The 137,076-nt window shown below is 38.6% G+C and overlaps 5 protein-coding genes across 8 annotated transcripts; 2 read left to right on the top strand and 3 right to left on the bottom strand.

Annotated features, from left to right (window-relative positions):
- Positions 1-3,765: 3,765 nt before the first annotated feature.
- Positions 3,766-6,132, bottom strand: rxfp3.3b (relaxin family peptide receptor 3.3b). Its single transcript, XM_058408960.1, has 2 exons — positions 5,808-6,132; positions 3,766-5,724 (listed from the first exon to the last, which is right to left on the bottom strand). Exon 2 carries the CDS (start codon positions 5,709-5,711, stop codon positions 4,542-4,544), a length of 1,170 nt encoding a protein of 389 aa, XP_058264943.1. The 5' UTR covers positions 5,712-5,724; positions 5,808-6,132; the 3' UTR covers positions 3,766-4,541.
- Positions 6,133-34,745: 28,613 nt separating this feature from the next.
- Positions 34,746-38,574, bottom strand: ciao2a (cytosolic iron-sulfur assembly component 2A). The gene is made up of 5 exons (XM_058408125.1): positions 38,069-38,574; positions 37,501-37,665; positions 36,443-36,492; positions 36,151-36,196; positions 34,746-35,642 (listed from the first exon to the last, which is right to left on the bottom strand). Exons 1-5 carry the CDS (start codon positions 38,178-38,180, stop codon positions 35,542-35,544), a joined length of 474 nt encoding a protein of 157 aa, XP_058264108.1. The 5' UTR covers positions 38,181-38,574; the 3' UTR covers positions 34,746-35,541.
- A 76-nt stretch (positions 38,575-38,650) lies between these two features.
- On the top strand, positions 38,651-65,358 carry spg11 (SPG11 vesicle trafficking associated, spatacsin). Of its 3 annotated transcripts, none has more exons than XM_058408123.1 (41): positions 38,651-39,098; positions 39,804-39,973; positions 40,261-40,488; positions 41,600-41,798; positions 42,001-42,138; positions 42,557-42,930; positions 43,021-43,166; positions 43,388-43,517; positions 45,869-46,024; positions 46,132-46,304; positions 47,291-47,467; positions 47,572-47,643; positions 47,808-47,935; positions 48,704-48,879; positions 49,121-49,331; positions 50,283-50,492; positions 50,938-51,044; positions 51,351-51,496; positions 51,720-51,884; positions 54,217-54,283; positions 54,372-54,537; positions 54,666-54,874; positions 55,047-55,155; positions 55,340-55,499; positions 56,888-57,160; positions 57,495-57,695; positions 57,916-58,065; positions 58,412-58,580; positions 58,699-58,913; positions 59,178-59,327; positions 59,434-59,974; positions 60,680-60,825; positions 60,983-61,187; positions 61,503-61,637; positions 62,366-62,499; positions 62,692-62,799; positions 62,894-63,062; positions 63,206-63,282; positions 63,377-63,532; positions 64,666-64,817; positions 64,985-65,358. In XM_058408123.1, exons 1-41 carry the CDS (start codon positions 38,884-38,886, stop codon positions 65,163-65,165), a joined length of 7,194 nt encoding a protein of 2,397 aa, XP_058264106.1. In that variant the 5' UTR covers positions 38,651-38,883; the 3' UTR covers positions 65,166-65,358. The 3 variants fall into 3 exon arrangements, with proteins under 3 accessions (XP_058264106.1, XP_058264107.1, XP_058264105.1); XM_058408124.1 differs by having other exon boundaries at positions 38,652-39,098; positions 57,916-58,023; positions 61,500-61,637; XM_058408122.1 differs by having other exon boundaries at positions 38,652-39,098; positions 61,500-61,637.
- A 3,892-nt stretch (positions 65,359-69,250) lies between these two features.
- Positions 69,251-92,905, top strand: LOC131365226 (neuronal acetylcholine receptor subunit alpha-7). 2 transcript variants are annotated; one of them, XM_058408911.1, is made up of 10 exons: positions 69,251-69,488; positions 70,701-70,840; positions 75,538-75,582; positions 77,623-77,732; positions 77,911-77,990; positions 79,989-80,156; positions 81,507-81,701; positions 86,221-86,307; positions 86,846-86,955; positions 91,119-92,905. In XM_058408911.1, exons 1-10 carry the CDS (start codon positions 69,260-69,262, stop codon positions 91,692-91,694), a joined length of 1,740 nt encoding a protein of 579 aa, XP_058264894.1. In that variant the 5' UTR covers positions 69,251-69,259; the 3' UTR covers positions 91,695-92,905. The 2 variants fall into 2 exon arrangements, with proteins under 2 accessions (XP_058264894.1, XP_058264895.1); XM_058408912.1 differs by lacking the exon at positions 69,251-69,488 and adding an exon at positions 70,098-70,247.
- Positions 92,906-93,280: 375 nt separating this feature from the next.
- On the bottom strand, positions 93,281-108,603 carry si:ch211-284k5.2 (sperm axonemal maintenance protein CFAP97D1). The gene is made up of 5 exons (XM_058408913.1): positions 108,454-108,603; positions 107,654-107,734; positions 106,485-106,603; positions 95,482-95,665; positions 93,281-94,512 (listed from the first exon to the last, which is right to left on the bottom strand). Exons 1-5 carry the CDS (start codon positions 108,544-108,546, stop codon positions 94,402-94,404), a joined length of 588 nt encoding a protein of 195 aa, XP_058264896.1. The 5' UTR covers positions 108,547-108,603; the 3' UTR covers positions 93,281-94,401.
- Between the last annotated feature and the right edge of the window lie 28,473 nt (positions 108,604-137,076).

The following is a 137,076-nucleotide window of genomic DNA, read 5'->3' as shown; positions in this document are numbered from 1 at the left end:
CTAGGTGGGGTAGAAAAATTTTCAAAACCGAGTGGTTGAATGTTTGTAGGTTTTTCTCGTGAACTGATTGGAATTTGGGAACTGATCCAACCTGGGTCCAGATCTCAGCAAGGTCAAATTTCTAAAATAGTCTAAAAGGTTGGAGTGGAAGATCTTCCTGACCTCAACCCCACTGACCACTTTCAGATGGCCTTGGAACAGTGACTCTCACCCCAGACCTTGTAGCTGAATGAACACAAATGTCCAACATTTATTAGAAAGCCTTCTTAGAAGAGTCTTAGAAGAGGACAACTTTTACTGTTATTATAACAGTAAAAGTTGGATCAAATCTAGAACGGGATGTTCATTAAGCAGATATGGGTGTGAAGTCAGGTATCCACAAACCTTATTTTTTTATAGTATTACTTGATCAAATATTTATCTAATTAATCAATTCAATTTATTTGTATAGCGCTTTTAACAATGGACATTGTCTCAAAGCAGCGCTACAGAAGAATAAAAACATAGAGAGAGAAAAAATATATAAAAATTATAAACTTTAAAGTTAAGTTACTATTTTATCCCTGTTCCCCCCCCCAAATGAGCTAGCCTGAGGCGACAGTGGCAAGGAAAAACTTCCTGAGATGATATGAGGAAGAAACCCTGAGAGGAACCAGACTCATGAAGGGAAGCTCATCCTTATTTGGGTGATATTGGACAGTTAATAATGTAAATGTAAATAATGTCCTTTCTACAACAGAAAACCAAGAGCTCTTAAGGAACTATTAGGTCAGTGTATTTTCATAGGTCATTATTGACTTAGCACTAATTCCTTCCTGTCACAAGCTGATAGACAACTAATCAACAAGGCACTGCTGCTTACTGAGTGGTTTTGTTGTTGCTGTTTTTCATAGCATGCTGTGAAAAAAACCTGTAAACTGCTGTGCGTGGGAATCTACAGAGATTAGGAGTATCTGAAATTTTTTATACCAGGCTATCTAGCACCAAAAACATTGCCAGAAAATATTTGCTGAGATGACATATTTCCCCCATTCTGACATTTGATGTGAATGTTTGGCTGATTGATCATGATCATGTGAACGTTTGGCTGATTGATCATGAATGGGCAGGTGCACATACATTCCTATTATCTGGTAAATGTGTATATTTCTGATGTACAGCACTTCCTTTAACAAAGTTGCATTGTTACAATATGAATTAAGTTGTTTGTTTCACATATTTGGAGCCGCCATGACTGTGGTAACAAAACAAGGTTTTATGGGAGAGCTTATAGGTTTTCTAAAGTGCTTGGAATGTTATAACATCAACATACCAGGTGAAATGAAAAGATGACTCAAATATGTCACACTGTTATTAGTGCTAAAGTCCTGCATTACATAAGTAAAGAGCTACCACACTGAAAGCTATATGATAGAATTTTTCTGTCTGTTTTCTGTTTCATGTTGTTTTGTTGGTGTTACTCAGTTTAATGTTTTGCCAAAAATAAGTTTTACTCTCGGGTCAGATCTCAGTGAATTTAAAGTATGAAACGTTTCACCAACCTCAGCTTGTGTGCATCTTCTAAAGTCATCAGAAAATTGACTTTTGAATGATAAATGTTACTATAGTATACCGTCAGTCTAGTAGCCAAAGGAAAGTATGTTCAGACATAAAGCTGACTTGTTAAAGGACACGATTTTCCATAGAAATGTTTATCCGTGTAGCAGATTTTAAATTATGTAAGCAGTAAATACCTCCTTCATATTTGAGTACACACATAATTCTTCTTGTCACTTATAAACACTATCAAGGTCGAAGTTTGTACTATCATCATCTCGTTCAACAAACTTTCCCCCATACTTGATAGCATGTGAATTCCTGATTGTAAATGTAGCACAGCTCTATAGTGTAAATGTTAATGAGTGTTATCCCAACAAGGCAACAAAAAGTCTGCACTTTGACAGCAATCCAAATGAAATCCCTTTTCAGGTTATATAATACTACAGCATCAATTTAAAGCATATTTCTGAGCATATTTTCACTCCAATATAATCATCTGAAATTATGGGACTGAGTCATGTGCAGTGCATGCTTGATGTTTTTTTTAGAAATAGAAATAATGTGGCATCTCAGCATTTTTTTTATTTTATTTGTATTTGAAGACAGTAATTTAGACATTCTAATCTTCTGGGATTACATTATTATCCCACTTTTTAAAAGCAGAAGTATGCAATTTCAGCAAAGCTCAAGAATCATCACTAAACCAAAGCAGGTCTGATCCTCTTAGTAGGAGAAGATGAGTGACTGAATGTTTAAACAGTGCAAATTTAGAGGAGAGAAGGTCACATATCAACAAGCTTAAGCAGACTGGAGAGACTCTGAGGACTGAGACTGGAACAGAAAATCTTACTGGTAAGATATAAAGGAGAAAAAAACAATAAAATTTGAAACAATCAAAGGTTTGTCATGGTTAAATTTGGATTGAGAACTACAAAAAAACGCATAATTGTATAATTTGGAAAAGGTACACATGATTGAATTTCAAAGCAGGTTTCTTGGTACTATTTTGCATGTCTATTGATTACGAGTTTGACATAGAAACATCAGCTGGCAACATTCTCAAAGGCACAAGGACACCAAGTGTGCAGTATTCAGAACAGCATTTAAGCTTTGGGTTCACTAATGATCAGGGAAAGTACAGTATCAAGCCTATTCATATTTGTTGACATTTCAGCACTATAGAGATGGACTTGTCACATCCAATGTGTTTTCCTGTCCCATAACCAATGGTTTATGAAAGATGAATCAGTGACTGAATATTCTTGCACTTATTGAAGAAATAATGTGCGCATTTGTGTGGTGTGTGTGTGTTTGTTAAAAACAACTTTATAATCTCCTCAGTGATCACCATGATTTATAGAAGCAGACAACCACCATCTCTTTCCATGCTTGGCGATCCGGGTGCAAGTGTAAATAATAGATAGAGGGAATGAGGTGGGCTAGAAACGAAAACACGCTTTTGTTTTTTGTTTACAAAGACTAATCATTTTAACATTTTTATTTCACCTTTTACAGGGTTTTTACTTCCAAGAGCAAATCTGCAGACAAACCTGAAGCCTAATAGAGAGCACGCTACTAATAAAGCACTAAATCTTATTGTAGGCATTGCGCTGCTGTCAACATGCTAGTAATCCTGGTAGTAAAATCCCATTTCTAATACACACTTAGACACACACGTACACAATAACACCTTTAGTGATAAGTACCTGTCAGGAAGCCAATTGGTCAAATCATTCACCAAGCGTGGGATCTTTTGGGGAGTGAACACTTGTCTGTGAAGGCGAGGTCAGAATCAGGACCTTGAATGTTTGTAAAATGTCAAAAGAAATGTTTTAGTGCCTGAATTTTCAAAAGATATCAGATTTATGAGTTGTTGCAGTTTAGGGTAAACAAAAACATCAGCCTAAACTTTTAACAGCAGTACAGTTTGTATGGTATTATGCATTGTTTAGATGTATCTGCTAACAATAATCCAAAGTCCATGGACAATGATTCTTCACTCATTACTACCATTCCTTAATCCATCATCCTTACTGAAGCCATCCCTCACAACAAGACTAGTGTGTCTGTTTAAACAATAAAACCTACCCTGTCAACGTGCACTCTAGCACTCAGTCTACTAAAAACACAGCACTGTGGAAAATGTTAATTAGATGGAATAACAATTTTGCAAAAGCCTTCAGTAACCACGATTTAATCGAGTTTATGGAAAAACCAAACATTGCCTCGATAAGATAAGACTTTATTACTCACATTACAATCAGAAGCCTAGTCAGAGTGTGTACATTCATTTCCCTCGGGGCAGAACCATCAGATTAATAAGAATATATGCATATTTTATGACACAAGATTTTCAAGGCAGAAGTTTAAAGAGTGAAGAATATATTTCATATATATTACAAACGATAAATTAAGGAATTTAGGTCTATTTAGATTGTAATCACTAGGACATTAATATGCTTGGACATTTACACAACACTGAATATAATTGTTTGGCAGATTTAGTTAGTAAACGTTTCCTCCAAATACAAATGTAATGTAAACAACAGCTCTGAGTTCAAGAACAGGTTTATTAACATTTCACTGTACACCAAAACAGATTTCACTGTACACCAAAACAGGTTCTGTGTGTGTGTGTGTGTGTGTACCACTGGGGAAAATGCAAAGGATATACATATTAAGCATTTTCTGATAACAGCCAAGAAGCCAAGCTTTTGAGTTAACATCTAATGTGTTAAAGCAGCAATAAGCATTTTATACATGTCAGAGTGAACACAAATGCGCACTGCACGGGTTACTTTAATAAAAGCCTTTACACTGTTATGTGTTAATTATGTACATGCGTGTGTTAATTGGCTGTATGGACTGCTCCTCTAAAGAGGATCTAATGTACATTTTGAAGAAAACGAAGCGTTAATTCAATACTTCACCACTACATGACTTGGTAGCCAAACTGTACAATTGTAATTTCATTGCAATCCTTTTGTCTTTCTTTTTTGCCTTCATAGCGAGCCATGAGCTGTGGGGATGGTGTCGCACTGAGCATTAAACAAAGACAGTCTGTACTGCTCGTTTTCTACTACATTGAGTGGAATAACTGCCTGGCTGTCCTCGCGCTCTCCTTTCACACTGCCCGAGAACGGGCGAATCTGGCAGCTGTTAGACATCGACGGAGAGGAAATCCTCCAAAACAAGTCTTTGAGCATTTTCCTAAACTCCCTTCTCGTAAGGCAGTACAAGACAGGGTTCAAGCAACTGTTGGCGTGCGCCAGGCAAGCAGTCACTGGGAAAAAGTACGTTTGGACCATGTAGTACGTTTGGTCAAATTGCAAGACGTCCAGTTTCACCAGGACGCCCCAAAAAGTCACGGCTTGGTTTGGCATCCAGCAGATGAAAAACGAGAGCACTACGACTGTAACTGATCGAGTGACCCTCGATTTCCGCCTGGGAAGGTTGTTGTTCATGCTGCGAAGGATTAAAAAGCGCAGGAGCAGCACGTAACACACGCACACAATCAGCATAGGGAAAACGAAGCCGATTAAAACTTTTTGCAAGTGGTACAAGCCGAGCCAGTGGTTGCCACCTGGGAAACTTATTAAGCACAGGTTTTCCCCGAACACTTCCTTCTCTGTGGAGTAGATGATGGTGGGTGTTGTGGCGATTGTGGCGAAGAGCCAAAGCAGCGCGCTCGCCCAGCGGCCCGAGGAGACACAGTGATGACTGCGGTCCTTCAGCGCGGACGCCACTGCCCAGTAGCGCGTGATGCTCATGGCCGTGAGGAAGAACACGCTCGCGTACATGTTCATCACCGTGACAGAGAGTACCACTTTGCACATGACGTGGCCGAACGGCCAGCTGAAATCACGCGCGGTTTCCACAGCCCAGAATGGCAAGACCAGCACAAACTGGAAGTCTGTAGCCGCCAAGTTCAGGATGAACAGGTTGATCGTGGACGACCTCCTTCCCTGCCGAGACCTCATCAGGTAAAAAACCAGCACGTTGCCAACCAGACCCACGGCGCACACAAACGAGTAGACGAGCGACATCAAGAAGCGCAGCGCATGAAAGTTACTCGCAGCGCCGACATTCTCCAGCCTGGTAAAGTTGGAGAAACTCACGTTCTCAGACTCTGCCATCGTCTCCATCCGCGCCAGTCTGTGAGCGAGGGGCATATCACCGTACAGGCTGTAAATAAAAAGTAAGAAAAACAAATAAGTGCGAGGACGACGGCTCGGTTATCGTAGACAACGTATCTGGACATTGCACACCTGGTTTCCTTTCGTGTTCTTCAGCGGCTGCATATTTCAGTCTACAGCTTTCCTCGTGGTCAAGTTCGTATATTGGGCAGTTGCTGGATATTCGGGTTTCTCTCCTGTGCGGCTACTGCTTTATTGCGCTCGACACCCTAACGTGCGCGCGCGCGCCCACCAAATGCAGCAGGCGGTCAAAAATAATGCACAAGCGACACTTGAACAGCAGCAGCATGGGTTAGGGTGGGAGGGTTCGGGTGTATTTCCTTTTATTGCAGTTTTCATATGAGCAGAGCACTGTGTTTCTTATGACCCAGACGATGTACTTCGACCCTTAGTGATTGAGGCGATCCTACAAAGAAACACGCCCACTGTTTAATCATTGATACTTGTTTGTATTTCGATTACTATTCTGAAGACCAAAAAAAGGAAGAAAATATTCCTCCCATCTGTCCGGTAACTGAATGGATTTCATAGTGAGGTTTGCAGGATGTGCAATGTTATATTTTTGTTACAGACAGTGGAGCAAATCATATTTCTTATTATAATATAATATCAAAGCATCTTGTTGTATTTATTATTGGTTTCTTAGAATTTATTAGAATATTTGATTGGTCACCTACAAGGAATGGATTTCAAGCAAAAACAATGCATATGTTGGTGCAGGGATAAACAGCTGTACGGCTTCAAAGATGAACAGAATATTAAAGTACAAACTTAAATAATGAGCCTAATATACACTATATTGCCAAAAGTATTCGCTCACCTGCCTTGACTCGCATATGAACTTAAGTGACATCCCATTCCTAATCCATAGGGTTCAATATGACGTCGGTCCACCCTTTGCAGCTATAACAGCTTCAACTCTTCTGGGAAGGCTGTCCACAAGGTTTAGGAGTGTGTTTATGGGAATTTTTGACCATTCATCCAGAAGCGCATTTGTGAGGTCACACACTGATGTTGGACGAGAAGGCCTGGCTCTCAGTCTCCGCTCTAATTCATCCCAAAGGTGTTCTATCCGGTTGAGGTCAGGACTCTGTGCAAGCCAGTCAAGTTCATCCTCACCAGACTCTGTCATCCATGTCTTTATGGACCTTGCTTTGTGCACTGGTGCACAGTCATGTTGGAAGAGGAAGGGGCCAGCTCCAAACTGTTCCCACAAAGTTGGGAGCATGGAATTGTCCAAAATGTCTTGGTATGCTGAAGCATTCAGAGTTCCTTTCACTGGAACTAAGGGGCCAAGCCCAGCTCCTGAAAAACAACCCCACACCATAATCCCCCCTCCACCAAACTTTACACTTGGCACAATGCAGTCAGACAAGTACCGTTCTCCTGGCAACCGCCAAACCCAGACTCGTCCATCAGATTGCCAGATGGAGAAGCGCGATTCGTCACTCCAGAGAACGCGTCTCCACTGCTCTAGAGTCCAGTGGCAGCGTGCTTTACACCACTGCATCCGACGCTTTGCATTGCACTTGGTGATGTACGGCTTGGATGCAGCTGCTCGGCCATGGAAACCCATTCCACGAAGCTCTCTGCGCACTGTTCTTGAGCTAATCTGAAGGCCACATGAAGTTTGGAGGTCTGTAGCGATTGACTCTGCAGAAAGTTGGCGACCTCTTCTCACTATGCGCCTCAGCATCCGCTGACCCCGCTCCGTCAGTTTACGTGGCCTACCACTTTGTGGCTGAGTTGCTGTCGTTCCCAAACACTTCCACGTTCTTATAATACAGCTGACAGTTGACTGTGGAATATTTAGGAGCGAGGAAATTTCACGACTGGATTTGTTGCACAGGTGGCATCCTATCACAGTTCCACGCTGGAATTCACTGAGCTCCTGAGAGCGACCCATTCTTTCACAAATGTTTGTAAAAACAGTCTGCATGCCTAGGTGCTTGATTTTATACACCTGTGGCCATGGAAGTGATTGGAACACCTGATTCTGATTATTTGGATGGGTGAGCGAATACTTTTGGCAATATAGTGTATGAGAAGTAGATGAATTATGGTTGCAAAATAAATATGCCCTAAATGAGTCTGTTGAATTTAATTTCATTGGGTCTTTGTAACTGACTGAAAACAAGGCTTAACTTTTCACAGATGATGCACACCATAAGCATATGAACATTTAGACTGTATGGCCAAAACGAGATAGTGTAGGGCTTTCGTTTATTCATTGTAATTTATAAACACAGTAATCAATACGGTTGATGCTACATAACTGTAGGCACCCTATGCCGATGAAATGGTATTTTTTTTATTATTAAAGAAAGTATTCATTTCTCATTGTATAAAGCCAAAGTCACATTCACAATCATGCTGTCGTACTAAATATCAGCAAAGATGTGAAAACCTGCAGTCAAATCACAGTCATGCTGATATTCACTACAACAACATTCTCACGTGTGATATTGATTAATAATTCTTAAAATAATTTCCTGGCTGCAGTTCAGTAAGTAAAAGCCAAAGAATGAAAAAGATAACAGAAGCTCCGTTCTGTCTGCATCAAGAACTTGCACAGTGCATAGTTCTCTATCTTAATCTTTGCACAATCTAGTTTAGAGTTCAACATAACAATGCCTGTGAATAACATAAACCATGAGTCATTCATATATGACCTTTGACTATCAAATACTAACCATATAGTAGAAGTGATTCTCAGTCAGTGCTTTATCAAGGGTACTGGGTCAAAACTTGCAGCGAATTTTTATGTATACATCATATGCCTACTCATGTACTGTATGTCCTCTGGAATGAATGCAGGTCTTCTCTTTTAAAAAAAGAAACAAGATTAGGTGAGGTGAAGTACACCAAATGTACCCAATGGCATCCTTTAAAGATTATTTCATTGCGTGAATTTCTAGCAATGACAGAGGGTAAATTTGAGCATGAGGGTATAAGTAACTGGGTAGAAGGTCAATTTGACAGTCTCAAGGGTGGTGATGGGGTAACTCAGAGACCTCTGCAAGAATATGAAGTCTGAATATGAAGTAGAAAGTTTTTTCCTGATTGACCAGCTAGGGAACATACAGAACTATGGGGTTATAAATATCAGGAATTTGGTAATCAGGAATGTAATGCAAGTTGCATGGAGTAATCTGGAGTGCATAGATAGCAGAATGATGCTCATTCACTACTATTCATTGTTCAAGGGGCTCATCATGAGTACTAAATACAAAAGATCTATTGCCTCACTCTCTAATTTCTAATCTATTTCAATTAGTCGAATGTCTGTGATTTGTTGGGCTTTTCATGTCCTTAGCAGAATATTAGTTTGAATAGGCAACTAAATGAGTTTATTTTAGAGACATTTGCTCATCCTGTCAAGTTAATTCAGTTTGTGAAATGTCATTCCACTCACAATGGAAGGTGTTATTAATGAAGGGTTAGCAGCTTTCCTTTTTTTTCTTCTGATGTCTGCTCCCTGGCATCTCTTTCTTAAATAGGCTGATCAAACTTTTCCCAGAATGCCTGTTCAAACAGGAGTAGAGTAATTAGGAGCTAGAGAGAGCACCAAAGGACGAACCCTATGTGGTCATCCAGGGACCATTAAACTTTTCCAGTAAGATATTTTTAGGCACTGATTTCTGGGTAAGTTGTCTGTACCTGATTACCATTGTTTCCCTGTAGAATTCTGGAGGGAGGAATCGTAGCCTCAACAGACATAGATTAATTTCTCTAAGGAGATGAAAATGTGCTGTAATTGTTGAGCATGAGCTTCCAGGCCTAAGCCTTGAGAGGCAACAGCAGATCATAACTCCTGAACCTCAGGTGGATCCATGCGAAGTCTTCTGTAATAAACCAGACTGAGGAGGTATGGTTAGGATCCATTTATTTACAAAATATTTATTTTAAATGCAAATCCAAAACACTGGTGTCTCAGTCTGCAGGTGGAATAGAAATCGACATATCAGACATTTTCAATCAGTATAAATAAATGAATTATTTTGTGAATGCAAGTCTGATATAAAATGCGTCAGGACTCTGTTGGCTTTCAGTGTGAGACGTTTTTAACTCTTTTACACAGAATTTTAGTGGTTGAAACCTTCAATTTTTTGATGTTTATGAATAAACAGTAGGGGAATCTCAGAGAGAAGCAATGGGTTTTATAGCACCATTTACATTTGTAGGGGTTTGTAACTTTTATATAAATATATTACCTGTGGTAGTCTTGGTAAAAACAAAAATACTTAAAACACAGAAACTAGTGTGACATGACAAAGAAATTCAGTGCTGAACATGAACACCTCAAAGAAGCACAAATTTCATTGTTTGTCCTCTGGTAAAAAAAAGAGTTAACATGTAAGCTTAAATACATGAACAGAAGAGTCCTTGCTGAAATCATGAGAGGAGTAAATTACTGTGCTGGTACACTTGTGCATCATAGCCCCCTTTTTGTAGATCATACACATAAATTTACACAAAACGAATCCTTAGAATTGCCTAGGCTCGCTTTAAACCACTTTCAGTTTCAGAAACTCATCAAAAGTTTCTGAAACTGAATAATGGAGCCATGAAGGATCTTCAGATAAGTGCCAAGCTCAGAGGTAATATGTATTGATGTAGGATGTAGGATTATTAGGATATAATATGATTAAAAACATGCCTCTGAATATGAGCCAGAAGACTACACTAGGAAGCAGGATTGTTAAATTAGCAAGCAAATACAGAGTTCAACTTAAGGTAGCTCAATATTCAGTAGAGCAAAATAACTGTAGGCTTAGCTCAAGGTTATATTGAAATGAAGCTGCTTGCTTACTTAAGAATGCACCTCAAAACTAAAGTACTTTTCCCGTGTTGCTGTATCCTTTTTTTTTTTTTGGTTTCGCTAAAACACACCCACACAATTGGAAGAAAGAAGAAAATAGGCATGTGTTAAGGGTTCAGAGTTATTGTTTGCCATTGGTGCAGTTTGCGGAACATTTGCATTTGCAGAGCTGCATAGTTATTATACTTATAAAACAACAGAAGGAGCTGTACATACTGTAAGAAAATGTTTTGTGACTTATTAGTGGAGATAGAAAATGTCAGTACCATAGGAATTTGGCATCTGACACTATTTTGATATTTACTCACTTACTATTCATGCTCTAATAATATTATTCTTTCTGGCTTAGGCTTCATTGTAGTCTTCTACAGAACCAAGTGACCACCGTGATATTGAACTGCCACACACACACACACACAAACACACACACACACACACACAAACACACACAAACATCCTAATCCCTACTCTCTCAGACAGAAGGAGACAGTGCTTATTCCTGTGCCATCATTGCATCTCGTTTCCCACGGAAAACAGATTAATGCACTAATATGACAACAATCAGGATTATTAGCCCTCACCCAACCTCCTGTTTACATACACAGAGAACAGATGAATGCTATTTTAATTCAATTAGGTTAGGTTCTCAGTCTAAGCATCATTGGGTGATTGGAAACACAGGAGTGTTGGCAGTGAGTTTTATTTTGAGTAATGCACAATAACAAGTGCAAGTCTAGCAACCGTAATTCATTTTGCGATGCTCTTCCTATCCAACATGTGTCACTGTCCAAAACCACATAAACAACTTTGTACACTAAACTGCTGTTGAACACAGTCATGTTTATACAGTTGGCACATTTTCCCCCTTACAAAATAATTAGAAGTGCTTTTCTTTATATCACCCAACGTTATCACTAGGTTCCTGAACTATAATTTTATCTTCTACTGCTACAAAATTAAAAAGTCATGCAGCTTCATCAAACCTAGAGGAGAAATGCTAGCCGCTCCATCATATGATTACAATATGTAGGGATCTAAATTCGTCCAAGTGCTACCATTGAGAATCTGACCATTTATACACCACCTGCAGCTCCCACAAACACAAGCACATAGCACAGAAAAAAACAGTTTATCCATAGAGCACTCAGGAGTCGGCTTGTTGATGTCTGACTCATTTATCCACTTACTTACCCTCTTCCCTTTCCTTCTAATGGACTTGAATATAGTTGATCTCTGACTATCCAGAGATCTTTCTCCACTGGTTTTGCAGTAGCTGTTGTTTTTAGTTAAGCCGATAATGAAAGCTCGCACAAGCTTTCACTGATGGAATATGAGATAATGTGAAGACAAACATTTGCAGACATCTTTACAGGCTAAGGAATGGAACTGTCAGTAAGAGCAGATCATTAAATACGGAGTGAAGCTCTGCTCAAATGCTTATGTGCTACATTGTGACAGTCTTGTCTCCTGTTACAGTGTGTGTGTGTGTGTGTGTGTGTGTGTGTGTGTGTGTGTGTGTGTGTGTGAGTGTGAGTGCGATTGTGAGTAGGTGAGTCTAGGATCTGGCCGCTGGACTACCAAGGAATATCACTACCAAGGAATAAATCAAAATGTAATAATGCTTTAATATTATATAATCTATATTATAATAGTATAATAGTTTGTGTTTGAAATATCATCCATTCTAAATATACAGTATATAAACAGTATAAAGGTTCATTTATTCAAATGTTATTAGTGTATGGAGGTTGACATAGTGTTTATTTTTTATTTTTTTAGCTTATGTGGTCACAAATGAATATATTGATGAAACGTGTTAATATTTCAAGGCTGTCAAATGGCCATTATGTCTTAAGCTATGTCTTAATATACTGTGTGACCATCATACTTACTGTAATCCAAAGCTTCCATTTAATTATTTGATGGCAAAGGGTGAAAACATTTATTTGCTTTGGTATCAGGACAACAGGGACTCTAATGTGTCTTTATGAGTCAAGTAAATGTGTTAATATTAACAGTAATCTCCATATCCATGCTACACAATGGTCTAAGTACAACCAAGTACGACTCCTCAATCTCACTCTGTCTCCCTTATTTTTTAAATACAATATTGGTCCTAAGTTAGAATTTTCATGTCCACAAAATATACCAGAAGAAACATAACTCACGGTTTCAGTATATTAAGTGATGGTGACCTCAATGGCTCTTTATTGATGGCAAATAATTATTGAGTTTATATGTCAAATCATAAAGCAGTCATGTTGGCTAACATGTCTGTGTGGCCCTGTGTGCCCTTCAGAACAGTAAGAACCTACATCAAATTGAGATTGAAGTCGATTCCTCTAAGTGCACTGAGCTGTGGAAAACTTTTGTGAAACAAGCATATGACAAACCACATCCTTATAATATCTGGATGTTTGTTAGCTCTTGGCAAAAAAAATACTTTTGACCTTTAGTGTACTCAAGCTATGTCAGACTAATATAGATACCAGATATCAGTTCTTTAATAGATTAAGGATTCGATTTGAATAAATATCCACAAGCATTTATGATGAAACCATTATTTCATTAAAACAAATTACACAGGGCATTATAACAGTCCAAATGAATGCACAGTGTAACTGGTTAAAACTTTAATCATTTATTGTGACATTTTTACATCACACTGTAGCAGCAAGCATGTGAAAATCTTGTTAATGTTGGTAACAGTAGGAACGATTAAAATATTTAGCTAACATTTTTATTTGGCTGATATATTGATAGTTATAGCTAAATTACACTACAATATATTTGGAGAAACCCCAGAAACAACAGCCCTGTGCGTTACAAGAAATGAATATGGATTTGGGATTCATTAATGTATTATTTCAAGCTGGCATTCATGCTTCATATATTTGCTTTTGACAGATATTAAGTTCCATGTCACTGGTTTTAAGGTTCTAGATTTAATGGATAGCGTTTACCATTTTAAAATACACATGAATGCTGCCCCAGTAGTGATAACAATTCTTATGTGTGTCAGAAAGAGACAGAGATGGATCATGTTTTGCAGCACATGAAAGACTACAACCAGAGCTCATGCCAGATGTCAGATGAGAAGAGAATAGTAAGAGGCATAACCTCTCCTTCACACCTCCGAAAAGCCGTGCCTATCTAATGCCGGGTTTAAATGTCATGGCCGATAACAGGAGCAGCAGATCAGGCTCCTGTAGTCTGCGTCTCTGTTAAGAGATGAAATTGACTTGTGTCACTATCTGTTCCTGTTAGGAATGATTGTCACAAAGAGCTCTGATAACATGATATTACTGAAAACAACTCAGCCAGTGATCGCAAATGTGAATGTAAATATTTGCCCGCTGATTATTTTGTCACTGTTTCTAGTACAACAAAGTAATCAAAAATGAGGGTCTGACATTACTGATATGGGAATACTCATATTGTTCCAATGTAAACTGTTTGAATCGAGATAAATTTTAAAATAAATGTTTTCCTACACTGTACACTCTAGTTACACAGCAATTAAATCTAATACTGTTTGATAGATAGATAGATAGATAGATAGATAGATAGATAGATAGATAGATAGATAGATAGATAGATAGATAGATAGATAGATAGATTTTTAGAACTATATGGTATTTTAGAACTATAATAAGTTTCTCATTTATGTCTTATGATTTGTCTCACCTCTGATATCATTCTTCTTCTGTCTCTCTCTCTTTCTGTCTCTCTCTGCCATCCCTTCCCAAACCATTTTCCTTTTTTCTTCTTCTACTCTCTCTCTCTCTCTCTCTCTCTCTCTCTCTCTCTCTATCTATCTGTCTATCTATTTATCTATTTATCTCCCTCTCTCTCTCTCTCTCTCTCTCTCTCTTTCTCTCTCTCTCTCTGACACATACACAGGGCACATATGAAGCATTCACTGAGCTGCATTCAGGTGTATTTGAAATGCCAAGCAGTTATCTATAACACAACTAAAAACAGAGATATGGAGTTTAAAGTCTGTCAAAAAACATATGCAGTATAAATGCCACACTGAAATCCTAATTTTATGAATCCCATATTAATTTCTTGCAACAGAATTTACCATGTTAGATATATAGTTTAGAAAGTTCTATCTATAATATTCTGTTTCGGTCCCGTGGCCTTAGATCTTTAAAGACATCTGCTTGAATGTTTCAGCCAAAATTTTCCAGCTGTAATTAGATGCTCTGGCAGGCAGCCATTGCTTTTGTAGATGTAATTCTGATTCAAGAATTCTGTTTGTATACAATCCAAGTGATTTGCTTGTCAGCGATTCAAGAAATCTGCTTGTACACAGTGTAACTGATCTGCTCTTGCTTGTCCTGAATCATATACCCGTTCCCCATCCATTCATCCATCCATCCATCTATCCATCCATCTATCCATCCATCCATCCAGCCAGCCATTTTCTGTACCTCTTATCCAACACAGGGTCTTGGGGAGCCTGAAGTCTATCCCAGGGAAATCAGGGAATAACATGGTGGACACTCTCTATTGGGGGCCAACCTATCGCAGGGCACAGTTCACACACAACAGATAATTTTCTTGTCTTTGGACTGGAGGAGGAAACATGAGTACCCAGAGAAAACACCCAAAGCATAGGAAGAACATTAGATGTGTCCAGAATTGTATACTGTGACAGTACCTACTGTATTTGGTTCAATACCTATTGTATATGATTCAGTACCCACCGCTCAAATGTATCAACATACATCAATACAGTAATCTATTAACATAGTAATACAATGCAGACAAACTACATCTGCCATTTTTGCATTGTCATGTGACCTATAATGTCAGATTAACCATTTACTAAGTTAACAATTTACTAAAGTATGGTTTAACCTTAAGGAGCAACATTTAATACCTAATACAATTAGCTCTTCTGCAACAGTCTCATTGAATTCTGGGATAGCACAGTGTCTATATTACTCCTCTGGCGTACTGCTTTTCCACCAGCTGTATAATAGGATATTTGGACCCAGCTGTGCACACTCACACAGGGCAGAGGCGGGAATCAAACCCCTACACAGGAGATATGAGGCAAACATGCTAACCATTAATCCACCATCCCCTGCTACACCAGTTTTATTGATTGCAATTTGTCTTTTATTACATTCATTATTTCATAATAAAGTACATATGCAGCAAAATATTGATCTTAGCTACATGTTTCATATCGTGCTGCTAAGCTGATCCTGAAGACAAGAGTGATGGATTAATATTTAGTTTGGATCTTTTAGGAAAACCTCAAGGTTAATTTCACTGCATCATGAAAACTCACACAATTTAGAAAGAACAAATTTTTTATTAGAGCCAATCTGGGTTTTTTTTTTTAACAGAAATTTAATTGAAAAGCCAGATCATATGTTTGCATCTGTGTGCTTTATTAATTTTTCATCAATTTCATCATTTTATCACATTTGAACCCACACAGATGCTAACACCCTGGTTCCTCCCTCCAGTTAGTGAGTACGGGTTAGCTTAAAATGCATCTTTTGTTTTGGGATAAAATTAGTTTTTTACTTGATATGGTCAAATCTTTTTTACACCTTCAGTAATACAAGCTCTACTAGTTTGTGCTGTACCAGCATTGATTTCTTCTGGCTTCAGACTTTGTTTGATTTGGTTCATACTGAAATTGTGCACATCATTATTCAGACCTCAGAATGTTCTATCTATCTATGTTCTGTCTGTTCACGGAACACCCCTCTTTTTGTTAGTGAAAATGTCTAAAGAACCAGACCAAAACAATTATCTATTAAAACAATTCCAGCACATGTTTGGGAATTACCAAGTAACTAGTACATGTGGAATGGATACATAAGTTTGTACACATGGCAATATTTTTTAAAGAAGACTCTTTACACCAGGGGTCTCCAACATGTCTCACGAGTGAGCTGTTTCTTATTAGTGCAGGTGGTGTTTCATAGTAAAGTACTGTTTAATATTTCCCATTGCACATGCATATGAATGCAATAAAAATACTATTATTTAATCACATCATTATCCAACACAATTTCAGGTGTCTGGTTTCAAAATTAATATTGCCTTCAATATAAAGTGTTCTTTTTTTGCTGAGGTATGTGCTATAGGGGACTTGTAAGTAACAATTTGCTGTTAAATAACAGAATCAACATGAATGAATGTCTGACAATAATAACTGATTTATTTTTTTAAAAATTCAGCTGGTTTGGTTTATAGTAATCAGCTATGAAAATACATGTTACTAATAATATAACATAAGTAGCTCTTGGCCACCTTAATTTTGCCAAAGTCGCTCTCAAAGGAAAATAAAGTTAGACCCCTGAGTTACACTAATCTCTCTAATACATAGCTCAGGTTTCTCTTCAGTCACGCATAAGTCTTTTGTCTTTTACTACATGAAGAGGAACGTTGATAGGTTTGACTTATTTTAATGGGCTTTACTGTGGCTAAGTTGTTTTGGTGGACAGTGGTAGCTCAAGTGGTTGAGGATCTGGGTTGTTGATCAGGGTTCAAGCCCCAGCACCACCAAACTGCCACCACTGGGCCCTTGAGCAAGGACCTAAACCCCCCATCCCTGCTTGAGAAGCTCTACATTATGGCTGACCCTGCGCTCTTAGCCCAACCTAAAAATCAGGGGATATGGCAAGAAACAATGAACAATAAATAAATCTTTTCTATACCAGAAAAATGTATTGCTTGGGAATAGATTGGATTAAACTGAGCTGTCCTTTGCTATGTGTGACACTGCACCACAAATAACGGCATATACACCTCGTACATGGTGAATAAAAACACTCGTCCAGGTACTCCTTCTAGACTCCTTTAATCATCATCTTGTCATGGTCACTCTCTCTCAAAGCTGTTCATTAGTCATTGTTGCACTTTATTTGTTTTATTTGCTCAGAGGTACACATGAATGGTTCCAGATACATCAATATTGCCCTCTTCAAAGCTGAAAGATGTGTCTTTGAGGACAACAAATAACCAAGACAAAGAAAATGACCAGTTTTAGCACAGAATACCATTATCCATGACCTTTTATCATCGTGACCCTTTGGTTCTTACACACTGATTGAACAGGGTTTTTTGGTCAGATAAAGCTTATCCTTTATTTGATGCTAGATGTGAAGCCCTAATATCGCTCACATTTTATGTCCTCTTATCCTTTTTTTTTTCTATTTCTCTTTCATAAGAGCTTAGAGATTCATGAATCTGAATGAGATTTAAAGTGGACACTTTTGTGAGGAACGTAGAAGATACATAAGAATCTAAATGAGATTGAAAGCTTCTTTAAAATCATACTATGGGAAATGACATTAAACAGTTTTGGCTTGAAATCTTACCATGATCTATTCACTGGGGTCTTTTATCCATAGTCCTTCCTCGCTACACATTTTTGTATTCTCTTTGTATGTTCTTTCATGTACATTCGTCCGATTTAACCTGTCAGGTATATTAATAGAATGTCGGTTCATGTCTTAGCAAGATAAGAAATTTATGTGTACTATGTGTTGTTTGCTTAGCTCTTTTATTTTGATATTTGGTTCTTTATCCATTGTCATCTCATCATTGGTCTGTTTCCTAATATTTGCATCTATTCTCAGTTCACCCTTTGATCATTTTGTCTATTTATACACTCATCTTTATCTGTTTGTCATGAAGTTATTGAGTTTATGGAGCTACTGAGCTTTAATTCCTTTTTTGATTTTCTAGTGGGTGCAAGTGTTGAGGATTCAGAAGATAGGGATAGGTGGAGAGAGACGATTCGCTGTGGTGACCCCTGAAGGGAAAAGCCAAAAGAAGAAGAATTCCTTTTTTGATTTTGGGTTATTTTTGCCTCTTTTGTTTTGATTATAGATCTGCCTACTTTCATATTGCTTTCACGCTCTCTTGTAGAGTCCCTTGTAAAATTAAATAAATAAATAAATAAATAAAAATGCAGATTTTATCGTAATTTACTGGTAACCTGTATTACCAATTTACAATTTACAGATCTGTAAAACAAAGTACTGTAATATCTTACACATGGTATACAATAAAACATTTAGAATACGACTGAGCGATGCTATGACTACACAACCATCTGACCTTTAATTCAAAGCCTTAACCACTAAGTCACGACAACTAGTTTACCCTGAGTTGTTTGTAAAGTGTAAAATATTTATATTTATATATATTTTTTTCATTATTTACAGTGTATGACAAAGATTATTGATTTACAAACTGTTCACTACATTTACAAATTCTCACATAACATATTCTGACTTTATAGAATCAGTTCAAAGTTTTTATATATGACTTTTTATAAGTCATATTCTATACACTGAAAAAACAAACTTGTAAGATTTACTTAATAAAATCCTCATAACAATTTGCACACACAGATTTTAAATAAATTTTACTGTTCTAAAATTAAGTACAATTCACCTGTCATTATTAGGTAAAATCTATTTAATATTTAACTTGATGCTCATAAATAAATTGAGTAAAATTTACTTAATTATATTTAATATAATTAAATTTGATACTTAGATGTCAAGCCCAGGATTTGAACCCAGGATCTTCTTGCTGTGAGGCAACAGTGCTAACATTTAAATAGTTTATTTAGCCAACATTAACAAAAGTGACTTAATATTCACAGCCTTAACACAATCTTAACACAGGGTCTGTTTTTTGTTTTTTTTTAAGTGCATTTATTGCAATTTCACTGGAACTGGAACAACTGCATGATGCCAATGACTGGAACCCTTTAATTAAACAAAACGTCTTAATAAAATAAATAAATAAATAATACATACAACAAAAAACGTATACATTTAATGCACCATACATAACATTTGTTTGGAAAATGGAAGGCATAAAATATAGCAAAACAATACATGAAACAACATGTCATCAGAGCCCTACACGCGCTACACTTTTAAAATGTTTAAAATATACTTAAAATTATTAGGTTTATGTGCAATGACAATAAAACATTTAAATATTACGAGTGAACACATAATAATATTTAACCCTTCCACTCAGTTAATTTATTACATGGATGTGTATGTATGTTAAATTTTACTTAGGAAATTCTAGTTCTCATTGAAATTTAATATTACGATGTAATAATTATGAAGGTTAACTTAGTAAATTTTAATACACCAAAAAGTCATTTTTTTTCAGTGTAGAAAGAATTTTACATTTTTTTTGTTGCTGGTATTTTAGTCATCAGATGTGCTACATATCTATTATTAATAGAATAATATCTGTTTAAGTCTCTTTAAACTCCTTTACAGAAATCCACCATGGAACTGATGATGAGTTTAACCTCATCTCAGTAGACAGCACCTCACCTGCTTGATCCTTCCCTTGGTGGATTCTTAGATTGTTATAATTCCCAAGGTATGTCAGATTTATTTCCTGAGAAATATATAAGTAATAAAACTGACAATGTATATCTGAAAGTCTTTGGCAAACTGGATGTCCATAATAATAGAAATAGGCCTTGTGTCATGCAATGGAATGATATGAAACATTAAAAAGCTTGGTATTAATTATTGATTATTTGTAAAAATAAATAAATAATAAAATATAATAATAATAATAATAATAATAATAATAATAATAATAATAATAATAATAATCTGCTTAATGGTCTGCTTCATGACTGATATTATCATGCCATAATAACTTCAAAGGGATGTCCTATGTTGTCATTAGCTGCCAGTGATATAGTATAACATCATCTTGTTTTAAATTAGATATAATAACAGAACCTAACATGGTGTTTTACATTTCTTTTTTTTCTTTTTCTTTTTTTTTGCAAAATGTATATTAAAAAGCATAAAAATATTTGCATGTCACATAAAGCTAGTTCTGCAACAAAAAAAAAGTAACCACAGCTCTTCCACATGTGTCCATGGATTTCTCTTGGCATTCACCAGTGGCTTTTTATTCTATTCATGCCAGAAACGTTTACAGAATGTTAAGCTAGAGATATCTTAATTGTCACGAGGCCGTCAGAGGGAGCCGTCGCCCGAATATTAACTGTTTCTGTTCACTTCCGGTTCTATGACCTATATAAACCGCACGCTATCCTAGTTTCATTGCGAAGCATTGTTTCCTTTGTGTTACCTGCCAAGCCTTGATTTATCTATAGTCTCGTTTCCTCTTGTATGACCTTGCTCGTTTTTCTTCTGACTTCGTTTCTCGGACTAGCGTTTTGGTTTTGACTTTCTCTTCATTGCTTTCTGGTTTTCGACTCTATCTTTTCTGTGACCTCGACCAAGATCTTAGCCTTTGGGCCTTTACATCATCCGCGTATGGATTCTAATACCCCTACGTCTGACGGTACGTTACAGAATGCTTCGCCAGAAATGAGTCCAGCGGATATGCAAGCGGCACTGTGGCGGCAGCGCGTCCTTATTCAAGCTTACCAGGTGGAGGTCGACGCGCTGAGGGCAGCTAACCACCAGCTCCAGCAGCAGCCACTGGATCAGGCAGCCGCCGCCGCGCCAGCGCATGACACCCGCCGCGAACTTCCTTGTTTTGCCCTTCCTGAGAAGTTTGACGGATCCGCCGATCGTTGCCGAGGTTTTCTTCGTCAGTGTGATAACTATTTCGCTCACCAACCTGAGGCTTACCGCGACGAAAGAACCAGGTGCACGTTCATATTATCCTTACTAACTGGTAGAGCGCTAGATTGGGCAGCAGCAGTTTGGGATTCTGACCCCCAAGTTAAATCATCCGCGGATTATTTCGCTAATTTTATAAGGGAAGTGTTCGAATACCCAGCGGGCAGCAAGGATGTTTCCATTCAGCTGCTGGAATTACGCCAGGGGAGGGACGCCGCCGCGGATTATGCTATAAAATTCCGCACGTTGGCAGCGCAGTCGGGATGGAATGACACTGCACTCATGGCGGTCTTCCGCGAGGGGCTCAACCCGGAGTTACAAGCAGAAATGGCATGCCGCGACACGAACGTCACGTTGTCCCAATATATTTCCACTGCCATCCGTCTGGATAACCTGCGTCGCCAGCACCGCCCTACAGCCGCCACCTCACGCCCCCTGCCGCGTTATAAAATGGAGGAGCGACCGCACACAGAGAATTATTCTGAACCCATGCAGCTGGGAAGGGCACGAGTTACAGCAGAGGAGCGTGAACGGCGTATTAAACTCAACCTCTGCTTCTACTGTGGAAAACCCGGTCATAGAGTGCTCCGATGCCCTGAAAAATCATCTACGCCACAGGTAGAAAACATAGTTCACTTATCCAAAGTTTCTCTTCCAGCATATCTTCTCCTTGCTCATTCTCAGTTTTTTGTCACAGCACTAATTGACTCGGGCTCGGCGGTCAATCTCATGGACGAGATGCTGGTGCGCGATCTACACATCCCCACAGTCCCATGCATTTCCCCGCTCAGAGTGACTGCCATTGACGATCAGCCCATCGGAGGGGGCCTCATTTCTCGGCAAACCCAACCTATCGACCTCCAACTGGGATTATTCCATCATGAGCGTTTATCGTTCTTTGTCATCTCCTCCCCGTCCAACCCCATAGTGCTGGGCCTTCCATGGCTACAGCTTCATGACCCAGACATCTCCTGGAAGGACGGTGACCTCCGAAAGTGGGCCCCTTTTTGCATAAAGAACTGTTTTTTGAACCGCACTCCACGTCCATGCCTCGCTACTTCCATTGAAAGCCCAGCCTCGTCCAGCCCCACTTTGCTCCCTCCTGAATACTACGAACTACGTGAAGTGTTTAGTAAGGAAAAAGCAGCCAGGCTCCCACCACACAGACCATGGAACTGCATCATTGAACTCCTCCCCAATGCCGTCCCTCCCAAGAACCGAGTTTACCCTCTCTCCATCCCAGAAAAGAAAGCTATGGAGGACTACATCGAAGAAGCCCTTGTAGCGGGTTATATATGGCCCTCTACATCTCCGGCGGCGGCGGGTTTCTTCTTTGTGGAAAAGAAGGATGGAGGGCTCCGCCCATGCATTGACTATCGCGGTTTGAACACTATCACCGTGCCCTACCCTTATCCTCTCCCCTTAGTTCCAACCGCCCTTGAACAACTACAGGGGGCCAAGGTGTTCACCAAACTCGACCTACGCAGTGCCTACAACCTGATCAGGATAAGAGAAGGAGACGAATGGAAGACTGCTTTCCACACCACTAATGGACACTACGAGTACCTAGTCATGCCGTACGGGCTCACCAACGCCCAAGCGGTGTTTCAATCCATGATAAATGAGATATTCAGGGACATGCTCCACAGCCACGTTATAGCCTACATTGACGACATTTTGATCTACTCAACGGACTTGAAACTACATGTTTCCCACGTTCGAGCAGTCCTCCACCGCCTGGCAACCCATAACCTCTTCGTGAAGTTGAAGTTCCACCGTTCCTCCATCACGTTTCTCGGTTACGTGATTTCACAAACGGGGGTGGAGAGGGACCAGTCAAAAGTATCCGCGATCATGTCCTGGCCTGAGCCCACCAATATTAAAGGCCTCCAACGATTCCTGGGGTTTGCTAACTTTTATCGCCGTTTCATCCGGAACTATAGCACCATAGCCAGTCCCCTGACCTCGTTATTAAAGGGGAAACCACAGAAACTAAAATGGACTGATCAAGCCCGAACAGCCTTCAATAAGCTTAAGCACAGCGTCTCCTCCGCCCCTATACTCCGACATCCACGACCCAACTTACCTTTTACAGTAGAAGTGGACGCCTCGAACAGCGGGGTGGGAGCAGTACTTTCTCAACGCCAACCAGAGTCCGGCAAACTACATCCCTGTGCCTTCTACTCTCGGAAACTAACACCGGCGGAATTGAATTACGACGTGGGCAATAAGGAACTTCTAGCTATGAAGGTGGCCCTCGAGGAATGGAGACATTGGTTGGAGGGGGCAGCTCACCCATTCCTCATACTCACAGATCACCGTAACCTGGCGTACCTCCGTGAAGCTAAGCGCCTCAACCCACGCCAAGCCAGGTGGGCCTTATTTTTCTCACGGTTCAAGTTCACGGTCACCTATCGTCCCGGCACAAAGAACGGGAAAGCTGACGCTCTCTCCAGAATCCATGAGGTCAGCGAATCACCCTCACACCCCAGTAGTATACTCCCACCATCCGTTTTAGTAGCCCCCATTCGTTGGGATTTCATAGGAGAAATCGAAAGGGCTTACACCTCCGAGGCTCCCCCCCCAAATTGTCCCCCCTCCAAACGTTATGTTCCCACCATGTACCGTCTAAGACTGAACAGGTGGACGCACGAATGCCCCAGCTCCGGCCACCCCGGCATCCATCGTACGGCCCAATTGCTGCGTCGCACCTTTTGGTGGCCTTCTCTTCACCAGGATGTGGAAAGGTTTGTACGCTCATGCTCTGTCTGTGCCCAGTCCCGAACCGATTGCCATCTGCCTGAAGGCCTATTGGAGCCCCTACCCGTCCCACGCCGTCCCTGGTCTCACATTTCTATTGATTTTCTCACTGACCTCCCCGACTCACAGGGTTTCACAACCATCATGGTTATCATTGACCGATTTTCCAAGGCATGCAAATTAGTTCCCATGAAGGGATTACCTACTTCCATGGAGACCGCCGTGGCAATTTTCCACAACGTCTTCCGGAATTTTGGGCTCCCCAAGGACATTGTATCGGATCGGGGCCCACAGTTCACCTCCAGGGTCTGGCAGGAGTTCTGCAAGCAACTGAGAATCAAGGTCAGTCTGAGCTCAGGATACCACCCCCAATCTAATGGGCAGGCCGAACGTCTGAACCAAGAACTAGGAAGGTTCTTGAGGGCTTACTGCAGCAAGGAACAGCATCGATGGAGTGAATTCCTCCCATGGGCCGAATACGCTCAGAACTCCCTCACCCATTCCTCTACGGGGCTGACACCCTTCCAATGTGTTTTTGGCTATCAACCACCCCTGTTCCCGTGGTCCGGGGAGCCCTCTGATGTCCCCGCGGTGGACGAATGGTCCAGGCGAAGCCAGGGGATCTGGGAACGAGCCCATGTTCGCCTTCATCGGGCTATACGTAGACAGGCGATGCAAGCCAACCGCCGACGCCAACCCCACCCTACCTACCAAGTGGGTCAAAAGGTTTGGTTATCCACGCGCAACCTGAAACTCAAGCTGCCATGTCGTAAGCTCAGCCCCAGGTTCATCGGCCCCTTCAAGATCATCCGCCAGGTCAATCCCGTCTTGTTTCGCCTAGAGCTGCCCGCCTCCTACCGCCTCGCACCCACCTTTCATGTATCCCTGCTCAAGCCCTATCACGAGCCACAGACCGCGGACCCCTCTGCCCATGAGCCACCCCCTCCCCTGGACATTGACGGTTCCCTCGCCTATCGGGTCCACACCATTCTTAACTCGCGTCGTCAGGGCCGCCAATACTTGGTGGACTGGGAGGGATATGGCCCGGAGGAGCGATGCTGGGTCAATGCAAACGATATCCTGGACCCCGCTCTCATAGACGAATTCCACCAGAACTTTCCCCACAGACCCGCCCCTCGCCCGAGGGGACGCCCTCGACGCCGAACACCTGGAGGTGTTCTTAGACGGGGGGGTTCTGTCACGAGGCCTGAACGCCAGAGGGAGCCGTCGCCCGAATATTAACTGTTTCTGTTCACTTCCGGTTCTATGACCTATATAAACCGCACGCTATCCTAGTTTCATTGCGAAGCATTGTTTCCTTTGTGTTACCTGCCAAGCCTTGATTTATCTATAGTCTCGTTTCCTCGTGTATGACCTTGCTCGTTTTTCTTCTGACTTCGTTTCTCGGACTAGCGTTTTGGTCTTGACTTTCTCTTCATTGCTTTCTGGTTTTCGACTCTATCTTTTCTGTGACCTCGACCAAGATCTTAGCCTTTGGCCCTTTACATCATCCGCGTATGGATTCTAATACCCCTACGTCTGACGGTACGTTACATTAATGCTGTCCAAGCCTATTCAGACAAACAATAACGATATGTTTTTTGTTTCAAGTTTACTATCATGAGCAAAAAAGCATCCTTTTATAAGAAAATTCTTGTGCTACTGTTGTGTTAGGGAATATGCTAGTTGAGCTGAAAAGTTGTGCCCCAGCTCATGGTTTCTAAGAATGCTACTCCATCAAACCCTCTCACAGAGGCCATGAGACCAGTGCCAGAAATACAGTACTCCATCAACTGTCATCATAGTCTGCTGCTAGTCATTATAGATTGTCTCTAGTCAACCCAGCAACGTTGCATTTCTCTTGATATGCAATTCATATTTCTAGCTTGATATAAATACTAACATCTAACAAGCCTTGATTATCATGTTATAGCTTCTTGTTACTGATTATTTATTGTCTTGTTTAAGAAAGACCACACTTACACCACATGTTACATCAGCATTGTGGGTAGTTCCATGTGCCTGTCAATCAAAATCCTCTACTGTGGAAAAGAGGAAAATTGAATGGAAAATTGATTTCGACTAAACTTAGAAATATAAGAATTATCAAATGCTATAAAAAGGACTAAGAGTGGCAGAATTAAAGTTTGGCTCTAATGCAGTGAATGAATGTTAATCAAATAAGATGGGAATAATACATTAGGACGAAAAGAAAAGGAGTGAAGGGGACACAGGCTTTTGGGGCTTTTGGGGTAAAGAGGCTCTTTTTTAATTAATGAAATTATTTAATTAATTTGTGGCTCTCTCACATCTGCTCTTTATGTTTCTTTAATTATCTCTATCCCTTTTCCGGAAAATGGTGAATCATGTTCTTTTCCATCCTCGTCGTTTTTTGTTCACTCTCCTAATATAATTCATTGTACATGGTACATTGATGAATCTGTGTGTGTGTGTGTGTGTTTTCTTTCTTCAGAACATTTTTAAGATCGGAGAAAGCTACCGGAGGTTCAATTTCCACCTTGTTAACAGGATCTAGCATTTTAATGATTTTCACTGGAACTGACCTAATGGGATTTTATGACAATGTTAGTAATATGGCATGCTGGGTTGAAGGGACAGTGGGTAAAGGGGATAAAGTGGACACACCCCTATTAAAACGAACGGGTTTTGTGATGGAAAAAATAAAACTATAATAAAAAGATAAATTCTGTCAGAACTATTTCCAACTTCAATGTGTAATTACAATGTATAAAAAAATTAAGTGAAATATATATTTTAGGTTGTTGTTTCAGCTGCTCCCTGTTTTGGGGTCACTATAGCAGGTCTGCATGTTTTGATTTGGCACAGGTTTTACGCCGGATGCACTTCCTGATGCAACCCTCCCATTTTATCCAGGCTTGGGACCGACACTGAGACTTAATTCTTCAGTGGCTGTCATCAATTAAATGTTTCTCATTCACCTCAAATAAACATCAGCTGTTTCTGTAAGTTCTTCAGGATTCATTTGAATTCTGATACCATGGTCTGCAAAGGGTTTACAAAGCATGCATGGTATCTCACTTGCTTAAAGGAATTGATCATGAGAGGGATATAAAAGAATTTCCAAAACACTAGATATACCATAGAACAGCATACATGCCATCATCAACATCAACAAATAGAGAAAATTTGTTTAGTAGAGTATTACAGTGACATTACCTAGAACAGGACGTCTTACCAAAATTAATAAAAGGAGAAGACTTACAAGGGAGGCTGCTAAGAAACCTATGGCAATGTTAAAGGAGCAGAATGAATATCTGACAAAGTACTGATTATTCTCTGCATGTAACAGCAATCTTTCATATTCTTCACGTCTGGGCTATACAGAAGCCTGTTCTCACAAAATATATCCGAGCTCAAATAAATCACCCCAAATCATCTGGCTAAATGTGTTAAGGTCTGATGAGAGCATACCGACTGTGCAGCATGGTGGTGGCAAGATCATATCATTACTTTGCTTCAGCAAGGACTGGGGTTTTATTAAAATCAAGGCAATCAGCTGAATCCACCTAAAAAACTTTGGGTGGCCTGATGGATCTAAAATGATTTTGCAGGAAAGAGTGTCAAAATCAAAATATGACACGTTTGTAGATTCTTATCCAAAAAGGCTTGAAAGATGTAAAGTGTTGGTTTAGTGGTGTGTGAGCGTAGCAAAGTAGGGTTCGTTTTTTTTCTGCTTCCCCCCCAAAAAATTCTGATTGTTTTTTACTTGTTAATTTTAATACATTGTTATTTCACCTTGAGGCTGGAAATAGTTTTTGAATGATTTATCTTTTAAAACTGTTTTATTATGAAAACCTGCCTTTGCCTTGGAACGAGGTGTCTGATCTTACCCAGAAAGGGCCGGTGTGGGTGCAAGTTTTAATTCCAGCCATGCAGAAGCCACACCTCAGAGTATTTTGAAAGTCAAGGTCAACTGATCAAACCAGGTGTGTGTGGTAAAAAATAATAATAATTCAGTTCAAAGTGAGACTCTCCTGAAGCTAATCTTTCTGACTCCAAATCACTACATTGACCCGTCTAGCTCAGTCTAATGAGCAGACTTAAACTAACTAAGAAAAAGGCAAATTCTTCAGACTGGATGATCACAGAGATGAGGTTTATTGTAGTCGGCACTGAGTACAAATTACCAGGTGTTCACATGGAACATCTCATCAACCCCACAAACTTCAGTTCGGTTCGGTGTCTATATCCATGTTTCTTATCACACATGATGACATCAGCCCAACTCCTCAAGTCGAAACGTTCCACCTATTCTTATTTTGACATTATTATATTCTAATTTTAGATTTATTTCCCATTCAGCTTTAATATAAAATATATATAAAATGGGTGTCTCATCCCTATTATTATTATGTTTTGGTATTTGTAACACTGCAGTGTAAAACATTTCATGTTGAGAAGACATCATGACATAATTTTCCATGTTAATTATTCTAACCTTATAGTTAATTTATGCATTTTGAGTGATATGTTTCAGCTTTGACCTGGGGTGAACTTGATTTTCCCCAAACCTTTATCAGTATGCTTCAACAATGCACCGATTCTCCCAGACTTCAGCTGCAGGTATCCCACGGAACTAACACTGCTCTGAGCAGACCACCTGACCTTGACTCTAACTTCAACTTTAGAGGAGTTACAGTGGACGCTGCTGTGCAGACTGTCTGACTCTATCTGTTTCTGATAAGACTTGCAACACTAAGGATGTTACTATTAATTCATTAGCTACACAAAGACTATTCATTCTTAACAGACACACATAAACAATGTGTCCTTTGTTTGTCTTGTTAAAACCTTACTTCATTAAACCAATAACAGAAATGGTGTTCAAAACTACTCATGATGTCACCTCATCCCTTTACAATACAACAAATTCATACAGGCCCAAAAAAATTATCCCACATGTGGCGCCTGCTTACTTGGAATGAAAAATGACCCTATGTGGATACATCCCTAATGGTGTATTATATCCATTGTACATTTAAAAGATAGACAAGACCTCTAAACCTATCTAAAGTGAACAATCATTTCTGTTTAAAAGATCTCATTTTAAACACTCGAAAATCTGAAAATCTATGCCTGTAAAAAATGAGAAAATACAGTTTCATTGGAACAATGTGGATCTAATCTAATGAAGCACTTGTATGAGTTGTGCGATTAATACTGGCACTGTCTAAAAGCTCTCATTTACTTCCATTAGGATGATCTGAGATGAACTTGATAATAAGATTTAGCTTTCCATATTCAATTGCTATTGCTATCATTTGGTTTGATCTCTGGCAATAATAGTGTTTAAACTGTAATAAAAAACAACAACAACAACAACAACAACGTTTGACTCACAGCATCCTGAAATCTATTGAAAAGGGGGAAAGATGGCTCACCATTCCTGTTGGCTCTCTTGTTGCTCAGCAACACACTTTCATTCAATTCCATTTATTTAACTAGCACTAAGCAGATTTACAGAAATCCTGATGTAGATTTAGATTCCTAATGAGCAATCCAGAGGCAATAGTGGTGAGGGGGGAAAAAAACCCTGCGATGACATGAGGATGAAACAATGAGATGAAACAGACTCAAAAAAGAATTCCATTCTCTTCCAGGTGGCACCAGATAGTTCGATTATAAGTTAAAATACAGTTACAGTTTAATTTGAAGGATCTTCATTATGAACCAGACTCAGAAAGGGAATCCATCCTCTTCTGGGTGGCACAAGATAGTGGAGCATCAGAGTCCTTTAGGGTTATAAGTTTGTTGTTTCTAAGTGATACTGAACAAAATAACTAATAAATGAGACTTGGACATAAACTATTTTTCCAATATTCAATCGTCAGGATATTTAGCTGGAACCACTGAGCAATCTTTGGGGTTGCTATTTTGGACCATTTACATTTTACATTTACATTTCTGGCATTTGGCAGACACCCTTATCCAAGGCGATGTGCAAAAGTCTTTATCAATGAATACATTAACACTGGTTCAATAGGTCACATACTTTGGATCAGCCTAAAAACTGTGCTGGGATTTTTTTTAATACAAACCACAAATAAAGCAAACAGAGAAAATAAGAGCTAGTTTAGGTGCTTCAGGAAGGGGTAGGTCTTCATCTGTCATTGAAGACAGCCAGAGACATCTAGGGGAAGTTCATTCCACCACCTCGGTGCCAGAACAGAGAAGAGTCTTGATGTATTCCCACCTCTTACACTGACAAATGGTGGGACCAGTCGAACAGTGTTAGTAGATCAGAACGAGCGTGGTGCAGTGTGAGGAGTAATCCTCGGCCATCCTCAGCAGCAGTGAGTGATTCAACCCATAAAAGAAGGAGCAGTAGAAGTGCATAAAGGCCAAGCATCTTTCTTCCCAAAAAGATGCTCACAATCACCCAGATCTGCCTCTTTATCTGACAGAAATTCAATTTAAAAAGGAGCTTAATAAAACAAATTGGATTTCAAACTAGTTGCCATAGTTATAACTCCCATCAACCACATGATCATGACATTCACGTGACAGGACCGCTTCACACCTGATTTTACATTCATGTTAATTAGCACTTAAGTCATGTCTTGTACAGCACTCAGCGTCTAATTTTTGTCTTCTGGTATCAGTCGTTGCACTTGATTTGTGTCTTGCCTAGCTTCATTAGTCTCATTTTGTCTCTCTGCCTTTGTATTTTATGTTTACTTGCTTACAATAAACAAAATCTTCTGCCTCCTCTATGATCCTCTACTCTGGTTAGTGGAACATTGTGGTTCATGCCATATATAAATATATTTGCTTGTTGTGTAACAATTTAGCCTCAGCATTTATTTATTAATTGCGCATTTTGTCTTAGCTGAGCTGACTTCATAAGAGCTTTTGAAATCAGCATTCCGGATAGCCGTGATCAATCAGTTTTGTGAAATTAGAGCGAAGGTCTGTGCAGTTTAAACAGATGTTCCAGACATGGCTGTCAGTTCTATTCATTTCAGGGTAAGGATGAATGTGTCTGTGACTTTGACATTATCATAAGTTAATGAGGTCGATGAGTTGTTTATTGGGATTTCTTTCTGTGAGGTGAACCTTCCCCATCCCTGTTTCTCTGTTTTAGTAAGGATTTGAGTTCAGTACAGCAATTACTCTCTATCAAGTCCCATCTGTCTGTATCAAGTTCCTGGGTTGTGAACTGCCAGAAACAGTAATGCCTCCCTTTATCAACCTTATTGGGCTTATGGACTTTCGTTCTATTTGCTATTCTAAAATGGAAAGACTGTCAGAGCTCTTGGTTGCACTATAAATTGTTGAAGAAAGGACATTGTCAATATTTACATTATTTACTGTCACCAAAATGAGGATGGGTTCCATTCTGCGCCTGGTTCCTCTCAAGGTTTCTTCCTCATATCATCTCAGGGAGTTTTTTTCTTGCCACCGTCACCTCAGGCTTGCTCATTGGAGATAAATGTTAGAGATAAATAATAACTTTATTTTAAACTTCATCATTTTTTCTGTTTCTTTTGTAAAGCTGCTTTGTTAAAAGCACTATACAAATAAATTGAATTGAATTGTTTTCTCTGCTCTTCTTTTTTGAATCTCATTAATTTTGTCTTTAAAAATTGACCAAAGTTCCATAGTACTGAAAGATCAACCAGCCAATTCCTGGTTAACATAAAAAAGCACATGTGTAATGTGTGACACGAGGCATTGAAGGTGTAAGCGTTTATGTAAATTACATTTTAAAGGTTCTAAATGCAGCAGTGGCTTACGTGTTTCCCTTGTGTTGTGTGCTTGGGACACCTTTGTGTTGGTTATTTCTTATTTGAGTAACGCAGAACATTTTTTAAGTGATTTTTTTTATTTATTTATTATTACCTTTAATTTTGTACATGGAATTTGTTTGAGTGCATATACTGGTCTGTGTGTGACATGTAACTCAAATATCTCCTTTATGTGAAATAGGTTTAGGTAAATGTACGTGTATTAGTGTATGTTGTGTGTACATGTCATCCATATCGCATATTATTCAATGTGCAAATGCGTAAAGTCATGTAACATGACAAAATACATTACCGTTAATGCTAAACAGGTGCGATCTCGGAGGTAGTTTGACGCATCAAGGGAAAGACACTCATTTTGTCTCGTTTATTGTTTCACAGCTACACAGTGATTAATTGCTTGTGTGATCTTAGTTGCTGACCCAGATATCTCCTAGGTCTGAGGCCAGTAACGTGCCTGCTTATAAAACATCCATTTTTATAAAATTTCTATTTATGGTATATACAGCACTAAAGCACTTATTAATTTTATTATTTTTATGAACTAGAATTCTTTTTTGCTTGTGCCAATGTAGGAAAACCACACCATTGTGTGTGTAGATAGATAGATAGATAGATAGATAGAGAGAGAGAGAGAGAGAGAGAGAGAGAGAGAGAAACTAAGGTAAGCTATGAATTTACAGGTGCATGCATTTATTATTATTACAATATAAGTGTTGTTAAATTGCTGTGGTATAGGTGGAGTAACACACTCCAAACCTCCCTGGCATACAAAACTCTCAGTGTGCATTGATTCTTGTATACAAGCAGGGTTTGTCTTGTGTTAGTTCTTATAAAATATTTAAAGTCAAACATAATAAATCTGTACATTTTAGGGAAAAACTCACAGTAAACTCTGTTTGTCTGTAGCTGGGAGAGATAACGTGAGGATGATGATAAGCCCACAGAGCAGCGCTTTTAATTTTTAAGCTTCCCTGTGCATGTTTTCAATAATGGGATCAGTCAGCAGAAGAGAAACTTAATTTCTTAAGTTACTTAATTAATGTGCATTAAACATTTTAAGGTAAAATATTTTTGGCATGATGAAGTGGGTGTAATGAATTAATGAGTGTTCTCTTTTAGTGTTATCTTGCCTTTGAAGCTTCATAGATGTGGGACATGTGACTGTGTCTCACACTACATAAAACCAAAGGCAATTTGCCATGACACTTTGTTGGCTTTAATAGCGTGATGCTTTAATAAAAACTTCTTTAGGACACTACTTTAGAGTGTCCATCCATTACAAATGTGAAAATGTGTGTCTCTTACAAGATTCTTTAACAATGCATATTTTTTTCCATGTTTTAAAATTTTACTATTTGCAAGATCTGTTTTCTGTTGAAATTGTATTTTCAATCATTAATACATTTCAGGACTGGCCACACCTTTTTCAATAAGTACAGTTAAGTCTGTAACTGAATTAGAAATATGAGAAATAAAAAGTATAAAAGCATAAACCTATTTGTAAAGAAGGTTTTAACATTAATAAACTTCAGTCCTCTGTCATGTACTTATAAGATGATAGTAGATCATTTAAGACTATTAACCAATAACTGGAAGGTCACCAAAAATTAACTCACTTTTGTGTTTCCATAAAATGTACCAATATTTGTACCTATATTTCTCATCTGTCTCTGCCACCACCAACAGCAGCATAACAGGAACCAGCATTCTCCACTGTTTATCTATATACAATAGTTAACTTTCCCAGCACACTGTGTGACATTCCCACTTGGCAAATCATTTTTATCTTGAGTTTGGGACTAATATTACGACCTAATCACCTTTAGCAAATTGTCTCACTTGGGCTTGCCTATTACAGAGCCACTGTTGCCTTTCCAGGGCAAATTCTTGCACAAAAAGTTATCCATTGTGTGGAGATTTGCTTACTATCTACTGATGGTCATTTACACCGGCCATTAGAATGTCCTCCCCCATAATTTCTTTAATTATATTTACTATTTCACTGGGATTTCGGTCAAAAAAGGGGATTGCTTACTGGGAAATGACTACATCAGAACAGTGGGTTCTAATGACGAAGCACATGGGATGTAAATTTCAATTCTGTCATCAGCCCAACCTTCAAGGCTCAGATCCTGGCTAATTTCCAAACCGATAAACTGCATCAACTCCATGAAGCTTGTTGCTCTGATTGTCTTCTCTCTAGAGCCGTGGGTGTTCACATGCCATCTGTAGTCAGATACACACTGTTCTGTCCTCTGTGTAATGTCATGTAAAACTTACAAGACTTCAAGGATCTACTGCTAACATCTAGGTGCCAGATAGTCCATGCCTTGACAGGTCAGGGCTGTTATGGCAGCAAAATGTATTGTATTAATACAATAATTATATGTAATTAATATTAATGTATTAACTTCTCACTTCACAAATAGCCAGATACAGATCCTGGTCATCAACAGCACCTTTACTTTCTTAGTAAGTTGACTCAAATATTGTGACTTAAATATCTGGACACCTAACCATTCACAATTCAACCCCCCAGTATTTCAATACTATTATTATTTTGAGTGAGCTCATATGATCACTCCTTACTGAAAAAGAGGTACTTTATTTATAATTTTTTAAATGCCAGGACTTTCCACAGTCTACAATCTCAGCAAACAATAAACTTCCCAGATGTGTTCATGCATCTGAGGATGGTTTACTGGTTTGTAACACCAAAAAAAAAAAGGAATACATTATCTCTCCCCCTCCTTTTTAATTTTTTGAGGGACTGGCTGGAGACTGGTTATCTTCTGGCACCACAAGTCTCTGAAGCAACACAAATACACACATGACCATTTCCCAACTCCCCAGGGAATCCAGCTTCATTTCTAAATTTATCCTGTGCCACTCACAGTCATGTACTGAGCAGTATAGCTTGCTGTATTGAAGTGTTGAGTTTGAAAACCTGTGATATGAAATAACGCATATAAAATAAAGCATGTACAAGTTTTTAAAAGCTGTAATATGCTTTTATTTTTTAAAACTCTTTAAACTTTTTTACTATAACAAATATATTTACATATGATATAAAAAGGCAGAGCAGACTTCAATAAGGAAGTTGATTTGTAATAAAATTAGAACAGGAGAAGGACGCAATCAAAGATGAGAGCTGATCCAAGACGTGAATAACAGGAAATTTTCTGTCGGAGATGTACACAGACAGCAATCGCAAGCCATATAACATTATCGCTGGGGAATTTCAATTCTCACGATACAATAAAAGCTGATGATGGTTATGGATGTAAACTGACTTCTTGGGATGTTTAATTTGATGTCTGACTCATAGAAATTAGTAAATAAAACAAATTCTCTTCCATTTTTATATCGTTTTCGGACATATTCAGACAGGAATTTAATAGTATTTCAATTGAGGTATGAGGAAATGATGCTTGACAGAAATAATTATTGAAAAAAAAAAAAATCACAACAACATACAATTGGAATTCAAGAAGCAGAGTTATCTTCAACTCTGATCAGAGTCTTAACACTCTTGGGACATTAAACAAACCTCAGTCATAAACTGTCTGCTATTATGTGCCTCCCTGAGGAACTCTCTGAAAGACAGCCATCACTACAAAACAGAGCTTATTGCTTCGTTATCGATCGCCGTCTGCTTGTCGCTTGCAGAGGACAGAAAGTCAACAGAGCAGATCACTGAGTCAGCGCATCAATTATAATTCTGCCAATTTCTAAAAAATACAGAGAGGCTTCACCAGGTTTCTAAACAGAATTAGGTATGCGACGCTGTGCGAGATGACGCTTTAGTCGTCTGACTCAGTAACACACTGCTCCACTATTTCCCGCAGGTTAGGGTTCTCCATCGCTGCCGCTACCCGCTCCTTATCGTTGATCTGTTTGTTAACTGCAAGACAAAACAAGGCACATGAATTTATCACATTAAAGTCACTGGCTCCATCATATTCACACATTATCTCACAGTATGATAAGGATTGAGAAGTGATGAGGGCAGATTTGTACATATATAAATATTCATAGACGCATTAATATACAATCTCTTCCAAAGATCTAAAACACGGTTTCTGCAGACAATCTTAGGTCAAATGTTTTACTATTAAGACTTCTTGTAAGGCATATAATGTCGACTTTATTTTGAACAAGCCATCTTTATGAACAAGTCTTCTTACGCAACAGTAATAATCTTCATTTTACAACAAATCTGCAAGAGCAGCAAAACTGTTAGCAGTAATTAATGCAGATTCTTTTTACTGTTCTGAACAGTAAAGATTATTTTTTTTTCCACCAATTAAAATTGATTTGAAGTAGGTCCTGAGTATCTGAATGGCCAATAAAGCAACCTGACTGTATCACTAGCATGATTGTGTACTCTCTTTACACTGGTACACACTTACTGTCTTCCTCAGTTGAATGTGTTCCCTCAGTAATGTAGATTTCAAGCTGTGAACAGAAACAAAATAAGAAAACTATAAGCTCAAGCTCTGGATAAACGAGTCCCATTTTTCATCTCACAGCATAATGTTATTAAAATAATCTTATAGAACGTTAATATACTGCAACATGAATCATTTGGGCACCTGAAACTAGGCAAAGCAATACTAGAAATACTAGTATAGAGATACTTTACTCAGGCTTAACAATACTAGATGTAGAAATATAAAGCTTTAAATCAGAATCAGTCTTTACCTTGTGTTTAAATGGAAGACATCGCTGTAGTTTCACTTGTAAGCAGAGACCTGCAATACAAATCATTGCAATAAAAAACAAAAAACCCTAAACTGTTAATCGTGTCTGTCTAAAATAAAGTGATAGTTCAGCAGTTAAGGTTATGTGCCAGTAAACAGTAAAAATGCCAGGGATAAAGAGCTAAAAATGCACAGGTGAGTGCTTTAACTAGGCTGCTGTATGAAGTATAAACCACTTCATTCCTACACAAGTCAATAAACCTTAATATTCAATTGTTTAAAGATAAGAGAGAATTGTTGAACTGTCATTAAAGCAAAAAAGGGAACAAACCAACGACTAAGAAACTTTGAAATTCATGTAAATATTTCAAATATTATACTTTTCACTCTTCTTGTTGTCAATCATATAATTTGTGATAAGCTGTTGTATTAAATTACTAAAGAAATTTAAATAAAAGCTGTTCATTGGAGCTCTTAAAGAGTTTTAGACAGTTGTAAATGTGTTTTTCATGCACAGTGAATATCAGGGTTTGGGCAATGTTGTTGGATAGCTATGTGACATAAGGAAATAGACAAAAGCATGAACAATGCAGTTTGTTATCAGAAATCAGCTGTGTGAATGGCGGGAATATAATCAAACTGAGAAAAACACATACACTCTGTTCAGCTGACAGTTTGGAAATGCTTGAATGAAATAAAAATGGGAAATCTAACAGTCAATCAGGGCTCAGTGAATTCATCTGTGATCATTGTAGCACTGATGTGATTATTTAATCGAGTAACATTTATCGCTCCGGTGTTAGAACTAGAGCGAGGTCAGGAGCATAAATAATTCTATAGATTACCGGATTATTAAAATAATCATCAGTTGCAACACTAATCATAAAGACAATCTGAAAGACTGCCTGTTCGAGCATTACGTACAAGGTTCGAGGATACGACTCTGAGCTAATGACCACAACGATGCGAGTTCAAGTCCCAAAACTGCCACTGTGGAAATGACAGAGGCGCCCTTCACACCAGCTGTTAACAGAAGACTGTCTTTATCTTTTCACCCACCTATCAGTGTGGCCAGAGAACAGTGCGGCACCGTCGGGGAGAACTTGATAATGATGAGGTACTCATCGTCGCCTAGGTCTTGAACTTCTACACATTTTTCAGTCACCACATCCAGCTCCTCCAGAGTATTGGGTTTCTCCGGATCTCGGATGGTGCGAATAACATCTAAAATAAAATTAAAAAAAAAAAAAATACACTAAAGTATGAACTGAAAAGAGATATCAAGGCTTTAACATAACAGTAATATCTTTCAAGATCAAGAGTCGGGTTTAACAACAAGAGTGAAAGGTTGAGATGCTGAACAGAAAGAATGGTGTAAGTTCAAATCCCAGTAAGGTCTTTAACCCTTGTTAAATGGGATAAATGTAAGACTGTCTGGATTACGGCGTGTAAATGTAAAGGTTAGTGAAAGACATCAAGTTTTTTGTTTGTTTGATTGATTTGATTGATTACAGCTATCCAAAGTAAGATCAACACACTAACAGTGAAGACTGCTACACTTCCTGATTACAAAGACACAGCAGCTCTACGCACCGTTTCACCCGGTTAACCCTCCTGTACCACTCACCGTACACTTCTAAAGCCTTCTCTTCCATTTTCTTGGACCTCCTTACATTATTTTCCGTATAAAATCCAGAGAGCTGAAAAACCGTTTTTACAACGCTAGAAATGAGCTCCATTTTCTAAAAGCCTCCATAATCGCGCTCTATGACTTTGACACTGGAGAGTCAAGCTGCATTTGACTGGGCTGCCTGGGGCTGGTCCTATATCTACTCCATGATCCCTAGATATGTACACTACATAGGTCTAAAAAAAAAAACCCAGTGGTTTAATCGCGCTCTGTAGAACATTAGCGCTCTAACAAGGAGAGATTTGGCATGCAACCTCACTGGTAACTTTCACTTCCGTATTATTTATGTAAGACTTGAGAAGATGATAGCCGGCCTAGATACGATAGAAAAAAAAAATGAAATCATAAAAATAATACTTATTCATTTTACACAAATAGAAAAAAAAAATATTTCGAAATATTATGATATTAAAGACATTGTCTCTTCAAACCGACACCGTTTGTTCAATCTGTTATCTGCTACTCTGGTCTAGCTTTCCCTAAACCTCAGCTAGCGGTTGTTTTATTGGCTAAATGGTAGCACGTGACGATACATGGCATGTGACGGTCAGCTGCATCATGTTTGTTTCGAATGTTTTTCCTATTTCTTAACACCTGAGGGATGTCAGCTTTCTGATTTCGTCTAAAAATGGGGAAACAGAAATTACACATGGGCAATTAGTTTCTATGCCTTATTGCTCAGTCTAGGCAGCGCCCAGTTTCTGAGATATATATATGTTGCCTTCTTTAATTCTGTTAAAACACCTTACACCATGTTAAGTAGGCCCGAGGCGCGTGCACAGAGTGCATTAGAGGTTGCTCTGGTACCGGACAGTGGTTTATGTACAGATGTGGGGCACACTGTTAAAGCCAGAGTGGCTGCTGGCTGTTCACTGCTCTGCTGTCTGAATGTTGACGGCAAACTGACGATCCGTGATGTTTCTGAACCTGGTACTGCAGTGCATCTGCCTGAAGACTCTTACACAGAGTGAGTTTAGCGGCTTTTCACAAAATGTATATCGGGTGCCTTCTCTTATTACTGTTTTGTTCATACATTAATTCTTATACTACATCTCTCTCTCACTCTCTCTCTCTCTCTGTCACACACACACACACACACTATCTGACTATCTGCTTGTCTGTCTGTCTGTCTTTATTTATTTATTTGTCTATCTATCTATCTATCTATCTATCTATCTATCTATCTATCTATCTATCTCTGCCTGTCTGTCTGTCTGTCTATCTATCTATCTACATTGTCATGGTCAGGGTGACTGCGGATAAGTAGTAAAGAGTGTCCCATAAATTCACTCTCACAGGACACATCTAAAGCACAGTGAAATAAACACATTTATTTATATAACGTGTTCAATATATTCTCTTTGAAAAATTCATTTGGATCCATTCTTCCGCGCTCAGATACATAATGGTCTGTCAAAATATAAAAATATTCATTAGTCCTTTAATGCTAGACTTATGAGACACCATGTGTATCCCTGGAACACAGCTGGACCAAACCCACATGGACACAGGGGCAACATTTACACAGACTGTAACTCGAGCTCAGGATCGAACACTACCTGTTGCATCTTCATTAAAGTCGCCCTATTTTCCTCATCTACTCATCTCATCATTGTGTGTTTTTGTTTTTCTAAATGAGCTGTATGCCATGTTTCTTTATCTTGTTTGATAGCTTTCTCTGGGAGGTGTCCACTGAGCAAAATAAAGTTGACAAGCCCAGACTCCTGACTCTGAGACCAGCTTGTAATCTTAGACTTCATGAGATTGATTCAGAAAGGCAGGTGACGTCAGTGGCCGAGTGTGCTACAGACAGACTCCTGCAGCTTGTCAGTAAGGACTTAAGTGAGTGTGAAAATATGTTTTATATTCATATACATGTTTTTTATACATTTAAGTCCTGCATGTGTTTCACTGGGGCAATGTGGGAACATTAGCCAAAAACCTGCGTGTTTAACTAGTTCTCAATAATTATTAATTATTATGTTAAGAACACATTTCTGCTTTTTTGAAAATTCTCGAAAGTATTCTCATACTGTTAAATAATCCATGCCTTTTAAACTATTTCTGTTGGAATATTATTCCACGTTATCCTCTTTAACCAATCACCATAAACTGAGTCTCTGTTCCAGATGGGAGTAAACTGGCCTCAACAAAACTGCTGTCGTTCACTGACGGTCTCTGTCACCTCCTGCTGAATGGATGTGTCCTGGTACATCTTCGATGGGAGGAGGGCTCTGCTGAGCCAGAGCTGCTGTCTTGCTGTGTCCTCAGTCTGCCTTCTGAAACTCAGGAAATGTTCACAGACTACCAGCTCTGCAAAGGCATTCTCTTTATGCTAGCAGGCCCTGGATTCATATGTATCCTTTTTATTGTATTCATATGTAACCTGTTTAGCAGATGTCAAACTGTTGTATGTTTGCATAAACTGTTGTGAGTCTGTAAAGAAAGGGTTTGTATATGCAGCATAATGGTGCATCAGGTAGCATTGCCACCTCACAGCTCCAGGGTTACAGTATGTCAGAAGTTTTACATGTTCTCCCCAAGTCTGCATTTGTTTCTTTAAATAAATATGCCCGGACTGGTTACACTAAATTACCCCTAGGTGTGAATGAGTGTAGAAATATGTGTGTCTGCATAGGGCCCCCTTCATTAGGTGAAGTTTGTAGACACTTAACTATCACACCCATGTGTGGGCCTTCCCTAAACAACTGAAGCACACATTTGGATAAAATGTCATTGTATGCAGTAGAATATAAGAGGAACACACCTGTTTCAACATGACAATGCCCTGTACACAGAACAAGGTCCATGAAGACATGGTTTCTCAATTGTAATGAACAGAGCCCTGATCTCAACCCATTTGGAATAAACTGGAATACTGACTGAACTCCAGACTCATCCAACATAAGTGCCTGACTTCACTAATGATCTTGTGGCTGAATGAGCCTTCACAGAAGAGTGGAGGTTATTGTAAGAAGAAGGGACAAAATCTAAACACATATGGGTTTGATTGGTCATGTTCCACATGCTTGTGGCTTTTTAGTGTACAATTAGTACACTATAGGACCACCACTAGCGTGAACCATTCTCACCACAGCACTGACATGGTAGTGACTTGTTGCACTGGTATGAGTGTACTGTAGAGCACCTCTGAAACCATGCACTAGTAGACAGTCCACAACTGACTAGTACTGCTGTGTCAAATCAAGCACTTTTGTGCTAGTTACTTCCTAGTAACTAGCTAGATCAAATCCTAGCTAATTTTTAGCTAGTGTTACCTTAAGTGTTAAAATTTTGTCACATACTTTCAGAAAATGTCGGCTTGTGTACCAGCCCTCTAGGTTTTCGTATTACTAAATGCCTTTGACTGTAAGGCCAGGGTTTTTAATTTAAGATGCAGATCAGTGCAGACAATAATCAATAATAAAATGTTTTTCCATTGGGCTTTTTCTTAACTGTATTTGTCAGATGTCTTTGACAGTGCAGATGGGAAGCACCTCGCTACAGTGGATCTCCCTGGTTACTACATATCAGTACAGAGGGATACAGAGCCTGTTGAATCTCTCTCTTCCTTCTGCCTTCTCCACATTTCGCAAGACCTCAGCACAGTTGTGGCTGCCACAAGACAAAACCACGCACTGGCTGTTGATCTCAATGATTATTTCAGGTGTGTTACAAGATGCTTTCTTTGTTTTCCGTATAATTTCCCCAAATGCTAAGGGGGAAGTTTTTTATGATGGTTATATTGGCATATAGAATAAACCATCTGTTCTTAGATATTTTGATATTGATGTTAACGTGTAAATGTACTAAATTTACATTCAATTCCTTCGCTCCTTCCTTAAAATTCCTTGATTTTTTTTTGGTAGGATTCACAAAAACCAGTTGCACTCTCAGCTGGACCCCAGACCTCTTCCTCTCATACCCACAAAGCCTTGTGATCAGGACAGCATTGCCAGCTCAGCTTACAGTCAGTCTGTATTAGGAACTCACTACCAAAGTGATCAGTAAGGCAATATATACTGTTACCTTCTGCTTTCTTTTTGTAAATGACTCCGTATTCAATGTGTGCTATCAGATCTAGTATTACCGTTCGTGCCACTAATACCATAATTGTCGTTAGTACTGATCTACTTCTGGTCTCTGATTGGCTAAAACTAGATTTACATCTATCCTTTAGTGCTAGACACCCAGTGTTACTATTTTCAACTGAATATATATGTATCTTTTTTATATATGTTGAAATGTATTATATCTTTTCCTTCTTATTTCCATACCCCCTTTACTGTAAAGTGATCTTGAGTTTCATTATGGTAAAGATTCTTTATAAACAAAGGGCAGACTTTACTAAACATGATAGACTTTAGCCCTTATAACCACTTAGTCACTATGTAATTATAGTCATGCCTTACGCTTTGTTTACAGCTTATGGGAGGCAAGACTGGCATTGCTCTATACGCAAGCAAAAGCTTCAGTTCCTTCAGCTCTAAGGCTTCCATGGTACAAAGACCTCCCTCGCGCCGAATGCCGTGAAGCATCGGTCACCGCCAAGCTCAGTCGGTCCACTCTACCACCAGGAGGTGCTGTTATGTCTTTCACTCTGCCTGAACGGAACGCACCGAATCTGTTGATTGTCTCTGAGTTTTCAGCAGTGCTTAGTTTTACGTCACCTGATAACAGCAGCGCAGCCCTGGCCTACTGGGACCTGGAGACTCAGAGTGTTACATATCATCACATTGATGTGCCAGCCTTACCTGTCTGCTGGTCCGAAGAGGAACATCTCTCTCTGATTCTGAAAGGTGAACAGTGAATCTAAGCAGAATGGAACTTTAGGAAAAGTTTGAGTGTAGTTGTGCGTAGTGTGACGTGTCTGTGTGTGTTTGTTGCAGCATCAGGGATGTCTTTGGTGATGTTCACGGTTTCTCAGGAGGAGCTGCTGAACAGACTGATGGTGTTTGGAAGTGCCGGGACGGTGGACTCGCTGTGCCATCTGAATGCTTGGGGACGTTGTTCAATGCCCATCCATTCCTTGCAGGTGCACAAAATCCTCTGAGTTATAACCATAGATGCAGTTAGAAAACTTGAAAGCCAAGTTTACACATTTATCAAAGGCTGTAACCTTAATGATCTGTTTTAAATGTTGGTGTTTGATAATGAAGACCATGACATGAATGTAAACATTCCTTGAACTGAAAGCTAATATTTTATTGCATAATAGCATTATAGTATAAACAAATAACTTTTCCCTTTTTTTAGGCAGGACTAAAGAACCGACAGCTGGACATGGTGGATTTCTTCCTGAAGAGTAAAGAGAATATTCTCTGCCCAACCACAAGCTACAGTCTGCCTGAGCAGACCTCCACCTCAACACAGATGCAGCTGAATAGTAAGCTGTTTGGTGGTGTTGCTGTTGTTGAAAATTGTGTGTAAAATGAACAAAACTTACAGAAATTGAAAAACTATGGTTTAAGTATGGTACTTGCGTATTAAAATGGCTGTGAGATTTGGACAAACGTTTTAATTTAAAATGAACACAGTATCACAATTAATAAATTAAATTAGTTTTAAGGGCAGCACAGTGACTTAGTGGTTAGCACTGTTGCCTCACAGCAAGAAGGTCCTGGGTTCGAATCCTGGGTTCAAACAGGCAGGGGCCTTTCTGTGTGGATGGCTGTGAGATCCACACAGGGCAGGGGCCTTCCCTGTGCCTGCATGGGTTTACTCCGGGTACTCCGGTTTCCTCCCACAGTCCAAAAACCTGTACATTAGGTTGATTGGTAACTCTAAATTGCCCATAGGAGTGAGTGTGAGTGTGTGTGGTTGTCTGTCTATATGTGTGGCCCTGTGATGGACTGGCGACCTGTCCAGGGTATACCCCCGCCTTTCGCCCAATGTGTGCTGGGATAGGCTCCAGCAGACCCCGGGAATAAAGCGGGTATAGAAAATGGATGGATGGAATTAGTTTTGACATAAATTCCTGGGGAGAGGTCAAGCTTATTTAGCTACATTATTTACCATCTTCTGAAAGAGTAGCACACTATGTGAAATAGTCAAGAAGATACTGGCCTGTATTTTTGGCTCTGAGCTGTGGTGTTTTCTCTTAAAATCGTATCATTTAAAGGATGTAGCATCTTTTTTTTTTACCCCACTCACTTCCAGGCTCCTGGGCTACTGAATCCCAAATGGCTTCCTATTCATTCCACCAGTCAAAAGTTTTGACACAATAGATTGAATATTATTTTTCATAGACACTTTGATAAATGCTTGAGGTTGACGCTTGTGTCGAAGTTTTACTATGAGGCCAGGTGTTTATGGACACCGGACCAGCACACCCATATGTAGTTCTAATTCACAAAATTGTATAGAATGATGTAGCAGTACAATTTCCCTTTATTGGAAGTAAGAGGCCAAAGCACGACAATGGAGTGGAAGAACTTGATTGTCCTACACAAACACCCGATCTCTCTAATGCTCCTGTGGCTAAATGGGCAAATCCCCACAGCCACACTCCATAATCTAGTGAAAAGCCTTCCCAGAAGAGTGGAGCTCATTATAATAGCAAAGAGGGAACTAAATCTGAAACAGGATGTTCAACAAGCACATGGGTTAGACACTGGAGTCCACAAACTTTTCGCCTTATACACTGATAGCGAAATTAATGCCTATGCTTGAATTTACTTCTGAAACAAAGTTTATTTGTAGTTCAAACTTAAAAATAAATGTAAAAATAAGAAATCTTTTATCAGCAGATGTTTTTAGTCAGCAAGTTCTAACAAAGTTTTAACTTTAAACAAGAAGGTGAAAAGCTTAATAAAGTCTCATTATTATTATTATTAGCAGTATTTTTCTAAAATAGTAGAAATGTTACTTATACTGTATTACCTACATTAACCTACACAGAAAGTGTCCTGCACTATATTATGCAGGTGTTTTAATTAACATTTAAATACTGATTTGTTTGCTATATGTTCATTATATTTATTCTGAAATTATTATGGATTATTCATTCATTCGTTCGTTGATCTTCATCATCCGCTTGCTCAACCTGCTCAGAGTCCTGGATATGGATTATAAAGAGTGCTTTAACAGTGAAATTTGTTCTGACAGCCCTAAATATGTACCCCTAAGTGTGAGTAATGAACAGCTATAATTAGAAAGAGCACGGTAATTACTCACATGATTGAGCATACAAACCTAATCCTAATATACCACAGATGATTTGATTAGACAGGGCTGTACATTGAGGTGCGGGTGGTGTGTTTGTTAGATGAGAGAGGAATGGAGAAAGCTGTGTGCTTAGACAACTGACGTAGACCGTGTGCTGAAGTGATGCATCTTGATGTTGAATTAAGTAACCTTGTGTGGGTTTGCTTGTGCAGTGATCTTTTCTTTTTTTTCCCGCTCTTTTGTGTTTTTCAGTAGTCAGTGTAAATATTTTTTTTCTTATTTCATACAATATTTACCTGATTCTTTGTCATCTTGCCAAAATCTATAATATACTGGTTAAAAAAGGTCAAAATGTCTCACCTATTGATGAGATATAGAGCAGACATCACAGTTCAGGAACTTGGATTTCATTCCATGTTTAATCTGAAATGAAATTTTATTATTTAATCGTACAGTACTGTATAAGTCTATTCAGAATTTGATTAATTTGTAGGTTTGCATGCTAAACTGCTACTTGTAACCGGAGTTGCTTGAGCCTGTACCTCATATAATTATTCTTGTCTGTAAAAGACATCCAGGATCTGTGTCCAGCATTGGATCTGCTTCAGTGTGCTATCAGAGACACATACGCCGAGGGTCAGAGTCGACAGTTCTGTGAACAGCTGCTCAGCATGACACTAAACTTCCTCAACACACAAATCAGAGTCATCCTAACCAGCACTCCAGGTAACATATACTCAATTCATACTCACTCATTCAGAGTATTCGCAATACGGATGTATAAAAGACAGGATATGTGCTATATATGTGCTTTTTTCATTCTGCTGTCACAGAGCCGGATGCTAACTTACATGAGTGTGTGAAGATCTTGAATGGTTATATCTCTAAACTACGTACCTATTTGAAGAAGTACCCATGGCTCGGAGGGGGTGAGAGTCAGGCTCCTCCTTCAGACACTGTCCCTGGTACAGCCTCTGAGGATGAGTTCGACACACGCTCCGTTGAGGTAGAGGCCTTTTTAATGAAAGCATATCTATTGCTGTGAACGTAGCAGTCACAAACTTTTTAGCAGTGTGATTTTGTTGCTATGAATTATAATTATAAGCAAGTCATTATTATTCCTGTCATTATACTGGTTTGAATTCTGGAATATTTGATGATTACTTGGCTTGAACTAAAAGCAATTATAAATTTCTAATTTTTTGGGCAATTTAGAAAAGCTGTTTTATTAGCAAATGTCTTCAGCCTGAGAATAATTAATTTTAAGCTAAGCTAAGTGAGTCTAAAGCAAACCAAATTTAATGAACCACCACAAATTTCCCATACATGCAGATCGGTTAATTATACAATGATTCAATTCTAGTAAGAATTAAGTCAATTCTAGTAAGAAGTTGTAGATGGACCTTTTCTTTGGCTTTGCCTGCAACATATTTGTTGTACTTGGCATGAAGAACAACTCTTAAGCATTTACTAGCCCAATTTTATGTCAAGTGAGTCAAAATTCTGTGGGGGTTTTTTTATTACGTATAATGCCCCTAGTGCAAAATATCTTTTGACCTCATCAGTGTATGGTCACAAACCCTGCTGACAAATTTAGTTTCCGTATATTACAGAATTGCTGAGATATGGCCTCGCTTTTGCCAATCACTTTTACTACTCCATCACAAAAAACAGTCTGATTTTTACTTTAGGTAAATTTGGTGAAGAACAGAATTTCTTGAGGATTTTTTTTATATTATGCAAACAAACTAAAAATAAATTGATGTGGGTTGTAGAGCAGTCCAAATAGTTTTACATTGTAGGAGGTTTGGGACAAGATACTGTAAGTGTCACCATAATATCAGTTTGTTGTGAGGGGAAACATCTAATTTAATATTTCTTCACTTTATGCAAAACAAAATGGAACACCAGTTAAAGTGTCATTAATAAATATCTGGTTTGCTGTCTCCGAAGTAGTTACATTTTCTGTGTGTGTGTGTGTACATGTTTTAGGAGATTGTCCAACGTGCCGTTTTAAACAGGGAGCTCCCATGTGCACAGGCATATCTGCGCAGGCGCAACTGTCCAGAGCAGAAGCTGGAGGAACTGAGGAAAACAGGCTTGAGACTTGCCTTCACTTGTCTCACACAGCGAGACCTGCAGCAGGCCACAACACTGCTCACTAACATGGTACACAAATGCATCGTCCAACAAATGCACACACTCTAGATAGACAGCGTCAAAATAGTATTGGAAGACATGCTTTAAGCTTCTCCTTCTTCACTCTATTTCAGGGCTTTAATGTGAAAGAGCAGCTCCACAATATCTGTGTTTACACGGCAGATCGGGAGCTCAGGGCCTTTATGGTGAGTGAGAATGTCATTATTTATGGTGCCAAAATAAATTCAGTCCAGTGGTGGTCCTGCTTATAATTATGGGATGTAATCAGAAGGTGTTTATACATGTACCTCAGTTTGGAGTTTGAATTTATTGAAACATTTACTTTTATTTTTATTTTTTAATTAAACAGGTAGAAGAACTGGAAAGAATTAATCATCTCGCTAGTGAGGACCTACAAAAAGTGGAGTTTATTAAACAGATTGAAAATTTGTGCTCCAGACCAGCAACAAGATGTTCAAAGCCTTTTGACAAGAAGAGGTAAGGCAATTAAATTTTGAGATATGCCTTAGGGGTTAGACCTAAATTACACTATGATGTGAGCCATTTAAATTATTAATGTCCCAACCTTTTATCTGGTCATACATATTAAATCATGCTATTTTGTATTCTGAGACTGTTAGGAGCAGTATGTAGGTATGAAAAGAAAAACATAAATCTAAAGCCATAATTTTAGCATTATTATTATTGGTATAATAATTTAAATTGTAATTGTAAGGCAAGTATATTTGTGTAGCACTTTGTATAAAGTAGGTGGATACGCAAAAGCATAAATTAGGCAAACAATTTTAATTGTGAACAGCAGAGAAAGATATATATGGTGTGTGTATAGTATATCAATCTTTTTAAGTATATTTACATTTTGTTTACATGTGGTTGAAATGGCTTGCTTTAGTACATATTAGATGTAGATATTTAAACCAGTCCAGATATATGTAGTGCTGTCTAAAACATAGTATAGTTATCAGTTTTTTACGTTGATAAACAGTTTGAAAACTGCTAACAGTTTCGATAACTCGGTAATGATTTATGGTCACGGATAGGTAAAAAAAGAGGGGTGTGCAAGCTATAAAACCCGGAAAGAGTTTGGTGTAGGTGCAAGTTTTCATTCTAACCAATCAGAAGCCACACCTGTGTCTACTAAAAACCAAGATCAGCTGATGAAACAGGTGGAATCAGGTTCCTGATTGGAATGAAAAAGCTGCAGTTACACCGGTACTGTATTTAACTTGCATCTCCTGTGTGTAGGGTTATTCAAAAAAGCCAGCTGGAAGCCGAGAGCAGAAACCTCCTACAGGGGATATTGCATGAACTCACACCTTGCTCCGTCCAGTCTCTGATTGGCTCAGTGCGTCTGGACTGGGTCAGGCACTGGGATAATGACACACAGAAATCTGTGCTGCTCTCCCGACTTCCAGACCACCGTAAGTGCAAAAAATCAATTACCTCCTGCTCACATTATTAACATTATTTTAGCAGCAGCAACAGAGGAAAGAATTAATTATTTTCCAAAGAGCTAAACTTCATCTAAATTGAGTGATCTTGAATAAAAAGCTAAAAAATGTTAAATTTTTACAATAATCGTTTTTGTTTTGTGGAACCCATGTTTATTCAGTCCACTGTAAAAGCTGATTTGTTGTGGTGATGCTTTCTGTCTTGTGTCAGTGTTGGGCTCCTGTGATCCAGCTGTGCTGTGGTCTTACCTCACCTCCCTGCATGACCAGGACAGAGTTACTGCATGGCTGACGCACATAGCCACGAAAGACTGCGAGAGCACTGCTGCCTCCAAGTGGCCTGTGCTCACCGCTGATGTTGTGGATGGAAACACCTACTGTAGTGATTATATGAAAGACCAAATCCTGGACATTCTTGCCAGGTCAGAATAAGGAAATAAACCGAAATTAGCTAAAAGTTAAAGTTAAATTTCCTGTCAGGTTTGTGTAGATTTTTGGATTCCATCTAGAAACATGGTTCAATATATTAATATTGAAATATTTATTATGGTCTTGGTGACATTGGTTGATGCTATATTTTTACAGTTCACGTGAGAAGTTAATGCTCATCTGCTGAGCTCAGTTACAACATGTTTTATAGTAATAGTACAATGGAAGCAATGTGGTTAAATTTTTAATTACCGGGAGTAAATTTTTAAATCCCAGTAATGCCAACCTGCCACTGCTGGGCCCTTGAGCAAAGCCTTAACCCTCAATTGCTTAGCTATGTACATAAGATAAATATAAGTCGCTCTGGATAAGCGCTTCTGCAACAATGCCATAAATGTTAATATAAAAATTTCAACTGTCGAAACAAGCAATAGCAAGCATTGCCTGCTGTAAAAAAAAACAGAAGAACAAGAGCTTCATTTCTCGCACACTATTTTTTATTCAGTGTTTTAATAAGAAATCTAACATAGTAGTTGTGAGAGTAGATGTTTCATGATACAATTATAGCTAAATTCTGGTCAGCTAGTTAGCAATCAGTGAGATGACTAACATGTTGACTAGCCAAAGTTGTGGCTTTGGAATGTGATTTGTTTGTCCAGTGTACAGATAATGAGGAAAGAGGCCTAGACAGAATAAAGGACTAAAGTGCTGCTGCATCAGTTACTTTAAGTAGAAATGAAATCCCAAATGTAGTCGAACAGCATTTTGGGTAATAGGTGAAACTATAAATGGACCCTTTTGATAGAAGGACCAAAAATGTCGAAACTCGGCAATGCAAAACCAGCAGAATTTTGGATTTTAGGCAGAATTTATCCATTAATGTCCTTTTTTTTTATTTTTTCCTTTGATGTCTGCTTACTCTCCATTGTTTCTGCACCTTACAGACAAGAAGTATTTGTGCAGTCCGAGATGTCTGATTTTGAGCAGCTGTTGTGGAGGTTAGGTCAGGCCAGAGGTGTTATGCGAGACGTCAATGACCCTCCTGTCCCACAGTTCCGTACTTCCAAAGGACAGGATTTTCACACATGCTTTATTCAGCATTGTCTGGAGAACAACCTACAGTATCTGCTCTATACCTACCTGCAGCATTACAGGTAAGTTAGAACTTTTATTTTAGTTGTGTTTATTTGGATTATAGTGTGTATTTAAATAAAAAAACAACAACTCAGAACCATGATTTGAACATAACTATTCAGAAAGCACATGAACAGACTGATTTTCATGTTTGTTCATTGCTAATCTCTTATTCTGTGATGCATGAGCTTATTTTTAATACCAAAGACTATTTCTTGCTCCATGAAAGCATAAGTCACTGTGTACTACACTTTTATTTACCTGTCAGAAGCCAGTATATATCTGTGTGCATGTTTTTAAGTGAAGACAAGTTTAAGTGTTGAATAGACAGCAGTCCAGTTGCTTTCACTTTTGTGTGGTGTTTTATTCTATCATTTTAAAGCTGATTATTATTAGTAGTAGTAGTAGTAGTAGTTGTAGTAGTAGAAGTATTCTTAACTCTTTCTTTTTCTGTCTCTCAATCAGGTTGACTTCCAGTAACTGCCCTGCAGTTGAAGACAGAAAACTGTATGAGAGTTACCCCTGGTTTGAGATGATGGTCAAATTGCAGAGCATTACACAAGATCTGAAAAGTAAGTCTGAAGTCTCTAGAATAGCTGTTTTGTAAGTAACAAGCTTTGTATAGTTAACACTGATGTAATGAGACTTTGTAATACTATCTGTTGTCATATTGGGCCAACTTACTTGCATCTTAAAGTGTTGGAAAAAATAATCATCCTGATCCATCAATAAACTTTTTAAAAAATAGGTTACTAAGCCTTAATTATTGGAGTGTACCTGTTACTGATATTGGGTTATATTTTGTGGATTTCATGTAATTTAAACAGAATTTGACGTTAACTGATATGAAATTTCCTAAACACTTTTTTTCCCCCCAGATCCAGAGCGAGTGTTCCAGGCGAGTCTGACGAGTGCTCAGGTGCTGTTACCGGGCAGTCAGGCTAGTGTTAGCAGCATGCTGTTGGAGGGGCACAGCCTTCTAGCTCTCTCCACTATTATGTTTGCACCTGGGGGCATTGATAGGGTACGAGCACTTTAATATCTTCCAGCCCTTCCAAGTAATTAAATTAAATTAAACAGTGTAAATTAAACAAACTCTTAAACAGTGGGGGTTAATCAACTCTTGGTGTTATTTTAACCCCCACTGTTAATCTGTCTTATAGCTTCCATCAGCCTATAGAAATACATTAGAAAGTAGTCGGAAATTCTGAATATTGTTCTTAATTTTGACTGCATGTCTTATATAGGTGGTGACAGAGGGCGATAAAGGTCAGGACGTCCTATCTAGAGTGGACCCACAGCTCCTCAGGATGGCTCTGAGTGCATATCCCAAACTCAGAGCTGCTCTTTTTTCACAGACTGGCCCAAGAGTTCCTTCAATTTGTGATGTATCAATATATCACCTCATGCAGGTACATGCAATATTTATTTTGCCTTAATATTTTATTTTAGAGATGCTCAGTGGTGTTTAAAAGGCAACCATAAAACTACAGCCCAAAGTAACCTGAGTTTAACCTGAGATGACCCCCACACATTACTTAAACTTCTTTAGAAGTTGGCAAAGTTTTTTTCCATTTAATTAGCAAGAAAAACCCACACCCTGGGAGTTCTAAATTAATGGCTGTTGTCAGTGTTTGTGTGGAAAAGGTCGGCTAATCGCCTTGTCAGTGTGGTACACAGAATAAAAATTAATCAGCAACAGGATCATGACAAACTCAGACAAAACTGAACCATCTGTTCACTTGAAAGACCTCACAAGGTACAACATGTTTCAGAGTAATTAGAACGGTGTCATGTCTGAGAGAATTAGCATTCAGCTTTCAGTGTTGGCTTTCATTAGGTTTCTGACTATTAGCATTCCTCTAACACATCACACTCTCTTATAATTAGCAGTTCTGCACTGAGGTTTTTGGGACTCTCACAGACATCTAACAGTTTTGGCAGCTACACCCTCAGGCTAGTGATAGAGGCTAATGAACCAGGCAGCCTCCCCAGATAATTCACGTCTCGGCTAATAACTTGCAGAAGGTTAAGTTAGGACTCCACATTAAGATAAAGTTGACTTCCTGAAGCACTTGCGGTCTGATTTCTAATTAAGATTGTCTTGTCAATCAGTTTTGAATTGATTTTGAATTGATTTTGTGTCTTAGGATAACGAGCTATAAGGCTATAAGATGCGTCAAGTTGAGCTTCATGTCTTAGGCTTGTGAGAAAATGAAACTGAGAAGCTGTTGTCAAAATTGACATAATTAGCTAATTCTGGCACATAATTAATTCTGGCACGTTTTATACAACATATATTATTAAAATTTGATTCAGTTTGATTGTAAAAATGAGGGAACTTTAAAATCTGAGTTAATGCCAAATAATTCTTAAAAGCAATAAAAAATAGGACTTTATTCTTAAACATAAATAAGTAGGGATATAAGAGGGGAAGGTTCTTTTTTCAATCACATTTTGTATTAGCTTTTATAGAAATTAATTTTTTAAGAGTACTTCTATTCTGGCTCTTTAAATGAGCTTGTTTTCCCTGGCATTGCCCATTAGTTAATATAATACATTAAAAATCCTAAAACAGATAGTCATTAATCATTAATATTCTTGCCATAAATATGCATTAAACTTTAATGTTTATTAATATTTATTCGCTAGTTAATTGTGTCCTCAATTAAGGCAGAAGTATTTTAAATGTCACTACCAGCCACTGTGTTCATTAAAGTTCACTGGCTATAAAAGTCAACACAGGCAGGTTTTTATGATGTACAAAATTATATTAATTAATTAAACTAAGATAAATCATGTCAGAACTCTCAGTATAAAAAACAACATATAAAAATTCAGTAAGAATATTTTTATGGGACAAAAGGAAAAATAATATAATATTATTATAACGCTATAATAACCTGGGTGTATAAGTGTACACACCCATAAAAATCACTTTGTTGAAGCAACTTTTGATCTCTTCACGTATGACTTTATCAGCGTGACACATTTTGACCTGGCAATATTTTTCCTGCAAAAACATACCAATATCAAAACATAACAGAAACCCACAGATGTTTAGCTGGACTCAGTTCTGAGCTCTGACCTTTTGTTTAAGCCTTTACTTCCTTTGTTGATTTGGATGTATGCTTTGGGTCATTTTCGAGCTAAAAGGTCAAATTCCTTTTCATCTTCAGCTAGCTAGCAGAAGCCTTAAGGTTTTGCACTAAAATCAACTGCTATTTGTAGCTATTCTTGATTCCCCCCAGCTTGATAAAAGCCCCGATTCTGGATAAAGAAAAGCAGCCTTAGGGCATGATACTGCCACCACCATGCTGCACCGTGGGTATAGTGTTCTTTTGTTGGAATTAGGCAGTTATTATTACACTTTATGCCTTATCATTTGGGGTGATTTACATTTATGGCATTTGGCTGATGCCCTTATCCAGAGAAACTTACTGTACATTTTTATCTCTCTCTTTTTTTTTTTTTATACAACTAAAGGTTAAGGGCCTTACTCAGGGGCCTGGCAGTGGTGGCTTGGTGGACCTGGGGATTGAACTCGCAACTTTCAAATCAGTAGTCTAATGCCTTAACCATGATTTTTGTGAGGAAAGCACTTCCATCTAGCCACCATACCCCACAGCTCAGATATGTGAAAATATGAAAGATTGAACATGTCTCATGAACTGAAGAAACCAGGCTAGCTGCATATTGCACTTTTTCTTGGGAGTGTTTCATCATCTTTTTCTTTTCATGCAGTCATTGCATCCATTGGATCTGTCCAGACTGTTTGGTTGGCAGTCTGCTAACACGCTAGGAACTGCAGGTAGGCAATCGATCATTTCAAACAAGTTTCACAGTCACTTTTTGGCCATGCACGTGATGTTAAACCCTGATGCTCAATCTTTCTGTAGAAACCTCAGCAGAGCTTCCTCATTTCTCCAGTCCCCACCTGGTTAATAAGTACGCACTCATTGAAAACCTGGACTTTTTATACTATCTCCAACATGGCAGACCTTCCTTCGCGTATGGAATTTTCATTATTCAGCATCTGGCTGATTCCAGCAGTGTCAAACTACAGTGAGTGTTATTTATGATGTTTTAATGTGCTGGTTTGTTTTATACACCATTTAATTTATTTACAATGATGTAAATGATTAAACATTTCAATGACATGTATTTGGTCATTCCTTTTTAACATTATCCAGGATGAGTTGGGCTGTGGAACAGACGTACACTCTTGGGCTCCTGAATTTCAGCTCTCCATCTCTAGCTTCAGCGTGTGTGTGTTTCTTTGAGTTACTGGGTGTGTGCAGTTTGAAATTGAGGGTGGACCTGAAGGCTCTCAATCTTATCCTCAAGCTCTGGAGTCAGAACTGTGAGGAGAGCAGTGTGAGCTCACTTAAACAGTCTCTGGGTAAGGCAAAGAAGACTTACTCAACAACTAGAAATATTTGCATTATAATATTACTTGCATTTTGGTTGTTCTCACTTGTACAGTATGCATTTTTGCCTGAGTGCATAGTTTTAAATGCCATCAAACATTGCTTGATCTCTCTCTCTCTCTCTCTTTCTCTTCTTGGTCTCAGTGGACAAGGTAAATAAGGTGGTGGCGTCTGAGAGACAGACTCTAGAGGAGTTACTGTTGCATCTGGAAGGGGCAGTGAGGGACATTGTGGAGAGCAGAGGCATCAGCAGGTTCGAAAGTCTTCTGCAACATCTCCACTGTAGTTGCATTTACAGAGTGTAATGTTTTTGCTATAAAAATGTTGCGTATTGCATAGAAAGATTGAATGAACAGGTATTTCAAATCCATCATTTTTAACATGAATATTTAGGTAAAATTCCGCTCAAGTCAAGTTCTTCTTTAATCATCTTCAAGGTCTTCATATGCAGCAGGACAGGAGTGGGCTCTCCCTGTTCAGTTTTGCCACCTACATAATCTGCCCCTGAGCACCCAGTACCTGCAAGACTGTGCCACCGATGACCAATGGCTTAACTTTCTGCTGTTCGTACAGATACACCATTACCCTCCACAACAGGTACTTTAACAATTCTGATAAATAATCTCTTAAGTCTCAGGAAATTTACAGTTGATTTCTAGTGATGATGAAGCCTACTCATCACTGTGATAGTAGCTTAATATACAAAAGCAATATAGCAAACAAAGGCTTTTTATTAATCTGTTAATCTTAGCTTGCTGTTATATTTCTGTGATTGGCAGCTTTCTACATGTAGGATTAACTGTCTAAATCCTTCCTGTTATGTGTAATTTGTCTTGAATGTAGTATCAGGTTGAGTCATGTCAGTCATATTCATTACAATCTCAGGCACTGATCAGTGAATTTTAAAGGGTTTTGAGTCATGTTTTATCACAGTTCTATCTTGACAATTTAAATGCTTTGCTGGATATTTATGGAGGTGCATGGGGGTGTACTGGAAAGCGTTGCCAGGTCACAGCTCCAGATCTTGAACCTGTGTTACTGTCTGTGTGGTTTTTATTCATGTTCTCCCTATGGGTATCCTCTTGGTTCTTTGGTTTTCTCCCATGACTTAATACAAACATGAGAGTAGATGGATTGGCTATGATAAATGTCCGAAGTGTAATAAGGCATGTATGAACAAGTGTGTGAATGAGTGCATATAATGAGTTCAGTGAGGGTATGACTGCGGGGGTGAATGACGAAGTGAATGGGGGGGTGAATGAGGGAGACAATAAGGGAGTGACTGGGAGGTGACTGAGGGTGTGAATAAGAGAGTGACCAAAGAGTGTGAATGAGGGGCTGTATGGTGCCCTGCAAAGATATGTCTCCACTTCATACCCAGTGATAAAGCAGTTGAGAATATGAATAAATAAAAGAATTAACTCAAGTTTGGTATCATATTTTTAACTAATTAATTTTTAACTTTTTCAAATAAATAACTATATTATTTTAAAAGGGGGGGGTGTACGATCAAGGAGAAGGTGTACAAGACAGTGCTGAGACCGGCCATGCTGTATGGTTTAGAGACTGTGTCACTGAGGAAGAGACGGGAGTCAGAGCTGGAGGTAGCAGAGCTGAAGATGTTGAGGTTCTCTTTGGGAGTGACACGGTTCAGCTCATGTTGGACGTTTTGGGGACAAAGTTAGAGAGGCTAGATTAAGATGGTTTGGACATGTTCAGAGGAGGGAGAGTGAGTATATTGGTAGGAGAATGTTGGACATGGAGCTGCCAGGCAGGAGGCAAAGAGGAAGGACAAAGAGGAGGTATATGGATGTAATAAATGAGGATATGAAGCTAGTGGGTGCAAGTGTCGAGGATGCAGAAGATAGGGATAGGTGGAGAGAGATGATTCACTGTGGCCACCCATGAAGGGAAAAGCCAAGAGAAGAAGAAGATTATTACAGTTTTCTATATGTTAATTAATTTTCTTAATTGAAACTGTACAGGTGAAATATCTGACAGCCAGCTTCAGCCCAGGTCTGCAGGCTCATCTCTTCCTAGCCTTCCAAGACCTTCAGCTAGTGAACTCTCAACAAGCTGTGAAAGACCCGAGAGACTCCCTGTGCTCGCTGATGAAAGAAGAAAGCTCAGATTGCCCTAAGGATCTGTTCCAGGTCCTGTTTCAGAGTGAGGAGCAGACTAGCCCCTGGCAGTACCTGCTGGCTGAAGCTGTTACACTGCATAGTCCACCACTTACAGTGCTTGCTGCTTGTTACCAGGTAGGGGAAATTTTAACTGAAAACATTAAACAAAACAGTAAAAGTGGACAGCTTCCGCAAGTAAACTGTGTTGAAGTAACTATAGGTTCCAGCACTAGCTAAAGTTGTATGTTGCTCTGTTTATTTATCATATACACATTAGCAAAGCCCACTGGTTGTCTGTACTTGGAAATATATGGTGGTTGTCCTGGATTTCTTTACTTAAAAATGTCTAATTGTTCAAGTGTTCAAATAGTTTATATTTAAGTTTACGTACACTATTTAATAACTTAAATAAAGTTTTACTTGAATACTTTAGGCTGAATGATGCATCATGTATTAATTTGACTGACAGGAGGCTGAGCTACTGCAGTGTCTATGTGTATGGATCCTGACATCAGTCGATGATGACATTGCCCAGGAAGCTACCTCTCATATGAACGAAAATCCTGGCCACCACATGTGGAACCTTTATGACCTGTCAATCCTGTGGAAGACCCTCCTACAGAAGTGCAAGATCAGACCTCTGATTCGTGGCTTCCAGCTGTTTCAAAGGGTTAGGCACTATGGTCTTCTTGTCCTCCGTAAATCCTCCAAATATTTTTGCATATTATGAAAGTTGGTGTGTTATGAGCTCATTCAGTATAAATTTTAGTGATTCCCTTTTATCTATTATCTGTGCCATCACATCCTGTAATTATTACTCAAAACATGTTACTGTGTGGATCACTTTTAATACACAATTGTCTGACCTCTTTTTACTTTTCTCCACTTAGGAATCTCCCCTCATCCACATGCTGCAGATGTATGAGCTCTGCTACGACTACAAAAACTACCAAGGGGCTAAAAACAAGCTACTGGAGTTCCAGAAATGTCTGCTTAATGTGAGAAGAAAAAAAACTGTTCTTCTCCATCACACTTCATTTGTATGTTTCTGTCTACTTTATATAATCCTTATACATGTCTCTTCTGGGTATGTAAAGCTTTTCCCTTACCTTTTGCTTCACTGCATTTATAGCATTAGAAAGATGAAGGAGCAATTGTGAACTCTCCTTTTTGTTACAGCATTTGCCTTTTGTATATGATAGAAATTGCATCCCCCCAGTCTGTAAGTTGAGTAATCGATGCATTTGCATATTCATTTCTGTGCAACCTAAGGCGGTGAGAAGAACTGGAGCTGTGGCTTTTGTGGAACAGCGATGTTTTCACTAAAACCTGTACTTTCTATTAATTGAGTTGATTTGCAAGTATTTTTTGCTACTCTTTTTTTAGCTGAGGAGTAGTGGAAGCGTCCTGGGTTCGGAGTGTCTCCCAGTCCAGTGGGTGGAAGCCCAGGCTTCGGTGCTGCTCCTCACACTGTTGCAGCAATGCAGAACGCAGTATGAGCTGTGCAGACTGCTGCAGCTACTGGCCGATATGGAGCGTATGCTTAAATCTAACGGTAAGTTTTAGAAATGACACACAGACAACTACAGTGTGATGCTGACCCGGACATACAGTACAGCCAAACAACAAGCTACACACTTGAATAAAACTCCCTCCTTCCTTATACCCTCAAGGGCCTGACTTTAAAAAGCTGAGCCAGTTAAGCCAAATCCTGGCTGATACACCAGTGCCCCTGTCCCCATGCCTTCTGGAGAACTACACCACTAAGAGCCTGCAGAGGGAGTGCCAAAGAATGCTCGAGGAGCTACAGGACCTTGCTCTCTTCTGTCAGGCTAGGAAAGTGGCCGAGCTGGCAGGGCTGCCCATTGACCACCTGATAATAAATGAGGTAAGAAAATGTCAGTGTGAGGAATCTTGATTGAATTTCAGTTCTGGATTGATTGGAGTCTGATTGTACATGTGACACAAAGAGTAGTAGATGAGCACCTTACTATTTCTCTTTCTCATTTTGTTAATACTAAGGATTCAGCAGTATATATTTGTAATAATTCAGTTTTTACTAAGGTATTATTCTGGTGTTTTCCTTGTCTTAACTGCTGACGTACACTCATGTACAAGTTTTCTTTACCGTTTCTTCTGTCATCGCTTCAAGCTGTTGAGGGACCTGAAGATGTTAAAGGCATCACGTCAGTGGGAAAGACAGGAGACGCGTCTGGCTTTCTGGAGGAAATGTCAAGAGCAGTTTAAGGCCGACTGCATCGGAGCAGAGTCAGCCTGCCAGTTTTTTCTGTCCCAAGCAGAGGTCATATTTTATTCTATTCTATTCTGTTCCAATTTATTATTTATGAATTGAATTTATAAAAAATAAACTGAATTGAATTAATTCATTGTGTTTACGTATTTTGCAGGATCCTGTTCAGAGAGACACAGAGCTCCTTCAGGTGCAGGAGAGATGCCTTCTGCTGGCTTTAGCTGCTCAGTGGCTTTGCCAGCACAGCCCCCCTGCATTGGAACGTTTAGCTGAACTGGAGAAGCGGCAATGGGAATGGCGCATCCGTCGCATGATCCTCACCACAGCCCTGGAGCAGCAGAGCCTGTTCACTCCAGCCCCTGGACCAGATGCCTTTGATGGCCTCCTCAAAGAATACTCCTTTTCCAAAATGGCTGTCTTGGATGATCAAGCATATCTGAACATTGACGGTCTTCCAATGACAGAGGAGGGTTGCTTGCTAGAAGAGCAGGAGCAAAAGGCATTGTCCACTCTTATTGGTCAACTGTTGGACGAAGGGAGTGTTCACGAAGCGAGTCGAGTGTGTCGATATTTTGAGCTGCTGCACAGAGATGTGTGGCTGGTGTTGCAGTGCCGGGGTTTGGCCTGTGGAGAAATCCAGCCAGGACTGCCGGAACTTCTCAGCTCTGACCAAGAGTCCAGGAGAAGCTTGCCTAGCTGTAAGGATATTGTGTTCCAACTGTCATTAAAATGTGGTTGTTGTGTGGATCTAAAATGCTCAGCTTCACTAAAACTAGCACTGTATGTGTGGTGGCCTGGGAAAACCTGTCGGCACCTAGATTCTGGAATACAGCAAAGAGGTTTTGACCAAAATCTGGTTTTTGGCCATAGTATATTTTGAGATCTGCACATTAAGAAATTTCTATATAAGCACCTCTTGCTTTCAGAGATTGATATGGTGTCTGTTTAGCAAAAACAAAAGTAAAAACCCTTAGTTTTGCTAGCTAGGTTTATTTAATACCTGTTATGCTTTGATCAAGTTTAGCCATATAAAATGAATCAGAGGAGTGATGGTTGCTGATGATGGGCCTCTGTGATCATTCTTTAAAAATCATCTGATTAATTTTATGTTTGTGAAATGGGTTAAAATGGGTTTTTCTTTGGAAAACACAGACATTTTCTAAGTGATCCCATATAACGGTAGTATATTTTTAAAATATAGTAAAAATGTAAATAAAAACATTGGAGCATGTGAAATGTTTTCCCATGCTGACACACACCAGATATTTTTCAGCTTAAATTATACTTGTGTTATAAATCCATTTGGAGGAAATTATACTTGTGTTATAAATCCATTTTCCATGTGCACTACTCTGTATTGGGTTGCTGTTCCACATTTTATGTGTTGTTTCTTCTCCTTTCAGGCTCCAGCACAGGAAGTCTGTCCTCATTTGTGGTGGTTTCCTCACCTGAAGACCAGGTTCTCTCCCAGCTTCAGCTTCTAGTAGACCAGTGTCGTCATGGCAAGAGCTACTGCAAGCAGGTTCTTAGTCTCTACGAGCTCTCCAAGGTACAGTATAATTATCTGTTGCTTATACAGAAGTTTATTTAAGGATCAAAACAAATTCAGGAGCATTGCTATCAGCTCACTAAAGCCATATGTCCACATGTGTAAACTGAAAGAAGACATTATACTTAAATGTATCATGTTTGTTTTCTCCCTGCAGGAGCTGCGATGTTCCTACAGCGAGATCTCATCTGAAGAGCCAGAGGCTGTGCTACGGAAAGTTCTCCTGTCCCAGCAGCCTGAGCGCTTTAAGAAAGCACAGGCTTTTATTAGTGTGCAGGGCTTACAGCCTGACTCTGTAGCGCAGCTCATCACCTCCACAGTGTTGGATGGATTACTGGCCTCTTCACAAGACAGAGAGACAGGTAACACATTGGAACTATTTTGGAGATTGCTTTGTATGTTTGTCTCGGGTAATTACCTAAACAGATCTGCTGTAAAATACATGATTTAGATTTGCATTCATACAACATGTACCATGTAAGCAATCTTCCAGCTACTGGAATCAACAAGCAATCAAAGAGCAGTTTTAGTCCTTTCACTTTTTTGTTTTAATTGCATTTCACTTTTTTTTTGTTGCTCTTGCACCCCTGGGACATGCCTTTTTAAAAAGTCATATTTTGATTATTATCCAATTTCTCATTACACGTTATGCTTATCACCTCCTCACTTCACAGCAGAGCGGCATATTTACAGTCCTTCTGAAGGTAAAGAGGCCTTCTTGCAACTGGCTAAACTGTGTGGTGACCCCAACCTGGTGGGCATCAAGTTATTGGACATCATCCCTACAGTCCCGCTGGCAGAACTGGGATGCAGTAAGTCACACATGCTCATGTCTCAGTCACAGCACCATCAGTCTCGGTTGTAATCATGTAAAATTCATATAACTGACATTAAGATTATAATTAACTAGCATCAAAACAGTAATGTAGTGTTCAGGAAGCTTGGACTTGTTCCAGGACAAGTGTTAATACAAGTATAAGAAGTTTCAGAAGCAGAATTGTCTCTGGTCTGTTTCATTTAATGGTTGTGCTTTACACCAAACTGTTAGTTGTTCAGTAATGCTTGTAGATGCAGTACAGTTACTACTGGTTCAGCTTACTACTGTTACTGCTCTGTGTGTGTGTGTGTGTGTGTGTGTGTGTTTATATACTTACATGTAGTTGTTTAAACACATACAGTATTTACATAGTGACCTGATAGTGAAGTCTTTTAACATAAATTTATTTATTTATTTCCATTTTTACATTTCAAATTTTTTAGATTTCCAGCATGGTCTCAGACATTCAGAGCTCACTACATTCATAGTATACACACATGATGATTAGCTAGTTGTCATCGTGACAACGGTCATGCTAAATATTTGTCTAGAAGCAACACAATGTGTGTTTACAGAGGTTGCTAAATTTGCAAGAGCATTGCTTTCCTTTTTGGGTTTAGGTGGGACACAAGTTAAATTTCACATGCAATTCATGTTGTTTCTAAATGTTATGCATTAAAGCAGTGTGTAAACTGCTGAGTATGTGATGTGTGTTTCCTGTAGCTGTGGAGCTGCTTATCCTGGCACATGACTGCTTCAGTCTCACATGTAACATGGAGGGCATTGTCAAGGTCTTGCAAGCAGCCAGGCACCTCAGCCACACACATCTGGCACATGGGGAGAGATATGGGCTGCTGGTGAGGAAGTTCCCTTATTCTGACTGCTCAATAGCCATCGTTATTTTCTGTGACCTTTTTCACATTTTTCCAAATAACGAACTAAACATATGAAATGCTATAATTAATGTTTCTGGCCATTAATACAGCTGTGTATCTGTTCTATGAAAGAGCAATGAGGTCAGTTTTTTTATTTATTTATTTATTTTTCAGGTCCGATTATTGACTGGCATTGGAAGATACAATGAAATGACGTACATCTTTGATCTTCTGAACCAGAACCATCGTTTTGAGATGCTGCTGAGAAAGAAAGTGGAGTCGGTAAAGTGGACAAAAGTCAATTTTTCAAACTCCTCCATGTCTCTGTGTGTTTTCATCTCTCGAGTGAGTGTGTGATTGTGTGTGTATGTTACAGAACACTAGATTAAAGACCGCACTGCTGGATTACATTAAGCGCTGTCTGCCAGGGGACAGTGAAAAATACAACATGGTGGCTCTTTGTTTCAGCATGCGCAGAGAAATCGGGGAGAATCATGAAGGGGCTGCTCGAACTCAGCTCAAACTTATCGAGTCCCAGCCATGGGGTAAGCAAAGCCTGTAGTGTTAATATGAAACAAAGTGCAAAAGATACTCAAGTTAGTTTAACCTAGTTATTATAAATATATTTTATGAAATATCGTTCACACAGTGTTTTATTTTGTTTTTACCTCCCCTCCCCCCATATCAGCGGTTACCCCAGAGCTCAAAGCTGGTTTAGATAAGGTCCTTTTTTTGCTGAAAGATGCTACAGAAAGTTATTCAAAGGTATTTGTAAATCTGTAAGGTTTTCTTAACTTCGGGTACTTTTTTGTGGATATATCTGACTGTATGGTGTGTGTGCTGTGCTGGGCCCCTTCAGGACTCGTGTATGCGGCAAGCATTACGGTGTGTAAAAATGGCTAAACTCGTCACTCTGCAGCTTCACTTCCTCAATCATGGACAGGACCTTCGTGTAGTCAATCTCCGGCCATCAGAACTACTCGGTGCCATCATGGATCTCCCACGGTGTTACCAGGTCTCCTATTTACTTACGATTTTCTCAAATTTATTAGTATAATCTTGTTCTAAATTAACATGTCAGTTCCTGTGCAGTAACCATGTAAAATCCTAATTAATATGATATGTAAGGAATAAAACACAAGGAGGTGTGCTGTTATAGGAAAATAATAAATGACAGGATGGTGTGTAGAGTCACGGTTACCACCACAAAGCTGAATTTTCAAATAACAGCAAGTCTCGAAGTGTTTTATGTGCTTTATTCCTTAGCAATCTTCCCACACTTTTTTAGCACTTTTAAATGATTAATGAACAAGATATTAATATTTTAGCCAATTACAAATGCATTTAATGTTGCCAAAAATCCATGAGACAAATTAGTTCTTTGCTAACAGTTACATTATAATAGCTTTTCCTCTTGAAGTTTTAATTCTGTTCATTAATAGAATAAGATTATTTGGAATTTCCTCCATACATGATAATGTGTATTATCTTTTACAATAGATAGTTGATCATATTGCCAAAGGTTTTGGGACGTCTGCCTTTATATGCACATGAGCCTTCTGGGAAGGCTTTCCACAAGGTTTAGGAGTGGGTTTATGGGAATTTTTGACCATTCCTCTAGAAGTGCATTTGTGAGGTCAGGCACTGATGGTGGACAAGAAGGTCTGGCTCGCAGTCTCCGCTCTAATTCATCCCAAAGGTGTTCTGTCGGGTTGAGGTCAGGACTCTGTGCAGGCCAGTCAAGTTCCTCCACACCAAACTCACTCATCCATGTCTTTATGGACCTTGCTTTGTGCACTGGTGCACAGTCATGTTGGAACAGGAAGGGGTCATCCCCAAACTGTTCCCACAAAGTTGGGAGCATGAAATTGTCCAAAATGTCTTGGTATGCTGAAGCATTAAGAGTTCCTTTCACTGGAACTAAGGGGCCGAGCCGAACCCCTGAAAAAAAACACCTGAATTCAATGATTTGGAGGGGTGTCCCAAAACCTTTGGCAATATAGTGTATATGAAAATGAGGAAGAATAGCGAATGAATAGTGAATGTTTAAATGAAGTAAGAGAGATAAACTACTATACAGATTACAAAAGAACATCAGAAATGTAGATTAGTATTTTATAACTACCATGTCTGCTTTGTGCCATTTAGTCCTTTATAGTAGCTGAGGCATACGATTACAGTCCTGACTGGGCCGAGATTCTGTATCAGAAAGTGATTCTGAAAGGAGATTTCTCCTACCTGGAGGAGTTTAAGCTGCACAGACCACTTCCAGCAAGTCTGTTTGAAGAAATCTCTAAAAAGTAAGCTTCCTTTTTTCTTTTTTTAACTCTAATTGTAATTCACACAATTTTTAAAAGAAGGTGCACAATTGGACACCTTTCTTTCTAGCAAGAAGAAAACATAAATTTGTATAATTTTACCTCAGAGTTTTACTAATTTAACTTTTCTCTTTCTTTCCCCCCCAAAGGCTGATAGTTAACAAGCCGCCCAACACTGTGAGTCAGAACCTGAAGAAGCTGCTGCAGTACTGTGAAAATGTCTATACTCACTACAAACTGGCCTATGATCATAACTTCCGTGATGTTGCCAACACTCTCCTACAGGATACCAAATCAAGCAGTTACCTTAATGACCGATTGAGCAGCTGATTCACTTTATTCTGCTCTCATGTAGCACGTAGTTCCGTAAACCAGTTGACACTGACATTTTATACACGTTTTCAGCAGTATTTCAGCCATCGTATAACTTTTTGCATTAATTCTGTAAGAATTTCAATGAAATTATGACCCTGAATAATGAAATGTACATATATAAGAGATTAAATCTAACTTTGCTATTGGTTGTTCGATTCTCTTTTATTCCGTGTACTGAACCAAAGAACCAGGTTTCAAATTCAACATTAATATCTTGATCCATGTTTAGCAGCAATGCATCTGTGTTCTCCAACTTCAGTACTTTGTGTACTTCCTAGATGCTATGCTTATTGTTTATATTACCGAGCGGTGAAATGATTTCTGCAAATGGAGTTTAGAGCCGTGATTGGGTTGTTAATTTTACTTTCATGACTTGTTGGTATTTAAATACACCACCGATCAGGCATAACATTATGAGCACTGAAAGGTGAAGTGAATAACACTGATTATCTCCTCATCATGGCACCTGTTAGTGGGTGGGATATATTAGGCAGCAAGTGAACATTTTGTCCTCAAAGTTGATGTGTTAGAAGCAGGAAAAATGGGCAAGAGTAAGGATTTGAGCGAGTTTGACAAGGACTAAATTGTGATGGCTAGACCACTGGATCAGAGCATCTCCAAAACTGCAGCTCTTGTGGGGTGTTCCCAGTCTGCAGTGGTCAGTATTTATCAAAGGTGGACCAAGGAAGGAACAGTGGCGAACCGGTGACAGGGTCATGGGCGGCCAAGGCTCATTGATGAACGTGGGGAGCGAAGGCTGGCCCACGTGATCCGATCCAACAGACGAGCTACCGTTGCTCAAATTGCTGAAGAACGTAATGCTGCTTCTGATAGAAAGGTGTCAGAATACACAGTAGATGAAGGATCAGGGCTGTTTTGACAGCAAAATGGGGACCGGCACAATATTAGGCAGATGGTCATAATGTTATGCCTGATTGGTGTAAGTGAAAATGTATTTTATATTTAAAATGTTGCACAGTGTCTCAGATTATAATTTAAACAGTTTAGCTGAGAGCACAAAAAAACTGTCACATTGATTTCAGCATCCTGTATTTTACTTTTCATTTGTTTCTCTTATATGGTCCATCATAAAAATATACATAATGATGATCCATGAGATATCAAACAACATTTTGTGAATATCATGACAAATATATAATTACTAGGGAAGGCTCAATAGTAAATTACACGGAGATGCCATCTGTACCACTGAAATGGCAGGGAATATTATTTTTAGTTGTGAAGTGTTGGTGATGTGTCTTAAACTTTGTACTACTTTATATTCCAGGGATCACAATGATTGACCTTCTGGAAAGGCTTTCCACTAGATTTTAAGGGGAGTCTTTGGGGATTTGTGTTCATTTAGCTACAAGCAAAATTTTCATGAGATCAGGTTCGAGTGTTAGAGTGATGTGAGACATGTTTGGGGCACTTAGTTCCAGTGAAGAGAAATCTTAATACTACAGGATACAATGACATTCTGTTGTCTATTGTGACATTCGTTTCTGTGCATCTAACTTTGAGGAAGGCCCAAATATACGGACGTAGTGGTCAGATGTCCACATTATAGTGAATAAAACATGCTTTAGGGAATGAAAATCTTTATGTATAGTGGATTTATTTTAATAATGCTCTTATACACTCTATAGGTAATATTGGGTAGGGCTTCTATGTGCTCTCAAAATAGCTTCAATTCTTTATAACATAGATTACTCAAGATGTTTGAAACATTCCTTTGAGATTCTGCTCCATGTTAGTATGGTTGGATTGCATGATTTCTGAATTTCAGGTTCACTTTAATGCTGAGATCTATCCATTATCTAATCCATTCTACAACATGCCAAAGGTGTTCTGTTGCATTCAGATCCAGTGAAGTGGAAGGTCCAAACTGTGCCGAGAAAATATACCCCATTGCACCACCTCCACCAACCTGGACTATGTACAGAAGACAGGTTAGGACCATGGAATCATGCTGCTGACACCAAATACCGACCATACAATCTGTGTGCCTACATAAACACCACCACAGAGCTAGGACAGGATTCAATGCATTGGGCTTTTCTGCTCACCATGTTTGTAATTAATACTTATTTGAGTTACTATAGACTTCCTTTCCAATCTGTCCAGCCTGGTCATTCTCCTCTGATCTCTCTCTTTAACAAGATTTTTCATCCTCACAAGGGATGCTGTTTGTTTTTTTGCTCTATACCAAGTAAACTCTTTTGTGTGCAAATCCCAAGAGATCAGCAGTTTCTGAGACACTCAAACCAGCCCATCTGCCACCAAAAACTATTTCATTCTGATGTTTCCTGTGAATATGTCTCAAAGCTGTTGGTCCGTCTCTGCATGATTTTATGCATTGCACTGCTTCCACATGATTGCCTGATTAGATAATTCTATGAATGTGTAGTGTGCTGGAGTTTTTAATAATTTGCTCAATGAGTGTATTGCATTTAATGTCATACGAATGCAAGCTGACAAGCTGCTCATGGTGTCTGCAGAAGGGGTTTTATGTGAAACTGTTGTCATTTCTGATTGTGATACAACTATATCTTGATGTTTTATATATTCTCTTATGAGCTTAATGCGTCCTTTGTTTTTCATTGCACATATTTGTACATTTAGAGTTTAAAAATTTATTTCACAGACAGTTAGCTTCACTGGTGGTACAGCCCACACTATTCTTGAGAGAATGTGTTTGAAATGCCTTTCTCTGCGTGGGGAGTCTGGATGAGAGTGATTTCAGAGCAGCATGATGTGATTTTGGCTCAGCAGAGAGAACAAAGATGCCCGTGGCTCCAAGAGGATCTTTTCATTACAGGGGGTTTGACTGGTGAGTGGATGAGGAGCAGAAATTAGCTTAAAATCAATAGGTCTAAGCCCCCAATGAGTGAAATTACACTTTGCTTGCTGAGTCGATTCAATGTGACATTCTGAGGTACACCAGTGAAAAGTTTGTACCCACTCATAGAATAGTTTTCATCATTCTTACTATGTTCTACTGTTTTAGAACAACAATTAACACATCTTATGAAGTAATACATGGGATTATGCATTGATCACAAAAAGTGTTGAGCAGCTTGAAACTATTTTATATTTCTAATTTCATAATAGAAGTTTTGGACACTCTTGACCTCTTCTCAACCAGCTTTATTAGAGAGCTTCAGTTTAAGCATTTGCATGTTGGCTGTTTGTCTAAGATTTAAGTGAAAACTAAGGGTTTATTTAAAGTTAAAAACCACTTTTAAATCAGATTATGCAGTTTCTTCCCCAAACTGTTGCACATTACTGTAGAGAAAGTTTCTATATGCTGTACCATTACAATTTCCCTTCACAAAGCCTTGATATTTTTCCAACATGACAATGCCCCTGGGCACAAAGTGAGCCCCATAAAGACATGGTTTGGCGGAAGAACTCGAGTGTCCTCCACTGAACACTTTTTGGAGGAACTTGAACACTGACTGCACCCCAGACCTCCTCATCCAACCTCAGTGTCTCATCTCACTAATGCTCTTATGACTGAATGAACACAAACCTTCACAGCCACAATCAAACATCTAGTGGAAAGCCTTCCCAGAAGAATGCAGCTAATTATTACAGCAAAGGGGGGAATAAATCTGGGGTAGGATTTTCAATAAGAACCTAGACTGTGATTATTAATATTTATTTAGTATCTTTTGACTGTATATTCAATTCAATTCATTTGTATAGCGCTTTTAACAAATGGACATTGTCTCAAAGCAGCTTTACAAAAGTGTAGAAACATAGAAAAAATGATAAAGTTTAATGTTAAATCTAACATTTATCTCTAACGAGAAGCATGAGGTGGCAAGGTAAAACTCCCTGAGATGATATGAGGAAGAAACCTTAAGAGGAACCAGGCTCAGAAAGGGAACCTCATCCTTATTTGGGTGGAACTGGACAGTTGATAATGTAAATGTTGATAATGTCCTTTTCTACAACATCAACCAGGAGCTCCTGAGGAAATAGTATATGCATATCCTCATTTATCTTACAGTTCAGTTTGCTTCACTAGGCGGCTCTATTGGATGGAGCTGCGAATCGATTGGAGTGAATCATTTAACGGAGTTGTTCAAGAAGAACCGGTTCATTCACGAATCTCCGGTCATTCTGGGTCTAAGCGCCGCGGCGGAGTTCTCTGTTCTCCACTGAGTTTCCTCTTCTCTACACTAATCTCCACGGTATATTCTTTCAACATGAGAATGGGAATAAACAAATTCACACTATATTTGGTGACTGGTGCGTTCCTGATTCACGGTACGTTTTTAATATGCGCCTTAGTCTTCACGTGTAGCCTTGAATGTTGTGTTCTGGAGGCAGATTTTACAGGAATGTTATATTGCATATGTTTTTCAGTTGTTCTATAATATATTTGTTGAGTAATGTTGCATAGATGATCTTGTATTATATCTGGTTTTTAAATGCCTGCCACTTTTTCTATGTATTTTTGAACATTTTGAAGTGATATTGATAATCACACCCTGCAGAATAGAACTGAAGGACACCTTGTGATGCTCAGAAGTTGTTCTTGGCACTTTCATTCATTCATTCAATAATTATTTCTACCAACCAGCACCAACCGTGATCTACAGACACCTCAAGACTGTTATATATAATTCAAGCCTGGATTCTTTTTCTTTATTCACTTTTTACCGTGCCCACTGAGCTGAAAATTACTGTAACAACCCTGAAGATCAGATATACTAGGAATGTTGGCTTTTTTAACTATGTAACACACACGGCTCTTCATATACGGACATATTAGGATTCGGGTCTATGGACCGTGGATCTTCAGAGGTTAGTTCTTGCCTTCTAAGGTACTATAGGGAGGAGAGGTGAGATCTGTGGGGAGCTGTAGTGCTGTGGATGCACTACCCAGTTTAGATCTTAATCGCTTTCCTTTTGAGCTAAATGCAGTTTGGTCCAACAAGCTGAATGAAAAGAGTGAAAATATACAGTCTACGGAGTCAATATTATACCTAGTATACTGAGGGGTAGGAGAGGGTAACTGTACCAGTAAGTAACTTTGTGTATTTGGGAAACATACTCTTTTCCTTGCTATTTTGGGGTTTGAGATATAATCTCTATTAGAGTCAACCATATATATTGTGTATGCGGACTGGTGTACAGATGGGAGATGCTTGATGAAATTCCCAAATCAATATGTTGTCATCTGGGCTGACTGCAGAAGATTGCAGAAGCCTTGTCTGATTTGTACACCCTTCGGTCCCTTGCATTCAGAAAATATATTCAGGGTTGCTCACAATAATTACTAACAGTGTGTTACTGAAGTCTTTGTTTTGTCAATTATTGAAGTGCTGGGGCTGTGCAGGTATTGTACATGTACATAAAATTATCTTTGCTCTAATATTTTTTTTTTAGTTGTTTTTGCCACTTTGTTTAGAAACGTAATCTATGTCTGGAATTCAATCCCATCGTGATATGTCTGCTGTGGTTGTGTGACCTTAGTGACTTTGCAAGGCGAACACCAGCGGCGTCTTTATAAGGATCTCATGCAGAACTACAATTCTTTAGAGAGGCCCGTGTACAACGACTCTCACTCTCTGACTGTTCACTTTAGTCTCAGCCTCATGCAGATCATGGATGTGGTAAGTAGCAGTACACACATACACAACCATCTGTTTATGTGCCGCACTACTGCACACGGCTGCAGCACATAGTAAACATATGCTGTACAGGACATAATGAAGCATCACCAGTTAGATGCTGTGAAAAATATATAGCTGAGATAAATTGAAGGACATCAGAAATCTCTAGCACGTAAAAATGCCAAACAAATATAATGTAGCGTCTGCTGGGTGAAGAGTTTCAGGCAGGCATGAGGAGCATGTGGAAATTGATGTTATAAGTTCTAAAGCAATTTCTTATGAGACACACAGGTTCCACACAAGATATCGTATGAGGGTTAATATGTAATTGTAATTACTAGACAAAACTGGGTACCCAGTTCAAGCCTAAGCTTATTGTCTGTGTGGTTTTTCACTTGTCCTCTCTGTGTCAGACTAGGTTTCCTCCCAAATCCTAAAAATATGCTGGTAGGTGGATTGGCTATGCTAAATTTACCAGAAGCATAAATGTATGTGTGTCTGGCATCCTGTGATGGACTGGTATATGTCGTTCATCACCCATACCCACCTGACACCCAGGGTTTAATGGACAGGCTCTGGATTCACTGCAAGCCTGACCAGGATAAAGTATCACATTTGTGCCGTGTGATCTTAATCACTCAGTGTACAAAAACTGGAAAGCTGTAAATGAATTTTAAATTGATCCACTCATTTGTAATGAGAAGAAAAACAATGCCCTAAACAAAGTTTAATATCATGTACTGATTATTAAATTTCCAATTAATAAACAAATGGCAATGACATTTATGAAATAACCAAACAGAGCGAATGAGTCATGGCTTCCTGAAAACTTTAACATGCTCAGCACGTTGCGCTTAGAGCTGTCAGGGAAGGAGAGTTGAGACATATGCAATTGCAGTTTAAAGCTTTTTTTTGAAGAGGCAGACAAACAAATCCAAAACATGAACCAAATCTTGAACAGGAAACAGGTAAAGGTCAGGCGATTGGTGAACAACAAGTAATTGAATGAAGAAAACGAAACAAAAACAAGATCAAGAACCAAAGGAAGATGACACAGAACTGAAACAGCTTGGTATAGACAGGCAGGTAAACATTGAAAAATACTTCACACGGAATAAATACACAAACTAATCAAAAAGTGAACTGAAAACCGGCGTGAGTAATCAGAAAAAAGGTGGGGTCAGGCAAATAAATAAAGGCTAATTAAACAAACACATGTGAAACACTGAAGAGTGCCACTACATGCACTAAATCCACCACCAAGGAGACTTACTACACAGCCCATCAGTGTCAAAAATCAATTGCCTCATTATAGTAAAATAAATGAATGAAGCTCTGTGATTAATCCCTGTCCAAATCACTGCACACTGTGATTAATCCCTGGTGGCTCAAGTGGTAAAGGCTCTGATTTAACAAGTGGTTGATTAGAAAGATCGGAGTTCATGGCCCAGCACCACCAAATTCCACTGTTGGGCAATTGAGCAAGGTCCTTAACCCTCCCTGCTCCAGGGGTACTGTATCACAGCTGCCCCTGCGCTCCGACCCCAACTTCCTCAGCTGGGATATGCGAAGAAAAGAATTCCACTGTGCTGTAATGTATGTGTGGCGGTAATAAAGGCTTCTTGCCTTCACTTTCAAAAAAAGGCAAACATCGGTATCTAATGGCCTAATGGCAAATGAGATTATGGCTGGCTTTCAGTGTTGCCACACCTCTATCAGCATTATAACACAGCCACAGTGTCAGTGTAGTAATGAAGGACGTGAAGAACAGGGGAAGCTTTTTTTATCTATATGAGGCACAATTCAGGTGCAATAAAATAAATGTACATGTGAAGGCTTATGAGGGAAATTGAATTTATCTGTCACACTTCCTCACTCCTACATTCCTCATCTCTTCAGTTTATACACAAATATACTGTTGTACCTCAGTACATAAATAACTTGCTTATCCTACTAATAGTAGTCATTTGAATCTCTCATAGGCCTCAGTATATGCTAATGAGAAGCTGTAACATCGTGTATGTAATATGAATGAATACATACATACACAGATCAGGCATAACATTATGAGTAGTGAGAGGTGATGTGAATAACACTGATTATCTCTTCATCATGGCCTCTGTTAGTGGGTGGGATATGTTAGGCAGCAAGTGAACATTTTGTCCTCAAAGTTGATGTGTTAGAAGTAGGAAAAATGGTCAGGTGTAAGGATATGAGTGAGTTTGACAAGGGCCAAATTGTGATCACTAGTTGACTGGATCAGATCATCTCCAAAACTGCAGCTCTTGCAGGGTGTTCCCGGTCTGCAGTGGTCAGTACCTATCAAAAGTGTCCTTTAAGTTCTGTAAAGATCTTCTGCAAATATCTTGGTGCCAGATACCACAGCACTCTTTCAGAGATCTAGTAGAGTCCATGCCTCGACTGGCCAGGGGTGTTTTGACAGCAAAAGGGGGACCAACACAATATTAGGCAGGTGGTCATAATGTTATGCCTGATAGGTGTGCACACATAAATGCATACAAATGAACCAGACTCAGTATTTCATCACCGATGTTTTTCTGTAGATGTGTGCTATGCTGCTATAGCTGACCCCTGATAACACAACAAAGCACAAAGTCTGACTGAATCAAATGCGATTAGACACAATTAACCCACCGTAACGTTCCTCTCTATCAGCTGCTTCTGGTCCTGTATGATGTAAAGGACACGAACTTAACTGCTTATATGTTTCTAATGTTAATATGATGGGCCGTTCTGTAATATTTCTAAATGACTCTGATAGAATATTGCAAAAATCACAAATTTTCAGAGATAGAACATCACACGATGTCAATTTCTGTTGTGAATGTCCCATAGTGTCTGTCCACTATAACAGTTCCCATTTGGAATGCAATTGCATGGTCTTTATAGCCATGAACCTCATCTCCATATTGTTGTATTCGGAGTCAGTATCATGCCACACTGACAGAGGGATTAAAGTGAAGGTTTTATTAAGAGAAATCATTGCCAACATTACAGGAATAGGCAAATGGGATTGGTATGGGTGTCAAATTAAGGTTAAAATCATATGCATAAAAAAAAAAAGCCTACAAATATGGTCTTTTTAATTGAACAGAAAACATATATCATATTAAATAACTGTGTTTTGCATGAATTGGGGTGTAAAAGCAGCATTTTAACAGTTACTACTTCTACTACTACTACCAAGAAGAAGAATTGTCCTTAGATAACATAAAAAATAATGTTATTATTACAAAATAATCTTGATTGATTTTACTAGTGATCATGGCTTCCCTAGGTAAGGATTTTCCTCAAATTCATTACCAGTTTAGATCGCATGGGAATGATTTTTTTCCGTGTGTGTGTGTGTGTGTGTGTTTTGTGTGTGACTAAATGGTATATCGATTGACACAGCAAGGATCAAAACTAGCAATACAATTGGCTCAGTAAAAATGGCTCTGTAGCCCCTAACAATTGGGTTTCTACTCAAAAGCTTTGATTTACTCTTCAAATGTTTTGTTATTTAAAAAAAATCTTGGCTATGTACTACATTGAATAAAAAAGGTAAAACATTAGCGTAATGTGATGGTAAAAGGCACGCGTGTCCTCTGTGGCTGTGTTTAGGCTTAATGCACCGAAACATCACTTACATCCCATTTTCCTCAGCACATATTTATTTGTTAAATTGTCTTTTCCCTCAATCAAGACTAAAGACAGACTTTCATGTATCAGCTTTTATTTACATTTTTAAAAAGAGCTGGATGGAGAACTTTCTAGTATGTGTGAAAGTCCAGGTTATTTTAGGATTTGTGCTTATTGACAGGCGCTACGGATGAGACTAGGTTGCTTATAAGTCTCGTGACTGGATGTGGAGTTGTGTGACACTGAGGTTGGCTGGGAATCATGGATATTGTCATTCTCTTCATCACATGTTGAGCCATGAGCAGGTATAAATGTAGATGACAGTCAGCAAAATATATGTTACATGACTATATCATTAAAAATATAGCTGCTATGGATAAACATACTGATACAAAGGCTTTGGTTTATAAAAAAAAGGTGCTAACACTTTAGTGCCACTGTCTTCTGCATTCTTAAGGCAGACATAGTGCTCAGTTTGAACAATAATATTAATGCTGCAATGCTTTTAGAAATCTAGGTAAGATGATATTGATTTCATGGATATGGATTCTCCTGGAATCATCGCTTTCCTGTCCATATGCAAGTCACTTTATTTTGCTACTGAAATTTGAAACGTGCCTATACACAGAGTCATGTGTCTATTCCACAAATATCAGGCAGGAATATCAGCTGGGTTTTAGTACCATAGGCACGATATATAATATGTAGTAAATGTCGAAGCCAAAGAATTTTAAATTCTAATCTATCTCACTAAATTATCAGAATGTAATCAAACAGTAGGAATTTACTGATCCTAATATCGTCCTGGATGAGTTTTAATCAACCCATTTTTGATGTTGGTGAAAGAACAAGCAGGAAAGCAGCTGAAGTGACAAGCATGCGTTTCACAGAAAGACAAGACGATTATGTTATTTCACTTCTCCAGTTTGCTTTATTCATTTTCAGGCTTTTGTTCATTTACTTTGACTGTAATGAGATTATATGGCTTTGAACAATTCAGTATGGGAACATATAATATTATTATTCTGTTAAAAATAAACGGTTGTGTTTTCCAGGATGAGAAGAATCAGGTTTTAACAACCAACATCTGGTTACAACTGGTAAGAATATCTATCTATCTATCTATCTATCTATCTATCTATCTATCTATCTATCTATCTATCTATCTATCTATCTATCTATCTATCTATCTATCTATCTATCTATCTATCTATCTGTCTATCTTGTAATGGCTAGATGACTGGGACAGAGCGTCTCCATCAGACATTTTTTTCTCACTCTGATGTTTGATGCTTTGATCTTGAGCTGTATATGCATGATTTTATGCATTGTGCTGCTGCTACATGATTGGCTGACTGGATAATTGCTATATAACAAACAAGTGGGTGTACAGGTCTTCCTATAGTTCTTGGTGCATGTATATCGGAGCAAGACCCTCTAAGCTGGACACTTGTAGTATCAGTAAGATCTGAATCTTTCAGTCCTGTGTGAGTCAGATCAGTAAGTGAGCCATCTTTTAAATGTATATATCCTGATATCTGTTTTGACTTTTTAAATATTGATCTTTTTATATGTTGTAACATGAAATATTACTTAGTGGACTGGAAGAGAAAGTAATTGATTTAAGACGGATCCTCTTTGTCCAAACTATGATGGCCAAGTGTGGCAGTAACTGCATTTAAATCATAAAAGCTCGTAGTCTGAGATCATTACCGATTACCCGAGAGGCAACATGGTCTTGATAAATTGAATGCAAAAGGCTAAATTTAATTTCCTAATAAGCGAATGGTCTCTCTTTGTGTACAGTTTGGCTCTCTAATGGTGTCTTCTTTGTGCTCGACCCAGATAAGATGCCCCCGTTGTGCTTACCGTTTTTGTGTTTTTACCCTCCTCATTATTCTAAAATTAATTGTTCCCAGCTTCTTTATCATCGAAGAAGGGAATGTATGCAAATGGAAATTTGAGGCTTGTTTTTCTGAGGTGATTTGGGCCACTGTGAGCATTCATTATTCATACAAGCACCTGCCATTATACATACACAAATTTCACAGGAACAAATTTTTGTTCATTAGCTGCTATTTTTAAATAATACAATTGCTTGAATTTAATTACTTTATTATCAGTGGTTCTTCTGAGGGTGCAAAGCACAAACAGGACTCTCACATATTTAAAAGCTTGTGTCACAATAAAGCAAATATGACTGAGCTTCTGGAATATTCTCTCTCTCTCTCTCTCTTTTTCTCTTTTTGTCAGTGTTATGCTTTCCTCCCTCTCCATCAGCCCTTTCAATAAATTTGTGCAGAGATTCTTTCTTAAGTGAGCCAATGAATTTGATTGCCCATGATTTGGGAAGCAGTCCTTCTCCTAATTTGTGAATATGACTTTTTTAGGGGTTTATATTTCTACCATCAAATCCTACAGTTACCAGTGTTAATTCCTTGTCCTACACTCCTACAATAATATCCAGATATTATATAATGGCTGTTTTGGCACTCAGACTCATGCAGTAAACACTGAAACCATTAACTTAAGAGAACATGGTGTAACGGGAAACACACACGTGATTTCTAATGTCCATTATTACCCTTCATGATCAGATTTAAGAATCTCACTTGCTTCAGACTCAGCTGTTACAGATACCTGAACTTGTCCAGACCCCTTTTCCCAAGCAGAACACCAGATGTACATTATGTAATTAGGCACAATATTAAAGAAATTGACTTGGACCAGACCACTGCTTAGACTGATCCCTCAGCCTGATTGCAGCTGATGAGGTTAGAGTGCGTTTGTGGTTGAGGTCATGCTGCACATGATCTGGAGTTTTAATATGATAACCATCAGACCGGTTGCTGGATGTTGCACTAATCTCCACTGCCCTCAGTATGCTTGCTTGAATCCGCCACACAAGTGATCCTGATTTCTCTTCTGGTAAAATAAACCTCACATATTTAACCTTTATCTCCCCAAACCATTCACACCTTTTGTAGGGAAAAAAAAATCCTCACTATGGAAGAATCACAAGGCAATGAATGAAATCAAGTGTGTAATGTGTACAGTGAATGTTTGTAGAATTTGTACTATTTTATATTATAAATTTACTGATAAATTATAATTATAACCCCCTTTCTTTGCCCCTTCAGTACTGGGTGGATTATTATCTGCAGTGGAACCTGAGTGACTACCCTGGGGTGTCTAATGTGAGGTTTCCTGATCATCAGATTTGGAAACCTGACATTCTTCTCTATAACAGGTAGAACTGCTGAACACTGTGTAAATGTATGAAGTCAGAAAAATCTGACAAATCTGCAAAAAAGTTACATAGAGATTGGACACTGCGACAAATTAGTACAAATTTGTGCACTTACAATTTACAGTAGTGTACAGTGTTAAGCTTTTACCAACCTGTGATACTTTGCCTGTTTTCATAGTGCCGATGAGAGATTTGATGCCTCTTTTCATACCAATGTGCTGGTCAACTCATCTGGCTACTGCCAATATCTACCCCCAGGTAAGCTATAGTACATGACTTCTCACATCTACACATTAAATAAAATATATATTTTCATTTAGCTTATTTAATTGCGTATATGTCTGTCCTGTAGACATCTTTAATCTTTAAGTGTGTCCTCAGTCCATGAGAGGAAACATGAGTTTTGCTTTACTTATACCTTCTGTGCATATATTCCCTTCAAATGAAAAGAAAATTCTTAAGTGTCCATTTACAACATAAAATAGATAGATAGATAGATAGATAGATAGATAGATAGATAGATAGATAGATAGATAGATAGATAGATAGATAGATAGATAGATAGATAGATAGATAGATAGATAGATAGATAGAGCAACATAATCTGATCAGCAAGAATTCAGTACATCATGTTAGCAGAAAGAAGGGTTGCACATATGATCCCAAGAACACCAAACCCACAGTGAGGTATGTTGGTGGGAGAGTGATGATATGGGTCTGCTTCTCTTTGAATAGTACTGGGGTATTAGATGTCATCAAAGGAAGCAATGTACAGAGACAAAGTATTAGAGAATTGAATCTCATGGGCCATCTGGAGAGATGATGGATGTTTAAACAAGAAAATGAACTCAATACAATTACTATACAAGCAAAATAATACAAGAAGGTCTTTCATGGCCTAGCCAATATCATGACTTGAATCCCAGTAAAAGTTTTATGGAGGATTTTAAAATTGCAGGTCCTCATGACCTTGGAAAATTCTAGATGATTTGGCAAGAGGAATGGGCAAAAACTGAATCAAAAATGCTGCAGAGAACTAATAACTTCTTATTAGAAATGTCTCAAAGCTGAAATTGCCGAATAACCCTGCACAAAATCTAGTACTGGTAATGTGTGCTGTCTAAATACTTTTTCCCCTTTCAAGTTATAAGCCCTATTCCCTATTAGAGCATTATAGTTATTCTCTATTCTATAGTACTTTATTTGGGCACTAAATTATTAAATATGGATGTAAAAGTATGATTTATAAGTATAAAAAAAGATACAGTCCGATGGGTATAACACGCCATCAAATGAAGCAAGGGTCTCACTGATGGACCTAGAATTTTAAAATCCTCCATAAAACTTTTAATGGGATCCAAGTCATGATATCGACTAGGCCATGAAAGACCTGCTTGTATGTTTCAGGTCACTGTCTTGTTCAAACACCCATCGTCTCCACAGTTTCTTGGCCCGTGAGATTTAATTCTCTTCTACGGTATGTCTGTACATTGCTTCCTTTGTTGATGTGTGATACCCAATGGACTGTATCTTTTGTTATACTTAAAATCTGTCTTTTACCTCCATATTTATATGTCTAGCAACATTATGTAGGTTTATTTTAATTTGTATTTCCCCTGACTCTACCTGTAAATGGCGGTGAGTTTTCCATATTGTGTGTATTACTGGTGCGTATTATACCCTAAAGCCTTCCCAGAGTTGAAGCTGTTATAGCTGCAAAGGGTGGACCAGCTCCATATTACAAACCTTTCCAAAACCTTTGGCAATATAGTGTATATAAATGCTTTTATATCAGTAATGGATGATGGAATGCATTCAAATGAGTAATGTTTGCAGTAGATGTGGTATATACAGAGATTTTGGAAAGCTTTATAGCTTGTGGAAAAGCAAGAATGGCTCAGAGAATGAGGAAAGAAGACAAGCCTCAAACACTGTGCAGCTGAACAAAGTAGATTCATAAGTATTTGTCTTCTAAAGTTGGTGTCTAAGAACGTTACATTGGTAGGCAGTATTTTGATGGATTTAAATGTAGACAAATGATCACAAATTACTGTCTAAAAATGTTCATTAATACATAGTTTGTGTGGAAAATGAAGCAACTGTAATTTCTGTTTGACATAAATATATTCAGTTATAAAGGGTGCTAATATTTCTAAAGGACACTATACCTATGCATATTTATTTTCCTTATTCAGGTTGTGAAGTGTTGTAATTTTTATAACCAGTTTAAACTGATTCTTTTTAAAAAATTTACAGGAATTTTTAAGAGCACCTGTTACATTGATGTGCGCTGGTTCCCCTTCGATGTTCAGCGCTGTGATTTGAAGTTTGGATCTTGGACATATGGAGGCTGGTCTCTGGATCTGCAGATGCTGGAAGCAGATATCACCGGCTACATAGCTAATGGAGAGTGGGATCTAGTGGGTAGGTAGAATATAAAGGACTGTTCAGAACCCTGTAAAATGTTAAGATGTTTATGAGGAGTAACCTAGCCAAAGCCAGAATGAATACCCGAGGAGCTGATTTTATAACAAACCATTTTTCTTACATGTAATTAAGGAAAAAAAACATTTTCTCATAAGCCGTGACATTTCTTTTCTCTCTCTCTGAAGATCACAGGTGTAATTTTCCGTGTATTGTTTGGAAATACGCATGCAGAATGTCTTATGATGATAACAGCGAACATCAGCTGGGGATGCCGGCTCAGTAGAGTGATTTCAAAATAATACAACCAGCAGATAGAACTATCAGTGGACTCAGAGATGAATAGGTTCTTTAGTCATTTGAATTTGGTGGCATTCTTTGCATATTGTCATTCATGAAACGATGGAGAAAACAAGGAAGGAAACGAGGCAATTAAAGAAAACAAGAAAAATCTTGCCGCTTTATTTCTGTCTGTATTACGATCACTAAAATCCAGACCTTACAATATGTATTAGTGATTGTTCAAGAAAAATCAACGGTCCAGCTAGGTTTACTTGGTCATATTTGCTGGACATTGCCCTTTTACAATGCAATACAGCCAAAATACATGGTGCCAGCAGAAAGACAATACAATTTCGGCTGGACCTTATTGACTCTTTATCAGATTGAAATCTTGAGGTATTCTTATTATCCCGCTAATATTATTTCGTAATACTGCATTGTAACCCCTCCCTTTTTTCTTTTTGTTTTTTTATTGTTTATAGGCAGATCTCGGGCTTTGCTGTAAATAGTTATAGATCTAAAATGTTTAATAAAGAAAGAATCAAAGAAAAAAAAGAAAAATCAAAGGCAAGCTAATAATTTGAAGGGGAAAAAAACACTGATAATGAATTATTTTGGTTATGCCTACAGTCAGGAGGCTTTGAGAAAGCTAATGAGGATTGAAATCCTGCTTCGTCTTCAGCTAAGAGATAAAGTACCCCTATTTCTTCTGGGAAATCAGGGAGCATATGAGCGAGGGAGGAGGAACAAGTGGCCTGAGTCAATGGGCCGTAGAACACCCCATAATTGAAAATCATGTTGAGGTACAAGCATCCACTGGAGAAAATTGGATTATTCCTCTTTTATATTGTTTTTGTGATGTTCGAGGTGTGCACTGATGAATTTTGCTGAGAGTAACTGCCGTGGCTTGAATATTATTTTTCATGAAGTTGGACAGTGTGTGAGTGGGCCTGTAATTTAATGTAAGGTGTCTGGCATCTGTTCATTTGCATCTTCAAAATTAGATACCGATTATGTGACATGCATAGCAATTGTGCGTTTTTTGCTAAGAGTTGTAACTCATCTTAGAGGTTCCTGGACGGAGGAACGAGAGGTTTTATGACTGCTGTAAGGAGCCATACCCTGATGTTACCTTCACATTGGTGATGAGGAGGAGAACGCTCTACTACGGCCTGAACCTGCTCATCCCCTGTGTGCTCATCTCCACCCTCGCGCTACTGGTGTTCCTGTTGCCTGCTGACTCAGGGGAAAAGATTTCTTTGGGTAATATGCACACAGACATACTATGCATTGAATTCTTTCAGATCATATAGAGCAAAAACAACTGAATTGGCTTTGTCATTCCAATACTTCTGGGACAGCAAGGGCAGTTCTTTTGTTTCTGCTATAAACTGAAAACATTCGGGTTTAAGATCAGGAGATGACGACGATAGATCAGAATTTCAGCTGTCTTTTCCTGATATTTATATCTCGATGTGTTAAACAACTTATCACATGGATCTTTGGTTTTAACCCACCATATTTCAATTGGTCAAAAATATTGTTTCGTCTGTGAAACTGCATTTGATGTTAAAAACAACAAATCAACATGAAGACCAGAGAGCTGTCTATAAGGGAAAAACAAGCCATTTTGAAGCTGAGAAAAGAAAGAAATTTTTCCTTTCAAAAAAGAAAGAAAGCACTGGTGTAATAACATACATCAAGCAGGTTGGCCCAGGAAAACAACAGCCATTGATGGTTCTTGTTTTCTTGGGCCAACATTGTTAGAGCTGTGAAGAAAAGCCAAAAAACATCAGGCAGTGATATCCCCAACATTGCAGGGGTCAAGGTCTCACAATCTAGCATCTAAAGAAGACTTTGAGAGCAGAAATATAGAGGTCATGAACAAGAAGCAAACCACTCATCAGCAGTAAGAATCCGAATGCTAGGTTGGATTTAAAAACTGACAGACTCAAAAACTGTGGAAGCTTGATTAACCTCTACCAAAGTAATGGAAAGGTGTGTAGGAAGAATGGATCTGCTCATGATCCAAAACATACAAGCTCATCTGTCATGGAGGTAGTATCATGGCTTGGATTTGCATGGCTGCCTCTTGAACAGACTCACTAATCTTAATTGATGATGGTAGCAGCAGAATGAATTCAGAAGTCCACAGAAACATTCTGCCAATTTACAGAGAAGTGTATCCAGTCTTGCAGCAAGACAAGGATCCAAAACACTCTTCCAAACATCTTCACTGGGGAAAGTAGAAGGTTTTAGACTGGCCAAGTCTAAAACCAGAGCTTAACCCAGTTGAGCAGGGTTTTACCTCCTGAATAAGAGACTGTTAAATGAAAAATGGGCAAGTGTAAGGATTTGAGCAAGTTTGATAAGGACCAAATTGTGATGGCTAGACGACTGGATCAGAGCATCTCCAAAACTGCAGCTCTTGTGGGGTGTTCCCGGTCTGCAGTGGTCAGTATCTATCACAAGTTGTCCAAGGAAGGAACAGTGGTGAACCGGTGACAGGGTCATGGGCGGTCAAGGCTCATTGATGGACGTGGGGAGTGAAGGCTGACCTGTGTGATCCGATCCAACAGACGAGCTACTGTTGCTCAAATTGCTGAAGAAGTTAATGCTGGTTCTGATAGAAAGGGGTCAGAATACACAGTGCATGATGGGTCAGATCTATCAGTTTTGGCAGCAAAAGAGGGACCAACAGCAAATTACTTAGTAATACAGATCTGTTAAGATTTTGCAACTCAGCATGAACTTACAAATTAGTGTTCAGTTTTGCTTAAAGCAGCCCTTCCCACAGAGGCTCACTAGGGTCTATGGTCTGTGCAAGCAACTGCAGGAATTGATTGAAAATGAATATAACTGTCATTTTCCTGCAAGTATTAGATAATAATACATGACTTGTGATTTGATGCCCTATCATGATGCCTCTATGAGTGTGGGTAAACTACCCATGAAGTGATCTACTTGGTCCACAGTAAGATGGTTGTCCTGCTTAGTTGTTCTTCATTGGGCTTAATATGTGTTAGGAAAATTTTTCCTGCACCATCATACTGCCCCTACTGTGCCATAATGTTTACACCAAGCTCAGCCTCTTCATGGACCTGTGTTAAAATCCTGATCATTCCAATAGCATGATGCAAAGGAAAATTTCATTTGTCTTATCTGATTTTTATTTATACTCCTCAGCCAACCAGTTTTTGATGATACTGGCAATTGTTCTCATCACCTAACATGGTCTCAGCTCTTAGCCTTTTCCAGATCAAGCCTGATAAGCATGGTATTCTGAGACATTCGGGATGCAGATGATAATCCGTATGTCAAACGACCGGATTGGAGATCATTGGGAGTTTTTCTGTTTGTTTGTTTTGCACCATTTTTGGTAAACCGTTGTATAGAAAATCCAAAATGGCAGTCATGTAGCTGATAACTGACACATCTCACACTAAATATTCCACCACACACGTCATTTTCCTCATCTTAACACTAAACTAAATGATTCTGGGGTTTATAAATATGATGTGATGTGTGAATCTACAATTTGTGTGTAGCTACATGTTGTAAGTAATAAAGCTGCAGCTCAGAGAGGATGTAATTATGCCAAGGCAACAGTGACTAAAAAAAAAATCAGTCCAAATTTAATTAAGCTTCATACCGCAATAACCATTACCTAAATTAGTTTTTTGTTTTTCTTAAAACAAATGGACAAATGTCTGACGACGATAAGGCGGAGACTGAATCATAACTTGTTGTGACAGAGTGTGTGGTGTGTTTGATAAGGCAAATTAGACATCTAGTAGCTTGGAAACATGGCAAATGTGTTTGGCCAAAATAAATCAACTTTAGAGCAGTGTGGCTTTTGAAAAGCTTTTTTCAAACAAGGTCTATGCATGTTAATCTTCATAAAGGACATTTGATATTATTTGAGCTCAAATTCCTTAACATTTAGAAAACCAGTACTTCTTGGTGAACTGGTCAGTAATGTTTCAATTGGTTCAGTTGAAGGTGGATAATTGGCGTCGTTCATAAAGAAAAAAAACAACGTGCTTTAGTGGTGTGGTATTGTAATAAACATAGGATGGATGTGCACATGAAGGTAGGACATGTCTAATGTAGAACTTCACTGTGTACTGAATTATAATATGGTGATATTTTAGAGCTTTTTGATGTCCAGTCCGGACAGCGTTCATTAGCTGATGAATTAAAGCAGGGGTGTAAAATGACATGCAATGCCGTGTTCTCACTTTCCAATACTGCACACCGACACCCTGATTTTTGGTAATTTACCTTTCATTTTACACCATAATTATGTGTTCATGGTGGCTTAACTGCATCATGTGTAAACGATGTGCATTACAGTGATTGAGAATTTAATGGGGACAGATGTGGCCTGGATAATGGGGAGGGGGGGAGAGAAATTCAGCGTATGAAGCAGCAGCCAGGAAACATCTCACTAGAGAGTACGTAGTCTGTTATGTATCTGTGCAAAGAGGAAAACACGGTGTACTTTACCAAGAATAGGCAGTGTACTCTGGGGGAGATGAGCACTGGATTTCTGTATAAGGACAAAAAGGTTTTGTGCTGGCTCGGAGAGTTCCATCCTACACACACACACTGCACTGTACACACTGCACACACAATTTAAGCAACAAAAAAAGTGTGTGTGTGTGTTTACACTTGGGCATGTATGTATTTTCACATGTATGTTGTGGTACCGCAGTTTAGGTGTATTTATTAAGTGTGTATAAAAAGTATATTAACAGTTTATGTATGCATTGTGTAATGGAAATGGTTTGTCTCATTCAGGGTGTATTGTATTTCCACCTCACACCCAGTATTCCAGGGATAATTCTTTGGAAGCTCCCGCAAACTAGACAAGGATAAAGTAGAAAATCAATGTGTACAACTCTTGAAAATAATCCTCAAAATGTATAGTATAAATCTAATGATTTATTTATTTACACCTATCAGGCATAACATTATGAGCAGTGAGAGGTGAAGTGAATAACACTGATCATGGCACCTGTTAGTGGGTGGGATATATTAGGCAGCAAGTGAACATTTTGTCCGATGTGTAAGAACCAGGACAGATGGGCAAACGTAAGGATTTGGTGGCTAGACGACTGGATCAGAGCATCTCTAAAATTGCAGCTCTTGTGGGGTGTTCCCGGTCTGCAGTGGTCAGTATCTATCAAAAGTATCCTTTAAGTCCTGTATGTGGACTTACAGGACTTAAAGGCTCTGCTGCTAACATCTTGGTGCCAGATACCACAGCACACCTTCAGGGATCTAGTGGAGTCAGCAAAAGGGGGACCAACACAATATTAGGCAGGTGGTCATAATGTTATGCCTGATCTGTGTATTTATTTATTTATTTATTTAGTAAACCCTTTTGTGGCATTGATATAGTTTATATACTTTAGTTACAGATACAGTATAGTATACTCAGATGTGTGTGTGTGTGTGTGTGATGAGACAAAGTGAGTATTTGTGTCTTTGACCTTGCTCCAGATTATCTTATAAATGAGCTGAAATCACTCCATCAGTTTCATCACTTGGACTTCCAGAGGTTTATTGATCCACAGAGCTCATTAAAGATCTTTCAAGCATCTCCAACAGCAGAAGCTCGTGAGCTGTGAGCTGTCTGTCTGATGCTGCTGAAATAGAAATTTAGGTTTTGAAATTGGCTCTGTGCGTGCATGTGTGTGTGTGTGTGTACTATTCTGTTGAAAATCATTGTAAATGAGCAGGGATTTCTATACTGTTTTTTATATCTTTTGTTTAGGAATCACTGTGTTGCTCTCACTGACTGTCTTTATGCTTCTGGTGGCTGAAATCATGCCAGCGACATCAGATTCGGTGCCTCTGATTGGTAAGTCCAATAGACGCTCGATTAAGTAGTTGAAGGTGACGGAGAAAGCAGATAAGACAGCTTTTCATCCTCTTTTTTTGAGAAGCATGTTTCCCCAGTGGCCTTATTTGTCATCTGAAGCACTGAAAGTCAGCCTCTGTGGGATACACACATTCAGTCTCTCTGAGAAGAGCCTGTAGTCATTACATTTTATAAGACTTTCTCAGAGGTACAGTCTGTTTTCTTTTCCAGTTTTTCATTGACAAGTTTATTTCAGTGACAAGTTTAAAATATTGTCAATAGGATATACAGTAATTCTAGACTGAATTCAGGACCAGGATGTATTCCTGCCTTCCAACGATAGGCTCTACACCCAAAATCTAATAAACCATGACCAGAATAAAGCACTTAAGCAGGTTCATAAACATCTCCTCCTCTCAATAACAGTCTTTAGAAACTCTTCATTGTTATGAATTTTATTTCACAGCCTCTTTTTATTCTTTCTTTTCATTCATACAGTTTGTGTGTGGGTGTGTGTGTGTGTGTGTGTGCATTCTAGCTCAGTATTTTGCCACTACTATGGTGATTGTTGGGCTCTCAGTCATTGCTACAGTGCTTGTGCTACAGTATCACTACCATGACCCCGACGGTGGCAAGATGCCAAAGTGGGTAAGTATTTTTTTTGTTTGTTTGTTTCATAAACTGATTCTGAGTTACCCTAAACCAGGGGTGTCCAGTATTATCACAAAGGGTCAGTGTATATAAATAATATTGCACACCCTGCCCTAAACTGAGAGTTACCCTAAACCTATTCAGAGTTACCCTGTACTAGTTCAGAGTTGCCCAGTACTGATTCATAGTTACCCTGTACTGATTTAGAGTTACCCTGTACTGATTTAGAGTTACCCTGTACTGATTTAGAGTTACCCTGTACTGATTTAGAGTTACCCTGTACTAGTTCAGAGTTGCCCTGTACTGATTCAGAGTTACCCTGTACTGATTTAGAGTTATCCTGTACTGATTGAGTTACCCTGTACTAGTTCAGAGTTGCCCTGTACTGATTCAGAGTTACCCTGTACTGATTCAGAGTTACCCTGTACTGATTTAGAGTTACCCTGTACTGATTCAGAGTTACCCTGTACTGATTCAGAGTTACCCTGTACTGATTTAGAGTTACCCTGTACTGATTTAGAGTTACCCTGTACTGATTGAGTTACCCTGTACTGATTCAGAGTTACCCTGTACTGATTTAGAGTTACCCTGTACTGATTTAGAGATACCCTATACTGATTGAGTTACCTTGTACTAGTTCAGAGTTGCCCTGTACTGATTCAGAGTTACCCTGTACTGATTCAGAGTTACCCTGTACTGATTTAGAGTTGCCCTGTACTGATTCAGAGTTACCCTGTACTGATTCAGAGTTACCCTGTACTGATTTAGAGTTACCCTGTACTGATTTAGAGTTACCCTGTACTGATTGAGTTACCCTGTACTGATTCAGAGTTACCCTGTACTGATTTAGAGTTACCCTGTACTGATTTAGAGATACCCTATACTGATTGAGTTACCTTGTACTAGTTCAGAGTTGCCCTGTACTGATTCAGAGTTACCCTGTACTGATTCAGAGTTACCCTGTACTGATTTAGAGTTACCCTGTACTGATTTAGAGTTACCCTGTACTGATTGAGTTACCCTGTACTGATTTAGAGTTACCCTGTACTAGTTCAGAGTTACCCTGTACTGATTCAGAGTTACCCTGTACTGCAGAGTTACCCTGTACTGATTTAGAGTTACCCTGTACTAGTTCAGAGTTACCCTGTACTGATTCAGAGTTACCCTGTACTGCAGAGTTACCCTGTACTGATTGAGTTACCCTGTACTGATTTAGAGTTACCCTGTACTGATTGAGCTACCCTGTACTGATTTAGAGTTACCCTGTACTGATTTAGAGTTACCCTGTACTGATTGAGTTACCCTGTACTGATTGAGTTACCCTGTACTGATTTAGAGTTACCCTGTACTGATTTAGAGTTATCCTGTACTGATTGAGTTACCCTGTACTAGTTCAGAGTTGCCCTGTACTGATTTAGAGTTACCCTGTACTGATTTAGAGTTACCCTGTACTGATTGAGTTACCCTGTACTGATTCAGAGTTACCCTGTACTGCAGAGTTACCCTGTACTGATTTAGAGTTACCCTGTACTGATTGAGTTACCCTGTACTGATTGAGTTACCCTGTACTGATTTAGAGTTACCCTGTACTGATTGAGTTACCCTGTACTGATTTAGAGTTACCCTGTACTGATTTAGAGTTACCCTGTACTAGTTCAGAGTTACCCTGTACTGATTCAGAGTTACCCTGTACTGCAGAGTTACCCTGTACTGATTGAGTTACCCTGTACTGATTTAGAGTTACCCTGTACTGATTGAGTTACCCTGTACTGATTTAGAGTTACCCTGTACTGATTGAGTTACCCTGTACTGATTTAGAGTTACCCTGTACTGATTGAGTTACCCTGTACTGATTTAGAGTTACCCTGTACTGATTGAGTTACCCTTTACTGATTTAGAGTTACCCTGTACTGATTGAGTTACCCTGTACTGATTGAGTTACCCTGTACTGATTGAGTTACCCTGTACTGATTTAGAGTTACCCTGTACTGATTGAGTTACCCTGTACTGATTGAGTTACCCTGTACTGATTTAGAGTTACCCTGTACTGATTTAGAGTTACCCTGTACTAGTTCAGAGTTACCCTGTACTGATTTAGAGTTACCCTGTACTAGTTCAGAGTTACCCTGTACTGATTGAGTTACCCTGTACTAGTTCAGAGTTACCCTGTAGTAGTTCAGAGTTGCCCTGTACTGATTCAGAGTTACCCTGTAGTAGTTCAGAGTTGCCCTGTACTGATTCAGAGTTACCCTGTACTGATTTAGAGTTACCCTGTACTGATTTAGAGTTACCCTGTACTGATTGAGTTATCCTGTACTAGTTCAGAGTTGCCCTGTACTGATTTAGAGTTACCCTGTTCTGATTGAGTTACCCTGTACTGGTTCAGAGTTACCCTGTACTGATTGAGTTACCACGTACTGATTCATTTACCTTGTACTGATTCACAGTTACCCTGTACTGATTCACAGTTATCCTGTACCGATTCACAGTTACCCTGTACCGATTCACAGTTACCCTGTACTGATTCACAGTTATCCTGTACTGATTCACAGTTATCCTGTACCGATTCATAGTTACCCTGTACCGATTCACAGTTATCCTGTACCGATTCACAGTTATCCTGTACCGATTCACAGTTACCCTGTACCGATTCACAGTTATCCTGTACCGATTCACAGTTACCCTGTACTGATTCACAGTTATCCTGTACTGATTCACAGTTAGCTTGTACTGATTCACAGTTATCCTGTACTGATTCACAGTTATCCTGTACTGATTCACAGTTAGCTTGTACTGATTCACAGTTATCCTGTACTGATTCACAGTTAGCTTGTACTGATTCACAGTTACCCAGTACTGATTCACAGTTACCCAGTACTGATTCACAGTTAGCTTGTACTGATTCACAGTTATCCTGTACTGATTCACAGTTATCCTGTACTGATTCACAGTTACCCTGTACTGATTCACAGCTGGCTTGTACTGATTCACAGTTACCCTGTACTGATTCACAGTTAGCTTGTACCGATTCACAGTTACCCTGTACTGATCCACAGTTACCCTGTATTGATTCACAGCTGACTTGTACTGATTCACAGTTACCCTGTACTGATTCACAGTTACCCTGTACTGATTCACAGTTACCCTGTACTGATTCACAGCTGGCTTGTACTGATTCACAGTTACCCTGTACTGATTCACAGTTACCCTGTACTGATTCACAGCTGGCTTGTACTGATTCACAGTTACCCAGTACTGATTCACAGTTACCCTGTACTGATTCACAGTTACCCTGTATTGATTCACAGCTGACTTGTACTGATTCACAGTTACCCTGTACTGATTCACAGTTACCCTGTACTGATTCACAGTTACCCTGTACTGATTCACAGCTGGCTTGTACTGATTCACAGTTATCCTGTACTGATTCACAGTTAGCTTGTACCGATTCACAGTTACCCTGTACTGATTCACAGTTACCCTGTATTGATTCACAGCTGACTTGTACTGATTCACAGTTACCCTGTACTGATTCACAGTTACCCTGTACTGATTCACAGTTACCCTGTACTGATTCACAGCTGGCTTGTACTGATTCACAGTTACCCTGTACTGATTCACAGTTACCCTGTACTGATTCACAGTTACCCTGTACTGATTCACAGCTGGCTTGTACTGATTCACAGTTACCCTGTACTGATTCACAGTTACCCTGTACTGATTCAGTTACCCTGTACAATTTTCACAGTTATCCTGTACTGATTCAGTTCACTTACCTTGCACTGATTCAAAGTTCTACTGATTTCCCAAATACTGATTAAAAATGAACATGTACTGATTCAATACAATATTTAAGTGCAACACAATACATATTAACCTCGTTTCAACATATTAACCTTATTTTCCTCATATCACAGCATGACCTTCCTGAAGCCTTAAATATTTTTAGTTAATAGTTTTTATTGATTTTAACATAATACCACAATTCTACCATTACACAATTAAGTCGCTCATACCGCATTTTTGACCTACATTAGTTTTCATTAATCATTCATCTTCTGAGATAAAGCACAGCAAATAATTTGTTACCTAAAATAGTGTTTGTTATGCCTGATGTCATGCTTGATTCAGCTCCTGTGTTATCTCGCTGCTGTATGTAGACACGTGTGGTGCTGCTGAACTGGTGTGCCTGGTTCCTGCGTATGCGACGCCCAGGCGAGCATCACGTCCACTCAGCCTGCCACAACAAACCTCTTCACAGAGGCAGTGTGTCCAGTGTGGAGCTGTGTGTTGACCAGGGAACACTGCAGTCTTCCAACACCAACACACTCTACATCGGCTTCAGGGGCGCAGAGGCTGTTCACTGCTCCGGCTCAGCCGAGACGGCACTGATTTGCGGTCGCTTTACTCGAGGCAATGAGGAGGAAGTCTTGCTGTCAGGGGCCACGGTAGCACCATTAGGGACCAGAACCGGAGACGGGCACAGCAGAGGTATCGTAGGAGGCCCTGCCATGACTGATTTGGCAAAGATTCTTGAGGAAGTCAGGTACATCACGAAGAGATTGCGAAACCGGGATGAAGATGCAAGCATGTGCAATGAGTGGAAGTTTGCAGCAGCAGTTATTGATCGTATGTGTCTGATGGCTTTCTCTTTCTTCACAATACTCTGCACTTTTGGCATTCTTATGTCTGCTCCTAACTTCGTTGAGGCGATCTCTAAAGACTTCTTCAGTTAGGGGAAAAGAGTCATAAACTTATTTCGAGTCTTTCTTATACACACCCTACTATATTTCTCTAACACACTGTTTCTACCACAGTACTAAGAGGTCAGTGGAAGTGTTTTTGTGACCTGTGGGTTTATACATATAGTTCAAGTGCAGTATTTTTCAAACTAATCTCTATGTTCCACATCCGTGCATACATACCTCAGACAGTATTTGGACAGTTGGATGGAACTGTAAGGTAGTCATGCAATGTATTATTTTGTATCCTATCCAGTGTGTATTCTCGCATTGCATCCAGTGTTCATGAGATGAGCTCTATATCCACTGCAAACCTGACGATAAAGCAATCATTGGAAATGAATGAATGAATTAATTACTATATGGCACAAATAATTCAGCTGAGACAGACATAAGATAACATGCAGATTTAGTACAGACCTTATACTTAAATTGGAACTATTTCTAATGTGTGTGAATAACACACACACACGCACTACACGTGGTAAATAGGGATTTTATTGAAAATCATTGCAGCTTTCATTTAAATATCAGTCACATAATTAATGATGGTAGTGTTGTTGAAGTGTTCACTCACTGTTCAATATTGATGTCACTGTGTGTTTGTGGATTGTCAAGGTAGATTTCATAATGGTGGAAATAGCTAGAATTCATCACCCTGTCAGGCCACAGAGAGTCAGTGTTTATCCGTAAGTTCACGAGTTAAAGCACTCCTAAACTTAGCACAAAATATCTTTGAGTATCTTAACAGTTCTGATATATGTTGTATCTTGTATGTTGTTTTTTTTCCAGTGTTTTCCAGTTAGGCTTAGAATTTATTCCAATAAAATAAAATCACATCATATATATACTCATTTCGTAGTTAGATTCCCTGTTTTATGTTTATGTTATTATAGAATATTTATCATAATCATAATTATTTCATTTTTAAAGTTTATGCAGGAAAAATATTTGACATTATTTGACATTCACATCTTTTAGCACTGTCTTTTTAGTAATAAAATAATAAAATGCTTTATTACACAGTATTATTTTACTTTATTTGTGTGTCTACAAATCCAGTCTGGTAAAGAAGGATAAAAGAACCACAGCTATCAGAGACTGTGTACTCTTATGTATTTGGAAAGTCTCTGATTGTTTGACTGTAGGCTTAGAAAACAGACGTTATTTATTCTCTATATGCTTCACGATGTTCCCTATTGTTTGGTAAATACTAATTATATAGAAAATGTTTGTTATAATACTCCTATACCTAAAACTGTTGCATTTTAAGAACACTCATAACCTTATATTTTTAAAAAATTTATGTTTTTACCATAGTGATGAGTAAACGCTCTGTTAACCTAAAATGAGTTAAAAACCTCCAACATCCCCAATACAGTATTTCCTTTTTTTTCTTTTATTTCACACTTCATGGATTTGGAGATTTGCGGTGCCCTTTACAAATAAACATATTTTTTTAAATGTCAGAAAGGTATGCACTTGTGAGCCCTTGTATATATATTTTTTTGCAAAGCCTTCCTAAAAGGTCATGTCTTCTTCTGGGCTAACTTAAATATTCTTGACTATATTTCCTATGTCCTGGAACTCCTATAGTTCAGCAGTGTGGAGTATCTGGATTAGTGTATTCTTATAAGATATCTTGCTCAAGTATTCATCTCCTTCATTGATCTTCTTATTTAATAATTAGAGGTTGGTGAGAAGAGACCGCTTCCTGTTATCCCCTGTTAACACACCTCAAAGTGCAAGAGGACAGATAGACCCTCATTAGTACATAAGCACATAATGAAAAGCTGCCTTTATCGGCAGTAATGGATTCAGTTGTAAACAACAGCCTTATCAGACATTGCAGACTTACATTCAGAAGCATAAAGTCACGTTCAGATCAACCTTATAATCTGTACATCACAATATACTAGACAGATTTTTTGTCAGATCGAAACACAGCGATGAACAGTTCTCTAATATGCAAGAGCTGTGCTACAGAGAGTATTTGCCTTTCATATTTAGTGAGTGCAGTTATTTAAATGAGTTCTTATACATCTAAGTCATGAAACAAAGACTGAACATTTAAAAGAAGACTTGAGATGAAGTATAAGTTCAAAGTTTTGGAGTCAGGATGACAGATTGTCAGATACAGTGGAAATTTGCCTATATGCTACGTACTTCATTTTATTTTCTTGAATGTAAATGGTAGATAGGAAAATTTCATGGATTCAAAAATATCTATTATGGAACAAAAACAATTACTGTAGAAAAACATGGTGATGAATGTGTTTTCTTTTTAAACTGAAACCCATTTAACAAAAACAGCAAGCAGGACCAGGATGCAAACCTGTTGTAGTAAATAAGGACTAACTTATAAGTAACACTTGAAATTCTGGGATATACATTAATTCTGAGGAATTCTACCTGCTCTCCAAGTTTTAATTAACAGACTTGATAGCCTGAGGTTGTTCCGTTCACAGAAATAAAGTAGTGCAGATAAATGAAGGACATCCATTTGTAGAGATTCATGCTGCCACCCAGTGGTCAATAAACACTGGATATGAAAGCCATCAGGAATTAGGAGGATAGTGAGTAAGTATCTTCGTATTGGAATCCAGATGTTTCCTTTTAATCACATACACACATATCATGGTCTCAATGTGCTGAAAAGTATCATATCATTGTGGAGGTAGGACACTGGAAGAATGAGTGATTACTGATGTTGGAGGTCTTCATCTGTGGTTTCGCCGTCTTGTGTTCTGCTGGATGAGCTCAGCGTCTGAACTGATGCTCCTCCCAAGAACTTGACGCTTTTCTTCCTCTTCTGTGTAATGTGGAAGACAAGATGTCGCAAGATGTTGATATCTGCCTGTATTGAGACACATTTTGCAGCAGTAGTATTCTATCTACTGCTAAACCTGGGTCATAAATCATAAATTTGGAGATTTTCCAAAGTGGAAAGCGTTTCACAGACTGTGATTCCTGCAGTCTTAGCCATGTTGTTTGAAAATAACAAACAATAAATCAACAGCAGAAGTGCTTTATGTTAAACACATTGCTTTCAAAAGCAGCAATAAGTCATTTCATACAGCTCCAGAGGAAATGATCATCAGTTATGGTTTCTAAATGTTGTGTTGGTGTGAAAAGTCTAGATGGCCGGCTTAAATGGATATAATCAAAGTGCAAATTTGCTAGCAAGTAATTGCATAAGGTAACTAGTCTGGTAAGTTAATTCATACAGTAAAACACTGTTATAACAGTTAACACCATTCTATTTAAATTACAATACCAAGTTAGCTGAAAAGTGACAAAGTAAGGCCAAGATCAATTTTCTTCATAAAGTTCCGGGTCATTGCATGCCACCACAACACGTTTAATGCACATTAGTGTAGACTCTCCATGCCTATGGTCCTGTATAGCAGGGAAGAAGGTCCGTCTTCTTAGAGAAGTTCCCTTACTAACTATAAATATTGCTTCCAAACCTCCTATCATTGTTCAGTTAAGTTAACCATTTTTAGCATCAGGAAACTATTCAGTGAGTCTCCATGTCCTGTGGATGAAGCGGAATAGACTCTTGTATAAAGATAGTGATGTACGATTGGAGGCTAAAGGTTTAAGGAGTTTAAAGGCAAAAAAAATAGCAGCTTTCACAGCATAACCTGTAGGTTTAACTTAGATGCTTATTGCTTTCGCCTCTCAGCGAATAAATATGATGTAATGAAATTTAAATTAGTCTGTCTTTCTGACACAAATGTAGAAACAAGACAAAAAAAGTGTCCTCAGAGCTTTTTACCTGCTTATGAGCCACTCCCCTTGGATAGCGTGTAATACTGTCTCGCCTTTGCTCCGTCCTCACCCAGTCCTCCTCCCACAGCTCCCGTCTGTATTCAGATTGCTGTGCTGTGATCCTCTCATAGATCGCCTGATTCTCATGAGCCACCTGCAGTAGCTTGGCCCTCCTGCTCTCTGAGTTCAGACTGCAGAAACAAGGTTGGAACCAACAAACTGAGTAAATTTTATTACAGCTGCTAAGAAATATTTGCAGTATTATCAGTTCTGTTATTCAATACTCTTTACACAGCACAACAGCGCACTATTTGAATTGGTTGCATTTCTGTTGTTCAGTTTACAAATGCTTACATTATTATACATTATTAAATGCATACATTATTATCACCTGAAGCCAACATGAAAATGACCTGATAAGTCACACATCCTACTCTGGACAACCATTACAGCTGGTAAAATACAGAGAAAACAACTGCTTACAGAGATTTGTATCAAATCTGTTAAAGGCAACAGTCGTTAGTGTTTCTGATGTGAAGTATTTTGTTACAAAAACACTGCCGTTGAGGGTTAGGTGGAATGGGATGCAGTGTACAGCATTTTGGGCCATTAAATGAACTGTTGTGAGTTTCTATAGAGAGGTGTGTGAACATTTCTGAAAAATAAAACATGTACATGTAAATCGATTGATGAACAGCTTTATTAAACTACATGATTTGTTCTGGGAGTCAGACTTCGGTACAATAAAATTTACTGAATTAATTAGATTTTATCACTTTGTACATATTCTGTGAATCTTTAGGAGAGCTACTCAGAAGAGGGTGGTGAGCTACTATAGGTTGGACATGTTGAAGACCCCTGGTCTAGACTCACTTATGCAGCTCTCTACTTGGAGGTTGATAAAGGACCTTTAGAAATATAGAAAGTTAAATAATGTTGTTTTGGAAAACCAAATCTCACTTTATTATATCAGTTATGATGAATCTAATAAAGCGAGGTGGACTGGATGTTTTGGATTTTACTCCCTATCAGATTTCCATAAGCAGAATCTCTTGGCCTGGTCTCTGGATTATTATAACTGACTTTCCTTTCTGTATTAATGACGTTTTCTTTGGGTCATTTGTCTACTCAAAAAAGACTACAGGAAGATATTAAATAATAAACTGATGCTTTCTGTTAACCAAATTTCACATACATTAACAAAAATGTATTGGCTCAAAACCTGTTTTCTTTACTCAGTATTGTTCTAGGCAATATAGGTAAACTATTCAAATCTATATTTCTGTATTTATTCTTAATGTTTTGTACTTTAGTCTATGTTTAATAAAAATATTAAATAAATACACCAATCAGGCATAACATTATGACCACCGACAGGTGATGTGAATAACTGATTATCTCTTCATCATGGAACCTGTTAGTGGGTGGGATATATTAGGCAGCAAGTGAAGATTTTGTCCTAAAAGTTGATGTGTTAGAATCAGGAAAAATGGTCAAGGGTAATGGGCGGCCAAAGATCAGTGATGCATGTGGCCCGTGTGATCCGATCCAACAGACGAGCTACTGTTCCTCAAATTGCTGAAGACATTAATGCTGGTTCTGATAGAAAGGTGTCAGAATACACAGTGCATGACGGGTCAGGGCTGTTTTGGCTGCAAAAGGGGGACCAACACAATATTAGGCAGGTGGTCATTGTTATGTATAAGATTATTAAACCTATTTCCTGACATTTTTACAGTGTTTTGACAGAGAATTCATCAAGAAAAGAAAAATCGATTCAGTTGATTTATTATTAATTTATTAACATGAATATGAACTTCATTTATAAAAACTCTAAAATGCTTACACTTATCATCCACACTAAATCATGCCCTAATCTTCTCTATAACACTGTCATATTTGTGTAAGGTTCAAGAAGAGAGGCAAGCCATCATCAACAGAGATAACCAACTGCTGGCATCCAGACTAGCTGATATTCAGCATTCTAAAGGGCGCATAGACCACAGGAACTACTATCCTGATCAGCGTATAATCCAGTTCACCTCATTGTGCCGAGTGTTTTAATACATTGCATATGTATATTGTACTCTAGTTCTTGTATTTTCTGATGGCAGATATCCCATGAATCATTTCAAATAGAGCAAAATTGGGCAGTCACCGTTGCTTCCTCTAAGGAAACTGCACTTCAATCCACATTTTTATTGTAAATAGAATCTGTGCTGTGCTGAATCTGTGTGTAGAATGTGTTCTGTTGTTATTTTGCAGCCACTGGTCAAATGGAAGTGGTTTTCTGGATCCACAGAGGAAAAACAGCACCCCTGGTCCAATAATTTATCAGATTCATAACCAGAGGCTGTAAAAGGTGGAACATTTGGAAGTTCAATATTTAAATTGTTATTGCTGTTAATCTGTTTGTTATGAATGGTTTGCTTGTTTTCTTGAAAACTGCTGATATCTTTACAGCATTTAGGGTTTGTGTTTAATTACTATGTGTGGTGGGGAAAAAACATCAGGTTAGTGACATGCAATTAAATAGAACATTTATAAAATAGAAAGAGAACTATATACAACACAACACAACAGGATTTTTGTTCAAAATTAAGGATAATCAAAACAAACAGGAAAAAATGAACAAACTGTTTAAACAAAACTCAAAATATAATTATAATTTATGAACAAAATATCATAAATGAAATGATTTATGCTTTATCACTTTCCCCTACCCCTTTTACTCTAATAATTATTTTATTTATGTTCTCAACTTGTACTTTAAGTGGCAGCCTGCAGCTCATCAGGGCTGCCGGAGTAGAAACGTGCAGGCATGGTGTAATCCACTGCTGTGCTGTCGAGCAGTATCAGGGTGTCCTCGTTCTGCATTAAATCTATGATCTCCAGCTCCTGAACTGTTCGGTCCTTCAGCGAACTGTAGTTTAATAAAAATAAATGTTATTCACACTCATGGTGGCATTCCATTGTAACCCTGTTCTGCAAATTTACAGGTAAGGTTTAACAGCATTTTAATGAATTTTCATAAACCTTAAACCTTTTAGAAAATGTCTGTATTCATTGCATTCTACAAGTCCTTGAAGGTTTTGGAACTTTTCATGCATGTTTCTACTTTGTTTTCCACAAATGGCTTGACCCTAGAATGGGAACTTCTGGCACTTTTGCTTCACCCATTTTTGTGTCACTCTTCATCCAGTAACATTTTACCTGTATATGGCAAAAGTAACCATATATCCTGTGTATGTTAGTTTCAGGATCTTTCACTTGCTGGGTCATTTAAAAAAAATATCTCTGAAAAACTTATCCATTCTCAGTTCAATTGTTGAAATATCTCTTCACATTTGGAAGAATAATAAGATTACTGTATTGTTAATTTCAATTTAATTGTTTTTTTAATAAAACAAGAACTGAAAAAAGGCATTATTTGCTCTTTTAATTTTTATAATAATATAAATGGTTTATTTATAATAATTATTATTTAATGACCAGCATCTCAGTCTGTACAGTATGGAAATCAGGAAATACTATATTACCCTAAAAAGTACAATTTATTGCTGTAGAAAACACAATTTAAATACTGTAAAATTATATGATAGTAGGAGTAGGAGCACAGTTGGTTCTGATGCTGAAATTAGGATACCGTATTTAGTAATTACGGCATATTCTGTTCATATATGAATTAATTGTTGTAGTTCTTTCAAAATACAGTAAGTGATTGGAAACCCAGCTGCCAGTATTTTGTTCAAAATTTTCAGTAAAAAGTTTTACAGTGACACGTTAGAATAACAGAGTTAAATATATCTCCATCCATCGATAAATAATTGGTGTATATTTAATTTGTTTCACTTCAGTTAGATGCTTTTCACAAGGCAGTCTTTCTAAAGGCACTGAGAGTATCAGGAGAAGCTTAAGACTTGTCACATTAGAGAAACCACTAAATGTGTTTTAGCATTATATTGTGTACCTTGACAGTGGTGGGGGTGGAAGAATTGAATTTGCCCTTCCCATTCAGCTGGATGGTGGCGTGAAAGTGGGTAAGCTCCACCTCATCCTCTTCATGAAGCACTGCCCCAGCCTCATCGCTCCACAAGGAGACATCTAGAATGTGCTGGCCACACATAATAGATATATCCCGGATGGGAATCTGTGACCTCATCATTCTCACCTTACGCGCCTGCAATATTATAGACCAGTTGTAAAACAAGTGAGTACTGATGCACCCAAATTAGGATAATCCATCTGTACTGGGAATATAAAATAAGTCTGCAGTGCTGGGTGACTTCAGGACTGGGCCAGGTTTGAGAAATACAAAATTAACTTACAATCATAAAAATGTTACTGACCATTCCTACCAGAGTATATCTTGCTGAGAGAGAGAGAGAGAGGGAATGTTCCTAATAAAGTGGACAGTAAGTGTATCTCTCTCTCTCTCTCTCTCTCTATCTATCTATCTATCTGTAGTATGTTTAGGCAGGTGTGAAGAAATGCTGTAAAGTAAGCATGCTTTCATAAATATATATTTTAATTGTTTATTTTTAGCAATATACAAAATGCAAAGTAAGCAAACAAAAGAAAAATCTAAATCAAATCAAGATGTGGTGTGACTATCCAAACCAGCATCTTGGATTTTATATGATCAGTCAGGTGTTTTCCAAGATGCTTCGAACAACCTACCTGCTGAGTTCCTGCAAAAACTAAGTGAACCTAGACGAATTGATGGTGTTTTGCAGGCAAAGGCTGGTTATTTGGTTTTGCACATCACATATCGATTTGATTTGGATTTCTCTCTATTGTTCATTTTGTTAATTGATAAAAATAAACACTTCCAATTTTGAAAACATTCCTACTTTCCAGCATTTTTCACACCTGACAGTGATGTCAAGACAAGTCATTTTAGAAGTTGACTTAATTAACAGAGAAAAGTATAGTCACTATGTACCAAAGGTTCAATTGCTGAGGAATCCGTTTACAACTGATACTGCCACTTTGATTGTAGTGATACAGCTAAAACAACAGAACCCTTCCAGTTGACTAGAATAATGTACTAGAGTATAAAATCAATCCTAACATCACATTCACTTACATTTTAAATTTTGCCCTGGAGAGTCAAACACCCGGTTCTTGAAAAAATGTCCTCTTCTTCACCAGTCACTGATGGTGACTGCCCCTCTGGTAGGTCCAGGGGAGCTGTTCAAAAAATGAATGTGGCTGGGCCAACATACAAATACAGTCGCCCATATTTAGACCACAAGACAAAGTTTTTTACTATGTAAGCGAGCCCAGCATACACCAGTAGGTTGTCTTGCCAGACAGAGTGGTTAGAGTGGCTATTTCCACTCTGTTTGTTTTGGCGATGTATGTTGAGCCTCTGTGGATTGTGCGAGGTGCAGGGTTAATGCTTGGACTTGCCATCCTGAGGGTCAGAAAAAATACACAAAAAATATTTCAATAAAAGTCTTGATGAAATGTGTAAAAACATTAAAATTCTATCCATATTATGTACTGCTTATCCTAAAGAGTGTCGCACGAGAGCTTGGAGCCTATCCCAAGGGACGGACTTAAGGTCACAAGGCTGGTTACACCCTGGTCAGGTTGACAACCCATTGTTGACGGATTCGTGAGACTCGTTCGAACTCTTCATTCATGAGCGATTCATTAAAGAACCGATTCATGAGTCATTTGTTCGAGAATCCGATTCCATCTGTTGCGCTGTAAAGAAAGACACAAAAAGAGCGTACTAGAAAGACGAGCTGTCTTTGTGATCGGAGAAAAATAATTGCCTACCGCGAAATAAAGCATTCATTTCAGTATAAAAGCTTAAATATAATTTATTTAATTGTTTTGCTTTGCTGTAGATTCAACAAAGCGGTGCAGAGCACACTGCTGTACAGAAAATGTTCCTCTGAAAAAAGCTACATCCTGACAGCGTCTATTGTTCGGCTAATAAGCTAAATGTCATTGTGTATAGACTTTCGTGATATCTTACAGAACCTTATAACTCTTGTCGACTTAATTTATTATGGCGTTTTAAGCCTTCCTAATGTCATTGACATTATTTTTTAAAGTCAACTGAAAAGTACACCAGAAAAGCTAAGAGCGCTAATCCTGTCAGGACACGGTGTTGTACAGAGAAAAGTTCCTCCGAGAAAAGCTGCGTTGTAAGTTCAGTTCCCGCTGCTGTTAAGTAGAAAATGTATTGACTGACTTATAACTTACTATGGCTTTTTAAAGCTTTTTCAACGCCAAATAATTTCTGAAGTCATGTAAAAAAGTACCACAGAAACACGCTCAGTGAATGCTAAGAGTGCTAAGCTAATCCTGTCAGAAACTGTGCTGTCAAACTTTGCAATTAGACTGTCATTATATCTTCATATCTTCACCCTTTAACAGTTTATTGTGTGGATTTATAACTTTTACAAAATGTGTTCATAGAATTTATGTCAAAATTGCCTCACCTCTCACTGGACTCAATCGCTGTAATGTCAATCAGGAATCTCAACTCGTGCACGCGCCGTTGCAGTCTGCGCACGCGCCGTTGCCGACTCCACACATGCACGCGCCGTTGCAGATACAACATACAGGTGCACGCGCTTGAATACTTTTTAAATACAGTGTAGGTTATAATGTGTGTGTGTGTGTGTGTGTGTAATTAAACAAACGTTATCATTCTTATATATGAGTTTTATTTATTTCAGTAAAATCTCAACAAAATGATCAAACTGTTTATTCAGCATAATTAGATTCTTTAAGCAAGATTTTTGGACTGAAAAGGAATATTTTGTTGAAAATACACACACATCGTTAATCCAACAGCACTAAGACCATGGGAATTATGCATAGATAATGAGCTATGTTTTATGATTTATTACTTAATTGGAGTTAATTAACGCCCACACTTGTTGCAATGAATTTATTACTCCTGCTGTTTAAATGGTTACTTAGCATACACTATATTGCCAAAAATTTCGGGACGCCTGCCTTTACATGCACGTGAAATTTAATGACATCTCATTCTTAATCCATAGGGTTTAATATGGAGTTGGCCCACCCTTTGCAGCCAGAACAGCTTCAACTCTTCTGGGAAGGCTTTCCACAAGGTTTAGGAGTGTGTTTATGGAAATTTTTGACCATTCCTCTAGAAGCACATTTGTGAGGTCAGGCACTGATGTTGGACGAGAAGGCCTGGCTCACAGTCTCCGCTCTAATTCATCCCAAAGATGTTCTATCAGGTTGAGGTCAAGAGATGTCTTTATGGACCTTGCTTTGTACACTGGTGCACAGTCATGTTGGAACAGGAAGGGGTCATCCCCAAACTGTTCCCACAAAGTTGGGAGCAAAAGTTGGGAGCAAAGTAACTATTCACTACACATTTTATATCCACTCTGAATGTGACGTCCTATAAATATTTTGTATTTCAGTATCCAATCACATAATGCATGTTCAGATATTCATTGTTGAGCAGCCTAGGAGAGGTCAAAGCTCTTAATCACACTGTGCTTATGGCAGACAAACTGGTCAATTTTCATTTCCTGTCACAGAAAGCTGCATCCACATTAAGTCAGGATTATTAACTATGGACAGGTTTTGTGACAAAAGGAGTTCATTTGATTTTCTCTAAAGCCTGTTCCTCTAAGGACATGCCACTGCTTGAGCCATAGTAGCGCATTTTAAAGCTAATTTCCGGTGAGTTACATTAGTAAAATACAATAGTATTTTTCTTTGCAAATAAGTAGTCATTAATGCTGCGTTGACTCTTTATCCACTAAGTAAAACTTTCTAAATAAATTATTATGCCACACACCTGTGTTTTTGTCAAATCATACCCTCACATACATGTCAAGTCCACGGTTACCCGAGTCAAACTCAGGCCTGAATGAGACTCTGGTGTCTGGAAAATGCTACTGCAGAATAATAAATATACAGGAAAAAAAAATAACAGTGAAAAATTGCATTTTGAAATAAAAGGAGCAATAAAAGCATTTAAGCACAATGATTCTGAGACAGGAAGGCTTGTGAAATTCAGAAATGTCTTATTGCTTTGTATGATTTTGCAGATATTTCGGTATACATATAATTTATGTTCATATTTACTTCATAGTTCTTTTACTGTCGTTAACTGCTCTACAGTGGATTGAAGAATTCCCACCACTAAGTGTTGCTCTGATTCATACTCAGCACTGTTATTGAGTGGAAAATCATCATGGAAAAACATTTTAACAGAAATAATTCTAATAGGGACCAGCTCATGTTGGAGTAGAGGGTAATGAGGAGGTGGATATTATTATAGCTAAGCAGGCTCTCAAACATTCAAAAATCGTGGCTGTTGGAGCTGTTATGTTGAGTTGTAATTTTTTCTAAGTGTTTGGAGTGTATTTACGTAAGATGATGAAGGGTTACATGTGAGGCATAGGAGTGTTATTTGTTGTGTTGAATAAAACATTTGTTTGTTAGTTGAAAGCTGGACTAGCATGTTTTGTTTGCAATGCCAAATGGACAATAAATGGATTTGCGTATCCAATTTTTGTCCTGAAGGTATAGACAGTGTGTTTATTATTTTATTATATGAAGGTGATTTCTTGCCCATTCTGCCCCGTAGTATAGGCTGCACCTCCTTTTTGTTTGGTGTTATTTTTTTTATAAATAAGTGGTGACTCAAAATGACAGTTTTAACAGGATTTTGTTGACCTAATAAAATTTAGTTTTTAGTAAGTGATACACGCACTTCCATATTTTATCCTGCAAAGTCTCCAACCTTTTTCCCTCTGAGAGCTACTTTGACAAAATTTAGGTGGCCAAGAGCTTCTTGTGTTATATTATTACTAACATGTATTTACATAGCTTACTTCCATAACCCAAACCAGCTGAATAAGCAATTTTTGTGTGATTTGTTTTTTAGGAAATAGCTTATTATTCTTAGATTTCGTTCATTCACAACAATTCTGTTATTTCTCAGCAAATTGTTGCTTACAAGTCTCCTATAGCTCATACCCTGATGCAAGACTGAAAATGGCATTCATATGCATGTACAATGGGAAACATTAAACAGTATTTTACTATGAAACACCAGCTGCAATAATAAGACATTTCTATAAAAACAGATTCATTCAGCTCTTTTACTTTGGCAGCATCGTAGCTTTATTCCTAACGCTGTCGAATCCCCAGAAGCATCCAAATTGAATGGATCTGCCATGTGTTTTCTTTATCCTTTATCCAAACTACTTCAATTTGTGCTTATAGGTTTAAGTTGTTTTTCAGGGGTTGGGCTTGGCCTCTTAGTTCCAGTGAAAAGAACTCTTAATGCTTCAGCATACCAAGACATTTTGGACAATTTCATGCTTGGGGATGCAACAGTTTGGGGATGACCCCTCCCTGTTCCAACATGACTGCACACCAGTGCACAAAGCAAGGTCCATAAAGACATGGATGAGTGAATTTGGTGTGGAGGAACTTCACAGACTCCTGACCTCAACCTGATAGAACATCATTGGGGTGAATTAGAGCGGAGACTGCGAGCCAGACCTTCTCGTCCAGTATCAGTGCCTGAATTCACAAATGCGCTTCTAGTTGAATGGTCAAAAATTCCCCAAAACACACTCCCAAACCTTGTGGAAAGCCTTCCCAGAAGCCCAACCCTTGAAAAACAGCACCTGAATTCAATGATTTGGAGGGGTGTCCCAAAACTTTTGGCACTATAGTTTAACGCTTCCATATACAGCTTCAGGGTTTACTGACTGATTTTATCAATTTTGTACATATTCCATGAACCTTGAGGCAAGCTACTCAGAGGTGGGTCGAGAGCTATTCGTGTTTCATTTCGCCAGTGGAACTGAATAATAAATATACATTTTAAAAAATATACATTTTATAAAGTATTGTTTAGTAAAGTAAAGTTTAGCTGCTGCTGAGTAGAGAGATGAAAAAGAGGCGGTGTTTGAGCCCCCTGCTGGGCAAATCAATCACACCTGGGCTAAAATAGACAAGCTTTTATGATATTAAAACACTATACAACCCCTACAGTACAACTATAACATTTAAACCTAATAATCAGACTTTTAGACTAGGTAAAAACAGTAATATTGATGAAAAACTAAACATTATTAAAACCCTGAATGTCACCTTTCAGATTAGCCATTAGCCACCACTGTGGAGTAACCTGACAAAGAAATTCAATGCTGAACACAGGCACCCCAAAATTATTTATTTATTTATTTATGTATTTATTTGGCCTCTGGTAAAAAGATTGTTAATAACAGATTGTGTAAGAATGCAGTATGACCTTTGCTGTCTACAAACATACAAAGGTTCGAATTCTTCAGGTTTAGTTAGACACTGGGGAATCTGCCTCTCAGTAATTCATGAGCACCTTGCCAAAGAAACATTAACAATTTACGCCTACAGCTCAGGGGTGAAATGAACCCACATAAAACATGCTGTACACAAAGCTTGAATAAAGACACCCTTTAAAGTTCTCCAGATTTCTAGGCCAAACATTTACAGCTACACATAGACTTTAAGCTTAACTTAACTTAACTTATTGTATTCTATATTATCTATCTACCTACCTACCCACCCACCCACCTATCCATCCATCCCTCCATCTATCCATCCATCCATTCACTCACCCAACCACCCACCTAAACCCATCCATCCAATCATCTACCTACCTACCTACCTACCTGCCTACCTACCCATCCATCCATCCATCCATCCATCCATCCATCCATCCATCCATCCATCCACCAACCCAATCTATCCACCAACTCTATCTATCTATCTATCTATCTATCTATCTATCTATCTATCTATCTATCTATCTATCTATCTATCTATCTATCTATCTATCTATCTATCTAAAGTATTGGACAGTTTAAATTAATAATGCTCTTGCATTAAACATTTTACAGTTTTATGGGGTTGTATTATGAATCTGTGGAATGTCTGGCTAATAAAATTTCTTTTTTTAAAATGGTAAGAACTTTTATTACACACAGAAATGTTACTTACCTGCGCTCAGGATAGTAGTTCCTGTGGTCTATGCGCCCTTTAGAATGCTGAATATCAGCTAGTCTGGATGCCAGCAGTTGGTTATCTCTGTTGATGATGGCTTGCCTCTCTTCTTGAACCTTACACAAATATGACAGTGTTATAGAGAAGATTAGGGCATGATTTAGTGTGGATGATAAGTGTAAGCATTTTAGAGTTTTTATAAATGAAGTTCATATTCATGTTAATAAATTAATAATAAATCAATTGAACCGATTTTTCTTTTCTCGATGAATTCTCTGTCAAAACACTGTATAAATGTCTAGAAATAGGTTTAATAATCTTATACATAACAATGACCACCTGCCTAATATTGTGTTGGTCCCCCTTTTGCTTCCAAAACAGCCCTGACCCGTCATGCACTGTGTATTCTGACACCTTTCTATCAGAACCAGCATTAATGTCTTCAGCAATTTGAGCAACAGTAGCTCGTCTGTTGGATCGGATCACACGGGCCGGCCTTCGCTCCCCACATACATCAGTGAGCCTTGGCTGACCATGACCCTGTCACCGGTTCACGACTATTCCTTCCTTTGACCACTTTTGATAGATACTGACCACTGCAGACCGGGAACACTCCACAAGAGCTGCAGTTTTGGAGATGATCTAGTCCTCTAGAAATCACAATTTGGCCCTTGTCAAACTCACTCAAATCCTTACGCTTGTCCATTTTACCTGCTTCTAACACATCAACTTTTAGGACAAAATGTTTACTTGCTGCCTAATATATCCCACCCACTAACAGGTGCCATGATGAGGAGATAATCAGTCTTATTCACTTCACCTGTCACTGCTAACAATGTTATGCCTGATCTGGTTTATTGGACAGTTATCAAACTACATACTGCAACCAAATTATATCTTAGCAATGGAAAATCTCTGGGGAAAATGGGGAAATTTATCACATTTTTATTATAAGTTTATTATAAACAATAAAATATGACAATATTCAAGATGTTTATTTTTTATATTAATATGCAAAATTGTTACTATTTTATTTATTTATTTACTTATTGCAGTTTTTTGTGTATAAAATTTACATTTGCTAAAATAATAATTAAAATAAAAAAAAATATATATATATATATAATTTTTGTACATACAAATCAAAAAGAGTTTTGTGTACAAACCTGTGCTTTCTTTAGCTTTACTTGAATGTGGGTTGGTGTTTGGATTCCTTTGGTGTCTACCGTAGGCTTGGCTTCCCTCACCTCATGGACAAACAAAACTATTACATTTAGAGCAAAAAAACAGCTTCGAAAAACCTTTACTGATTACTTTACGCAACACAGTTATCCTCTAACACTTCGGTTCCTACTGCATTTTACTGGTCAGTTTTCAATGACCATTTGGAATATAGAATTTAACATGAATCATAAAACGCAGTTCAGCTTTTGAGAAGAAAACTTTAAAGACAGCAAAGCACATTTAGACAGGCTGGATTGTTTAGGCCATTTGTTGTTGGGATAATTCATTAATAATTCACATAATTCATTAATAAGTCATTTGGAGACAATGCGATTCCAGACTATACTGATAATGTTGTCAGTTTAGTTTTATTACATTTAATCATAGCAGCAGTTAGTATAAAATAAACTATAGAACAGAATAGTAGTTGCTGTCTTGACTGTTGTGACATTTTGTAACCAGCCATAATGAAATGTTTATGAGATTGTGTGAAATTGAAAGTGCTGTCATCATTTAATAAATACTCATCCAATCAGATAATACACACTCCCATAATACATATTCCCTTATTCACAGCACAACAGCAGATCCTATATAATAGGTATCGTGTCCTATTGCATTTAGTCTGAAACGCAATGATGGCAGAAATGTGACATGTGTTTAATAATCAATGCTTTTCAGGTCCACATTGAACTTAAAAATGAATATTTGCTCTCTGGATCCCATAAACACAGCTACATACCTTCTTTCGATGCTCGGCATAATGCTCCTCGTCCCATTTCTTCTGCAGGTATTTATTAGCAGCAGGTCTGAACGGCTGATAAGCTTTATGCATGCTATATGCTTTTCCTTAGTTTGTTTTTCTGATTATTCTAAATGTGTGCAATTTCTGTGTGCTCTTCCAGTAATAACATTAAGAAAAGATGTGGCTTGTGGGAGACTGTAATGGCTCTGCAGTGTCTGTTATGCTGTGTGCTTATGTGATGGACGTCCTTTAGAGCACAGGCCAATCGACCTGTAACAGCCTCGGCGTGTGACTGAGGGAGGATCAGATGTCAATAAATTATTAGTGTTCACTCGCAGGACCTCAGACTTGGGCTTGGTACAAGGACAAGAGTAACTCTTTATGTTGCAAAAGAGTGATGTGTTTTTAATGAATTTTTGAATCCACACATATGGTAAATGTCTGTTAGATGCTATTTCTAAATTAACTATTTCTAATGATTAATTTTCGGAGTGGTGCTGGCTGTAACTCAAATGAATTGTACTAACACATACTGTAACAGTAACAGCTCTTACACTATACATAATCTAAGTTTAAATAAATAAATAAATAAATAAATAAATAAATAAATAAATAAATAAATAAATAAATAGGTTGTTATTTAGGAAAGTAAAATGTCTACTCTCTGAAGAATGAGATAATGTTTTTATTAACATTTATGGAAGGACTGTCCAGTGGAACAGCATGTTTTTTCTCTAAGAGATAGTCTTCATGATGACTAAGTCTTGTTCCACTGCATTAAATGTAGGTGGAAAAGAATGACATGTTGTTCATTGACAAGTTAAACAATGTCATTTGTGTATTTGTATAAGAGGATTAAAAAATCATCATGTTGTGCAATTATAGGAAAATAATCAGCTTCCACTTCAGTCCTTGGAGTGAAATGTCTAATGAATAAGAACCATCTGTGACATATTTAGGCTCAGGCATTAGCTAGATAGGTAGATAGATGGACGGACGTATATATATATATATATATATATATATATATATATATATATATATATATATATATATATATATATATATTTATGAATAAAGCTTTATGGCAACTGATTGGTTACCTCTTATAAAGTATAAAGCACTCACCTTTTCATCACCAAGGAATATATTAATCTGTGGATTAGTCATGGGGTATCAGGTGTTAAAACCAGGCATTACATCCAACCGATGTTAAATTTTTTCTTGCCACCAGATGGCATATTTGCTCCTTTCTTCACTAAGTGACTGGCGGCCATGTTTTGCAGTGCAGATAAGCATTTCTTAAGAGGTGTGAACGTGACAGAAACACAAATTTTAACATAATTATTGCCACTCACTAGTTAGTATCACACTTTATCCAGGACAAATCCAGCCAAAAACATGTTTTCAAACTGCACTGTGACAGGGTCAGTGGTCAGTAACAGAGGCGAGTGTCATGCTATCCCTGCCAGCCACAGAACATGAACATGCTCTTCTAGCACATGATGACGGCTTTGCCATTAGGATTTGTGTATCTCTCAGTGATGAAAGATCTCACTCATGAACCTTGTCTTCAATCAGTGACATTCTGACAAATGTATTAATACTCATATATACATAAATTCTACATCACCTTCATTTTACGTATACAAATAGGCTTCACATGCATATATGCATGCAACCTGAGTGATTCATTCTTCTGTGGAAGTGCAGGGGAGATTTAGTAGTTAATAAAAGCAGGATGCTGTGCTAATTTTGTGCCTGAGAGAAAATCATTTCATTCTGTTCATCTTCTTTGCCCTCTTTAAAATCCCCCCTCTCTTTCTTTCAGCCGCTCACTCAATTGGAAAATGTGGCTATGACAGCTTTAACATCTGCTCCCGTCACACAGTACACACAGCCCCTCCCCAGCATTCTCCTCTTCTCTCTATTCTGTGTGTGTATGTATGTGTGTGTGTGTTTTACACACACAGCTACTTCACATTAGATTCAATAACAAATTGACCCGGAGGGATGTGTTTAAAGGCTGCACACTGATTTTCTGCTGGCAGGGTGAAGAACTCCTGTTTAAACATGATTACTCCTCTTTACATTGTAGCCAGATAATTCCAGGGGTGTGAAGGCTGATGACAGCTTGAACAGATCTTGTTCGGCCATGAAGGTGCTTTAGCAAGCACTCCGATCCTGTGCTCTTTAGGTAAAAGACCTGTATGGCGCTCTTTTGAAGCCCTCGAGTAGATGAGATTAAAGGGAGGTGCAAATCACTGGGTAATTACTGTTGGCTCATTATTATTACCTGAATCAGATTACCGAGTCTGTTTAGCACATTCTCGCTGTCTGTCTCGAGCTTTTCTCATACAATAAAATGAATTGTTGGGCTACTAGGTTTCTTTGTAGGGTAAGTGTTCTTGTGTGTGGAGGGGGTGGTGCATGGGTTGTATCTTGGTGGGAACCTTGGTTGGGATTCCACAAGGATAGATATATCTGACATGTTTCACCTTGGTCTCCTTTTTTTTTCCAAAAAACAAAAACACAACTGCAGATTTTATTTAAAAGAAAGCAATTAATAGCTAAATGCTTTCCTTTTGGTTACTGAGTTTAAGGTTAGTGTAGCATATCGGTCATTAGCTACATTAATAATTATAAGGTCTCAACAAGGATAGTAAGACAAATATATATTGTATACATATATATATATATATATGTGTGTGTGTGTGCGCGCACGCTCTCAAGGATAAACTGATAATTCCCCCTGAGCGCAGATCTCACCCGCCCACGCTTGTCTCCTAGCAGCCATTCTTGTCTGTAGTTATCTGTGTCTGAGTCTCAGTGAGTGGAGTGTGTGTGCCTGGCCCTTAAGTGCCTTTTGTTGCCGCGCCTGTCAGGCTTGTTCTGGGCAGAACAACACAGGCGAATAAGAGAAAACTGAACAAGCAGGCATTTATCCAAGCCTTCCAACAGTACTGAAAAAGGTCAGCTGAAAAGAACCGGGAAATGAGATGTTTATATGTAAACAAGAAGAACACCACTTCCTTTCTGTCTTGTTGTATTGCATATTGTTGTTCCCTCATGGAAACATGTAGCTGGATAAGGTTTTCTGTTGTTCGAAGCTGTGTATGTGTGTTTACTTGTGTAAATCACCGTGTCTTTCTCACAAGCACAGGCTTCACTCTGAGTCTTATCACGGCTTCTGTGTTTCATTAATAATTAGTCTTATCCAGATGAAGGGGGGAAAAATTTAATTATAACCCACAGTTGAGTCACACTTGGTGGCCATTTAAAGATAAACGTCAATAATTACGTGCTGAAAATAAACACTGTGATTTGTGTCATCTTGTTTTCTCCCATGTAGCTCTTGATAGCTCTGAGTGTGACAGGCACACACACACACACACACTCAGACACTGTCTCTTTCTCTTAGAAGCACACACACACACACACACACTCCTCCTCCCACACACCTGACATCTGAGCTCAACTGATTGTCTTCAAGCATCTATCTCCACTCCACTCCCATGTCATGCTTTTCTTGTACTGCTAAATGATAATAAAAGACAAGTTATTCTGGTCTATAATCTATGTCCTCAAATCAACCCCAAACTACAGCCTTGTCTTAACAACATGAAGTCAAAGGTCAGGGCTGATTATTGAAAACCAATCCTCAAGGCGATTTGCATGTGTTAGGAAGCGGTGCAGATTCTCCATCTGTCCATTATGGCTCTCATGGGAGCGATTGCTTCATTCATTCATTTTTTATTTATTCATTAATTTCTCACTTCTTCAAAATAGAACTAATATACTTGATTAAACATGTATAGTTTTAAATCTTGCTCTTTTAGGAATAACTAGTTTTCATGTGCTGGAAAAAAGCTAACGAATCTAACTAGGTCATGTCTGAATGGACTGTTGGGCAGATATCCACTCGTATCTACCCAGTAACATTTCCACTGCTGAATTGATTTGACCTTTGGGACAAAGGTCTCAGTAATCTTGTTTGGAGGAGTCATTTTTTTCAGGTCTGATAGTAATTGTTTTATGTTTCAGTGTGCTCCGTGCCTCATCAGAAGCTGTTTTCTCTCTGCGTGTCGATGTGAGCTGTAGAGGTCAGCTTGTGAACTCACCCTTGGTTTATTTTATATAGTCTTTAAAGGTAATGTAATGTCAGTGGCATTATCATAACACCTAGCTCGGAATAGTTAGCTATACGCCTATGTAATAATACATAATAAGGGGTTTCATTTGGATTATATCTATCTATAATATGGAATATGTAGAAATGTGTTTATAATGTGTATAAATTCCACATGATAAGTTATACACAAATAAACAGCTTTCTCCGTACCACCTGATTTCTGCGACTTCTGATGAGCCTTAACATCAGGAATCACATCTCTTCTAGAAACCCCACTGAGCGGATCTTAATTACTGGACAGTGACAGTGACATTGAGACTGACGTGTGTCTCATGATGGACATGATGTGAAGATTAATGGATGGAGAAAAAGGTAGCAAATTGTGCATTGCTACAGATTGGTAGCAGTCCGTAATTGTATCCCACTTATAAAATAATAAATCATGGTGAATTACATTTTCATTTAAGAAATGTTTGCAGCTGAACATAATCATCATGGGTGTAAGTGCACCTAATTGCATAGTAACATTATAATGATGTCTTTGGTCCATCATACTGAATTCCTTTATCTGCCATATCCACCTTTGTCTTTCTCCATCCTCTGATTAGGTAGCTTTAGTCCACTTTTGTCCACTTTTGTTCATGTTTACCATGTCTGTCGTTTTCTGCTTTAGTCTATGCTTGTCTATATTTTGTCCACCTTTTTCTGCTGCTTGTCCATCCATTTTTGGCCAGTTTTCCAGCCTTTGTCTGGCTTCTTCTGCCTTTATGTAACTTTGCCTGTCCTTGTCCAACCTTCTCTGCCTTCTTGGGTTTTGTCTGCCCTTCGTCTGACCTTGGCCACTCTTGTACGCCTTAGGCTGATTCATCCCACCCTTGTCCAAGTTACCTCTTTTTATTTAAAGTTGACTTCTTTTTGTTAGGTGCTTTGCCTTTCAGGCACACACTGGATAATTTGACAGCTGGGATAAAAACTAGTTACAAAGTGAATCTATTAGACATACTGTATGCTATGGCAAATATCCAAAACATTAAGCAAAGCATGTTTTTTTCCCACTGCATTAGAAAAGCACACATATCTAGCAAATTGAGCCATTAATTCTTCAGGCAGACTGTTATTTACTTAACACGAGCTCTGAAAGCTGGAAATATAAAGGTTTTAAAATAACAACAAAAATGACCGATCAATTTCATGAAATTTATTTGTTGTTGAGGAAAGCATGTTATAAATGGTCAAAAATTTTTTTTTTGTTTCCCTCATCATTCAGTCATCCATGTCTTGCTTAGAGATGTAAATCCATTCAAATAAGGCAACTAAGACAATATAAATCATATACAAGGAAAGTATCGTTTTTTTTCCAAGATCATCTTACATTGAATTTTGCAATGCACTACACTCGTAAGCTGTAACTGTTCTTGTTTTTGGACGCTAAGCTGATTTTGCAAAATAAATGAGATCCTGGATCAAGTGTTGCATGGAGCATGAGCATGGAGACAAATTACTAGTGATTAAAGTAATAATTTCAACTAGTACTACTTATATGATCAATTTATTAAACTTCTGTTAAAGGATTATTTGACATCTTATGTGAAGTCCAGAGAACATTGCATTACAGATTTAATCCGCCTTTGCTGTTATAATGCGCTCCACTCTTCTGTGAAGGTTTTCCACTAGGCTGTGGGGATTTGTGTTCATTTAGCTACAGGAGCATTAGTGAGATCAGACACTGGTGTCGAACAGTGAGGTCTGGGGTGCAGTCGGCAGTCTAATTCATTCCAGTTTGGTCAGTGAGGTCTAGGTCAGGGCTGGGCACATCTTGGTACACCATGTCATTATGGAGTTTGCTCTGTGTACAGGAGCATTGTGATGTGTGCTTGAAAATTTGTGGCAGCAGTTTGGAGAAGAAGCACAAATGGGTGTAACAGTCAGGTGCCCACAAACATTTGACCATAAAGTATATATGAACATATTAGTCTTTTTAATTTTCATTTTAGTCTCTTTTGCGTTAATGTTAACGCCGTCTTGTACATTATCTATCCTCTGATTTTCTTTCAGTGTCTCCAACACTTCGACTCAAGAAAAATCTCCGAACCTCACAGGTGCAAAACTACACTGAGGTAATTTGAATAATTTGAATGGGCACCTGTATAAACTGACTCCAAATACAGAGATCTTCCCTTTGTAAATATTCACTTTGAATACGGCCTTAAGTGAATTGGTATTGTGATATATATATATATATATATATATATATATATATATATATATATATATATATATATATATATATATATATATATACACACACTACCGTTCAAAGGTTTGGGATCAATTGCATATTTCAGCTTGATTTCAGCTACAGAGGAAGACTCCATCAGCCAGTCCATATTGTGGGAGATGCTCCAGGAAGCATGGGGTGAAATCTCATCAGATTATCTTGCTAAATTGACAGCTACAATGTCCAGTCTGTAATTGCTGCAAAAGGTGTTTGGTTTTTTTTTTGATGAAGGCAAAGTTTCAAACATAAACATTCAATCATTTCCATCAAAATCATTATTTCTAACTCTGATATGTCAGCATGTCTTGTTCTTTTTCTATATTTTCTATTGAGACTAATTTCGTGTGTGTTTCCTTGGAAAACAACAAATTTAACAATAATAATAAACAATAATATATATATATATATATATATATATATATATATATATATATATATATATATATATATATATATATATATTATTTATTTATTTATTTATTTATTTATTTATTTATTTTTTTGAAGCCCTCACAATAATTTTTAAAGCCTTAATCATATATTGATGGAAACATTGATGGAAAAATCAGATATCAGAACAGATAATATCAGACACAAATTAATCTACTTATAAAGCTCTATAAAGTATGCATTGATTATTTTAATGATATGATTCATTTTAATCATAATAATAATTTTGGCTTCTTAAAAATCACCCCACGTGAAGAATGGCAAGCAATCGATTTCTATCCATCTTTAACAACAGAGACATGCATTGTATATTGATTCAGCATCCTCTCTTCTTATAATTTTGTTGCAGCTTCCTATTGAGATGCAGCGTGACCAGTTTTAACAAACAGCCATGTATTTCTAGCAGGTATTAAAAAGCACAGCTCTGATTTATCAAGAGCATGTACTGATCACTGGTCTGCTCACTCTACTGTCAGGTTTCATGGAGCATCCAGCGGCTTTCTCTCTGTCAACCTCCCTCCCCCCCTTTCTTTCTCTCTCTCTCTCATTCACTCTCTTCTCTGATTTTCTCTGCAGTTGGCTTCATTATCTGCTGTGTGCAGCAGTGAAGTATGGCCACCCCCTTCCCCCTCTCTCCATCTTTTTCTGTTCCTCCCTCCTTTTTCCTAGGCATTTTGCCATGAGGAGGTCACTCAGCGTGTTATTTTGCAGCACAGTAGAGGAGAGAATTGGGCGAGGGCTGCAGTCTGCAGGCTGTCTGACAGAACAAGCCTGCCACAAGCTCACAGGAGCGTGAAATACAACCAAACGGAGACTATCTGCCTCAGCCAGTGACTCAATTACTGTGAATCATTCAGAAAGAAGGCCTTGTCTTTCCCTTCTGTCTCCTTCATTTCATGTAGTCAAGTTTCATATCTTTTGGAGACACCCTTAAATGTGCATTTTTTTGAATGAAGTCTCGATTGTTGAATCCTTCAGTATCTTACAAGTAGGTCTCTCTCTCTCTCTCTCTCTCTCTCTCTCACTCTGTCTCCACTGCAGGGATTGAATTAATGGAATGTCTGTGTCTGCCAAGCATTTCACAGCAAACCTGTACTGAAATGAGGTCATGCAGATACTCAAGTCAGAAAGCTAGCACCACACTATGAACTTCATTTTTCCGAAAGCCAAAACACATCACCTGCTATGGCCAAGCAGCCAGTGATCAAGAAAAAAACAATGTACTTCTAAATATCTTCTAAATATAGAGCAAATTTGTGGCAATCACATTCACACATTTCACTCGGCAAGTTTTCAACACCTTAAAATGATGACAAGGTGAAGGCCAGTCGGACACGGTACAAGCTGACCGCTGGTGCTCCTGCTGTCATTCCAACATGAGCCCCTGTGGCAGCTGAGTAAAAAAAAAGACAGAGAGAAAGAGAGAGAGAGAGAGAGAGAGAGAGAGAGAGAGAGAGAGAGACAAAAGCACAGTAAGCTTATGTGGAAAGAACAAGTGATTCAGTCCATTTAACTGTATAGGGTTTTCAATTTTATTTGTATAGCACTTTTAAAAATTTTAATTATAACAGTGCAGCTTTACAGAGCTATATAAATTCTGGATGTAAGTTTATAGCTGCATTTATAATGCAAGCCAGAATTATGGCGGAAAAGAAAAATTCCCTGAGATGATATGGGGAAGAAAACTTGAGTGGAACCCAGACTCAAAATTTAACCCATTCTCATCTGGGTGACACTGGATTAGGACATCAGGATGTATCAGGCAGGTCAGTGGAGAAAAAGAGAGAGAAAGGAAGAGGTAAAATACAGAATGAGAGAAAAACACAGATTATATTAGGTATGTTAGGTATTACCATGTAATGGTTAAAGAAAATGTACTTTGTGCAGAGTGCAAGTAGGGCCTCTGGCAAGACTAGCTTTGACAGCATAACTAAATGGGAGAGCCAGAAGGTAACACAGACATGAGAGCACCCTGGGAGATAAAGGCAACCACCCACTCCTCTAACAAAAAACCTCAGTGAATATGTGAGTGGTTGAGGGGGCAGTATCCAAACAACTGCCTGTGAACCCTCCAGATCTGCTCTATTATTTAAGAAAAACTATTAACAAAAGACTTGATCAAACAAATAAGTTTTCAGCCTTGACTCTGATTTAATAGTTGTATTCCATAATGCTTTTTATGAGAAAGCTATGCCCACTGCTGTAGCCTCCAATATTTAAGGTACTAACAAACAGCCTGCATTTGATCAATGTAGGCATCGTGACTCAGTCAAAAAAAAAAAAAAAAATTAAAAACAGAAGTTTGCTAAGATATGTGGCACCACATCGTTCAGAGCTTCATAGGTCAATCAAATTTTTTATAATCAATGTGTAATTTGATTGGAAGCCATTGCACTTTGGATAAGACGGGTGATGCAAGGCATCAAGGTATTATAATAATTCAACCTACCTGTAACAAAAGCATGAACTATGAGATTATATTTCTTATCTTAGCAGTATTCCTAAGATGAAAGAATGCTATTCTAGTAATATTATCCACATGAAAGACTGGAGTCAATAATCACACCAAGATCTTTTACTGCTTCACGTAATGAAACAGAAATGCTATCCAGGGTTACTGTGTAATCGGAAAGCTGCAGCTGCATGTGGTCCTAACACTAGTTCTTCTGTCTTGTCAGAAATAGAAATAGAATTATAGAAGGTTAGGCAAGCATCCTATCCTGAAACATACAATTGTATGTCATCAGCACAACAGCAAAAGCTACTACCATAATTACAAATCATTTCAGGTAGCAAATATAAAGAAAATCCAGTGGGCCTAAAACAGAACTTTGCAGAGCACCAAACTTTACCTTAGGATGTGTAGAGAAGTGACTATTTACATCTACAAACTGATAACGATCAGACAAATTAGACTTGAGCTAGGAGAGGGCTGATCCCTTAACTCCGACATTTCCTTGTCTATCAAGGAGCATGCTATGATCAATAGTGTTATAACCTCTGATAAGTTTAAGCAAAACAAGCAAGGAAACAGAATCTTGATCAGAGGCCAGTTATAGGTCTTTTATCACTTTAACCAGCGCTAAAACTCCTAAATCCTGACTGATACATTTCATGAATGTTATTTCTATGTACATATAAGCATACCTGCTCTGCTACAACCTTTTCTAGGATCTTGTAGATGAAGGGGAAATTTGACATCAGCATAAAGTTGGATAGCTGACAGGGGTCATGGTAAGGTTTTTAATTCACGGATTTGATAACTGATAGATTAAAAGTTTTAGTTATATAGCCAGTGCTAAAGGAAATGTTTGATTGCTCCTGGTAGTATGTGTTTGAGTAAACATGTAAGTAAGGAATCTAGTACATAAGTCCATGAATTTGATGAGGAGATTTGTGAAATTAGGATATTAGGAAGAAAAGTAAACCATCCTAATCATAGTCTAAATGTTTTGCCTGATATTTTCAATTTTGCGATTCAAAATCTATAAAATCATCACAGTTACATATTTATGGTGTACATGCTTCTGTGGTAGCCTTTATTTATTTATAGATTATTAAATAAGAATCTAGGATTATTTTTCTCTATCTTACAAAATGTTAATATGATGATTTAGCAGCACTAAGAGATTTTCAATGGCTCAGGATGCTTCCCTTCCATGCTGTTGGAAAATACCGTTAATGTAGTTTGATAGTATTAATGTTCTATTTTTTCAGGCATTTCTTTTATGATGTATATTTGATCATTATCCCAGGGTGCGAGTTTTTTCAATGTAGTTATTTTCCTTCTAAGTGGAGCTACATTATAGCATACAAGTATAGCAGAATGTTGGCTCTAAGCATTCAGTCACTTGATCGATTTCAGTGTTCCCATACTAAACAAGATTTAATTCATGGTTCTGTTAAACATAATACATTACAATCCTGATCAATAATAGTTTTATTGACAATAAGTGATTTAGATGTAAAAGATCAAATGTTTAGAGTCTCTGCTTCAGATAAAGTGTGGTAGCTGTGCAATCAGTATGATATAATTATATGTTAATTACGTTACATTACATTTTTGCATTTTCTGTTTATTTTGAGAGACACAGTCTCAATATGTTGGAGCCTGAGTGATGACCAACAGCTAGCAGAAGGTTGGTTTAGCCTGTTTGTCTGCTCCCTGGCCTTGGCTCTGGATTGTTTGTCACCTATTTAATTGTCACCGATTAAATAGGTCTGTTCTGAGAAGAAATGAGATCAGTACCATCCTGAGTGGGTTGGATACAATTCCTCCCCTTAATAGGCCAGCTTTGCCCTAAAAACTGCTCCAATTGTCTATGAAGCCCACATAGTTTTTGGAGAATCATCTGGACATCCAGCAACCATAACCATCTGTAAACTATATCGGTACACTGCATTGGGATGGGGCCAAAACATATTACTGCGTCAGAGCTTTACACAGGTCTTCAATGATATAAACCTATGCTTCCCTAAGACCCTAAGATTACCTGCTATGTCCAGCACCCTGGCTCCCAGTATATGCCTAAAGATGCTGGTGCAACTAAAGATGCTGGTGCAACTAAATACGAAACTAATTTCATATATAAATTATCCTTTAACCAGACCTCTTTCAGTGTCAGTTTCTCAGTGGGTGCTTCGCTGAAGAGCGTAAACCTGTTAGATACATGAAGCAGAAAGAAGTGGTGCTCCTGTGGGTGAGCCTTAGTGTAAGCTTTGGCTTTGCGATTATTCCACCGAGTCATCCCTAATTCGTCCCACCCTGAGGGCTCCAATTTTGGAGTTGGATTGTAACTCCAGCTAGGGTATCCAGACTTCCCCTACAGAAACTATGCTCCAATCGCTCTTGCTAATCCTCTCTAGATCTCGGTTGAGAGCTAGTTAATGAACATTTGTCACAAATAAAGCTATTAGTAAAGCATTTTACTAATTTAACTACATTTTTTTCAAGGAAGATTTCAAAATCAAGCCCGATGTGCTTAGTCTGAATTATAAGAAAATGTTGCTGTAATATTTGTTAAGGTAGTACAAACTTATTGCCCCCTCTCCCCCCAAAAAAAACATTTTTGTTTGTTCATCCCATCACAAAAACCTTCAACTATAACATGGCTTTGCAGATTTTATTACGTCCAGTCTATATGTAGATGATGTCATAAAAGAGGCGTTCATAAATCGTTTATTGAGTTATCCTTTACCAATCGAGATAATATCACATAATATACATTGAAATATATTTAGCTGAAACAGCATTTCTAGATAACTGTAGCAGCAGTATAAGAGAAAACTCTTGAATCTATTTTTTTTCTTGTTTGTTTTCCTTCTACCCCTGCGGCAATGGTATATGTCACTAATGTTATGTGTCACTATTTTTGAAACAATACAAACCATAATATCAAGTATAGCAGGTATAACTATTTGTAATATGAACACAACATACCTTCTCATTTGTTGTGCTACACTGATTAATGTGTACCTGTGTCAGTTACCCCACAGGGCTGTGCTTGTACAGCCTAGAGTGATTATGACTGACTGTAGCCACATGTGTATCCTCATCCTGTGTGTAGTTCTTGACTTCTGTCTCCTGTGTGAATGCTGTTTTACTCAACTGATGACATAATTGCCTTCGCAAATGATTTGGACACTCAGAATGTTAAAATGAATTAGCAAGTCATCTGGAACAACAGCAGGGAAAGCAAGAGCGTGACAGTCTTTAATAGACAAAGAAAGAAAACATCGATTCTATTGTAAAACAAACACCTCTTGCCTCTTCGGAGAACATTCAGTTGACTTAATGTTAGTAACAAAGACACAAGCATATGTAGCAGCACTCTATGTCAGGCTTTGTTAAATTATGTACAAGCTTTTGCACAGAAATTGTACCCTGTTGTATAATTGATAGACAGTGTGCAATTTTAATCGAGTGGTTTTGACGCACACAGAAGAATATTTTGGGGATTAGTTCTTGGTATTTTGGGGATTTTGACATTGTGGGAGGATTTATATCGTGGATGCCGTTTTTAAAAGGAACGGTTACGTGCATGTGTTTGTGTGTTTGTGTTAACCTCGGAGTTAATGTACGCTAAATTGAGGTTATTAAGAGGCTTCTTTCATTAGTGTCCAGTGACCTTTAAGTCTTTCAATGTTTCTTCCAGATTAGTGGGGAACCAGCGACCCTCCCCTCCTTCCCCTCGCTATCTCTCTTTTGCTGTCTCTTTCGTTCTCTTTCTCTCTATCCACTCTCTACAGGGGTTCATTTGCACATCTGCATGTTTGCCATTCAGTCCCAGTCTCCATGCTGACAGAGGCCCCTTTTCCACACTCAGGCTTCTTCTGCTCTTTTTTCTTCCCTGTTATTTCTAGAAGAGGGCCTCCTCCTTCACAGTCTCTCCCTTGAACCATGAAGGCCAGTTGCCAGAGGCGCTTTTATTTGCCTGAGATTGAGTGCAGCCAGGCAGGCTGGCTGGCTGTACGGCCTCATAACAGCAGCCCCATAGTGGAGAGATTGCCTGTCTCTGGTCTGTAATTGCAGAGGGGGCTTGGAGATGCAGTGCTATTGTGTGTATTAGGTGGGGATCACTGGCTCTGTTCTTTTAACATGAGGCTTAATACATCCTTTAGACCCAGCGATATATGTATATGTATAATCCCCACTGAAAATGAAAAAATAGCGGTACATTTAGAACCTGTGTGTGTGTGTGTGTGTGTGTGTGTGTGTGTGTGTGTGTGTGGGTACCGACTGTGTGACCTCTAACATATGGATTTTTATGTTGCTTTGCTGTTACTGTTGCTCTGTCTTCACTTCTCCTTCAATAGAGCTGATGGAAACATGAGAGTAAGTACTGCTGTGGAAAACCAAATCACAGCAGAGTTTAATATTTCATAAGAGGCACCATGTGGAAAACTACTCAAACAACTCAGCCTTTCAAAACGGATCTTAAGTTCAGCTTTGAAAAAGCAAAACTGATCCAAAAATGGCAAGCTTATTCTCAGACACACTGTGAGACTGAGAGGGCTCTTTGCCATGTGGGTTACCTGAGCTTCAGTCCAACCACATCATGATCTAACTAAGTGCTGTGTGTGTTTTAATTTACAGAGATGTTTGTTTACTCTAGGGCCCAGACCAGTAAGGTGTAATGTAAGTGGAGAAAGATCTCCCTCTACACACACACACACACACACACACACACACACAGATGTGTGATGTCATAGCCAGATGCCAGTTGAATAACACTATGTGGCAGCTAATAAATGGACAGGGGTAAGCAGGAGTGATCTGCATAGCAACAAGATCACATAATTTGGTTTGTTTAGTTAATTTCTTATTAAAGAAATTGGCTGCTTTCACACTTTCAATATGTGTGAACTTTGAGCAGTAAATATACTTTGCTGGAAACGCAAACATGGGAAGTTGTATTTGCTATTTTAGACGGAAAGCTTCATTTAGCTGTAGCAACTAATGAACTGCTTCTGCCTCTCTCTCTCTCTCTCTGTTTCCTCCTCTTCCCTATTCTCTTTTAATGCAAGTGTGTAGTGTCTGTGTGTGTGCTTGTGTGTAACATTGTTCTTCCCTGTCTATATGAATATTTGATTTTATTTAAATACAGTTTAATAATGTATCGCAGATTTTATTATTAACTCTAGAGAAGCAACATCATGTTGAATAATAGCTGTATACCTTCTTACATTTACAGCATTTGGCAGACACCCTTATCCAGAACAGCTTATGTTTTTATCTCATTTTATATAGCTAAGCAAATGAGGGTTAAGGGCCTTACTCAAGGGTGCAAGCAGTGGCAACTTGGTGGACCTGGGATTCAAACTCACAACCTTCCAAACAGTCACCCAATGCCTTAACCACGACCACATCCCCACTCGTATATGACCTTGTGTACATAATCATGTGTATAGTGAGATCCTCAATACAAAGTGTATGTGTGATATATATTTTAGTATCACAGAGCTGTCATTTCTCTGGAATTCAGGAAGTTGCCTGCCAGTGACAATGGACCTGCTAGTACCTCTAAAAACCTTGTACAAACACAAACAGGAGGAAGTTTATTGAGGATCAAGGATTAAAACCTCTGCCCATGGTTACAACCAACCCTTTGCAAGATGGGTTCTGATTTGTGACAGGCAGCTGTGCTGCCATGAAATCTGCTTGAGGAAGCATCAGTTCAACAAAATGTCATCGGGGCATCTGCTTTCTGCGCATATGTCAGAACAACCAACGCTTGTCCTGTGAAATCATCAGTGACGCAATAAAAGTGTCAACAGCAGAACTGTGGTCTAGGTAGCAGACAGTCTAATATTCTCAGTATAGAAGAAGTAGCCTTTATTTTTGTCACACATACATTACAGCACAATGAAATTCTTTCTTCACATATCCCAGCTTTAAAACTTGGGGTCAGAGCACAGGGTCAGCCATGATGCGGGGCCCCTGGAGCAGAGATGGTTCAACCCTGACCTTCTGATCACTGACCCAGAGCCTTAACCACTTGTGCTACCACCCTTACAGTGTATAGCTTTTACACAGTGCCACAGTGAAATCCATGCAGATGGGGGCATTCAGTGATATGGGTGGCATGTCAGCATCTAGTCCAATTCAGGCTGCCACCATTTTAAGGACGTCTGTCACAGCCTGCTTGAAGCCAGCCAGCAGTGCATGCAAGCCGGTTCAGCCAATTCAGATTCATTTCTGGACACTGCCAGAGCAGGAGTTAAACATCACGGATCAACTGTTGGATCACTGTCAGACTGTCAGTCTCAGAGACATGACCACAGACATAGCATTCTCATGCTCTTTGTGTACGGATCACAAGACAGATTCAGCTCTCGGGCTATAAGGAGGACAGAAGCTTCCACTGTGTGTGGCTTCAGGATTAACGATTTCAGCTGAGCCACATCTGTGACTCCTGTCTGCATTCTGTACTATGACTGGTTAGTCATTCAGAGCCAGAGCTGTGTATAGGGGTGCTTGGCTAATTTGTTAACCTTCCATGAGAAGTCAGCATTGTGGCAGGGGAAACAGAATGCAGCCATTGGCCCACTAGGCTTTGGATGGTAGGGTTATTTGGAAGCTGGGGAATGACCTACTGAGAAAGGAAGAAAATAGCCTGGCAAAAAGAGTGAAGGGTTAGCAAAGGAAACTCGGCACTAACCCAGTGTGTTGTTACCAATCCAACAGGCTAGCTATGTGCAGGGCCTGGATAAGGGCCTGAATAAGAGCAGGCAGTACTACAAGATTTTTAGGAGTTACCTGTAACACTGAGCACAATGGCAGAGTAGAAATGTGACGCCCTTTAAACAACCAGCAAGTTTATTCACTACCCAAATGCTTATTTGCATAATAGAACAACAGACTTTGTCATTGTTCTCAATTTTTCAGCGCTTGTTCTCGTCGAAAATTCTAGCGCTGACACGCTGTCAACTGAGCAACAACAGAAAAACAGCAGCTCAAGAATTTCTGAGCGGACGAGCCAAACACAGCAGAATTCACACTGTAACAGTCGTAAAGGTTTGTTTCTGTTTTACGACTTAACTAGAAAAGAACAATATAATAAAACATTGAATCATAAATCTGGTTAGACATATAAAGGACTCAACAACACTGAAACAAAAAGCTTTTTGCAATATGCAGCCTGGACACCCACTCGTGCAGGCGGAAATGGTTATGATTTGGGGGAAAAAATTGCGAGCATAAAACGCTTCATCATATCAGACTGCCAGTAAAGTGTTTGAGGTTTGCATATATGTATTAAAGGGAATGTTTCGCATGCAGAACTGACCCGTTTAGGCAATCACCAGAGCTACACAATTTACTTATGCAGTTATAGATCATGTTTAGAGAGAATGTGACAGTAATTTCAGATAGCAATGCAAGGTTTAGTATCAAGTACTCACATATTCGTCTTGTTACGTGACAGGCCGTTTCCTGAAAGCTGCAGTAAACAGCATGGTGACTGATCTCCTCAGTAGGGTGCCTGTATTAAAAGTTACAGTATCTCGGTGGTGTAATAACTTGTTTCAGTCTCATAAAAAGCCACTGTGTTTCAGCAGTCTTTAACAAGCTCTGCTTAATGTTCAGCACTGTGAGGTTACTATGACAAGAATAAATGGCAGTAGTGCGGTTTTGAAGGGAAATTGTTAGAGCATGGCAAAGTAGTACACTTTATTTTTCCATAATACTTCTATTTTTATGATTTTAATCTCAGACTATGGTTTCTGTAGCTTTCTCTGCATTGCACTCCGTAAGATCCATAAATCCTAAGCTTAGTAATCAGTACATCAACGACTACTTTGCATTATAGAGTAATTACAATGAAATAGGGAAAGTGTTTCGAAGACATGTAAGGGGTCAATAAAGGGGTTAATAAAGGTTTTATTAAACAGGATTTGTTATTTTCATACTCGATCTCTCCTGACGATACTCCAGACATAAGGATTGTGAAGCAGTATGTTTTACGAATTAATACTAGAGTCTAAGCATCCAGCGTCACACAAGCTCGCATTCGTGAAATTATTGTACACGTGAGATTTTCTGGTAGAGAGAGCGTTCCATTTAATGCTTAGTCTCTTAGTCGTTGGCGTTTATTCCTCTGTGTTGTAATGCTTTTGTACAACTATTTTTGTCATGCAAGACAATTTGTCTGTCATTCTTCAATGGGATTGTGGCTTAATGGAGTGTGTGTTTTTGCCCTATGTGGGTGAGACACTGATAGAATGGCTGAATTGGAAGGAGTAAGAAAGATTAGTGGTGTTATGGAGGTGAGCCACTGCAGAAAAAGCCCACAGAGGATCAAATCTGACTGCTTCTGCTAAATCTTTTGTTTTCTTTTTTTTTCACTCCCTCTCTGGCACTGGCACACAGTCACACAGTGATGAGCAATTCTTCCTAAATACAGGCTTTCATACACACACACACACACACACACCAACACACACACCACCCACTCTACTCCTTGCTGAGTGATTGCAGTGAGTGCATTAGATAAGTCACTCCTCTGTCTCCAATGAGACTGGTGCAGCAGCTCCCTGTCATCATGAAGCCGTCACACAGTTGTTTGGCCTGAACCTTCACACACATGGGGGTGTTTGCTCCCACACCTACCTTCTGGGTGTGCTTGTGGATGCTAGCGTAAGGGATAATTTAAAATTGCTCCGTCTCCATTTCCCCGCTCGTCTGTTTCTATATCTGCCAAAACACGTCTGTAGTCATTCATAACAGCATTAGTGGTGTTATTTCGATCAGTGTTGAGAGCCTAGCACGATGCCACTTTCACTGGCAGCCTTTCTTAGCCATTTTATTTGGAGACCAGCCTTTGTGCATTGTGCACTGCCAGCTGGAGCTGCTTGTGTGCCATTAGTCAGGACAGCTGCTGCTCTCTCCCTGGGAGGAGGACACTTATGCACTAACATGCAGCCATACAGACTACTTTCCCTCAGCCTCAATCCATCAAGCTGAGAGAGGCGAGGAAAGGAAGAATCAAAAGAGGTCGCGGGCGAGTGCTATGGGAAATATGTAGTCACTTCTTCAGTCAGTGAGGCCAAATGGAAGGACAAAGAACCCTGATTATGTTTTTACAATTACACTTATTAAGAGATTGTGGTTGTAGCAATAAGGTGGTATTACACCCACATGCTGTTGTCGCTTGTGTTTAAAAAAAAAAAAAACAGTGAGGTTTTTAATAAGGCAGAAAAATGATCTGACCTTTCGGGCCTATTTTTGTTACTCAAGTCATAAAATGCTGTAATTAATTCCGCAGTGACTCTATTCAACCCTATTATGTATTGCTAAGAGCAAATGTTCTTTACGAGAGCAACATAAAAAAAAAAATCCATGCAGAAAGTCTGATGAGCAGAAAGGTACAAGCATCGCAATCAACCAACGTCTGATGGCAGCAAACAGGCAGCGCTGGAAGTGTTAAAGAGCTGAGGGAAAACATCTATTTTGCATGCAGTCATTTAATTTACTGTAATATGCGTACGATTATAATGGAAACATCTCAAAGGCGTGGGCTGAATTTTTTTATCCGTGAACTTGTGCAACAACAACGGTTTTATTGCTTGTTACAGGTACTGGATAAGTAGAAGATAAAAACACCCACACATGCTCCATATGTTTACTTTATTTACTGACAATATCACATCTGTTGTGCTCCTTTTTTGTTTTTGCTTTACACTGTGTGCCTGAGCTGCTGTTGTACAGGTTAAGCCTTTGACCTTTGAGGGAAGTTTTACAGTTTCTGCACAGAACAACACCACAAAATGTTTTCCTTCACCCTTATAGAAATATATATTTCCCCCCGAGGAAGTCGAAAAGTTTTTCGGAGTATTTTATTTAATATTTAATTTATTCGTCTGCAAGAGGCATTCCATCCTGGTTTGGGTTGCAGTGGACCTGGAGCTCTGTTGCTGGAGCACTGGGAGTGAAGGAGTGTGTGGATGAGATGGCAATCCATCTCAAGGCACCGTGCACACACTGATTCATTCACCTACCAGCATGTTTTCGTGGTTCGGGATAAAACCAGTGAACCCAAGAAGAAACTCAAGGAGACATGAGTGTAAAACCAGCGAGCCTGGAGCTGTAAGCTAATCTCAGCTGTACATATTTCGAATGACTTCCTGTTTTAACATCATTATTGTCGTCAGGTGATGGACAATTTAACTACCAGTTTTGGCGCCAGGGGAATTTTTTGTTCTGACAAAGTCAGAACACTGAAAATGAAGTCAAGAAAAAGCAGCTGTCCTTCAGTGTGCTGTTCTTTATAGGTCTGGCATTCTGTTGCTGTCAAATAGAGTGTTTTTTTTTTTTCTTTTCCTTGAGTTTATTTTTTTATTTATGGCATCAGAAAGCTCAGTGGGATTATTCGCTGCAACAAACAGTCATGCCCAGAGGCATCCAGAGAAAACATAGTTACACAGTGAAACAGCAGAGCATAAGAGGAAGAAAGACAAAAGCAGAGGCTCATTCATCTTCCCAAAGCTCCTAGAATTACATACATGGAAAAACATTCTGGTTTCATTTACTCCGTCTTTCTTCCCAATGTATGTCTCCATCTGTCTTTTATCCTCTGCTTACCTGGTTCATAGCAAGAGCTGATTATTTATTTAGTACGGTAGATTAATATTTATAGGGTTTTTTCCTTTGAAGTGTATCTGTGTGGAGATTCAGTACTACTGAAAACTGATATTGTCTTTGGTCTTTAATTCACTGACTAGTGTGTGTGTGTGTGTGTGTGTGTGTGTGTGTGAGGGGTGTGGGTTAGGGATGTGCTCAGGGAGTGGATTGGATTTTAAACCAAAATGTCAAACATAGTACACACACCAGTGCTGGCAGTTATTAGAAAAGTACTGGCAGGAAAAGGGGAAAAAACCCACAACCCACAATGCTGTTATATTTGTTTACATGTGTGAATTTGTACTAGTGGACTAATCTCTCTCTTAATGCCTACTAATTAATTCTGTCCCATAATGTAGCAGTATGCATGAGGTCTAGCGTAAAAAGGCACCGACTGCAACATTATGACAGCTTCAGTCTCATTAAAATTGATTGATATCTAGTGCCTCTGGAGAGGTTTGTGCTGTAAGTGCCATTGCACTGAGTGTATTATTTCAGTTGGATTCGGAAACACTTCGTGTTAATTTATTTTGGCTGAACTGCAGGAGGACAAGCCATCTGACCAACGCTCCTCATCACGCTCATAATGTATTATATTTGCCTTGGCGTGAAATTAAAGTGACAGATTTATTTAGTGCCTGATTAATTGGTAAAGACAAATGGAATATTGTTCATACATGTGTGAGTGTCTCTGCGATAGAGCTCCCAGAGCTCACAAAGCCTGATTTTTCTAGTCATTTAAGAGCAGTTGGAACAATATGAGCTGTCTTCCAGGATAGGAAAATTGAAAATGTAAAAATAGTCTCGTATTTATACGAGTCCAAGTCCAAGGAATTGTTTGATATTCCAGAGTATAAGCCACTTCAGCTCAGGATGGTGTGTTTGGATTTCCCCGCCGAGATCCAGACTTCGAGGACACACACAGACACACATTTATGCAGTTTGGAGCTTGCTCCACTGGCTTGTCAGCAGATGTGTTCAGGTATGTCATCGGTCCAGGTGGCTAATGGCTTTGGCTTTCCAACACACACTGGGTCTGGAATTTATATGAACATATTTAATAACATGCAGGTTGAAAGTGCAAATGAAAACATGAGTTGATAAAATCAGTGTGAATTAAATCAGCACCGTTTAGTGTTATGGTGTAATTCCTCAGGGACCAGTATGGCCGGTATATTACCCCAAATCTCTCTCTCTCTCTCACACACACACACCACACACACATACATAGGCTCTGTCCCTGAGCTTCCCCAGCTGTGCTGGCACATTGTACTGAGCATAAAGCCTTTCAGATATAAGAGTAAAACAGCAGCCTCAGGGAGCCAGACGTTCAAAAGTTCATGCACTCAACAACAGCACACGGCTTAACAATAACACCAGAGCAGAATGATTAGACCTTAACATGGACCACAGTGTCCTACCTTCTTCCAGTAAACAACAGAAGGTTAAACTCAACCAACGGTCTTAGGAACACATACTAAACTAAGTCTCTTTCTCAGAAAGATAAAGGGTACTCTGACTCATCGCCAATTTATCAGGTACAACTAGCAAAAAAGATGCACATAAGTGATATACAATTACTCACTGTAGCCCATCTGTTATATTGGCAACACCACTTTACTCATTAATTCGGTAAAAAAAAAAAAAATAATAAATCACTGTATGGCCAGCGCTGAGCGGATATTATTTGGATAGAGGACCGTTCTCAGCACTGACACTGATTACTGATTAGAAAGTATTACTGTGTGCTGCAGTGGTATCAGATTTAATACTGTTAAGAGGGCTTTATACTATGGGCCTCGATGCTGGCTTGAGAAAATGTAAATTGAAATTTTTTTGTACTGTAATCAAAAACCGACATTGATTCATGGCTCTGTATGGAAAAAAAAGGTTATGGTCAACTGTACACCTAACGTCAAGCTCGGTTACAAGTCGTAAAGCAAATTATTCAGTAACTACAGTAAAAACATATAGGGTGTAGGTGGAACATTGACACAGTGCTTTATGTTGCAACCCCACAGCTCCAAGGTCCACATTATCTGCATGTTTAAGTGGGTTTCCTCTGGGTTCACCAGTTTCCTCCTTCTGTCCAAAAAGATACAAGTATCTGGATTGTATGCAGGATTGCCCTTTAGGTGTGAACGACTGCATATGTACATTGTACTATGGCAGTCCATCAAGGGTGAGTCCTCCTGCCTCAGCATTACCATGATAGCCTCCACAACTCTGACATAGGATAAAGCAGTTACAGAAAGTGTGTGAGGGAGTGAAGGAGGGATGTCATTGAGGGAGTTCAAATAACAACTACTAACAATATTAATAGCAACACTTGATAGTCACATACACACCACATCATGCCGCCTCCAATTTCTATATATGCAGCTCATAAATAAATGATGATGTGTATAAGTACATGGTGTTATATTTAAGATAATGGCATGACTATATAATGTATGTACTAGGTGGGTGTGTGAGAACAAGAATGAGAGAGAGAGAGAGAGAGAGAGAGAGAGAGAGAGAGAGAGACAAAGAGACTGAATCACTTTGAAGTCATTTATATTAGCACATCAAACAGCATTGCTATTCAGCTTCTGTTCTCACATGAGGAAAAAAAAAATCTCCCATGCATGACTCGAGCTGAAACACTCAAAATCCAGTGACAAATCCCTGAATCTTCAACACACTCTCTCTCTCTCTCTCTCTTTCTCTCTTTCTCCGTCTCCTTTCCCCGCAAACACAATTTCAACATCTTCATTGCTCGCTGTGTGAGGTGAAAATGCCTTGTGGGTTTTCTTCCCTCCAGTCTAATCCCAGAGTAAGGGACATTTCCTGCTGTATTGCTCTGCTGACATTTTGACCGCATACTTTGTAGAGGAGAGCCAGGGCTATAAAGCCTCTCTTTACTTTCACTCACTCAGTCAGTCTCCTGCCGGTTTCACTCTCTCAAGACATGGGGGATGGGTAAGAGGCTACAATATGGAGGATATATCTATGGAGAGAGCATTCCTAACAATCAATGACAAGAGGAAAAAATGACAAATCGGAGACGATTCATCTTCTCTCTTAAATGATTTTAATGTATTAGGAGTTTAGAAGGGTTGACGTCGACCCTCCTGTGGAAGGAAATGATTTGTCTGTGAAAGTAAACCTCACACTTTAGAAGAGGTTATTTACAACCTCGAGTAGAAAACACTAAGAAGAAAATTGCTGAGTGCTGACCACAGCATGTCTCACACACAAGTGGTGGCTAAAGAGAGTTTCCACTGGACCCAAATCAATTTCCCCTGTCCAAGGAAAGGGAAGAAAAACTAGCCGCATTGTCATCTGGAAACACTTAGAAATACAGTCAGAACACATTGAGAGGCTCATCCAGTGTATTCTGTCAGAACTACATAGTTATCCGATGATATTCATTGTACGTTAATAGCATTAGGATGATATTAACACTATCATTGTTATGAAGATGTAGCATGTAAGGATGACAGATGTAAAAAGGCAACACGGTGATGTCAATACTCACAATGATGCCAGCTCTTACACTGAACAAAGAGACGGTTGGAAATATGGATTTCGAGAGGATTAAGGATGGTTAATATTGATACTTTGACTTTTAGTCTTCACAATGGGGAATGGATTAAAACAAGATAAAATCAAGTGTCAGTGGGGATCTTATCCTCTCTCTCTCTCTCTCTCTCTCTCTGATTAATCTGTAAAATGAAAGATCATTATAATCTTTTCCCCAAAGCAAACATTTGAAATTCTTCATTTCAAATTCTGAAGTACATGAGATGTTTTTTTCTATAGCACATTTCCAAATCTTTTCCTATAGCACATTTGGCTCACCCCTCTGAGGTTAAGGGTTTGATTCCTGCCTCCGTTCTGTGTGTGTGTGGAATCTGCATGTTTTCCCTGTGCATCAGGATTTCTTAGTGTACTCCGGTTTCCTCCCTCTATCCAAAGACTTGTGCTGTAGGCTGATTGGCATATCTAGTGTGTGAATGGGTGTGTGAAGGGCTGGGCACCTGTCCAGGGTGTCCCTTTGCCTTGTGCCCCGAGTCCCCTGGAATAGATTCCAGGTTCCCCTGTGACCCTGTATAGGATAAGTGCTACAGAAAATGTTTGTATGTATCTCCTAAACGGTTCTTACTCAAGACAGACAGGAGACTGCTTGAAAAGAACTGACCAGAAATCACAAACGATTTGATCTCCTGGTGGAATTGTAACCAGATGAGACCATGTATTCGTCATAAATGATAACAGTTGCTACATGTTAAAAAATCCTTATTGTTTATGAAAACAGTAATCAATCGCTATCAATTTATTTTTAATAGAGTCCACCCCACAGTGGTGCTTAATGGTTCATCTGAAAGTAGATACCCAGGGCTTTAAGAATGAACAGTTTTTTTTAGAAGTTTTTCTGTTTTTACCTAGCCTACTAAGGGCAATATATTCATAGAAATTTTTCCCAAAAAAATCCCTTCAATGTTGAAATCAACCACATTTTTGCTCTCTGATATGCCCCAGGTGCTTGTTCATAGGCATCTAAAATCTAAATCAAAAAAGGTGTTATCTTCAACCACTAAAATTCCACAGATGTAAAAACATCTCACACTGAAAGCCAACAATGTCCTGATTCATTTTTTATCAGATTTGCAGAGATAAAATAATTCATTTGTTTATGTCATTGTTGTTCTTTCGGCTGCTCCCTGTTTGGGGTTCCCACAGTGGATCATTTGGTCCGGCATGTTTCAATTTGGCACAGGTTTTACACCAGATACCCTTCCTGACACAACCCTCCGATGTAACCCGGGCTTGGGACCGGCAATGAGGGTTAACTCTTCAGTGGCTGGGTTAGTGCCCTACCCAGGAATCGGACCCGGGCCATGGCAATGAGAGCACGGGATCCTACTGCTGGACCACCAAAAGGCTAATTCATTTGTTTATATTGATTTAAAAAAGAGTCAGATAAGTCGGATCTTTATTCCGCCGTCGCACTGGAACTCTGGTGTACTTGTGAGAAGGTTAAGTGATAAGAGCGATTGTAGAAGTACGCTGTGAAACGGTCATGAGTACAACTAATCTACAGATTACTGATTAGCACCTCGGCACCGTGTATCCTTCCGGAAAAATAACAAGTGAATTATTTGATAGTTGTTTGAGTTTGGTGGAACATTCCTCAGACGATCACAGCAGTTAAAGTGTAACCAGACACTTCAGCAAAGCAGCATTTACAAGATTCCACAAGAACTAGCCATTAATCCCGTCATCCATTAGCGCTACTCCTAATAGTTTCAGAGATGCCCGTAATTACATTAAATAACAAAAAATGGATTCTGGATATCCCAAGAAAATGCCGGTGATAATAAATCGGACTAAATAATAATAAATCCCAGCTCATCTCTGGCTCTCATCTCGAGCCAACTGGCACTGCATGCCTTTCATAGCATGTGTAGTCACTTACCTGTGAAAAGCACTGATAGACAGGAAGATCTGCTTTAAAGATAATGTTCAGCACATGAAGTCAATCCAGTTATGGCAGGTTTTACTTTTCTTTCCACTCAAACCGTGAAAGCATACTGTCATGAGCAGCGCTTATAAAAATTAATGGCTACAAACAGATGCTGCCTGTCCTATGTATCATTATTAATAATAAATAAACCTATTTATATGATGTGCAGATTAGGAGTACCTGAATGTATTTTCAGAAGTACACTGGCGTTTTCTCTCAGTATAAACAGATGAATTGTTTTTTAGATTATTTTTTTATAAAGTGAGTCAGTGAGAGACGTGGGTTTTTCCCTCTGTTTGATAACCGTACAGAGAATTTTAGTGGTTGAAGATAAACACCTTCAAATGTTAGATGATTATGAACAAGCACTTGGAGCATCTCAGAGAGTAGAAATGGGTTCAGCGTTTATGTTGAAGATAAAAACATTTGTGAGGTAAAACATGTTTTTTGGGAAATGCTTTTATTAACCAACACTGTGGAGAGTGACGTGTCAAAGAAATTCAATGGTGAACCTCAATATAGACCTCATTATTATAAGAGTTAAAAAGTCATGTGTTTGTGCCTTAACCCTTCGTTCCATTATACAATTTGAATTGCAAAGCAAATTGCAAAACACGAGTGAAAACATGAATATAATCGACTTTACCTAGCTCGTATTTACCTAATTTTTGAATCATTTCAAGCTTGATATAGTTGTTCTAAAGAATTTTCTGCTTTTTGGAGCATTATTCCTGAAAAGAATCAATATGATCTCTCTCATGATGGAAGGTCGGAAATGGAGCTACAAAAGCAGATTATAGAAATGGCTGCAAACGACTGCAACATCTGAACCCTCTCACGTTCACACTTCACCTGATTACTAATCACACACATCTGGATTCAGTCACAGTGTGATCGTGACTTTCAGTGCACTCACTTATTGCAAAATATACACCCTGTGTCATTGAGAGAGAGAGAGAGAGAGAGAGAGCATAGCCTGGGTTCACTTTACATATAAGAAAGAAAGAAAGAAACAAACAAACAAACAAACAAAGACAGGAAAGAAGACAGACAGACAGAGAGAAAGACAGGAAAGAAGACAGACTCTGTGACTCTATGTTGTTTGTACTTTGCTTGTTTATCATTTTCTGCATCAGTTACTACAATTCAATAAAAGTATTAGGTAGCATTTGCTTGGGTCTATGCAAAATCCTGAGAATCTGCTAATAGATTAGTACATTTGTAAATATAAGCATAACAGTCTTATCATTTGCTTATTGTAATCTCATACTAGACATTGGACACTTATACTTACTAGACATTATATTATTTAGAAGACTTGCTAAGATCACAAAGTCAGTTGTGTCTAGATTGGTAGTTTTTATCTTTAGGGTTCCTAATGATAGCAAAAAAATGATCATTTCCCTGACGGTGCTTTCGTCTCACACTCTGCCGCTGCGTTTTGTAGCCTAGTAACAGGAAGAGAGGAAGCAAATTGCCTGGTGTGTCTTCAATGGGTAGAAGGAGAAGGAGTCATTAATGAGAAAGACGAGTCAGCAGAAGTCATATTAGTACTCTTTGCTGGCACACACATCTTTTTTTAGGGCAAGGTGACGCAAGCCCCAGGTGGTAGGACTGGTCTCTTGTGTTTATTGCTTGAGTATATGTGCAGTCTATTATAGCAGACCTCACACTAATGTGCACACATACACATTCACATGCACATGCACACACACACTCCAGGCACCCATTGATCACCCCCTCAGGGTGAATAATGCAGAACAGCCTGCACTCGGTGATCTTCAGACTGTGTCTTCTAAATTTATAGTGTGCAATTACAATTCTGTGATAGTTTCTATTTATAATAATGCTTGCAGATTTTTTGATCTAAAAGCTACGTACTTTCACTACTTACCAGTTAATAGGTAGAGTGTAGAGGTAAAAAATGAAAAATGGACTGAAAGGAATACCAGAGAATTGAGAGAATTATATGAAATACAGTAATTAATAGAGTTCATGCAGCCTTGGAGGTAAATGTATCAGGAAATATAAATCATAAGAATGAAGAATTTATTCACCATTCGCAGAATTATATAGAGCCGAGACATAATTAATGGCCAAGTTTGTTTTCTCACGGTTCTCTCCAAGTACAACAAAAGTTTCAGTGTTTGAAATCAAAAAGATTATTATTAAATTCAAGGAATGTCTGGAGAGAGAGAGAGAGCAGTATAGACTACAATTTCACAAGCTTTTCATAGCGTGGGATCACTTTAGACATAAGAAAGAAAGAATGACAGATAGAACAGAAGGACGGAAGGAATGACAGATAGAACAGAAGGAAGGAAGGAAGGAAGGAAGGAAGGAAGGAAAGAAAGAAAGAAAGAAAGAAAGAAAGAAAGAAAGAAAGAAAGAAAGAAAGAAAGAAAGAAAGAATTGACTTGATGTGGTCATTTTTCTGTAGAGATCTTCTATTCTTCTCATTTCTAATTGCAGGTATGGGATTATTAGAGTAAATGCAATTCAACACATTCAGTTCATCAATGTATGATGCATCTGTGGTTGATATAAAATCCTGTAGAAACACTGTCTCATACTGTTTTCTAAATAAAGTTTATTCTATGACTAATCTCCGCCAAATTCTAGAGTTCTCACTGATGTTTCTGTTATTTGAGCAACTAATTGAAAGCTTCTCCCACAACAAGCCCTTCCACTAAGGCTAGAGTCGAACCTCTTTCTGGCAAAATCGATCAAATCATGTAATTGAGAGCATCGTTCTTCAGTGGGACTCGTGTCTAAATGACTTAATGCATCACTTTGCCAGGTAAAGGCGATTACTTACCTCCTGTCCCTCACGTATTTCAATCCTCACTGAATTTTCAGTCATGTAAAGACCCTGAAAGGAGGCTAGTGCAGTTAGCAGGATATGTTGGACAGTTTTATTAAACAGGGATCAATGCAAAGGTTGTAATAAATACCAGGTGCTGCAGCTAAGCATTTCTGCGTTTTATTGAAAAGTAGCTTGTGCAGCCATCTAGAGTAATAGAGGTACACTTTCATAAATAAAAGGTGGACTACTAAATATATAAACACCTGCACATAGCCATACAATAACTCACTGTAGACGAGGATGACTGGACAGGCATCGTTCACGT

This window comes from Hemibagrus wyckioides, linkage group LG14 (genome assembly GCF_019097595.1).
Source record: "Hemibagrus wyckioides isolate EC202008001 linkage group LG14, SWU_Hwy_1.0, whole genome shotgun sequence".
NCBI classification, from domain to species: domain Eukaryota; kingdom Metazoa; phylum Chordata; class Actinopteri; order Siluriformes; family Bagridae; genus Hemibagrus; species Hemibagrus wyckioides.
Note: the sequence above shows the minus strand (reverse complement) of the source record. Positions and strands in the feature narration are given on the sequence as shown.

Bases quoted from the DNA above. Each gene is read 5' to 3' on its own strand.
- ciao2a (XM_058408125.1), bottom strand. From the start codon at position 38,180: ATGGAGCTCATTTCTAGCGTTGTAAAAACGGTTTTTCAGCTCTCTGGA. The intron at 37,666-38,068 runs GTGAGTGGTACA...ATTTTATTTTAG, and splicing joins GAAGGCTTTAGAAGTGTACG to ATGTTATTCGCACCATCCGA. The intron at 36,197-36,442 runs GTAAAGACTGAT...TTCTGTTCACAG, and splicing joins GTCTTCCATTTAAACACAAG to CTTGAAATCTACATTACTGA.
- rxfp3.3b (XM_058408960.1), bottom strand. From the start codon at position 5,711: ATGCCCCTCGCTCACAGACTGGCGCGGATGGAGACGATGGCAGAGTCT.
- si:ch211-284k5.2 (XM_058408913.1), bottom strand. From the start codon at position 108,546: ATGCATAAAGCTTATCAGCCGTTCAGACCTGCTGCTAATAAATACCTG. The intron at 106,604-107,653 runs GTTTGTACACAA...TATTTGTGTAAG, and splicing joins TAAAGCTAAAGAAAGCACAG to GTTCAAGAAGAGAGGCAAGC. The intron at 95,666-106,484 runs GTAAGTAACATT...TTGTTTCTGCAG, and splicing joins AACTACTATCCTGAGCGCAG to TCTGAACTCAGAGAGCAGGA.
- spg11 (XM_058408122.1), top strand. From the start codon at position 38,884: ATGTTAAGTAGGCCCGAGGCGCGTGCACAGAGTGCATTAGAGGTTGCT. The intron at 61,188-61,499 runs GTAACACATTGG...CTCACTTCACAG, and splicing joins TTCACAAGACAGAGAGACAG to CAGAGCGGCATATTTACAGT. The intron at 63,063-63,205 runs GTAAGCAAAGCC...CCCCCATATCAG, and splicing joins TATCGAGTCCCAGCCATGGG to CGGTTACCCCAGAGCTCAAA.
- LOC131365226 (XM_058408911.1), top strand. From the start codon at position 69,260: ATGGAGCTGCGAATCGATTGGAGTGAATCATTTAACGGAGTTGTTCAA. The intron at 70,841-75,537 runs GTAAGTAGCAGT...TGTGTTTTCCAG, and splicing joins TCATGCAGATCATGGATGTG to GATGAGAAGAATCAGGTTTT. The intron at 77,991-79,988 runs GTAAGCTATAGT...AAAAATTTACAG, and splicing joins CTGCCAATATCTACCCCCAG to GAATTTTTAAGAGCACCTGT.